Genomic DNA, 144,179 nt, shown 5'->3' with positions numbered 1-144,179 from the left:
TCTGTGTCCCTGTTTAACCCTCTCCCTCCCAACTGTGGCACACTCCGACAAGCTGCTCCTTTTTAAGCCAGACAATGAGATGTCCACTCATTTGCATACAGGTGGCCTCTGCTGACCTCGTGCCACAATGGGACGTCTACGGGGGCAAACAGTGGAACAGCCGGGCGCTCTGAAGCTACTAATGCACACATACTCACACACAACTGGTTAAACTTTTAAGGCCAGACAATCATTAACAGAGGTATTCTTGGCAAATTTGTTCCGTCACTTTTCTGTTCCTCCGCCCACTCATTTCTCTTAGTCGCTGACCACATGGCCGCCTTTGATTTGCGATTCCGACACACTTCTGGACATTTCTTTGTTTCCCTTTTCAATCTGTTTAGGCTCTTGGTTCTTTTTTTCTTAGGTTTTATGGTTATACCTTATGGGCCATTTAAGCCTTAAGTAAAGAATCACAGTCTTTTAATGTAAAACAATACATTTGTAGACACTTTAGAATTAGTGATCATTGTGGTTAGTATTATCTGAGAATGTTATTGAAATAGCTTTCTGTTTATAAGTTCCTTGTTTGAATTGAGTTGTGTTTTTGTAGATGTTATATATCTATCACCAGCACACAGCCACAGCACAGTTCTCACAACTGAATGAGGCTGAAGTAAAGTTTGTAATTGACATTTGATTTTACTAAATTCTGTGAGTGCTATGGGTGTCTACCAGTGATGGACTGATAACCTAAATTGTTCAGTTACCAACCGTAACTTTAATAATGAGAGGTCATGGTCCATAATGGGGTAATAATAAAGAACCACACGTCATTTTGGAGCACTTTGTACCGAGGTTGACCCAAATGCTGAACAACAAGTGGTATGTCTCTATACTTTCTGAGCTCTCAGTAGTGTTCTAGAGTTAAAGGGTGTCTGGAGAAGACAGTTCTGTTACAGCCTCAATAGCAGTTCACTTTTGTGATACGATTGTGATGTGGTCCTGAACTAATCATCTGTCATCAGTATTTATGAGTACCTGAGCTCATTTATGTTGCTTTTCCACTTTATGATGCCTAATCTACTTGGCTCTACTTACTTTTTGGGACCTGGTGCCTGGTTGATTTTCCACTGTAAAGGTCCCACCAAAAATGTAGCTAGTGATGTTGCAAACAGCATAAGCAGTTTGTACTGTATACGGTACTGCGTACAATGGCTGCTGTAACGTTAAGCGTTGTTTACTCCTTGTCTATCCTTGTTGTTGGTTTTTTTTTTTTGGGCTGAACACAGCTCTGTGCATCATTTCATACAGATAAGCAGAGTTTTTGTTCTTGTTGCATCATCCACCTCTTGCTGGAGTCTTTTGTTTGCCTCCAACCTCTTCAGCAGACCACCATTTTATAAGCTGCTGTTGTGAGTTGGATAAAAACAATTGTGTAGCTAAGAGATTTTCCAAATACCAGGGTTCACACATCAAAGTTTAGTTCCGACTCGGCTGGCTCAGAACCAAGAGCTAACAGGTGCTAAAAAAAGGACCCAGTTCCAAATTTACCAAATGAAAACCCAAAATCCAAGTAGAGTAGGTAACATGCAGTGGAGAATGCCATTATTCTTTGTGGCTGAATCCAATCAAATATTCTAAGCCTTTTTCGAAGAACTCATGTATTGGACATTGGTAATATGTTTTGCACCATTTCTGCTGGTCCATTCATCAGGGCATAATCACAACAGTATAAAAATAGTCCAAAAATGAAAGGAGACGAATAGATTTTGATTTAATTTCTTTCCTCTCTTCATCCCTTCATCCCTAGAAATTCAGAGAAACATTTATGTCTCATCTTTCTGTGTATCTCATTCTTTCATTCCCTCTCTTGGGAGTTTTTTTCTGGAAAATCTTGTTCATTCATTGTTGCCCTTTTCCCCCTTGTGGCCCCCATCTTTGTCCATTTTTTCTTATGCACTTTTTTCTTGTAAGTCCAAATCTCTCTTTCTCCCCAATGGAATGCTTGAAAAAAAGCCTGCCTAAATTTAGCCATGGTCAGGAGGCTTAGCATTTTGATTATTATGAATTTCTTGTTTCTGTTATGCAACCCAGAGCTTTAGTGCAAATGTAGACCATGTCGGGATTAAAATAAACGGACCTAAGGTTGGACCATGAGGCACACCACTGCCATCATTTCTGACTCTCCTACTGTCTCTTTCTTTTTGTCTCGCTCAGTGTCTCTCTCTCTCTCCATTGTCTCATGTTGTCCTTTTCTCTCTGTCTCTCTGCTGTCTCCACTCTCTCTCTTCCTTTCTCTATCTCCTCTGTGACACATTTTCTGTCTCCTTTGTTTCTCTCCTATATCTCTGCAATAACTTTCTGTTGTCTCTCTTTCCTTTGTTTCTTTTATTCATCTCTTTTGTACAGCTGTGATGAATATAGGTAATTATATAGTTTTATCTTAAGTTGTGTTAAGTTTTGAAAATGTAGACTATTGCTACATATACTTTGTTTCATTTTAATGTTTATAAATTTTACAATAGCAGCAATACTATATTTCCAATTTATTGTAACAATATATTCATTTTTACAGTTGTAATGTATTTTCCTTTTCCAACTTTCGTGCAGTGTCTTTGGGTGCCCTGTAAGTCTCTTAAAATAAAATTAATTATTCATTACCAGATTAAAATCTGATCAAAACAATGGAGGGCAATATTTACCATGTTATATTATTGATGCGGCACTCTCTGTGGAATAAATTGCAAGGCACATTGTGAATGCCATATGAAGCATTATAATGGCTGCACTAGTATTTTATAATATATATAAAGCTAAGGCTGCATTGGCCAAATAAGATGTTTTTATTCGTTACTTTGACACCACTTCCAACGCCTCATTTCACTCAATATATAGAACACAGCATAAATGAAGAAGAAAGAGAAATTTTCAACAACAGGCAGAATATTACTGCTGCTTCATTTTAAGCCCCTCTCCTGTCATTAAATATATTTCTAAAAACACATCTCTATTTATCAACATGAGAGATTTGGAAGCTGTTTCCAAGAAATAAATAACCCCCTAATACCTTAAAGTGGTTATATTTAAAGTTACACCTTCACAGTCAGTCAGTACGTGCAAATCTATGAATATGTTATTAGTTCCCACCTTTGTCTCCACTTACCCCTCACTGAAGGGAGTCATTAAGGTGGAAAACATTTTGAATTTGCTTAGGTGTCAGAATATAAATGTCGCACAATTTTAAGGTGGAACAAACAGCTTTATTAAGAAACTAGATGTGTTTTGATTTTTTGGTGTGTGTTGCTTGTATGTGAAACTGGACCTGTCTCAGGTAAAATTCACTCAGCCTTTGTGTTAAGGCCTCAGCTTCTTCTGTCACGGCCTTCACCTTCATCTGCACACATTCCTCTTCCTCATGCCATGTCATGCCTCCTTTCCATCCGTCTATCCATCACTTCATCCCCTCTGCCCCAGTGCTTCTGCTCCATTCATCATCACTGACTTAATGATCCCAGATGGGCCGGCTTGTTTTCTGTGGGGGCGAGGTGAGATTGGTGGCAAGTCTCTCTCTCTCTCTCTCTCTCTCTCTCTCTCTCTCTCTCTCTCTCACTTACACACATTTAAAAAACATTTTATTTCCAATACTGGCAGAAAGAAGAGGGATAACTGCGGGCAGGTGGCAGAACTGTAAGAGTCAGCGGTGGAGTGAAACTAATGAGAATGGGAAAAGATACAAAAACAAAAGAGAAGCAGACAGAGGGGCATTAGATCATCCTCAGGACCAAAGTGTGCCCATTGTTTAGAGGAACATCACCATGACTAACACACACACACACACACACATTTACATTCAGTCCAGCTTTGTACTGAAATAGAAGTAGTCTGGTCATACAGCGAGGAAATCGCCAACGCTGCTGGTAAGCGTATGCTTCCCTGGACACGTCCGTGTTTTGTTTTTTTCTTTTCTTTTTCTTTTTTTAGTTTTCGCTCTATCAGGATGAGGGTTGTATATGTCCTGTATTTATCGTCCAGTCTTGTGCCAAAGCTCCTGGTCCAAGCACATATTTTGGTGATTTTTCTAGGTGGACATGATATATCACACACAGCCAGTGTCAACCAAGAGTTTCAAAAACTGTAAACAAAACAAAAAAAATACATGCTATGGGTCTGAAAGAACGTGAAACTGTCTGCAGATCATAACAGATAAAAGAAATGAAACTCCTGGTGGTCTCTGACTGAATATGTTTGCAGTTACTTGGATTTAACAGAACTGCTGCTGTTTTTAGACACTGGGTCTGCTCTGTCCAACACTCTTGGTCCACCTTGTAGACAGTAGTCCATCTGTTGCTGCAGTGTGTTTTGCTTGTCCTCTAATCCTTCATCAGTCGACACACGATGCTGCCCAGAGGTTGTTGGCTGAATATGTTTGGTTGATGGTCTATTCTTGGTCCGGCACTGCAGCAGAACTGCTGTGTCTGATCTGCTTGCAGCACAACACACACTAACACACCACCACCACCACCACCACCACCACCACCACAGTGTCATTGCACCAAGTCATTCCTACTCCGTAAGTGTCCTGTCCTTTTGAAGAACAGGGTGAAAAGAGGCTAACAAAGTATGCAGAGTAAAAAATAGACAACAGTTTGTAATTGTAGAAGTACAAAATGAACCTGTATGGTCAGTGGAGAGTAAAATAGAGTGTAGATACAAGGAGGTAATTTTAATGTTTCAGCTGTGATATATATATATATATATATATATATATATATATATATATTTTTTTTTTTTTGGACATTACATATTTTAAAGTGACTCCTTAAATTTGAAATGAACTGGACCCTACATTTTTCTGCTGGTTGTGGAACTGCAATAAATATGAGACCCTGTATATACAGTATTGTGCAAATGTTTTAGACTAGACATTATGAAATTTAAAAAACTATTTATCTGAGCAGTAAGGGTTTATTTGCAAAAAAACCCAAACAAACAACAAATAACACCGAACATTAGAATAAACCAATGACATTACTCCAGTGTGATCCTCTGTGTGTGAATGTGTTTAACTTTGTCCAAGTCTCTCCTCGTGGAGTCTGTATTATTTGAGGTGATCATCCAGTACCTAGTTTTAGTGGTGAATAAATAATGATTTTAAATAATGTGTGCCATGGATTTAACAAATTCATACAAATCAAGGAGAATCTGAACAAAACATTGTTCTTCAAACTCACTCTCACCTACTACTTTATAGAAAAAAAAGATCTTATATTTCTTTGTTATGTATTATATATATATATATTTATCATAGTGGGTACCGTTTAAACGCAGCGAGAGGAAAACGGTGAGGATTTGGACTTTAAACTCAGGAGGTCATGACCTGAACCTGCCCTCCACAGAGGCCCTGTACACCCCCTAACACACAAGGTTCACATCCGTGTGTGTGTGTGTGTTACTGGCATGTTCATGAACATGTGTCATACAAAAATACTCATGTTCCATCAAACATGTAACATGAGAACATGACCTGTAAATACACACAGCACACACCCATATGCTCACACTTTCAGTGCCACCACACACCCTCTATTTTTCTCTCCCTCAATCTCTCTCTCTCTCTCCCTCTCACACACAAGTGTTCGCTGTCACATACAAAACATTTGAAGAATTCATGCAATCAATTTCCAGTCAAATCATTACAAAGATTTGTTTTTCACTCTTTACATACTCCATCATTTGCCTTTATTCCAACCTCCATTCTTTTCCGTAGTTCTACCTTCAGTTATTCACAGTCTCCTGCAGCACACCTCCAAAGTTCAGTCATAGAAGTTGGTTCCATTGTCTGCTTCTCACATTCCAGTTCGTTCCACCCAGATTCAGTGATGCTACACTGATGTGTCCTATCCATGGTTCTGTGAACTGTGTATTTAATCAGACTTTTTAGGCCTTCTGTTCGGCTCCTGAAGACCTTGCACAGTAAGAGCTCAACTTATTTGAACGGGAGGTTTGGTGGTTGTAGCATCGATAACTAAGGTAGGTGGTCTTTTCCTATTCTACATTTTGCAAACAGACAATTATATTTGCAGTGCTCTTTTGGCCAAAGACAGTGTTTAATTGTGCTCTCTGTGTGTGTAATGTTTAAGTACATGGTGTAAATGGTTATGCGCCAGGCCCTTACCACAGTGGTCACTGTGGTCAGGTCATCCTCTCTCCTTACTCTCTTGCAGTCTCTCTCTGTCCTCCCACTCGCTTTCACCTTTTCACCTCTTTCTATGTCACTTTTCTGTTTCTTCCTTTGTCAATGTCACACTCCTTTGCTGCATTGTTGATGGCCGTGGTTAGTTTTGCTGCTTTGACTTCCTGTGCTTTCAGTCTGTTGAAGTCTATCGATTCAGTAAATTTAAAAGAACAAAATGTGCAAAAATCTTTTTATTATTTAAAGATATTTATCTTGTCAATAAACGTGGTGATTGTATAAAACTGTGACTGTCATTAGACACAGTACTCTACACTGTGCCCAGAACTTTGTCAACATGAGTTCAGATACTTGAATGTGTAGCTGTTGTAGAAAGAGGCATTCAGTTGTACACCCACAGATTGTATAATCTCCACAGAAGAGTCACGGTTACGGCGCTCAATGCCAAGTGTCAGCGAGCAGGGTATAAAGCTACTAGCATGACAGAGCTGCATCCGATCTGAACTGGGATACGTTGGAGTGCAAGGTGTTTGTGATCCAACACTAATCATGCAATTTTATTAGCACCTGAGCGCACTCAAGCTCTCAAAGATGTATGCAATCAAATCATTGCAGCAATATTCTACCTGTCAAAAGCCTTCCCTGCAATAAAGGAAGAAAAATAAACTCTACTTATTAGTGTGCTTGATTTTACAGTAAATGTGGAATGAGCAGGTGTCTATAAATATTTGGATATATAGTGTATGTTGCTTTTTTTCCACTTATTATATCAAGCTGTTTAGTCGGTTTGTATTGTATTCATCTGTTAAAGATTAATTATCTCTGTGGTATTGTCGTTCTGCTGTGTATCCGTGTGTCGTGCCGCATTATGCACTGTTTTGTCGTTGATGTTCTGTGAGAGTGTGTTATTGGCAGGGGGGTGCGTGTGAAAGTTGTTGCATAAACCACACATTATTAACAAGAACACGGTGTCTCACACTGATTCTGAATGTTGAGGGTCCTTCCTTTGTCGCACACACACATACTCACACACATTTGCATTAAAAAATTGCATGTAGAATTAGTGTAGGGTGTTATTTACTGATATGCTATATTTGTGTCTAGGGCAGCAGCACAATAAAGTGAGAACATTATTTTTGAACACTTTATTCCCAAAAGAACATCCTGTACAAGTAATGAATAATAAGGTCCAGCCAGATGAGTATAAAGCCTCCCAATTTTGAAATGTGGTGCAGATAGTGTGTTCTCTTCAGTGATGGACAATCACCCCATTTTGTAGGAACATCCTTTTCTCATCTGATAAACACTACATTACACTAGATGCTGGGACTTTGCAGTTAATGTCAGTGTTTGCATTCAGCCATGGGGTCAGTGCTGGATGATTAGTTGTGGACAACATAAGCTACTCCGACTGATGCCTGGCCCACGTTACAGGATATATGATGTTGAACTGATGTTGAAAACACGAGACACTCAACACCTAATTCACTCATTTTTTCATTGATTTTTCACAGATTGTTCCATGCTTGATTGTTGTTAGTCCTCAAAGTCCCCACAATACACCCTCCACCATGAACGAAACACCACACACTTTCAGATACCTCACGTTTGACAAACAGCTCTGGACCTCAAAACTTCGCAAGACCAGGCTGAAGTTTCTCGCAAACTAGATGTAAACAAACCATAACCCTAACATGGCTCTGATTGGTTTATGTCACATTTCACACCTGAGATTCTTCATCCACACCACACCACAGGCTTCATATTTGGAATTCACAATTGCAGCAGCTCTGATTTTCACTGAATGAAAATCGGAAAGTAAAGATTGGATTATGGATACTACAGGATAATCTGGGAAAATAAGCATTTACTTTTTGTGACTGCCTCAAAAATGGCCTGATTATCCTGTAGTGTGGCCCAGGCATGATGGACGATGCTTCTGCTCTCCTTAAAAAGGTCTATCTAAAACATTGTCACTGTCCTAAATTAATAAATAAATATTTTTGGAGATTTCCTATTGGACCATCCCTAATGAAATCCTCACACAAGAATTTTGAAGGACAGCTGCTTTAGACAGCGAAGTTATCATAAGAAAAAGAGCTGTGTTTCATTTATTATTGTTGCTATGTTAAAAGCTAGCCTAGCAGGCAGAATGTGGAGTTTAGCGGGGTTTGTACGGGTGCTTGAATATTAATGTTGTATTTTCCAGGTTTGAAAAGTGCTGGAACTTTGGATAAAGTGCTTAAAAATGCTTGAAATTGTAACTGTATTTCTTTCACAACAAATGGCTGAATAGTTCACTTACTAGATAGAGAAATAAAATAAGTCACGGAGCCTAAAACGAAAACAACTCCTCATGGACTCACTAGCGACTCTTTTTGGTGAACCAAAATCATTTCACACGGCTCACCCAGAAGTGCAGACTCTTTGGGTTCTTAACGACTCTTTGTTACACCACAGAGGAGAAAGTCACCCTAACGTTCTGCCCTGGTTACAGGAAAAGAAATTAAGGAAGAAATGAACGAATGGCTCTTGGATGGGGGCCTGCTCCCATCATTCATCTAAAAGGCCTGACTCACATGACTGCGATATGACAGTATGTTTTCATGTGTGACCCACCTCCCTGAAGACACAGCAAGTCGGAGAGAACTGCATAAAAAGGCAGGAAGTTGCTGTTTTAATTAGGGCTTAGAAAACAACAAATACAAACAATGGATAAGACGAGGACAAAACCCACGAGCAGCCTCCTGCAAAGTCAACAAAAACACCTACAGCTTTTCACAATAGGAAAGTGTGCGCTCTCAAGGTTCAAAGGTACATCGAAGTGGAGAATATTGTTTTATTTCGTTATTTGTTTATCTTAATGATGTGCACTGTGTGTGATACAATTGGGGATCACAAATACAGTTCTAGTTGTTTATTATAAAAATATTATAAAAAGTGACATAATCATTTTGAGTATTTATTTGAATAAATATGCAATTTACAACAACTGTAAGGTGCTGGAAAATGTTGAAAATTGACCTTGAAAAGTGCTTGAACCTGATTTTGGAAAAACTGTACAAACCCTGTATTAGGTTTCTATTTTATGGTTTTTATTAAGGTAAGACCAACTTTACTGAGACTTTATTAAAGCTCTTCTGTCTCTGTGTGTGTGTGTGTGTGTGTGTGTGCTCCTACATAGTGTGCAGGGTGCACAAAACAACCCAAGGTGGAGTTGGAACAGATTCAACCTCAGGACAAAAGATAAGGAATCTCACTCCCTGATGTAATAAAACCATGCGCCTTATTGTCAGCTGTGTTACTTAATTTGTTTGTTTGCACCAGGCTTCAAACTCTGTATCTAATATGGCAATATTGTGCCATTCTGTTGTTATCCTTTCATTCTACCCTTTTCCTTCCATTTTCAACCACAGCACAAGATGAAAACAGATAACGGCCATTATTTCTCAGACATAAAACCATCCAAAAAAAAAACGCTGCAGACACCTATTTATCCAAAGTTTCTTCTGAAAACAAGTTCATATATAGGTAGTTGGCCCCCTTCTGAGGAAAGCTTAACAGTAGATTTTGGAACATTGCTGTGAAGTTTTAGTTGCAATAGGCCAAAGAAGCGGTAGTGAAGGCAGTGTTCTAGATCACAAACACCACTATAAGATATCCTAAAGGTACCAGATAGTTCTCTATCACTCCAGGGTGTGAAGTTCCACTGCTCCGTAGCCCAGTGCTCTCCTTGTAACCGGCATTTGACAGACTCGAGGAGCTAGTTCAGAGTATCTCATTGTATAAGTGTTTCAAGTAATACAAAATACCAAGATTTGTTTACAACATGTCCAAGGAATTATGGAACAGAACTAAGTGTACAGTAACTAAAAAGAGAGTTATATTGCACATTTAACCAATGACATCCTCACGTTGGTTGTTAACCAGTTATGTGCTTCCTACCACAAAGGAATCTCTGCCTCCAGGACAGTTTTAGGTAGTGATTTTTTTCTGGGACAGCCTACAAGAGACATTTTTTGCTTACTGACTGACTGATTCCTAATGTTGAAACGTGCATGCGTGAGTAGGAACTGTCAGTTCAGCCATGTTTCACAGAGAACACTTAAGGTGGAGCTACACCATCTGTTGTTAGTTTAGCCATATTTCACATTCCAGTTTGTGACCTAAATTTTGAACTGTTCTTTGCGTTTCCACCGATATAAACTGGTTTCGCAAAAACTAGAAAAGTTCGTTCCCAGCTGGAACCAAATAATAGTAGGTTCCTAAGCTCTGACCATTGCTGAATAATAGGAAATAAGACAGGAAAACACTTCGTTTGTTTGTGTTTCTGGGGCTTTGCTTGCACATTGGCCAGAGCCTTGGCTCGTGTTCTCAAGCTCAGCCGGACGGCTTGAAACACTGCAACATTTACACACGTATTATATCTCACAGAGAGAGGACTGTGACACTTACGTGAGTGTGGGTCTTTGCCTGAAATATTGTAAAGGGAAATGGTGGGACATTTTATGGTGTTAGTGTGTTTATAAAACTCCATAAAGCTGTGCGCAGCTTGTTTAAACTTCACATGCTTTTACATTTACATTGAATAAATAAATAATTGTAATTCTTAAAATCAACAAAATGTTCTTGGTCTTCTTTGTTCTTTGGAGGTAGATTGTTTTGTTTTTCTTTTTAAATAAAATTAACAAGAAAAACACAGATACCGGTGTTATGTTATAAACCAACCTTTGTACTCCTTTTTTAATTTCTGTATTTATTAGTCCTGTCCTCCATTTTCTGTAAAACAATCACATAATAAAAACCACATATAAACAAACACATGGATATACAGCACCAAAGCTTCTCCAGACCTTCCAATGACAAGGATATGTATTTTGGGCTTTTCCTGATTTTGAAATGCCAGAAACACCTTTGTGCCAGTGGCTATATGGCTAATGGTGGTCCTGCAAAACTAGGCATCAGAAGGATGCTCTGAGCAGGATTTATTGGTGGGAGGCAGTATTTTTGTGGTCTTCCTAAGTCAGTAAAAATGGGATAAAACAAATAGTTTTGCCTCTGTGCTGCTTCTTTTGTAAGGTGCAGAAAAGTTTTTGTCTACTTTGATGGATAATTTGCTCTTGGAAATATCTGTCAAGTTTTTATTGCAAAATACTGCTACTGAGTGATATATTACAAAACATTGGTACATATAATTGTATTCATGCCCATAAGCTCATTGTTGCCTTTTGCTAAAAACACTCTAGATCTTGGTCAAGGCCATTGGCAGATTAGCTGTATTATTCTTCAGAGGTCAAAGCTCAAACTTGGTAACGGGCTTCAGGCCAGATGGGGAGAACAATATCCAGTGTGTTGTCAGACGGATGTGTGTGTGTGTAATTTGTTGGATTAGAGAATGGCATACGGACTGACCTTTGCTTGAGGGAATGGTTATTATGGCCAGTTAAGGGATTAGTGTTTGCATGCATCTACGCCAGAGCTAAACTAGAGCACACAAAGGAAATGAGAAGTCAATTATAGGTTTAGAACAAAGGATATACCCATTACTTAGGCCTACAATAGGGTGTCATTGACTGACTGGTGTGTGTTTGTGTTTGTGTGTAAATAAGTGTTTGTATAAATGTCTGCGCGCAGGCCTGCAGCTCTGGATGAAAGTTTCATTTGAATTTGGTCTAGTGAACGTCATCATATTGTTAGTATTCTGTAGTGCAGCATTTGAAACTACCCTTGACTTTGTACTTCCACTTCGTGACTCCAAAACAAAATGATTAATAATTAATCAATATCAAGAACCTCATTTGTAACTCGAACTTTTTAGTTTTGTAGCCCTCTCGGTATGTGTTTACTTTCATGCAGTTAGCGTTCACCTGAATTTGGATTCAGTACCAAATAATGTAACTGTAACAGCAAAAATAAGTGTGGTGTGTTCTCCCTGTGTCTGCGTGGGTTTCCTCCGGGTGACTGTCAGTGAGGAGTGTTGTTTGTTCTCCCTGTGTCCGCGTGGGTTTCCTCCGGGTGACTGTCTGTGAGGAGTGTGGTGTGTTCTCCCTGTGTCTGCGTGGGTTTCTTCCGGGTGACTGTGTGAGGAGTGTGGTGTGTTCTCCCTGTGTCTGCGTGGGTTTCCGGGTTGGCTCCAGACCCACCGTGACCCTGAACTGGATAAGCAGTCGCAGACAATGAATGAATGAACGAATCTTGATTAGACTTTGACCCCGCTGTCCAAAAATCAAGTCTTATTCCCCACTTCCAAGTGTAACATCTGAGACTCAAATCTGACCCAGTAACTCCAGACCTAATTTGGATCATCAGAGCAGAGACTTGAGACTTGAATTGGACCCTTGATGACACAGACTAGTATCTCAACAGGGACACATCAGAGTTTTAAGACTTAACTTAAATACTAAAGGTTTGTCTCAGATTTGAACTGTAGAGACTCAACACTGACACGCGTCAGCAAATTTAGACCAGACTCAGTCTCTCACTCCAGGGACAGAAAATTCACTTTAGACTTGTACCAGTCTCACATTTATACCCCAGGGACTCAACTTGCAGTCACTCCTTCAAGAATAACCTGAGCCTCTTTCACACATGCACTGTAATCCAGAAATATTCTAGAATTTACTCAGAGGGGCTGTATGTGTCACAAACACTGGTAACATTTGTCCCGGACTGTACAGACTTTATCCTTTTAGCACCCAGAACATCTCCAGAGCTGATACTCCAGACACTCTAGACCCCTGATACACTAAACTCGACTTGGAATTACACCATAAAGACTACAGACTTGACTAGAACTTGCACCATGGAGACCGGAGACTTCTTGTTAGATTTGAGTCTCAACTTGGATGGGACTCAGAAGTCGACAGAGACTGGAACCTCCAAAGCTTGAGATTCAAACTACAGAGAATTAACACATGACTCAAACATGCACCGCAGAGACTCAGACACAACCAAGACTCACACCTCAGAGACTCAGACACAACTAAGACTCACACCTTTTAAGGCTCAACTTGAGACACAACTCGGACACATAATGGTGTGTGAACATCTCTGATATCTCAAAATCGTCTGTCTTTGTTTTCCAGTTTCTATTTGGCTTTGCATGCAGTTGGAGATGGAGTGTGATATATTCTTTTCCCTTCTCTTTTCCCTTTCCTTCCTCTCTTCCCTCTATTCTCGGACATCCCTAATTACAGTCTTCCCATATGTGGTTGGACTGTGTGGCTCTCTCTCTCTCTCTCTCTCTCTCACTCTCTCTCTCTGTCTCTCTCTCTCTCTCTCTTTCAAGCAACCACTTATTACATCACTTCATAATTTTTTTGTTAGTACTTCCCTTTTCACTTACTCATTTACTTGCAAAACAAAAATAATAATCATAAATCTTATGAAAACACACGCAAACGTACTATGAATAACCTGTTTTTATTTTTTCCCTCCATTTTGGCTTTCCAAAACAAATTTGCCATTATTAGGTACTTGGAGTCAAGTTTCTCTCTCTCTCTCTCTCTCTCTCTCTCTCTCTCTCTCTCTCTCTCTCTCTCTCTCTCTCTCTCCTGCTGTTTATTCTCTGCATGTTGTGAAGTAATGAGCTCTCTCATTACTCTACAGCTGTTCACTCAACTTTAACTATCCTTTACAGCTTTGGCACAGCAGACACTTCAGGAACTATGAAGAGCTGTAACAGTTAAAACTCACTCAATTACTGCACCGTTTTTGGTTTCAAAATAGTCCAAATAAAATTGGAAACCCTTCCATTCATTCCATTTATCTTGTAGCCATTGCTGACACTGGTTTTCAGTTGCAGTGTTATAGAAAGCCATTATACAATAGAATGCATCACACTGGAGCTGCTGTAAATGAGCCTACTGCATACAACCTTTTCCACTGCATGGTACCAGTTACACTCATCTCTACTCTCAGTTTGGAACCTGGTACATGGTTTGTTTTCCATTACAACTGCTGCTCCCTGAAATGTAGTCGGTGAGCTCCCAAAACACCATCTCTAATGGGAACCATAAGCTTTTGGAAACCACAGCAACAGTGCTGATAACTTTAAGTATTTGTTTAGTCATTGTGTATTCGCATGTTGTTTTTGATATTTGAGAAGGAACATGGCTCCGCGCACCGGTCCAGGAGATGAGTATATTTTTTATTTTATTTATTTATTTATTTTATTATTATTTTTTTGGGTCCCTTGTTGCACTGTCCAGCTCTCACTTGAGTCATTCCTCAGCCACCATTAGAAGAAGCGCTTGAACGTCTTCAACATACCATAGTGTAAATTTTCAAGCTTCCATTGTGAGTCTGATGACAAACAGATGTCTACTGTAGTCTGGAGATTTTACAAATGGCTAGACTCTTTGGCTAATATTTAATATTTAATCAATACTCCACTCGCTTGGAAGCAGGAGCAAACAGGAACTAGAAATCACAAACAAACAAAAAAGAAATCTGTCTAGAGTACCATGTGGTAGAAAAGTGCCTTAAAGTCACCATGCTTAATACTAAAATGCTAAGTGTCACCTAAAGCATAATAAAGTCCCTCAACAATGGGCTGGGGAGCAGTGGAACTGTGTTCTCTAGAGTGACTGATCTTCTTTCAATACCTTTGTGATGAGTTGAAGAGGAATATTCCTGTATATTATAATATTCCAGTACCTGACTCCATTTATATTTACACAGCTGAATGCCATCAGATCCCCAGAGACATGTTCCAACATCTGCCAAGTGTTGAATAATATTTAAAATTACATTTGAATGCCAGCTGTATATTATTAAATCAAGTGGTTATTTTTGTGAGTGATATTTCTGTAAGGACTTTAGTTTTGTGAAAATCTGGACTCCAGACTGGACGGATGGAAGCGTGTTAACACCACCAGGACTGTCCAGTTAGAACAAGGCCTGTTTCTAGGAGCTGCTTCCTGACTGCGTGGGCTTGTGGAAGTGTTTGGGTGTTGGGTTTGAAGGCTGAGGCAGCGTGTGCTGGACATCGATAAGTGCAGACAGAGGATTATGTTCAGAATTGAAGCCGAATGATGAGCTTGTATTTTGGCAGGAGGGTGTTTGTGTGTGTGTCCGGGGGATGCCAGGTTGTGTTTGGGCGCAGGGGTGTGTGTCTGGGTCAGGGTGTGTTTTTGGGTGAAATAGTTTTGTTGGATGTGATGTCTGTGTGTGTACGTGTGTGTGCGTGTGTGTGTGTGCTTTGAGATGGGTTAGCTGGGGCAAAACCTTTTAGGACACCAATATCCCTGGAGTTCAGGATCAGTCTGTCTGCAGTGTCCAGCTGTGTTCATCCATGTGTGTGTGTGTGTGTGTGTACTTACGTTCATCTGCCTGAAAAGAGTCCACTAGGGCAGCATATGGACGTTTGAACTTAGCCTTCTTCGGAATGGAACTAGGCCAACAGCCTCTGGACTGTCCAAGTATTAGTGGGCATTCAATTGAATTTTTTTGTAACATCTCCAGAGGCCATTCTGCTAATGGAAAGAAGTCGGCTAAGATCATGAACTATCTTGCCATGCAAATCTGTTAGTTGATTAGTGTCATCTTTTGGCTCTGTGTGTAAAATTTGTGCTGCATTGAGCTGCTAGTGAGCAATGAGAGTTTAAAGGAGATGAATGAGAACAGTGGAAAGTGGCTCTGAGGTGGAGGAATTTGCTCTAAAAAAAAGGAAGTAACTTCAGTCATATGGAGGTGGTTTGTTTACAAAATAATATACAATAATGTACAATAAACCATGGTATTGTTTAAAAAATATATACCCTGAAAGATCATGATATAATTTCATGGCAATATCACCCACCCCTATGTGTACTGGATAATTCTCATGTTATGGTATCTGCTGCTACCATGTTGTTATGGCATGTGTTGTGTTGTGTTGTCTTGGGCCAGACGTGGGTCAAATATCAAAAGAGTCTAAGCTGTCATTTAAGGCTAATTTGTCCCATAAAAAGTCCAATAACGTTTGCTATCTGGGTATTGGTTTTGGATGAACTTAGTTTAAGTCTTCATTAAATTAATGGATGCGTATATAAAGTCCCAGCAATACACAAAAACTAATATGAAATCAGTGTGTGTGTGTGTTTATGTTTGTGAGAGAGCAAGAGGGAGGGTGGGTTGGTTTGTGTGTGTGTGTGTGTGTGTGTGTGTGTGTGTGAGTTTTGTGGTCAGTTAGACTGCTAGAGTGTGTGACCCAGTTGAGCTGTAGCTCTAGACATGCTAAGCTACCCTGATCTCTGATTACTCAGTGTCCAGTGCCATACTATAATCTCAAGCCCTGGGGCATGCAGTGTTGAGTACCCCCCCCCCCCACCCCACACACACACACACACACACACACACATCTACCAAGCAGGGTACATGCATTGTGTTAACTCTACAACCTTAAACATACCTACTACTTGACTTGCCTTACCCCAACCCTCATGTAAATCTTCCCAGAACCCTGACCCTAAAACCCGGCTTCACCTTAAAATGATTAAAGTGATTTAAGTTGTGGGGTCGAGTTTGGACTCGAGGGATGAGATTCTGGACTCTACATTGTGAATAAAACCTGTTACACACAAACGCACAAAAAAAAGGGCCACATCATGCAGCTTATTCTGAATTGTATACAGTGTAGTTTCATGCATCTTTTCTGACACAGCAGACAACTGCAAAACAAAGCTAAACGTAACATATCTGATTATTTATTAACCACAGGCAGCAGCGAAGTAATCTTTAACACTCCAGAAAAGGAACCTTTAGGTGTTTGGACAGTGGAGAAACCTCTGAACATAGAAAAGAGATGAGGATGTTGCTATTCCTGCTCCATAGCTGGGTTACTTGCACTTATTATTTTTTTTTTTTTTTGCTGTTACATTCAATAATTCATTCATTGTCTGTAACCACTTATCCAGTTCAGGGTCACTGGGCGCAAGGTGTGGGGTTGTGCCAGAGGAAATCAGACCACACAGAGGAAACCCAAGCAGAAATAGGGAGAACACACCACACTCCTCACAGACAGTCACCCGGAGGAAACCCACGCAGACACAGGGAGAACACACCACACTCCTCACAGACAGTCACCCGGAGGAAACCCACGCAGACACAGGGAGAACACACCACACTCCTCACAGACAGTCACCTGGAGGAAACCCATGCAGACACAGAGAGAACACACCGCACTCCTCACAGACAGTCACACGGAGGAAACTCACGCAGATCATATCAGCATTTCGACTGGTACATTTATAAAACTTCAAGTTAACGCTACTGCAGCTATAACAAGGATCAAGTGAGTTGCAGTGACACTTTGCAACTCAAGTGAAATGCAGCCGCATGTGAGTTTGAAGTAAACCCGGACCTTGGAACATTGTTGGGGACATTTGGCTGGTGTCCAGAAGGCAACACTCTTTTTACATCCATAATTCATGACTATGAAATAGCCAACTTCTTTTAGTTATGTTGTTTTAGAGGAAGTGTGGGTTTAGCACTATTTATCTACAGCATTTCCACTTTTATAGAAATAAAGATATTACTTTTAGTACAGTGTGCATGCAGACAGCAGGGGTCTGAATGTTTAAGTAATTTATGCATGGAGCTCAGTGGCTAGATTACACATTAAGGAGTCTTTTGCGTTCATTATTTCCTTACATAGGGAGCACAAACAGCAGGAGAGAGCATAAGAGAAAGAGGAAAAAAAAGATGAGAGGGCTGAGGTTTAGTGTAGATGGTGTTGGACATTAATTAAGTCCAACTTGTTACAGGCTCCTGGCAGTCTGGACTGCTGGGACAGCTGGGTCACATTATAGAAAACCACTTGCCTCAGTTTTACAAAAAGTCAAGATGAACGGAGGTCTTTTTTTGGGATATTTGCTACAGATTGTATAGTGGGTTTATGTCAAAGCCATTCATTTTGTCTATATTTGTATTAACATTTTTCATAAATATTTCCTTCCTAAATGAATAATCAAAGCTCAAGGAAAATGGAGTAAAAACACAGTAGTCGGGGACACAGCAAACGCTTTAAAACTATAAACAGAAAAGTTTAGATCAAATAAAGCTCTCATCTTAAAAAAAACTGCAGCAAATCCTACTTCACTTTTGATTCAGATCTGAAAAATCCACACCATCTGTCATCTGTGAGAAGGCAGCTCTGCAGTATGGGTCTGAAAGGACGTGAAGCTGTTAGGAAGCCCTTCCGGAGAAAAGGAAATAGACACAAAAGAAGAACATTTTAAAATCAAACAAAGAAGCTGCTGTTGTTCTCAGTAGTAGTCTGACCTCTGTCTACCAGGAGCTGCCCTCAGCTCTACTGAATGTGTTTAGGAGTACTATGACCGTGAGAAGTGCAGCCAGCTTCTGCGACTGAACTTTGGAGATGTCGATTAGGTTTTTACATTTTTGAGAATAGAAATGGAAACTGTAATAGAAGCAAAAATTGGACACATTCAATACTAACAAAACTGATATAATGTTTCGGATTTGAGCCTTGACCCATAGGAAAGAAGAATTTAAAAAAAGGAGATCTTCTTAATAACTCAGTAGTTTCTCCAAGACTACAATGAGCTCAAATGGAAAGATAAAGGAGACTTTATCTTAAGTCTAATGCTGTTGAAATGTGTCTAATGAGATAAAGACCTTTTGTGTTCTCACATGTCTCCTCTTGAGGTTTAGCGGAGATCTCTGTAAATGGGCTCAGATTTGCCTAATGAACTAAAACCTACACTTTCTTCAATCTCTCTCCTGTCTCCTTTTTTGTCTTGCTCTGTTTCTCCCAAGACATTTTGGGAGAATCACCATTAAGTCTCTTTAACCATTACATAGCAATATAAAGACAAATTACTGTAAATGAGAGCTTGTTTTGTTTATATCAAGAGTTTTGAAAAGGGATTAGTAAACAGGATATTTCTTTATTTAACCATCAATTCTGTATTTTACTTTAATAAACAACAAATTGTTGCTTTTCATCGCCTTTCATTTTCGTCTTTCTTAGTTACTCACCTCTCACAGTTTTGTTATCGTTTCAAAAAGTCTCGCTTGAGTTGTGGCATGAGGGTGGGGAAAAAGTCAATCACTGAATAATGAAAACCGAGACTGATGCATCAAAACAACACAAACCACCCACAGAATAATATCTGCACCGCCTGCTAAGTGACTTTTTACCTCATGATGAAAAATAGTAACTAAGCAGCAGAATAAAAATAAAGTCTGTTCCTGTTTTTTTAAACATATAAATAGTTGTGTTTCAGTGATCCAAAATATGTTTGTGTTTTTGATCACAGAGTCAGTCTACACACTGGCAGGACATTAACAGGGTCAAAACTAAAGAGATAGACTTGGACTGTGAGGGATGTGTACCAGGGAAAGACTCAACGGAAAGAGAAATTTATAAAATTATGTATGAAAATAAAGCATAGAGGATAATTAAAGAAATATTCAAATAATAATAAAAAAAAAACTCTTGACATAAACAAGAATGGTACACAAGTATCATACATATTTCTCTCTTTTGTCATAAATTGTTGCCTTTGGGAAAGTCTCAGACTTTTGTTTGCTAAAAATAATAAGGCAAATATAAGCTTTTTCACTGACAAAAATAAATGTCTATTTTAAGCCACATTTCGGTGTTGCCTATATCAGCCTGTGTGTACGTGCCTCCTTAAGCATGTGTTTTGTTTTTTTTTTTGGTCTGCGTGTGTGTGCCTGCTCTCCAGAGGAGTGATAAGCACAGTTTAATAGCAGAGTGTGATTTCTTATCTAAGCCCGATGATGTAGTTGTGGTGTTTATTGCCAAGGTCCTTGCTCAAAGAGGACTATAACCTTGTGGATTACACTTCACCATTTCACTTTAACACTTTTTTTCCTTCCTCTAACAGAAGCTGCTGCAGAGTCTCACGTACAACCCTGTGGATTATATTGCATGTATATAGTTAATGCCACCGTGTAGAACTTCTTGGATAGACTCAACATTTATAGCTTCACATTTATTGGAGTCTGGCCTACCTTCACGTCAGGTTATGGGATGTAGTTTCTATTAAAATCAGAGATTTTGTGAAATCCAGTTATCTATTGCTCATCCAGGACATGTTTGTTGTCCGACATTAGTTTTTGTAAGCTTCAGACTTCAGGCTAGCATAGCCAAGCTTATAGCTGTCTGTTAGCATTGTGTAATAAATGGTACAGTTTAATGCTTGTTTGTGTTGTTAATGTCTCAATCTGGTCATCAATGAAACTATTAAAAACTAATCACAGTTCTTCAAAATAAGTGGTTAGAAGCTATTTACAAAAAATAATATCCCCTAAAATATAAAAGTACATTAGATGTAACTCGCCTACATTCAGTAGGTTTCTATGTTTCAGTAGGATCTATGAATACACAAACAGTTCCAACCTCTGTCTTCACTTAACTGCTTATATTGTGTATATGATATGTCTTCGAGCACATAAACAACACCGCACAGACATTGATCACTGGATTAGGAACACCTACCTTGTATCTACCTTCATTATCTACATTGTCCTCACCATTGAAGAGCAGGTTGAAATATGATAGGAGAGTATTCAAAGAAACAGCTGGACTAAATTCTGTAATTGTAGAACTACTATGTGATCCTATGGTCAGTGGAGCTGACAAAATGCGTGTACAATGAGTGCATACACAAGGTTGGTGTTGCTAATCTAGTGATTGTTCAGTGTAGGGTCTTTGGACAATGTTTCTGGCATTGTATACGCTGTTGTCTATTAAAATACACTAAAACTATTTCAGCCATCTTGAACACTGAATGTTGTCTGTACCTATGTCCATTTTTTATAGATAACAGTATGTCATACATTACCACATACATCTGTTTCATATTTTTTTTAAATGTGATTAAATGTCTTTCTAAAAAGCTACTTTAAAACTCTTCCAGTGTCATATAGTCTACTAATCATCAGGCAACCAGAAATGTTAGTAGGCTCATTTCTCTTGTGAAACTAGAACTCCAGAATGTGGTTATGATGTCCCATAAATCTGTGTCGTTTTCCCACAAAATGCCCCCCACCCCCAAGGGACTTCTGTTTTCTCTTGTAGCTTTGATTCTCTGGCAATCAGCAACAGCCTGGCGTGATTATGCTTACATGAAAAATATCTAAGAAAATGCCATTAACTACATTTGCAGCTACTTTTCTCTTATTATCTCACTTAGGCTTTTCAGTCTCAGTCCCTGGCTGTAGAGCTTAACTCTAAAAGCCTTTATTAGCTCACAAAGCAAAAGGACAATGCAACTGACCACAAGAACTCAAGCGCACACAAGTGATGTCATTGTAGGCCCCTATTTGTACTGGGGCTTTCTATAGAAGCATCTTGACCCTATAATGGAAAACAATAGCAGATTCTCAAATGAAAGCCAGACAACAAACAGACCCAAGCTTTAAATGCCAATCACAAAGTAGACAAGGAACGAGGGAGTTGTTGTTCATGAAAAGAGAAGGAAACAATGCTGAACTCTTGAGCAGCAAGAGTTATAACTGGAAGGAAAACTCTTAACCTTTAACTGGCAGCTAACACAGCTTTTATACAAGCATTGTGTTGTTTTATGTTAATTAGTTCTCATTGGAAATTCTTTTCAGAACGCAAAAGTCCAAATTGGAAGCTTACTTTTGATTCCTAATTGTGTGTGTTTCTAAATGTTTGTAGTGACCACTTATGATTGGTGAATTCAGCCATTGTATGGTACATCCTTTGTGGGTATATACATTCAGTTGTGCACTTTAAAGTTGATTTATGAAAAAAATACCTTTGCTTATTTGGAGAGTCGGAGCAACTACTAACCCACACACTGAAATTAAACAACCCACTCAGTATGGCTGCATATGTATGAAAGCAATGGGCTAAATGAGCGGTTCTGATTTTGTTCCACTTCTGATGTCAAGTGTGGAGGGAGAAATGTACCCTCATCTTTGCAACTTTAATCACAGCATAAAATAGGTGAAGGAATAGAACTGAACAAAAAATAATCTAAATACTTATGCATCTTTTTTCTCATTGCTGTGCATGTAAAAGAGAGGGTGGCTCGTTTTCGTTTAAAGGCAAAGGTGCTCAAACCAGCCATTCTGAACCGTGTTTTATCATTGTGGTAATTTGCGTATCAACACCCTAGGGAAATGTGTTATAAGTCAACTTTAAAGTAGCTAACTTTAATAAGGAATGTCTAAAAGTTATTGACATATAGGGAGGAAATTCCTTATTTAATTCTGCAAACACAGCTTTGTATAATCCTCACAGACATCAGCGACAATGAAAAGACATGCTCTGAAGCAGCTGAACTTGAGACAAGTTGAACTTGAACAAGGTCCCCATGTTCAATGCTATGCATCGGAAGGGTATAAAGCAAACCAGCATCGGGGTGTGCAGTACTGGAATTTTTTGGAATTTTGAGGAATCTCAATTCAGTTCCTGAATGAACTGGAGTAGTGTTAGTGATCCGTTGACTTAGTTTAAGTCATTTTCCATTTTTTCATATTGCCCATCACTTTGGGAATAGCTCAGTGTTTTTAACTAAAACAAAATTGAATTTAATTGAATTGTGGTCAAATACAAGATTTCATGATTTACAGAATCATTTAGGGAATCATATAGAATCATAGGAGATTCAAATTGAGAGATTCAATCCGACTAATAACCTTAGAGCTCTGAGGAATAAGCACTCTAAACACTGTGGTTTTTGATAAACACTCTAAACACTGTGTTTGTTTTTCAAATCTTAGTGGCAGTTCTTAGGAGCCAAGAAGTGTTTCACTAGAACTGTATGGTTCACTTGTAAGGGATAATTTTTCCACCTAAATTTTATTTATGAGCTTCTGGTAACTGCCTAATTAGTTTTGCTGTCTGGTTAAGAAGTGACGCTGGGGTTTCGCTAACCCACACCTAGGAAAAATGACATCACTTTACCTATGGCCTCTGTAGCACACAAAACAGCCCTGCCTCTCCACATTATCACCATACAAGCACCACGTGCTGCAGGGATTGGCTGCCCTGTGTAAACACTGGAGTAGCTCCTGTAAATAGAAGCTAGATATAGGGAAAACATGCTAACATGCACAACTAGCATGACTTTGCCTCAGGCTGTGTCTGCATTAGCAAGTCTCTCACTCTAATCAGTGCTATACAAACATTCTCTCTCTCTCTCTCTCTCTCTCTCTCTCTCTCTCTCTCTCTCTCTCTCCTTCCAAACCATATGCAAATAATTTATACCACAGTAGAAGTGCCAAGTTTGCCGTTAACATGTATTATAATCCACATTTTATTACCCCTTATGTGTCCTGATTTTTCTTGGTTAGTTTCTGTCCTCCTGTGTAAATGGTGGAAACTACTCAACACAGTAGTGGCATAATTTACATAACTGTATAAGGCATAATGGTGTTCAGTTGGGCAGGAAACTTTGATAAATGTTAGTGTTGTTAGTTTCTGAGCAATGTTCATTTACATACAGTATGTTATATTCAGTTATAAATTATATTAAATGTAACATATAGAATATATACTGAAAAATCTCTGGATTATGAATACCTACCTTGTATCTACATTCATTGTCTATTTTTATCAGCTCCACTTATATTCAGTGAGTGGATCAGACACAGTAGTGTGCCTAGAGTTTTTAAACATTGTGTCCACTCACTATCCACTTTATTAGATACTCCTACCTTGTTGGTCTACCTTGAAGAGTTAAAGTGAGAGACACTACCATATCTGTTGCTCTACACTATATCGGTTGTCCTATAATCCTTCATGAGAGACGCTGCTGGTTGGATATTTTTGGTTGGTGGACTATTCTCAGTTTAGCAGTGGCACTGAGCACTTAAAAATCTCCAGCGGCACTGCTGTGTCTGATCTACTTCTACCAGCGCAACAAACACCAACACACCACCTCTGCAGTGCTGAGAATGATCTACCACACATGTCATACCTGTTCTGTTGTGTTCCTGTGGGGGTCCTGACCATTGGAGAGCAGGGTGAAATGGGGCAATGAAAGTATGGAGAGAAGCAGATGGACTAATTGTAGAAATACAAAGTTAAAGTCAATGTGTTGTAGTAGTTTGCTCCCTCTTGCGATTTACGCTACACTTTGAAACCTTTCCTTGAAGACCTCATATGATAGAGCCATGAGAACATTTTTTTTCTTTGTGTACTAGTGCTGCTTGATGCTTAGTTTTGGCTTATAAATGTCAATCCATCGCTCTAGAGAACACTACTGTTCTGCTGCTCCACACCCTAGTGTTGGTTTCATATCCCTGTGGCAGATTCTTAATACTAGGCATCATGGACCACAGTTAATATACAGCTGCTGTAGAGCATCCTGTTTAGTTTCATGCTCTTTTATGGAGAGTATACAAGCTGTAAGTGTACAAGTAATTATCTGTATTCACAGGTAGCTAATAAGTAGCTAATGGAAATAAACCTGTTGCTTAAAAGCTAGCCCTGCCCCCTTTTTCAACCCCCTCCCCTTTCCCACACACAGTAGCCCCTCTGTTTCTTGGTGTCTTTTGACGACTGGTGTGATGTTTGTGAATGTTCCCCAGTCTGACTTCACTGACACCGCAGACCTTGAGGTTTGTGTGTATGTGTGTGTGTGTGTTCACATGCAAACAATTGGTCTCTGTAAGTGTGAGAACTCAAGGGCTGGTTAGGGTGGGGTTAGTGGGCTGAATGGATGGAAAAGCAGCCTCTGTCAGTGTAAACAAAACGTCTTGTCAATTGCTTTGAGCAAACCTGAGTGATTTCAAATTGATTGAGAGCTCATTTTTCTAATCGTGTTTGTATGTGAATGTGTGTGTGTGGGAGTGTGAATATGCACATGCTGAAACATCACTTGTGCATCCGTTTTGTGTTAGGGGGCGTTCAATGTCAGCATCCATTGGGTCAATGTGATCTGGGATTGTTCTAGATATTGCCATAGCAACTTGACCTTAAAGCCATTAAGGTTATGTGTTGGCAACGAATCTGATTTTTCAATTTCCTGCTGGTGTTGATGCAGTTGATCAGGCAAACCAAGACGTGCTTTTGGCCAGCATGGTCATCTGTAAGCTGATATGATTACAGCATTCTCCTCGGGTGCTAAGGTGCCCTTTGATGGTGTATTAGAAACACACGCTTCCAATGTTGGCATCAAGTGCAATGTGGGGATTCAGCTAATGAGGTGGGTGGAATTGGAGGCAGCTAATCACTTAATTATTGGGAAAGATTGGGATATATATATATATATATATATATATATATATATATATATATATATATATATATATATATATATATATAATTTTTTTTCCCACCCTTTCCACTTGTTAGCTAAGCCTCCCCCTACCACATAATGTTAGCAAGCTATTACCAAGTGTTAGGACTAAGACATCATTTCAATGTGTTACTAGCTGTAATAGCAATTATGATTGCTATTTTAAAAAATCTGGAAGGCCCAGATGTTGTCATATTAGGACCATTGCCCTGTTTCAGTGACTGAATGTAATCTGTAATCTCCTGCCCCTCACACTTGCTCTCTCATCCATTTCTCTCTCTCTCTCTCTCTCTCTCTCTCTCTGTTTACACATTTGGGTATAGGCTTAATAGCACTTTTATGGCAATTATGAATATGTGTATATGAATATGAATAGCCACATTAGCCAAAATTCACTAGATTTCCTGGCCACTCTCAAAGGCTACAAAGAAATGGTAAATACAGTAAAGCCCCCAGAAAACAGAGTCTGTTCCCAATTAGTCTGATCCGAACGATTTGAGAGTGCTGTCAATGTGATGATTTATGAGTGAAGTTGAGACAGGGGTATAAGCAGGGCATGGGGGGGGGGTGTTGTGTCTGTGTGTGAGAAAGCTTTTTTTTTTTTTTTTTTTTTTAGTGTTAGGAGCGTGCTTGGGTCCATGTCAAAGATTTAGCATTTCTGTCAATGTGATGATTTATGAGTCAACTAAGGACTGGGGGTTACACTGGGGCAGTATTTTTCCAACACTTTTTCTTGTTTTGCTGCATTTTCATAAGGTTAAAGTGAGACATGGCAAATGTGTTTCCTTTGTTAACATGGCAGATTTAATTTTTGATTACAATTTAAAATGGCTAAAAGGTGTTGTTTTGTTATTGAGGTTGGTGTAGTCCTTCTTAAACGTTTCTACATTAAACCAATCAATGATTGCATGGAAACGCAGTTCACTTTGGTTATCTACACTCAGAAGCTCCACGTGTCTTAAGGTGGAACTGTGGTTTGTGGCTGAAGTTTAACTTGTCTATAACTTTTTGTTCACTGTTTAAATTACCACAAAAACTCATTTTTAACTTGGGTTGTTTAGTGATGTAGCACTTTAATTAATGCAATTAGGCGTCTCCTGTTTTTGGAGACCTTTCCACCTTGAGTTGATCCGAAACGGCAAAAGTAAATCAATATTACCAACATATGGAGCAGGAATTGAGCAATATCCTCATCTGTATTTGTGCATTTGAATGTTTGGAGTTCTCTCAGTTTTCTAAAACAACTCCAGGTGCCTCTGACATGAGCAGATAGGGAGAGAAAGAAAGAAACTAGAATAAGAAGATATTAGAGATTAGATTTTTGATTAATGTAGAGTTAGGAGTCTTAAAAACATTTATTAAGATATTATGAGGTGCTACGATGAAATCCCAGTCTCCTTCTTTACTGCATTATTCTTTTACTTTAATTTCTCAAGTTCTGACAAAGATACTTATAATTAGCCCAGAAACCTGAGCATTTGATTAAAAGAGATCAGATCATCCCTCTCAGTCCCATACCAAAATCTACAGCTCAAATATTATCCCCTTGAAGTTTATTAATGTTTCACTGTTCAGTTTCTATATGTTCTAAAAGTACTGATTAGTAAAAATAGCATTATTAGCTTGCATTTTAGCATTGTTTACATTCTTAGCCTTTACTATTACTCTGGAAAAAGCTCTGCTATAATCAAATACGAGCACAGATGAAACAACCTCAGCCAATCAGAATGCAGGATCAATATGACCTGTTGATTACACACAAAGAAATATAGCATATACAGTAATTGCTTTATGCTAGCAAAACTGTGCTAGCTAGCATGTATTTTTTTTCTTACTTGAAGGAGCAGTAAACCATGTTCTCCAATTATTTTTTTTCCCTTCACTTTATGAAACAGCCATTACACTGAAACCCAGTGGCCTGGATGTGTCCGATATTATGAAATAAACTTATTTTAAAACATCGGTTCATTCAGGGACACCAATGCAGTTGCAGCTGAAAAAGTGTAAGTAAATAATTAAATAAAATTGTTTGTATATATGCTTCAGTTTCCTCTCACATTCCAAAACATTTGTTGGTAGGTGGATTGGTTGTTCAATAGTGTGAGTGTGTGTGTTTGACTGCGTGAGTGTGTCTTGCCCTGCGATCGACTGGTGCCTCATATATTGTGTGTTCCTGCCCTGTGCCCAGTGATTCCAGGTAGGCTCTAGACCCACTGCAGCCCCGACCAGAATGATGCAGTTACAGAATATCATTGTGTGTATCGATATTTGTTGATTTTGGTTATAAGTTATCGCTGCTGTTATTAAAGTAACTGCAGTAATCTCACAAGTTTTTTGGAAACTTTTGATGGACAGTGTACTTCATCAAATGTTAAAGCCCATTTCTGCATGCAAGCTTATGCTAATCAACTCTATTTCCAGATGTCGTGTTTTGATGTAAAATGATGTTATGTTTAAAGGTTCATCAGTCTCAAGAAGGAGAAATGGCAGGGGAAGCTCCTTACTGAAGCTTTAACCAATTTCAACCATATATCGCAGTGCTACGGATCACTGTTATCAGCAGCAACAGGAGCATTAGATTTGATTTAAGGAACATCACGCACTTGCACATAAACCATTTCACAATCTGTCCCCCAAACCTGGTGCCAAAATGGATAAAAATGTTACGTTTTAAATAAGCTTCCACAGAAGGCACATTCCTTTTTCACAACCTAGATTTGGCAGCGCTGATGATATGAGGGACATGTTTTTTTTCTCACTTTGTGTTTACATGTGGTTTTCACAGCTTTAAATTACAATGCTTTACAATTAAATTTACAATCCTGACGCTTTCCTCCAGAATGACCATGAGAGCCTCGGTTCATGCCATATTTAGACTTTTCATCCCAAGATAGTTGATGCGCCAAGACATGCCTGATACTTGTCTTGCTTTGCGCTGTAGCTACAAATAATAGAAGCAATTAGCAAGTGGGGAAATTAGCAGTTGGCACAAAGCATGCCAAGCTGTTAAGTAGTCACAATTAGATTTACTTATGTGGATTCTGATACTGTACCACTTCCAAAAAACTTGGGAGAGTAGGTAAAATGTCAGTTAACTATGTAAGCGGTGGTGTGTCCTCTTTTACCTTTAGCTACACTAAAGCAGTACATAGTAAAACATAGAATGTGCTTGAATCATCATCGAATAGAAGTACAATGTATCTTTGACTGCACAACCCATCTGTGGCAGTAAAAACACACACTTGTGATTAATGGCAGTGAACATACACACATTTAGAACTGTGGGAAGCCATGTTGGCAAAGGACACTGCAGACGTGGGTGTTGAGGGAGCACTACTTCTTCAGTTCTCCCAATGCTATTTTGAGGTCAGGGTTGTCCACAAGGAGTGAGCTACAGTGTCCAACAAAACATTTAATGTTTAACCTTAACAATTCATCTATTAAACTTATCCATTAAACTCCTGAGTTGTAAACTTTTGGTTTGAGAAAAGCAGTGTAAACTGTATTTTTTTCCTTTTTATTATAATTATTTATTATGATTTTTATTCCTGCAGTGCATAACACCTTTACAATTCTCAGAGAACCTGGGGAAAGTGCTGTGCCAATGTTTTTGGACCTGGTGGTTGCAGAACAGCGGACTAAACTGAAGGCCTCATTGCAAACAATTGACCAAATCTTCCATCGCTTGCTCACAATATTTGCCTTTGGAGAAAAACTAGCCGGTGTAGCTCAGAGATTTTGTGATAAATCACAGGGTCACTAGGGTCACTCTTGCAGGCCCCAGCCTGAGTATCAGCCTTCTGGGCAGAATCCAGAGGACTTCAAAGGATCAAGATGATCACTCTCCATTTGTGTCATCGACAGTTCAGCTAACGCTGACCAAACCAGGAGCCGTAACCAGTCAAGAAGATCTGAAATGAACCAGACTGGAAGAGTAATGGACACATGCTTAGAGGATTTATTAAACACACTGGAAGATACAGGACAAAGGGTCATGCATAGGTTATACCATGTTGTTTTTTTAAAGAAATCTTCAAGGACATTTAAAGTTCAGTCTTAGAACCTTAATGTTTTCCTTCTTAACATCTAAGTGGTTCCAAACAGAACTAAGCAACTTCCAAATCTGGGCTCAGTGGTGGCCCTCAGTTCTATCGTTGATGGTCTGCCAGCTTTCTTTTGTGTCTATTTTGTTTTCTTAGTAAGTACATCTTGACAGCTCCATATAATTAGTCTTCTCCTAATGGACGGATAGAGACAAACACCTATAAATTTTGTTCAGACCTGAAATGAAAGTTGAGCTTGAGTTTCTATGGGGTGGGGTGGGGGGTTGGTGGTCTGCCAGGTCTTCCAAGGTTGTTCAGAGTTCCTTTTCCTGTATATTTTTACATGAGATTCTGAATGATATTCCAGGTCTGGAAACACCACTTATTTTCTTTAGACTTTTCCCTTTCCGTATGCAAATGACTTATCGTTACTAATGACTTATCTGACTGTTTGCCATTTTGAGTTTGGACCCATGTTTAAAAAGTTAAAAATGCAATACTGAGGTACGGTGTAAGAGCTCAGAGAAGCGGAGGCTTTCTGAGGACAAACTGACCACTTCACTGACCTCCAGGAGATTAGTGACCTACTACATAATGGATCTTAAGATAATTAAATGGAGGTGGCCAACGTAGTGGATGAAAGCGTATAGAAAGGGATATAAATAAACATGGAGAAAGCTTAGGTCTATTGGTTCTAAATCTCCAGCACTTTTTCATGCTGTATGTTGGTGTGAGGGGAGGGGGCGGGATTGGACGTCGTTGTGTAACGATGGGTTGTTTTTGTCCAGTAGGCTGGAGTTTGAGGGAACTGTAAGGTTGTATCAGGACATCTCCCAGATTTAAATCTGACCACTGCCCTTAAGGCCTTTAAATGATGAGGGTTCAAAACAAATATGATGGATAAAGCATTTGGGTTTTCAGAGGAGATATATATTTCAGGCAACAATTCCAAAGCCCAATAAACTAGTGGTCTGATGATATTTTTAAAACAGATTTATTTAGTGGACAGAGGAATTTTGGTAATCCTTTCTTTTATATTCTTCTAAATTCTGATCATTTACTGTGTAAATAGGGGCACTGCCAGGGATTCTGGGCCCATTGACCACCTCAGGTTGTGCCAGCCCTGACAATATACCCCTGTGTAGACATGCACACAACATTCTGCATACAGCGAGTTCACTGAATAATCAGTGATTGAGTTCCTATCACTGAAACGGATTTGATAATTTATTTTTATATTATGTTGGGATTCTGACTGTTTTTTGGTAGGTGAATAGTGATAGGGAGACAGGGCTGCTGAGACTAAAGCTGCATCTGCTGGGCCTAACACGTGCAGGCAGGGGCAGGGACAGCTGATTAAATATGAAATGCTGCCTAAGAATTTGCCTGCATTCATTACACTTTGGCTAGGACAGAAGCAAATTGCCAACACACTTTTTGTGTTTTTTCTTTTTGAGATAATTCACTATGAATTACATGCATTTTTCTTTGTGAAAATAGGGTGATTATGTTGTCTCTCTTTTTCTGTCTACTGTCTTTCGTTTCATTCTTTTCATTTTTGGAAGCAAGTTGTTCTTTAGGGAGCTGAGACATGATGCTCTACCATCATTCCTCACTCACAAATCACTGCTAGCAATTATGTAGGAGAGGGAGGGGGTGTGGGGCAATGTAGATGTTCTTTGGTTTTTAATCATTTTTTGCAGAAAAACGGAAAATGGTGCGGCACGGTGGTGCAGCAGGTAGTGTGGCAGTCATACAGCTCCAGGGACCTGGAAGTTGTGGGTTTGTTTCCCGCTCCGGGTGACTGTCTGTGAGGAGTGTGGTGTGTTCTCCCTGTGTCTGCGTGGGTTTCCTCTGGGTGACTGTCTGTGAGGAGTGTGGTGTGTTCTCCCTGTGTCTGCATGGGTTTCCTCCGGGTGACTGTCTGTGAGGAGTGTGGTGTTTTCTCCCTGTGTCTGCATGGGTTTCCTCCAGGTGCTCCAGTTTCCTCCCACAGTCCAAAAGACACACGTTGGTAGGTGGATTGGTGACTCAAAAGTGTCTGTAGGTGTGAGTGGCGCCCCGTCCAGGGTGTATTCCTGCCTTACACCCAATAATTCCAGCTAGGCTCAGAATCCACCACGACCCTGAACTGGATACGCATTTACAGACAATGAATTAATGAACTATTATTCATATTTTATTTGTAATTATTATGTTAATCGTTTAAGCTCGATATATTTTTTTTAAGGTTACTTTCAGTCACAGCCCCTTAGAACTGTCCTAAATTTGACAACATTTGTAACAAAATGTTTACAACAAATAGGCACTCATTAAGAAATCCTTAATATTTAGTCATGTTACAGATAAAGGAAATTGCAGCCTTATTTTATATTGGTCAAGGACTCTTATTGGTGTAGCACAATGTGCATGCCCGAGTGGGAAACTGAACCTCAGCCATCTCTGTGGGGGATAGCAGTGTTATGTAAATCCTTAAATAAGTACTGCACACATTTCCATGGCGCGTTTTCTAACATTCAGTGCATGGTTTTGGTGCAGAAGATGTGGTTTCATCACCCCTGCCCTATGTAGGGAACATGGTGCCATTTGAGAGACAGCCTGCAGCTCACTACTAGTACTGGTGTGATGATGACAGTACTAAAAACATGTGTACACCTGTCGTGTGAAATCTGATCTGATTGTTCACATTCATGTCATATGTCTACATATGTCCCAAATCAAATCTGGTACCAGATATGAAAGTGACTCAAATCGGACTTGAAAAGATAGGACTTGCCTGTCCACACAGCCCTGGGAAGACAGACAAACAAACCAACCTCCCCCAAGAAATCCAGAACGATCTTAATCACATTAAGGTTAAAAAGTCAGATTTCAGTTACCTTAGCCTGGTAATGTGAACGTAGCAAAAATAATTGAAATATTTAATTCATGCCAAATATTTACTAAAAATTAACAAAGTAAGTGTAGGGTACAATTTCCAAAATGCTTTATTAAAATTATGAATTTCAAATGAGTTTTGGAGAAGCTTAACATACAAAAAATACAAAGGATATTTATTGTTGGTGCAGGCTATGCTAGTTTTTACTAGTTTTGTGCAGGTGTTACTACATTCTTTAGCTCCATATTTCTTTCTTAAAATTGACAGTAATACCTGAGAAAACATTTTGGTAAAATGAACCCATCGATTACACAAATCATTAATCAACATATAGCAGTAGGTCATATAGCAATGTGTCTGTCAAAGTTAGCACAGACCACATGGCTCTTTTTAGCTGTAGGCTATTAGCAGAATACCTCAAACATCTTAACCAGTCTTCTCCATTCATCATACTCACAATGCTGTGGAATTCTTTACTCTGGGAAAGATGGTGGGCAAAATTGACTGTTTCTCAGGCCTTACACCCTTCAGTACTGTAATAGCACGTGGAGAAAATGTAAAGGCAATGTGGGGACGGTGTGAGCGCCACAAAATCTGGTCTGGTTAATGCAGGTATAATTTGTATCTGAAAACTCTATTAACTGTTCACGTTGTTCACATTTTATGAAGAATAGGTTATTAAAAACAGTCCAGTTACTTAAAATTCTGTCCTAGGGTTGTGGGTTCAGTACCCACCTCGGGTCACCATCTAGAAAGAGTTTAATGTGTTCTCCCAGTGTCTGCATGGGCTTTATCCAGAAACTCCATTTTCCAACATCAGTCGGAACACACATGTTCGTAAGTGGATTGTGGTTTAAAAATATCTATAGGAGTGTGAGTGACTGGGTGTGTGAGTGAATTCATCAATGTCCATTGAACAATAAGATGTTTTTTCCGACGGTGACGATAAGCCACTGCCCAGGCCTTGCATGTTCATTGATTATGAGTCACTGACTGTAATGTCTGCTGTCTGAAGGCTTTATTGAGCATGCTGTAGCTTGCAGTGACCTGGAAGTGTGTGCTGAGGTTTATTACTAGTGATATTTTCCATAGCAGCTGTTTTGAGGTGTGATATACCTGAATAGTTACGCTGTCTGTATGCTGCGTGGTCCATTTAACGTAATGACTGGATTTAACTTGAAAATTAATTTGCTTATTAATATTTAATTTTTTTAGGTGTCCAGTTAAATCTGGAAATCTCATAAAATAGTAACTTTACAGAAGGGAAAAATCCTTCTCAACTTTCAATGGAAGTCAATGTCAGAATATTTTATTCAAAGCCATTTTGGAGCGTTTCTATTGGTCCATAAATCATGCAATTTTCATACAATGTGAACGACAACTGCTGTGTTCAGAGTATGTGTTATCAACTGGAAAGCGATGATATGTCTTTAGAGATTTATATGGAAATTTTTTAATGATGATTTAAAATGGTAAGTTTAAAAAGAATTCGTGCTTTTGAAAAGAAAAGTGTAAAACTAAATCTGTTCGTTTTATGAGGGAGTTTTAAGAGGCTTACACTCTTCAGATTTTTGGTTTCCATCGCAACCTCTGTGGAAAAAAATGGTCTCTAGAATTAAACCTGTCTAAAAGTCATTGTTGACATCTCAGCAATTTAATTATTCAGGAATATACAGGAAAAATAAGTGGAATTCATCTTTAAGTCTGTATTGGTTGAAGGCTATAGACGTAGCTATGTTTGTCAATATGGACTGCATTAAGTACACAATATAAAAGTAGCTAATGTTTTCATGCTTAACAAAAATTTAATTTAAATAAACACTGAACAAGACTTGCGATTTAAATGTGATATATCTACCACTAGATGTCACACTCTCTGACCAAAACAAATGCTTTGTATTAACCATGCACTTCCCATCAGCCATTTTTCCTGTTACGTTTGCTGCTATATTACACTATAGGTCCAAATGATCTTTTAAAAAGCTAAGTCTGCTTCATGATGGTTCACCTACTGTGAAAAACGTTGTTCATTTGGGCATGTGAATAGAATGCTCTGTGCCAGCTATACATGAGTTTTGGTCACCATGGTCAATGCTAGGGTTTGCCTAGATTGGTATAAAGTCACCAGGAATTGGGACCAGGAAGCAGTGATGCTGCTTTCTCTGTAATAAAGGAGCTTAATCAAATACTTTAAATGAGCTGGAGTGATCGAGACCTCAGGCATTGACGTGGCTGAATGTAATCAAATCCTCACTGCAATGTATAAGTATCTAGTATAAAACTAGTCTTTCATTATAGTGACAGCAGGGACTGTCCTTTTGTGAACCTCCTCACTGGGCACTCTCAGCTTAATGGATGAAGAAGGTTAATGTGTTTCCACTTCTTTGTCAAATTGCTCTGTAATGCCATTAGGAAAGAAAGAATGGACACAGCTCAGCTCTTAAAATATAGGAGGCTTACAGATTGGTCAGTCTGACTTATGCTACTTTCTCTGTGCTTAAGACTTGGTCAGTGGACTTAAAAGGTCAGTGGCTCAAGAACACTTAGAAAGAACCAGCACTTTCTCTAGAACTGGGCCAAATCCAATAAAATCCACACATGCTACGTTTGTGCAACTAGCAAAAGGCTACAACTGTAGACCACAGAAGTATCTGTTGTCCATACGGTTAGGACAAATTCCGGTGATAATTCTTCTAATTTTAGTTTAATTTCAGCTGGGGGTTATGTCAAATTTCAGGCATTTCATTTCACATGGGTCTAAATTCATCATGCCCAATGCTAAGTGTTAGCATTAACAGTATTTTTGGGATGAGTTTTCATTGTGATCTAAAATGAAAAAATCTATCATGAGTTGGTTCATGTTTTTTTATTTTTTTATTTCCAGGTTAATGTGGGGTAGTAGCGTGTTAGTGTCTTGTGTTGTGTGCGTTCGTGTATGTTCTATATAGCACAGCTGAGTGGATCTAAGTACACTGGCCAGTTTTAGTTACTGATAATCTGTCTGCCTTGATTTATATAATTAGTCCATTAGCTGAAGAAATTTGATTTGGGGACAGTTGTTCCCAATCTTTTTCTGCTGTGCCCCACTTTTATAGGTGTAGAATATATCTGAGCCCCCAAACTTTGACACACAATGGAATTTATTTTAAAAAAGTATATACAAAACTGCAATTTCTTATTTAACAGGAAAAAAATAAAATAAAATAACAAATCACATTTACAGTGGAATTATTACACGTGAGACACATTGTGTAACTCATTGCCACACCCCAATATTTGGTAGCATAGATTAGTTGAAGCTCAGCATGTTGTGCCACATTTAGTGAGAAAAAAGACCAGCCACACTGCTGCGTTCGGGAAGAATTTAGCAGCTTAATTATTTAAAAAGTATGTGCAAAAACTTGCAAAATTTCAGCAGTTTGCATCATCAATTCCCAAAGGTTTAAAAGTTGACAAAACACTAAGGTAAACATGCCACTGTCTAATTGTGTTTGCCAGTGAAAACACTGGAAATATGTTTCCTAATCAGTTAAATAAAGGTTAATTAGAATTAACTAATCAGTTTGTTGTTTTTAGTGCATTTTACTAAAAATCCCAACTTTTGTACACTTTATACAATTCTGAGGATGGTTCCTAATCATTTGCTAGCTCTCCAGTCTGTTTGTGCATTGGAAACCAGTGTAACGTGTTTATGAAACTCCTGTGTGTTCATTCATTCATTCATTATCTGTAACCCTTATCCAGTTCAGGGTCGCGGTGGGTCCAGAGCCTACCTGGAATCATTGGGCGCAAGGCGGGAATACACCCTGGTGGGGGCGCCAGTCCTTCACAGGACAACATAGACACACACACATTCACTCACACATTCACACCTACGCACACTTTTGAGTCACCAATCCACCTACCAACGTGTGTTTTTGTACTGTGGGAGGAAACCGGATGCACCCGGAGGAAACCCATGCAGACACGGGGAACACACCAACTCCTCACAGACAGTCAACCGGAGCGGGAATCGAACCCACAACCTCCAGGCCCCTGGAGCTGTGTGACTGCGACACTACCTGCTGCGCCACCTGCGCCACTCCTGTGTGTGTAATTTATAAAAAAAAATGGTCTCGGTCCAGTATTTTAGGCTTTCACTCTCAACTCATAGGAAAGAAACGGCATATTCCATTATTTTAGACAATGGAAAGAACTCAGAATATTCAAAAACATGAACCAAAATGAGGATATTGCTTTATTCCTGCTCCATAGGTGGGTAATATTGATTATTTTTGCTGTTTCAGATTACTTAAGGTGGAAATTCGGGAGACAGCTAAATGCATTACCGAAAGTGCTACAAAAATACTGGAAAAAAAAAAAAACTGGAGTTGCAAATGAGTTTCTGTGGTAATGCAAGCATTGAATAAAAACTTAGATAAATTAAACTCCTTCTCAAAATTTTTCTTTTCAAACATATCATTCCATCTTAAAATACAAGGAACGTTAACAACACAGAGAGAACTGCGTTCCCCCACAATCGTAGATGTCCCCTATAAAGGGGAAACATTATACCTCTTTTTTCACAAGTTAACAGAGAGGGGTCTTAGTAAAAATGTCTGTGACAAGCTTTTGTCAAAATAACACAAGGATCAAACACCACAATAGTTTTCTTACCGTGTCTAAATAGCCCTGTTCCAAAGACCTGTTTCAGCCACTGTTGAGAATGGGCCTCTGTTTACTTTAAAGAGCAAGGCACCCAAGAATGAGGTGCAGACATTTTATAACTTTCACTTTTCTTCTCTGTTCTTGTTCTCATATTTAGTTAGTACACTTATTTCTCTATTCACATTATATTTGTTTTGCTCCATTTAACCTAATCTTTGCAGTCTCAAATCAATGTAGGTCCGGTGTTGTGACTGGAGAGACTCCAGGCGGATCAGCCCGGAAGTGCCTGCTATCTATACGTAAGATGCAGCACAAAATCAAAATGACTTTTTGTCCAAAGTTCCCAGACTGATGTTTTGACCAGTGTTGCCAGGCAGATAACGAAAATTTCAATTAGTGGGTTGGTAGGAGCTCTAGATCTCCCAAATCACCTATTACAATTACTATTCAACCAACAGGACACCTCTACGGTCTGAGCATAAAAAGGCACAGACTCAGACACCCCCACAATGACTCTAACTGACATTTGGCATTACTTTAAATTGACTGTGCAATATCAGCTTGAAAAGCCAAAGGCGGTAAATTCAGGCACAATTCTGCGCTTGGGTTATACCAGTTGTAACAGGTAGGACTTGGACTCAGCTCAGAAAACTAAGCCAGTTGCATGAAATCTGTTAGATACACAAGCCTGAGCAATTAGGGATACGTGCAAATCGCTCTGTCGTCTCTTTTCCAGAAAAAGAGAGAGGGAGAGAATTAAATAACAACAAAATAATTTCTATTTCTGTTTATTTCTCATTATTTCAGGATTACAGTTACAAAGGCATCTTCCAATTTAATAAAATGTTATGTATTTATTAAATACATTTATTAATAATCATTGGTGTGTCATGTGGCATACTGATTTAATTCAAAATTGTCCAAAAGTATTTGGACACTGAGATTTAAACTCAACAATACAATGGTTTCCTTGATTAAAGGACCAATATATAATATCGACATAAAAAAATACACAGCTTCAAAATCATTGTAATGCTTCATAGAAAATAATAGGGTCCTTGCTACTCAGGGCTCAGTACTGCAGAAGCTTCACTAAGTATCTTTAGGAGGAGGGTAGGAAACTAGCCCTCCTCCCTCTCCATTGATTTCAATATTGTGCTTACCTATTGTCACCTTGCCAAGTGAATGCTTTAGTCCAGTCAGAAAGATGCAACAGTAGAAGAAAAAGAAAGTATGTAACTATTTTTTTATCCTCAAACATGACATGGTTTGATACCATGGGGTGTGGGGGGTAACAGATTTAATTAGAATAAAATTATTTGGTTAGGGTAGTTGTCCTTGATGGACTGTATTTATCAATGGGTAAAACTAGTTATTTACATGTTGTCTTTTCACTGTTTTTAGATGAGTGTGATGTTTATCCACACATCTGCAGTTCAGTCTTAGAAGTTGGTTGAATTATCTGCTTCTCGTGCTCCAGTTCATAAAACACATTCAGTGATGCTGAGGTCTGGACTCTGGGGTGGTCATCCCTTTTCCATGATCACCAGATTTCCATTGCCAGAAGATGCTATGAGAATCAGTGAAGTTTATAAGTGGTGTATTTGTGTTCCTACATATAAATATTTAAGATTATTATACTATCTGATCTGAATGTTAATATATAATGAGAAAATTTAATCAAAATTCATAGATGCGCCCCATGGACTTGAGCTGTAACCAGGATAGACTGACTCTCAAAATGATGAAGCAGCCTTTGCTGTATATAGATTTGCTGCATGGCTGATAGCTGGCATGCTTGCCTGAATTTAGCCTGGAAAAGAGGGCACAGGAATGACAATGATGTGGCTGCCCAAAATGAAGTCGTCACTGGTGACCAGTGCTATGGGGATGGAGTTATTAATATCATTAGCTGTGGATTAGGCCCTTGTTTATTTTAGCAGCACTTCCTCCATTTTAGTGCTTGAACTCGGCCAGTGCTGAGTATTACACGGCTAATCTGAGCCTCTCTGAATGTCAGTTTCCATTGTCTGGATGTTATGTTTATTTACAACCGTACACAGGGAAAAACAACCCACAGACATCCATTCTTTGTGCAAAAAACTAAACAAAAAAAAAGCCATTTCGAGGCTCATGGGAATCATTTATGCAGAGTAATGAGGCTACTGAAGGCTGTAATGAGTGCCAGCATTCATTATGAGCAAATTTAACCCAAAAAAAAGTAAAGAGAATCATCGGAAGCATGCTCTCACTTTCCACGCACCACAGCTATTCTGGGGGAGCTAATGCATGCTAATGATTTCTTGAATATTCATGCAGAGGATTTATTTCTGATTGGCCATATGGGTGAGTGGGTGGGCCTGTGCTCCAGGCTCTCTCTTTTCCTTGCTCACAGATTCCCCTCATGTCACTGAGTCAAGGCGGAACAGCGAGGCAACCCCATCCAAACCCTGGGGAGCCCACCCTGAGTGCATGAGTAATGTGAATTTCCGTAATTTTTACCAGTTTACAGCATGGAAGTTGCACCCAAAAGCTGATAAAGTGCATTCACGTTTAGCAGGGTCCAAGTCATGACATAGTCTGTGAAACAACATGAGCATGGCAGACCAAACCGAGGAATAACGAGCTAAACATAAATACAATAAGTCAGCTGCTTTAAAGATGACATATTAGACACCTTTTCTACAAATGAACACACTCCTGGGTTCTTAAAGAGTTTGTACAGCTTGTAAAATCTCAATAGAAGAGTTGTGCTGTGCTCCATCGATCTCGTAAATCAGAGTTGGGAATGACGCCACACCCGAGCTGATCCAGTTAAACATTCAGAAAACACTATGCTCTTTTATTGTTAGCTTGTTCCTGGTTAGCGTTTTAGCAATACTGGATAATAACGCAGCATTATGTGATTTTTATAAATTCAAACACCATAGAAACACATCCACATACAGCAATTGGACAGCACTATATGTACGACCGATTTAAAGAGACATTAATAGATGCGTTAATAAGCTGTACAATACTATTGCTTTTACAAACAGTTGACATGCTGGCAGCCATCTTGGATTCTGAATACACAGTCGGTGAGGCTCCCGTGTTTTTTTCAAATAGGAAATCTGACTTGTGGGGCATTCAAGTTGAAATTTCCTACTTGTAACTCAGAAATTCTGACATCTGTGTTGAAACAGAGAACAGCATTTGTCACATTGCCCAACACCTAGTGTTGCCTTGAGGGTTTAAAGGCCTATAAATTGAGACTTGCTGCACATGAACTGTTCTCTGTGGTAATGGAGAACCCTTAACTACCTTTGGAATAGCTTTTGTGATCCAGAAGAAATCATCTAACATCAGCCTGACCTCCTGAATGCTCTTGTGCCTGCCTGCAAATACTCACAGCAATGTTCCAGCATGTAATGCAAAGCTTTCACAAAAGAAACGAGGCTGTTCCCTGTTGAATTAGTATATGTCTATAAACATTTGACCAGAACCACAATGACAATTACTCAGTGATATATAAATTGCAGCCCATGCAGTCTCCGTATGCAGCTAAGTTAAGAAGCCATCCACACATCTGTAAACAAAACAGTAGCACATATCCAGCTGGGTTATCTCAGCTGACCTCAGCGCAGTGTGCTGAGACTCGTCAGGCAGACAACAACAAAGTACCGTGCCAAGCTACTTAGCCTGGCAGCGTACCAGAGATTATACAAACACGTCAGGTGAACTCTGTGCACTGGAACTTATCAGAGCTTATCAGACCAGTGAGAGATGAGTCAGTTTCTCAGTGAACACCTACCCCAGGCCTGCTGCTGCACAGCTGGCCACAAATGGACACAGGTGATGTGGAAAGTATTGGTACGGACAGTTTTTCAGGACTTTGGTTTGTGATTTGGAGAATGTGATAAGAGTATTCTCCACCCATTTTCATATAAAATAGACTGGTCAATATTCAAACTACCACAGTCTATTTATGGAAATAATCAGGTCAAATCCTCCCATTTATCAAGGACATTTATTATGAAATAGTAACTGGCTAATAAAATAAAATAAAATAAAAAAAGCAGTTTATAGAAAGAGCTTCTCTTTTCTAAACATATGAACAGAAAAAAATGCTCCAGCTCTGAGCGATTTTTTTAAAAAATATATTCATTTTGACCCTATATTTTTATAAAACAAAATGTGTGTGTTGAACTGGTACAGTGTCACTGCAGTGTGTAGATACAAGGTATGTGTTCCTAATCCAGTATCATTCCGTGTATATAAAAATATATAATATTATAATCTGAAACCCTTTGGGAGAAGGAACCCTAGCCACAAACAATGCCCTCAGCCTGGGAGGGTGAAGGCGAACACACGCTTCCTCTGTGAGACATAACCCCAACCATGCTGCAAATGTTTGGTTTAAAATGGATGCTTTAATGCCCTGGACACTTCAACTGCCCAGATTTATCACTTCAGCTGAACAGACACCTGCACTGGCTAGAACTTTGCATGCTGGGATGTAGCACGAAGTAGGACTTACACTCTTAGCACACTGCCAGCCTTGGCATCATCGGGCATCTAACCAGTGATCCCCAGAACACAGGCCAACACAGAAAATACTGCTGCAACACTCTCAGTGTGTCCTGTTGTGTGACTGAGAAAACTGCGAGGCCATGTTATCAAGATGAGCCATGAGTGTACACACTTTCCTATAAGGACTGCTGCTGGAATGTAAATTTCAGTGGAACGTGGTAGGGTCTTTTGCAGCAAGTCAATGTTCTTAGCACAGAGCGCTACATGCTAGCATATTTTAGCTTGCCTTAATTGAAAATGCAGTTATAGTAAAGTGATGATAAGATTTTAGCATTCTGTATTTAAATTTAATAATACATTCATAATGACCACTGTATGGTTTAAGGTTTTGACCAAGGTGTTTTATGAAATGAAGTGTATAAAAGGCAACATTTATGACCGTAACCAAAAAACACAATTTTTAAAATTTCAAAAGATGTTTCCTCACCATTTTCTAGATGTCCAGACTGTTTGCGCACTGGAAACACCTGTCTAATATGTTCAGGAATCCCTGGGGCTCGGACAGACATGCTAGGCTTCCTCTCCCTCTCTGCTAATGGCAGTCAAACGGCAAAAAGCCCTCCGATCGTTGAAAATTATGAAAGGAAATGAAGATATCGCTTTATTTTTGCTCCATACTTGGGTAATATTGACTTATTTTTGCTTTTTCTGATTATTTAGTTTGGAACCCACTCTAAAATCAGGAGAGCGCTAGCTGCATGAAAATAAACACATACTGAATGTGCTACAAAACTAAACAACTTGAGCTACAAATGAGATTCTGTGGTTTTAACAGTGAATAAAAACTTTAAAACATGTTCAACTTTAGCCACCTACACACAACAGTTGTTTGTCTCCTCAAACATACCATTCTACCTTAAAAGACATGGAGCTTCTGAACGTAAACAAACCAGAGAGAACCTCAATTCCCCACAATTGTAGATGTAGCCTTTAATGAGTTTGTTCTTCTTTTGGCTGCAGTAACAGTCATTAGTCATCAAGGAACACTTAACACTGCTGGAATATTTCTGTGAGGATTTGATTGCATTCAGACGCGAATGCTAGATAATGGATGACACTTCTGGACGCAAACACCACTCCAGCTCCAAAAGTTTTGGAATGGGCTTGAGTGCTCCAGAGAACACAGCTCCACTACTGCTTTATACCCTACTACTAGCCAAAACACAACATTGAGCCTGCTGTTCACAATGGATGCACCCCATAAGAGGCTGAATTAGAAGAGAGGTAGACCCTGCTTGGATTAAACAGTGCTTCTCATTTTCTTTGGCCTGTTGCTCATTATATTTCAGAGGAAGCTTAGCAGGGGCAGAGAGTGAGCTTTTTTAAATTTGGACATGGTACAGAACAACATGCATCCGTGTTTGTTTCACATGCTGATTATATCATAACCCAGTAGACTAAATCCTAACTTTATAATCCCTCGCTGCCTGGACACTCTTACACAACAGCTATTGTTTTAAATATTCATTCCTACAGCAGATCTACAGAGACTGTCCCAGCCGGATCTGCGGGCTTCTAATGGACTACTGGCCAAACAGCGACCTCTAACGGTCAAAGTGGAAGTGGCGTGGTATGCAAATGTTTGAAAACCCCTGGTTTTTGTACTTTGTACGCTGGAAATAAATGTTTAATATGGCTTTACACTACTTTTTATATAGTGTTTTAGAGTTGAGATCCTGAAAAAAAGCACCTAGTATAAAAACATTGACCTGATTTTCAAACGGACAGTTCAGCATTGGATGACCATGTGATAAAAAAAATTGTGGCATTTTTGTTAATGGTCTGGACCACCAGAGAGCAGGTATACCACCAGAGAGGTACATCTTAGACACCCAAGAGAGATTTGGGAGGGGATGAGTAGAGAGAAAAGTGGATAGATGAAACATGGCAGAAAAAAGATGAGAGAGAGAGAGAGAGAGAGAGAGAGAGAGAGAGAGAGAGAGAGAGATTCATACAGACATAGATGTTATCTAATTCATCCTTTCACTATGTGAAAACAGCACATTTTGTGTCTGAAAACATGTGGAGCTGTCAGGAGGCCCAAGAGCAGGGGGCTTCTGCTGTGATGATTGTTTTTTAGGGTCCTAACCACTGAAAAATAGGGTGAAGGGGGATGCAAAAAAAAAAAAGAAAAAGTATGCGGAGCAACCTAATCTACAGTCTGCAATTATAAGACCACCGTGTGCCCATATCTCCTACGATGGAGTTTTAAGGCCACGGCATAGAAAAATTCCAAGAATTTTATTCCAAGAATACATTAATTCTCAGAAAAATCTAGGAATAATTGAGTTAAAAAGGTCCGTATAATTCAGAAAATATAGTCAGAATATTTAGAGAAACACTCTTTTGGGTTATTATTTTCTATAATATGTAGACAAACTCAGACCCATATAAGTTGACTTTAATATTATGGCTAATCAATTTGATGAAAAGTAAACCGATTACGCTGCTTTTCAAAATAAAAGTTTTAGAACAGTGTTCTGACGAGTTGTGCTAACTAGCTACCTTGTTGAAATGGGTACGTAACGTTTTATAACACAGCTTTGCGCATGCTCAGACCAAAAAAATTTAATGTTTTGGAGTGTTTTACCTGAACTTTGTATAAATACGCTCTGGCAGCACATTTCGACAAGGTAGCTAGCCAACTCGTCATAGACAGTGGCCTAATAGGTGTAGAAGCTTTGCTTAAATATTAAAAACAAGGCAACTGTTTTTGCAAAAATATTCGTCACAGAACAATCCCAGTAAACAATTAGCCGTTGATTCAACGTTGAAATAACGTAATGACTGCCGTCTAATCAACGTTCTCTTAAGGTTGAAAATGAAAGTTGAAAAGACGTCTATTAGACGTATTTTGGACGTCCATTGACGTTATTAACTGGTCATCACTTAACTAACTTATTAAGAGGGATTTTGGACGTCCATTGACGTTTAAAATATGTCCTTGACGGACAGACTACTTTTAGACCTATTTTGAACGTCCAGGGACGTTCCTTGTTTACTGGAATATATTCATAGTATCTTCAGGGAATCACACGTTGGTCTTTTATGAAATCGCCCCAAGCAACATAGTTTGACCTGTTACGTTTAAGACTCTGGTCTGTTTTAGTGGAAAAAGTAACGACATGAAAGAAGAGCTTTGTCGTTCACTAATCACCAAATCCAGCCTTTCCATTCTGAGGCATCTCCTAACACCTGGGTTTGACTCTTACTGATCGCTGTGTGTTGTCTGAAGAGGTGAATGTTACTCATGAGGTGAAGAGTTGAGTTAAACGTCTGTCTTTGTCCTCTTTAACTTGATCATTATTGTTCTGTTCAGTTTGTAGACGTCTTGCTCATAGAGTCGTGGTTTAGAATCTGGGAAATACCCGCGAGACACGCACCGCAGTCATTAGCGAGTGGAAAGTGTAGTGGTAAATCAGCTGGTTGTAGGTCTCTGGCTCTGAACAGTGGTCTTTTTGAGACGTGACAGTGAATGTTTGTTAGTTTAAAAACGATCTGTTTTAAATGGAAAGTCTAAATAAATGGCATATAATTACAGTGGGGTTTATGAAATAAACCCAGTTTAAGTATTTTGATACAATGATGGAAATGTATTATAACTTTAATTTATGGGGTGGTCTCCCAGACAGGGATTACGCCTAGTCCTGGACTATATCCTCTTTCAATGGATAAATCGCAATTTAGGACTTGGTTTACATTTATACAGTATAATTATACAGTTAAAATAGAACAAGGTGCATCTGTGTTCCATAATTAAATGAATTATTAAGGTATCTATATGGTACCACATCAGTGAGAGGCATAAGCCCTACTCAGGGGGGATTTGTTTTACCCGTGGGAATGAGGTAATATATTAATAACCAGAGTATCTGAGTGAATATATTCCTGTCTGAAAAGAATGATTCCAGAGCCTTTTAACTACTGCGAAACAAGCAGTAAAAATAACCCCAGGTTACATTAATCCCGTGCAAACGGATATGTGGGTATAATTGGTCGAAACCTGAGGTAAAAAAAATTTTTGTGGCTCTTCTCTAGAATGGAGGCACAGGAGGTATTTAAAGTAGAAGTATGTGGTGAACCTTAGGTGTTGAACGACACACCACACTCAAATCCACAAGATGACTTAAAGGATCACTCAGAGGTTCCTATAGGGAAGCTATAAGTAAGCCTACATACACGTAATGAATGTGTATCCTACTCATTAAAGCAACACTAAGCATGTGTAGCAACACTTCAACATGTGACCTGTAATAGGGAGAATACAGCCTCTGTCATTGCTACTGCAATACAATCTATATATGTTTCTTTAGGTGGACTGTTCTCAGAACAGAAGAGACCGTCTAAAAATTCCAGTAGTGCTGCTGTGACTGATCCACACTGTGATCATGCACGCAAACGTTGAACTACCATGTGTAAATTGAGTAGCCACACTTCCATCTATGTTTTATCTTATCCAGCGCAAATCCATCATAAACATGAGTGACAACCAAACAAACGGGAAAAAAAATCAAATCTCACTACCTCAGTAGGAGCCTGAACATGCATGGAAAAAAGTGCAGATAAAAAAGTACATAGTGCAGATTTATAAAAGTAATATTACAACACCACTACATTGTGTACTACATAGTGTAGAGGAAGATTTGAGATTCAGCCCTAGTGGTTTGGTAGTGTAATTGCAGACACCAGCGCACAAGGATAAATGCTTACAATGGCATAGGGCACATGCGCAGGCCGAGGCACAGGCTCATCAGTCAATGCAGTATGCAGATAAATTGGCCTTAAGCCACATGAAGCCATGCGCTACTGTGATTTTATCTTCGGGAAAGATGTTTTTTAGTGCCTTAAACATTCTTTCCTGTGATAAAATCACAGCACTTGGTTTTCCTTGGGTTACTGCTGTAATTTTAATTCATTCAGGTGAAGGAAAAGGTACCAATGACAGTTCCATTATTATTATTATTTTTTGTAGGAACCGTTAACCTTCAGAAATGATCCCAAGTAAACTGACATAAGTCACAGGACCGCTCTAAATATAGTCGGATTGTTTTGACTACCAGAAACAGACCATGAGTTCTAAAGAAGTGAAGAGAAAGGTACCAGGAAACTCCGGGCTGCATTTCTCTCTGCGTGATGTTGTGTGGGGTTTGTGTTGAAGCAGAATATAAAGGTGAATCAGATTATGAACATCAGATAGACTTCACACTAACACAGTGATTCAATCTGTATTTCTCTACTCCTGCTACGTTCGTCCTTAGAGAGAGAGAGAGAGAGAGAAAGAGGGATTGGACAGAACATGAACAGAGAGAAGGATGGATGACAGATGCCAGGAAAAAGACAGGTAGAGTCTAACAGAGAAAGAGAGGATTGTCAGCAAGCGATGACAGATGAGAGGGGACAAGATGGAGACAAAACAGAGAGAGAGAGAGAGAGAGAGAGATAATGGAGTATAGTGAGGAATGGAGAATGGAAGAAGAGGGATGGGTGTGTATATTAGAAAGAACCGAACGAGAAGGGGAGTTAGAGGAGGAGAAGGATGGATAGAAATAGCTATAGAAGAGAAAAGAAGGTCTAGAGGGAACATTTTTGTAGGCCACGTGTGTTAATTGTCCAATTTATGCTCCACTTACAAATAATCTCCTAGTTACTGTTTCATTGGACAAACTTTGGTAAATGTCCAATTGACTTACTGCATCCCAACTGTGTACTACACACTAATATGGTGAGCTAGTACACAATATATAAACATATTACACTTACTAATAAGACACAGTGAATCATTGCTATGACAACACACCGTTTGCCTTTTCCTACAAAGGTTGAAACTGATATGTCTCTCTCCACACTGTATAGTGCACAGTGTAGGTCATAAAATACTGGTTACTGTGCTAAAATAGTGCATTATGTATCAGATAATTAAACCATTTTATTTCGATCTATGGCTTCACGTCCCTCTTAACATTTACTGCACTGACTGTAGCAGTATTAGGTTTATAATTTCTGAAGTGCACTATGTAGAGGGAAGGGCAATATTTGGGACAGAGCTAAAATGTTCCACACATGGAAAGCTCCTCCTTTTCCATTTCCCGTCGTATTGTGGGACAACATTGTCATCGTCAAATATCGACTGGTTTTGAGTATGCTCAAAGTGGATGTTTTTGGTATACTCAACTTTGTATCTATGCTAAATACTTAAACAGTGGTCAGATTAGGTGTGTGATTGGGACGCAGCCCAAAATAACCTGCTAAGCTTGTCCAACCTTGCAACTGTTGCTACCAAAGGAGACATTTTGTGGGTGGAGCTTGGTTAGATCAGTTGAATCCAATACAGATATTTCCCATTTCGTTTACTGTGAGGAAGAATAAGACGCAGAGGCTTTGTTTTGTTTTGTTATTATTATGATTATTATTGTAATCTTTGTTATGGTTTGCTCTGTTTTTACAATGTATTTTATTTTCAAGTTCTTTAAATTCATTCCAGTCAAAGGTAAACATGATTTTTAAACTTTTCCAACACTAATAAATGCTTTTGTTGTTTCTTCCAGACACCAGTCTCTCTCACACACACACATGCATGGGCAAAATGTTGGTAAACAAGCATCACAGACACACACACTCATCCACTCAGTCACTCATTCACTAAATCACTCACATCTCTCTCTCACTCACACAAACACACACAAACGAACAGGAATTTTATAAAGACACAAAACACTTGTCAGTGTATCTTCATACACAGACACACACACTCTCGTGTCTAAGTTTTTAAGTGCAACAGTTGAAGAGTGATAACTTTCCATCTGCCTCATCAACGCATCTAATATTTGCCATTTGTAAAAACAAACAAGTAAACAAACAAACATAAACAAACAATTTTAAAAGCACTCACAAAAAAAAGACCCACAAACCCCAAAACATACATACATATTCCCTGGACAAGTTCCAATGTCACTTTTTTTTTTGTTGCGTCTGTAGTAACTGTGTAATTACACTTTCAAGATACATGTAACAACAATGCAGTAACTAGTGTTGTATTCCCTGTTACAGATGAATTTACGAAGAAAAGCAACAGGTGCTGAAGTTGTTCTGAACAGGACTGTTTAGGCCCTGTGGTACTTTGACCAAAGCATATCACAGTTGTTCTATTAACACCCCAGAGTTGTGGAAAAGTTGTATATATCCCATTTAAGTAGATGCAAATGCATAATTACACAGGATATGCTGTTATATAAATTAATAACTGAAAATATGCAAGGGTTTTTCAAATTGAGTGAATATGTCATAAGTAATTACCCTGTTGTTACATGTATTTTCTCCATTAATAGTAATTACACAATTACAACAATATGACACTATATAAAATGGGACAATTCAAATCCCAAACCCAATCCCATTCCCCTTAAAATACACAATGAGAAAATCAACACAAGTCTACTTCAGCTTCAAGTTCACGTATAAGCTTCCAACTCACACATAGCATTCATTCAAGTCACGTTAGTGTTCTGTCCTTTCTGCGGATTGTTCTACAACAGCGTGTTGCTATGTTAATCGTAGTAACACAATGGATAGAGTGGACATCTGCTAGCCATGTTAGCCAGTCCACTTTAAGCATTTCTTCTATATGAGTCTGCGTAAGAAAACCTCCATTGTTTGCCTGTTTCTGTTTAGCTTTTGTTGCTAGATGAAGCACTATAAGCTCCGCCCCCTGGATGATAAAGTGCTAGTTCTGATGTAAAGATGAAAAAGAACACTGTCTGGCAAATATTTGGGGATAGCTTGCCTTCTTTGCTATAATGTTTTTATTACAATCTGCATTTGTTGCCAGGATGGACAAAATGTAAATGATGCGTTTACATTTCGGTGCTTCATTTCCATGGAATAAGCTAGGGTCTGATTACGTGTTGGGTGCAAGAGCCCTTGAGCTAATTCCCAAGACTATTAGGTGTACAGATAAGTTTTAACATATAATTGTGGAACAATTGTGGAACTGTAAACAAAATTTCGAAATGATAATTGTAATTGCATTCAACAAAAAATAACCTAAAAATGAAGTAGATTGAAAATGGCAAGTGAGAATAATTTATTCTTTACTGCATTCATTAGTTCTATCAAACTGAAAAAGCATGTTTATGGATTTGTTTTGTTGTTGGGGATAATATTGTATCTCAAATTGTGAGTTTCGGTTTAGACGATTTAAAATTGTTAATTCCAATATTAGCACTTGTGAAAGTAGTGTATAAATACTTCATTTTTATTTTTTTTTAAATCAAATGTCACTTGTAATTTTTAATACTATGCAACCATAACCATAAAATGATGAGTGGGAAAAAGGTCTGATTTTAAAGTAGCATTAAATGTTACACAAAAACGCTTTAAAACTTACTGTGTACAAATTATATATTTTTATATTTCTATGATATGACAGAAACTATAAGTTAACAAATCTGTCTAATCATATTTCTTTTATTTTGTATTAATAACACTTTAACTGACTCTCAGCAAATTTAGTCCAACTTTCTGTAAAGCTTGTCCAACCTAGCAACAGTTGCCAATAAAGACATTATTAATCGGCAGAGCATGGATATTTCAGTGAAGAAAGAATAGCCACAGGATTTTGAGATCATAGCCCACCTTCTTGCTCACTGTGAACTGTGGGGCTATATTTAAGAGTAGGTTTTGTATAATGATATGAAAGATTTATTCTTCCAAAATAAGACTTTAAATGATGCATGCTAGATGTGGCAATGAGCAGGATGTAAACAACTATCTACTTAAAATGTAAATTTATTACAAGCCAAAAAAAAGTGAACATGCTCATATTTTAAAAACGAAAAACAAAGAAGCTAAGTGTCCCCAAACTTTTGACAGACAGCGTGTGTTTCCTTGTTATTAAGAGAATGTTGTCGAATGCTTGTTCCAAAAAAGAACATGACAATAACCCCAAAGCACTTATTTGCATGTATTATAACATTTGTCAGTCATTTATTGTTTGTTTTTTGACGACGTCCTTGTTGTTGGAGTGCCATTAGCCAATCAGGAGCTCTGTTTATATTTGCACCTTCTACTTGTGATGGTCCGGCCTGAATCCGTGTGGACTCCAGATGAAGTGTCCTGTTGCCTGCCATTATAATCCGGTATCTTTGTAGAGTCTGTACACATACATCTTCGCTGTGAAGTCCATAGTTTAGACGATGCAGTCCAGTGGAACAATGTGGGTCACCAATCTTTAATGACCACTGTCTTCAAACCCCAAATTCAGCTCAAAGCACACACAGTTGCATACATTCACACATTGCAAAAAATCCATGGGATGTGTTCAAAGAAGCTCTTCAAAAATGTCAACAGTATTGCTACAGTGCTACGTCAATGACTGAGAAACCTTTAGATCTGTCAGAAAGAAAGAAAGGCTGAGCACTGTCCGATGAAGCTGTTAAGTGAGTATTAAAGTGTACATTGTGGCCCTCAGCAAAGCAGACATAGGTTAACCAGCTGAATCAGGCCGGAATATACCAATAAGTGTTTACATTGACATGACCCCTAACACAACATCAGCCTGCCTTCGTAACATTGTTAAAACAATATGATGCACAAAATGCTGTAACTCTAATTTGAATATGAAGAAAACTGTAACTTAAAGGAACACTAAGGATTACACAGCATCAAAATCATTGTGATGCTTCACTCACCTTTAATAGTGAGAATAGACCTCTGTTGTTGCCACTCTGGGCTTAGCACTGCAGAAACTGCACTATGGAACTTTTGGCTGGGGGTAGGAAACCAATGCTGCTCTCTTATGACGTCAACAGTTGTGAAAACTCTGATTTAGTCGTGTTAAAGTGAGAAAATTGGTGTATAATTTGTTGTGCTCTGAGACAATGTGGTATGAAACTAAACTAGTATTCATATTTGTTATTTAAAATACAGATAAACAATGCTGCTTATAAAGGCCTCTGCTGATTTAATGCATCGTAACTCAGGCTACGACTTTTGTGGCTTGAAAAAAAGCAATACTACGAATACTAAGTAGACAAATTAACAGCAATAAACAAATGCTCCAAACATGTTCGAGCCAACACTAGTAAACTGATTATTGAGGACGTATCAGCTTTGGCTGTGCTATGTATTAGGTGTACAAAAAGGTTTTAGAATGTTTTTTGTTCTTTTGCATAGTGTGTAATTGCAATTCAAAATTCAAACATTCTCCCGCGATTCTTTTCATTTTATAGTTGTATAGTGTTACAAATAACTTGTCATTTTATTCAACAACAACAACATACAAAAATTTTAAATTTAAAGTTTGAAAATGGCTGGCATATCAATATTTAACTTTTAGATTTTTTTGGTTGAATATATGATCATTCATTCATTCATTCATTATCTGTATCCACTTATCCTGTTCAGGGTCGCGGTGGGTCCAGAGTCTACCCAGAATCATTGGGCGCAAGGCAGGAACACACCCTGGAGGGGGCGCCAGTCCTTCACAGGGCGACACTCAGATATTCACTCACACCTATGCACCCTTTTTAAAGTCTCCAATCCACCTATCAATGTGTGTTTGTGGACCGTGGAATGAAACCGGAGCACCCGGAGGACACCCACACGGACACAGGGAGAACACACCAAACTCCTCACAGTCACCCGGAGCGGGACTCGAACCCATACCCCAAGGACCCTGGAGTTGTGTAACAGCGACACTTCCTGCTTTTTAATGCTATCTAACTTCTATAAAAGAACAAAAGAGCAGGAGAATTTTATTTAATTTTGTGTATAACATAACTGAAGTTCAAATTTCTAACGCTGTCTCACTCTTTTGTCATTTTTATGGTAACAGTTGCATACTATTAAAAATAACAGTTGTCATTGTCTCAACAAAAAATAACCTACAAACTAGGTATTAATTTGCTACGTTCACAATCACTAACATCAAAATCACAATCTTTAAATCATTTAAACCATTACTCACATGTACTTTTGGATATTATCTTTAGGAACAGAACCAGTCAATGCACTTGCTTAATGAATGCAGTGAGGAATGAATTCTTTTTTCGCTCACCATTTTAAATGACTTAAGTTTTAGTTATATTTTGTTGATTGAAATGACAATTATCATTTTTAATACTGAGCAAACAGTTACCATAAAATGACAAATAAGCAGGAGCAGCTGGAATTTTTAATGATACATTTTGAATTTTACGTTTCACAAACAAAAACACTTTTAAACTTATTGGTACACCTTTCATTTATTTTTTGCCTTGCGGAATATGTTGATTTTAAGGCATGTTTTTTGTTTTCCACACATCAGAAATCATCAAAGCTGGATTCTGTGAGGGATATTTAGCAATGTTCATTTGCATTAACCATGGGCTAAAAACAAGCTTGTTTTCTATTGTATGAGTTTGTTGACCATCCTGCGTCGCTTATAGTCAATTCCACTTTCTGGTGTTGAGTTATTTATTAAATATGTTTCGACACACACATGTCTACATTCCCACCAAAATATAACCCGAAATGTCTTATGGATTTTCCCTAAAGAATCGTGTAAAACTGACACTAATAATATCCCCTAACCCTGGTACTAGATGTTTGCCCATGTTTGTACTAGATGTGGAATCTGTGCGAACAAACAACTGAACTGGTTTACTGAAGAATTTGAAGACTCTGGCAATTGGGTGTGTGCAGCTGCTTGAAGCCAAGAGTGTAAAGAGTGCATTAGGTAATCCTGTTTCTGATGTGTTTGTAAATACATGGCAATCCTGGAGGTTTACTAGAGCGCTTAAAATTGGGTCCCGCTCAGATTTGGGCTCATGCAGCGTGGCTTAGCCCTGCTGCTGCAGGAACCAAACTCGGATGCTGTGGTTCCGCACTAGAGACTCACATTTTAATGCGTAAAATTAATGCTAATCTTAAAAACTGATCTAAGCTCGGCTGCTGACCTGCCCGTCAAAGAGTAATAGAGCTGTCAGCCAATCAGAGCCAAGGGGTAATCTTGCATGAAGTAAACAAGGATTTTTCAAACTTGATGTGTGTAAACAAACACTGACATACTGAAACATACATACACACACACACACACAAACACACGCGCACACTAACATACACTGACAGAATTTACAGCTTGAGCTGAATGGCAAAGCTTTCATTGAAGTTAGATTTCCACGTATTCATGTTCTGAACACGTGAAGGCCTCTGCATCCCGTTAGCTACGGTAGCACCAATGATGAGACCATGGTGTTTTTTTGTTAGACGTCCAGCAAAAATCACAATTAGTGTCCTTCTAAAAACGCCTGGTTTCATTCCATTCTATTGTTTTTATTTTCACGTTTGTCCTGTTTTAAGTTCCTTAATTGCTGACCCCCCCACCCCACCCAGTGGTACATTCCCAGAGGCCTTGTTTGCAAGGTGACATCCCAGAGGCAGGTGCTAGGAGATGAAGAGTGTGATCAGGAAGAGCGTTGCCACGGTGAGGAGCAGGCGGTCCCGCGATGGGCTGCTCCCACTAATGCTCTTCTCCAACTTCGGGACTTCAGGGTTGTCATAGTCATCTAGGGAGAGAGAGAGAGAATTAAAATACAGCACAATGAACATCCAGAAGGTACTGTAGTTACTGAATTAATTAATTAATTCATTCATTCATTTTCTGTAAGCGCTTATCCAGTCCAGGGTTGCGGAGGGTCTTGGGCCTACCCGGAATCATTGGGCACAAGGCAGGAACACACCCTGGAAGGGGCATCAGTCCTTCACAAGGCGACACACACTCACACATTCACACACACCTAAGGGCACTTTGAGTCGCCAATCCACCTACCAATGTGTGTTTTTGGCCCATGGGAGGGAACCGGAGCACCCGGAGGAAACCCACAGGGAGAACACACCACACTCCTCACAGACAGTCACCCGGAGGAAACCCACGCGGACACACGGAGAACACACCACACTCCTCACAGACAGTCACCCGGAGGAAACCCACGCGGACACAGGGAGAACACACCACACTCCTCACAGACAGTCACCCGGAGGAAACCCACGCAGACACGGAGAACACACCACACTCCTCACAGACAGTCAGCCGGAGGAAACCCACTCAGATATGGGAAGAACACACCCCCAAACTCCTCACCCGGAGCTGGACTTGAACCAGCTAGTGACTGTGGCACTACCTGCTGCACCACTGTGCCGCCTGGTTACTTAATGATTACTTTAAAAGGGGATATATTATTAAACATAAATTCATATTAAGTTTTGAATCTTGAGCCTCTCATCCCACAAACAGTGAAAAAAGACCACCCAGTCAATGTGTGGCTGCTTAAGTCTGAGAAAACATCTAGCGATCGGAGTGAAAACACCTAAAATCCAGAGCTTCTGCTCCTCACTTCTCAGTCCTGGGCTCTCGTAGTGAAGTGAGCAGTGGCTCATTCACATTAAAGGAACAGGTGATAAAATAGGCCGTTCTGAGCCCGACAGGTCATGAATGTTTCAATAAGACCCCAGAAATCTGTCCACTTGTGGAAAAAAGACCTTTTAATGTGCCCTTTATGTTTAACAACAGGAGACCCATTGATTCAAAACACATTTAGTAAAAATAGAATGGAATGGGCACCTGCTCAACGTCTACTGTAATAGTGTTTTGAGTAAAAATGTCTACTGTTCTTTTCTATGAACTGGAAAGTGCCTCTATGAACTGGAAAGTAATTAAGCCATGATTATTAACTCTACCTTCCATAGCCAGCAGATATTAGACTGCAAAGTGATGGCAAATTCCTGTAAGTGGTTAATAAAAGATTTCTCCTGTTCTAGACGGACAGCTTGGTCATGAAGTCTAGACAGAAACGTCTGTGAGGCCTAAGGGCAGCACTCAGTGTAAAGCAGTGAGTCAATGCCAAGTCAGCTGTCTAATTAGTGTGTGTGTGTGTGTGAGAGAGAGCGAGCAAGAAAGAGAGAACGCTCATACAATACTGTGCAAAATGTATTTCCAGGCCACAAATAAGTAAATACATAACATTTAGAAAGAAAATAGTACCCATAACAACCATGCAAGACCTAGTAGCAGAGGTGTAGCCACAGGAGGGCCTCCCACCCAAACTGGACCAAGGCCCAAATCCACCCAATGGTCAGTTTGGCTCAGTCTTGTTATGTACTCTTACTTCTATTTGTGCTGTCCCTTTTTGTTTTTGATGTTTTTGTTTTGGGGCGGCACGGTGGTGCAGCAGGTAGGTGTAGCAGTTACACAGCTCCAGGGGCCTGAAGGTTGTGGGTTCGATTCCCGCTCCAGGTGACTGTCTGTAAGGAGTTGGTGTGTTCTCCCTGTGTCTGCGTGGGTTTCCTCTGGGTGCTCCGGTTTCTTCCCACAGTACAAAAACACACGTTGGTAGGTGGATTGGTGACTCAAAAGTGTCCATAGGTGTGAGTGTGTGTCTGTGTTGCCCTGTGAAGGACTGGTGCCCCCTCCAGGGTGTATTCCTGCCTTGCGCCCAATGATTCCAGGTAGGCTCTGAACCCACCGCGACCCTGAACTGGATAAGGGTTACAGATAATGAATGAATGAATGTTTTTGTTTTGTGTACTATTTCAGTAAACACTTTGGATTCCTGAAAACAGTTATATAAATAAAATATATCATTTTTATTATTATTTTTATGTTTTCAGAACGGGGCGGCACGGTGGCGCTGCAGGTAGTGTCGCAGTCACACAGCTCCAGGAACCTGGAGGTTGTGGGTTCGATTCCCGCTCCGGGTGACTGTCTGTGAGGAGTTGGTGTGTTCTCCCCGTGTCCGCGTGGGTTTCCTCCGGGTGCTCCGGTTTCCTCCCACAGTCCAAAAACACACGTTGCAGGTGGATTGGCGACTCGAAAGTGTCCATAGGTGTGTGTGTGTGTGTGTGTCTGTGTTGCCCTGTGAAGGACTGGCGTCCCCACCAGGGTGTATTCCCGCCTTGCGCCCGATGATTCCAGGTAGGCTCTGGACCCCCCGCGACCCTAAATTGGATAAGCGGTTACAGATAATGGATGGATGGATGTTTTCAGAACAGTGGGCTGACCCCACCAACATCCACTACCACAGCTCCCCACCCCCAAATGTAGCTAGCAACGTCACAAAACACAGCCTCTAATGGGAACAGGATTTGGAAACCATAACAAAAATGGCAGCAGTAATGTTAAGCGTTGCCTACTCATCGGGTATTCGTGTGTTGTTTTTATTGTTTTAGACTAAACACAGCTTCACAAATAATTTGAGACAGAAAAGTAGAGTTTATCATTCCTTTTTCCACCGTCTGTCTCTCGCTGGAGTCAGCCCCCAATCGCGGAGCATTTAAACTAGTGATGCACGATAAATCTGAGGCCGATATATATAGTCATTTTTTTAGGGGTTTTTTTGGTCCTATATTAGAATTTTAGCTGATATTACAACTGATAATTTGGAGCCTGTTTTTGTGCTTGCACATATGCACTGATGCCTGTAAATACACAACTATGTCTGCCGTGTGGACGTTTTTCACAGTGCCTGCAGAGAATTGTTTCTGGGATTAAATTTCTCCATGGTGAAAACTAAATATCAAAAACGCTCAGTACACACAGATTAAACGACAGAAAGATACTCTCAAACACCACAATGCCAGAACCATTCTTAAATAAAACACATGAAAATAGATAGAGTCATTCAGCATCTGATTATTACTGGAAAACTATGAAAAACGAATACAAACTCTCTCTCTCTCCCTTGGAGCTGCTTTAATGCCTCTTTCAAATCTCAAAAACAAACCCGGTGCTGCACTAATTAGAGCCCCTCTAGAAACCATTTATGTGGAACCAGTAAATCTTTGTAAAATATATATGAACAACAACTAAAAACTTATGATCAAATTAAGAAGCACAGAAATGTACAAATACTGAAGGAAAGGCTTTTTGTTTTGCTTTAATCCAATGTGAATTTGCTTTAATTACAAAAAGATAAAATTATTGGTTATTAACATTGGTATCGGCTACTCCAAGATGTTAATTATCCGTTATCGTATCAGCCAAAAACTTCAAAATCAGTGCATCCCTTATTTGAACCTCTTCAAAAGACCACAGTATAATTTTACAAGCTGCCGTAGTGAGTGAGATAAAAACAAATGTTATCTCTACTGTAAGTTTTACAAATGGCAAGTTTGTGCTGAATGTCTGCATTTGGTAGCGATTGACAAGTATCTGTGGACAATCAGCGCCCCGCAAGGTTCACAAATCATGTCCCCACTTGGCTCTCTTGGAGCCAGGATCGAGCCGGTGCTACCAAATTTGTCTAATGGAAAATCAGAGTAAAGCTGAGCAGAGTATTGAAGGCACCATGCAGTGAAATAGCACCATAAGACTGAGCTTCAGAGGCTGTTTAGAGGCTGACTGGACAGCAGTGTGTGTGTAAGTATGAGTACACTATGATCTGGCAGCACATCCTGTCGTCAGGACATCCTTAGAATTCTTTTTTTTTTTTCCATCAACACATGCGATGGCCATCCTACACAACCAGTTCTGTGTGGGTGGGTGTCCTCTGTCTGGCAGTGTGATAGACAGATCTGTGCACATCTTGTTCCACTGCTCAAGGAACATATCGTATGTTAACAAAGCTGTGCACTGGCAAACAGTTCCAGACAAGCAGCATTTATGTGTGTGTGTATGTCTGCGAATGTACCGAACGGTCTTTAAGAGTGTAAGGTTTGCTCCGCAGTGTGTGGCACCTGCTAAATTCACATTTAATCAGAAATGAAGGGTATTAAAAGCATGTTTGTCCAAGTTTGCAGCATTAACTGAATTTACTCATACACTTACAGAGCTTTACATTTTGCCTGATTCATATCTAAGTAGCAAATGAGCACTGAACATTAGATTTAGATTTAGAATTACAATTAGCTCATAATTTACAGGGCCATGTAAAAGTATCTATTTCTTCAAGGGTTCTTAAACACTTAAAGAACCCTTTGCAAGGTGAAAGGGTTCTTTAGATGTGCTTAAGTTGGTTAGAGAAGGTTTCTGTGTGCCACCAAAATGGTTCCTCTGTTATAACAAGCTTGATAGCTTGAACTTTAGAAGAACACTTTTGGTGTACAGTACAGAACCTTTAATTACATGTTCCATGAATATGATATGATATGAATGCAAATAACTCTGTAATCATGCAAAGGTGATTCAAGTGTTCATGGTTTAATATAGAACCATTTTCTTTATTAATTATACATTATCAATCATTTTTAAGAATGAGGGCCATACTATACACCACCACTGTGTTCAAAGCAGTTATAGTTTTTCACAGAATGTTGTTTTCTACCTTTTCCCACAATGCACTTGTAATTTATAGTAAACACTGACACTGGAGCTGAATGGAGTTTCTTTGTTACTACGCAATGGACAGTGGTAGTTTTCAAGTTCTCTCCTGTGTTTCTAATTAGTGAATTAAATAGTGACTCTATAACTAACACACTACTAATTAGGGAGTAGGGAGCCATTTCAGCCACAGCCTATAGACTATAGTTTCACCGCCAGGCCTTGTCCGCTGCAGGGGCGTCCAAATCTGGGCAAGACTCACTGAGGGTGTCGCCAAAGGTATGGCTCTGAATCTGACACCGTGTTGTTTACATTGTCATGGTGATGCCACTATCAATCATTTTGTGATTGGACCCACCCTTTTAGCTCAGAGCAAGCAGTAGACATGTTTTTTTTTTTTTTTTTGAGATTTTACATGTTATTTACTAACATTTATAGGAACGGTGGCTTTAAGTATTTTGTAGCTATAATTATTATTACATGGACAGCATAAAACACTCAATTACGGAATAGAAAATAGTTTAGCAAGTGTGCTGAAACTTTTTTTCCCCCTATGATGAACTAGCACCAAGCTGTGATCCCAATATGTCAGCCTGCAGTCTTTTGCTTCATATGCGGTGTATTCTCAATGCAGCTGTACTACATCCTACAGGAAATGTGGCGTGTTTTACACACCGTAGCGTCTCCTGTAAAGCTCCTTTTTCTGGAATGCCTCAGAGACTTGGCCATGAGCCAGCTTCCCTGAGTAGTCGTTGTCCAGTGGCTAAGTTTAGTTTCTTTTTTCTTTCCTTTTTTTTTTTTTTTTGGTCTGTTTTAGACTCTGGGGCTTACAATGCCTTTAAAATGGCTTTGAATCTTTCCACTACAACTCCTAAAGAGGTGTATTCCACTTGCAGTGATTCATGGTCATGTTTTCTTTGTAAATCGATGTGAAATGAAATCCAATCAGAAATGAATGAGTGTTCAGGGGAAAAACGTATTTGCTGATGTAGTTATGCTGCAATTACTTTATTTTTACAGTCTAAAAATGACTAAAAGTAGCCTTAGGCAATAAGGTAGTGACTCATCATCTACGGTAGCGCTATGTGTCATGAGCCTGCTTTCAAAATACCAAGTGGGTCAGCTGACTCCGGTTCAGGTGCTATCGCTCGCATTTATCATTATAGACAGTGTTTTGATAGTGGCTCTAGAATGTGAGTGTATTCTCAAAAACAATGAACAGCAGCTCTGAGATGACTAACCGACATTTGATTTACGCTCAGTTCTCTGTGACCCAAGACAGAAGTTCAAACTTGTAACCTTGTGTTATGTAACCCAAAACAACTGGCTGAAACAGGATCTGCATGTTTGTTTCAACAAGAAAAATGCTACTCAACTGATAAGGTTTTTAAAATGCAGGGTTTTGTGTTTTTAAACCTCACTTTCTTGCTAAAGGTTTAGTTTGATTGATCATGGTGGGCCACATGGTGTCCAGTAACTTATTTATTTATTTGTGTGTGTGTTTTGTTCATGCTAATCATGAATTGGCAGAACTCCTAAGGGGGGAATCTATGATGAAATCAAGGTGGGCCAAAACAGACAAAAAGGTGAAGGTGCTGAATCTCTGCTAATGCCAGAGACAACAGTGATGGGTTGAGTGAGTTTAAGTTGCTGTAGATCAGCCAAAAAGAAAAGAGGCCAAATAAAAGTATTTGATTTTTTTTTTTTGTGCAAGAAACCATTATGCGTTATACAAATGCACAAACTAATCTCAGATTTTACAAAATTATGAGTTAATCCGAATAAAGCACACAAATAATTCATTTATTAAATGGCATATATTACAAAAAAAATCACTTTCTCAGTGCATGTGAATATTAATTTGGGGAAGAGTGCAGATTAAAAATGGAGAAAACAAGATTGTAAAAGAAAGGACCAGGGCTTCTGCTCCTTACTCCTCAGTCCTGGGCTCTCGTGCTGAACTAAGGTGTGGTTCATTTTTATTTAAAGGAATACAGTGATCCCTCGTTTTTGGCGGGGGATGCGTTCCAAGACCACCCGTGAAAAACGAATTTCCGCGAAGTAGAGGAAAGATATTTTTTTATGTATTTGACGAGTATTTGGACTTTTAAACCCCTCCCTGTTACTGTTAACAACCCACCCTTTGCATTAAACAGTCATTCTATAATGTTTTTCAGCTGGAACTACATGTGATATCCTACCAGTTTCTTTAATAGAGTCATTCCTAAGCTGTGATTTAGCGAAAGTAAATTTCACTCGGATGTGGACATGAACAATACATGTACTGTACGTAAGAAATACTTACGTTTTTCCTAGATTTTCCCTCAATATCCGCGATATAGCAGCCATAAGCCCACTTGAAAAAACCAGCCAAGTAGCGAATCCGCGAAAGTAGCGAGGGATTACTGTATTCATTCCTTTAAACCTGCATGTTCCTTGTGGTATTTTGACCGAAGCATAAATAAGACCCCAGTATTCTGTCTACTTCTGAAAAAGGGGTATAATACGTCACCTTTAAGACACATTTTGATTTGACTTAATCGGCAGGCAGTTCACAGAATGTATTTCGTAACTGCTATTGCTTTTTAGTTATATTAAGCTTGTAGGTCCAGTGCAGACATAATGAAGCAAAATTCAGTCCACATGTCTTGGCTGATTGACTGCATTTGGCAGGGAGTGGAAATCTTGTGTTAATGTGATATTTGGTAGGGTCTGAAACGTTATGGCTAATCGCTGACAGTAAGGCTCTTCTATATCTGAACAGTATTGAGCAGAGTTGTATCCAGCACTCTCTTAATGAGACCTTTTGCCCTCTCGTGGCTAATGTTGTTTCCTCTCTGGCCTGTTTGAAAGCCGATCCGCCGATCAGTATCACAGTTAGAGCGAGAGGTCCAGTTTCGTTTATAGGAAATCGTTGAGCGGGTCCAACCCCGAGACGACTCAGCTGCATCAACTCGTAATCTGACACACACTCCAAATCGTCAGCTCTTTATCTCTTATTTTCATTAAAGGCCCAGTCGGGATGTTTCCAGTGCTAGGTTTCATGCAAACCGTTCAATGTCAAGCGGAGTTGCCAGTTTATGTTCACTTACACTGTACCTGCAGATATTGGCCATTTTATCAGAAACACCCAATTTTACTGTATTTAAATGTTGTCGGTTTCTGCTATTTCTCATGGTGCTTTACCATTGCATGGTTCCTGCACTACTCTACTGGGCCCTGCTTGGCTTTTTTTTTTTTTGCTTTTCCATTAAGTAATGTTTGGTCCCTGGTACATGGAACCGGGTGCTTTTTCAGAGATTCTAGAGATTAAAATGTAATGCGTAAACCTGGCAGAGTGCAGAATGGCCAGAAAGACTTGTCACTTTATGCCACTCTTTGTAGACATCCAGCACAAACTAGCCATTTGTAAAATCTCCAGTGTACATTAGCAATCATATTTGCTTTTATCCAACTCACAACGGCAGCTCATAAATCATTCCTTCCATCGGTGGCTGAGAGAAGACTTCAGCGAGAGCTGGACGGTGCAATAAGGAAAATAAAACTCTGATGTGACCAACCTAGTACTAGAATAGTGTTGGTACATGGAAGTGGAAAAATGCCATCAGGCTCAAATCTGGACCCGAAACACTCTCCTTCAAACCTTTTTGTTGCAAAACGATGCTTCTTTTTTTTTTTAAAAAAAACAAGGCAAAGTATTATGCAAGGTCTAAACTGTAAAATGCTAAACCAATCTTTTCAATTAAAGGCTCAACTCAGATTTAGCACAACTCCGTGCTAAGGTGATTCATGATTCGGATTTGCATCTCAGTGACTCGTGACTTGCATCAGAAGTGACATTATGACTTAGCTCTGGAGTTATACTTTCAGGTCATTGATTGTGAATAAATTACTATTTTGTTCACAGTTTTATATGAATCCATTTCCAGTCAAACATGAAAGAACATTAAGGGAAAAAACATATTTGATGATGTCATTACACTGTAATTGCACTATAACTACAGTCTAAAAATGACTAGTAATTGCCTTGGGCAATACGGATGTGGCTGACTCATCAGCTAAACTAGTAATACATGTCATGAGTCTACTTTCATAATAACATGAGAGTCAGCTGATTCCAGTTCAGGTAAAGTCATTCCCATTCATCATAAAGACAGTGTTATGATAGTGGTTCTAAAAGTTGTGTGGGTTGTCAATTTTGACTGGAAAGAGAAGGGTGAAACATTCAATAAAAAATAACTAGGATTTCATGGTATATGCCTCCACCCAAACACATCAAACCAAGCATGATTTTGTGGTCAAAAACTGAACAAGGGCAAGTGTAAAGTGCATCACCTTATACACTACAGTCTGCATCAACAAAATGTGCGTTTGTCAAAAGTGAACAATAAATGTGGTCTGTTGTCCAAGTGCAAATTCAAGATGGTGGTGCACTGCCAAAAAACAAAAGGACAAAACGAGCTTGCTAACGACAGCTACACTCAAAACAGTGTGCTATTCCAATGGCCCAAGCGTTCTTGTCCTTGAGTTGACTCACTGTGATGGAACATGACTTCCTGTCAGGCTGAAGGCTAAGGGGGCACAAGAGGGTTGGCTCTGTCACAGCTAATCAGAGCTAACGCAAGCCCTGGAACTCTGACGCTCATCAGTGCTACACTAACTATAGTATCATAGTTCACACCTTGATTAGGCTGTGCCCTCCCGACACGACCAAGCTGCTAACATTCATCAGTAGTGGGTCTAGCTATTGCTAATGTGACAGATGACATATAGCAGTATTCTGTATCTGTTTACATCAAGTCTTCAGTTCCAGTTATGGGGATAAACTCATGCTACATGGTCATTTTTAGTTACAGTTTGGTTACTTTGGCTTCAGTGACTTGAAGGTTTTGCATATGTGCAAATTAGAGCTTTAGCTGGCCCTGCAATTTTGGTGGCTACCCAAATACAGTTTAATAACTTCACGTCTTATTCCCAAAGCTGATCATATTTGGTATGAACCAGACACAACACGTTCCTTCTCAGGTTTTGAGTGTAAAATGGCTACTTCAATCCAAAACTGACCAAACTGGCCCACTGCTGCCTAAGGATGAAACATTACAATAAGGTTAGTTTAATATTAGTTTTAAAGTTAGTTCTAATTAATGAATCAACTCTATGACTATTGCTTCACGCTCATTATTTTATTTTGCATATTTCACAGTGTTATTGTTTGAACACTGTACTTTGTGTACAATTAAAATGACATTTATCAAATATTATTTATTCATTCATTATCTGTAACCCTTATCCAGTTCAGGGTCGCGGTGGGTCCAGAGCCTACCTGGAATCATTGGGCGCAAGACGGGAATACACCCTGGAGGGGGCGCCAGTCCTTCACAGGGCAACACAGACATACACACATTCACTCACACACTCACACCTACGGACACTTTTGAGTTGCCAATCCACCTACCAAACACCTACTGTGTTTTGGACTGTGGGAGGAAACCGGAGTACCCAGAGGAAACCCACGCAGTCACGGGGAGAACACACCAACTCCTTACAGACAGTCACCCGGAGCGGGAATCGAACCCACAACCTCCAGGCCCCTGGAGCTGTGTGACACTACCTGCTGCGCCACTGTGCCGCCCATTATTTATTCATATTTTTATAAATATTAATACTATGAGAGAAGTGCAAGTATGTCTATGTATCTACCACACCATTGAAAACAGCTGCTATCATTATGAGGACATTTTTTTTTTTAAATATCTTAAACTGTAACAAATTAAGGTACGGTTTGGATAATAATAATAATAATAACATATGGAGTTTACTGCTGTAAGTTAACATGGCTGTTTCCATTTGTTTAATTAATTTTATGCTAATTTGAGTTAGATAATGCATGTATTTTATGTATCAAACCTACTCTATTCTTTTCCTTTAGATGTCCTATAATTCAGAGCTCGCTGGCTCTATCCCTGATGATGCCACAAACATTGGAGGCTGGGAGTCCACAAAGAGCAAAACTAGTCTCACTCTCTTTGGGCTGGTGGGATGACCTCCCCCTATCCTCCCCCACCTCCCTCCCTCCACTCATCACATGGCATGATGCCAGCCAGCCTGGGCATCTGTCAGCTGGTTTGACGGACCTGGGCATTGGGCGCTCTCCTCTGTCTGGTGACATTGCCTTAGTGACAGTGTGAGAAAGGGCTGTGGTTGACATCACACATCTCAGAGGAAGCTCATGCTTGTCCTCACTCCTCCCAGTGCTGGTTTCCTCATGTGAGGAAGGGGGTGGTGGGTTCAGCTAATAGTTAACAGTGGATTTGGCTACTGAGTAATAACATTCTGCAAGAACATGGTATAAAAATATAATATAAATGTGTGTGTTGTTTTTATCTAGGTTGACTTACTTGATGTCTACATTGGCCAACCATATAAGGAGCCATTGTAATGGAAAATGAACAAAAAAAGTGAGCATAGTTGAGTAGGTACCATGCAGTGGAAAAATGCCATTAGACGTATTCCATTGTGTCATATCTCATTTTATAAATATATTTGAAAGAAGAGTGTTCTTTACTTGTTTTCTGTTGTGAATTTGGAAACGAGGTACAAGGTAAACGCTGTTAGATAAAAACGTCCAAATGTGATGTGAGCACTCAGGCCCTGTCTTGCTCCAATATGAATGTTAATTAGGTCTAGCATAAATTCCGGAAAGTTGTAGAGAGATAGCATGTGAATAATATTTACAACCGTTAATTTTCTACAGGTTTGAATTATGATGTTTTCAGTCCTTTTACTGGAAGTGTGTGTGTGTGTGTGTGTGTGTGTGTTATAACTCACCAAGGTCATCAATTTTGATGTTAGGTCTCAGAGTGTAGTCTGGCTCTGTGGGCTGTGGCTCATCATCTGCATCAGCTGCTGGAAAGAACATAAAGGGAAATCAGGACACAGTTGAAAAAGCCATTCTTTGCCTTTAGCAACATGAGCATAAAACTGGGAATGGCTCAGATTTCAAAATAGATCAAGTTTTCCTTGGGTTCTTCTGGCTATTTTACACTGTCTCTAAATATGTATGAACCTAAGTGACGCTAAGTGTAGCCTAAAGACTGTTCAGCCAAAGGAAAGTCATGCTGCAGCAGGCTCCGCCCACCAGGTTTCTGTGGTAATGCATTCTGTAGGTGTCTTTTATCTATAAGTCAGCGCCACCTTAAAGTGTTTGTTTGCTTTTTAGTGTCATAGTTCTTGGTATCATATGAATGTGTTGTCTACTCCATTTTTCTCAACTGATGCATTTGCTTTGAGGAGTTTGGTGTGTTCTCCCAGTGTCTGAGTGGGTTTCCTCTGGATGCTCAGGTTCACGGAAGAATCATAGTTTATCAACTGGTTACAGTTGTGTCTGATCCAAATGATATATGATACACACATGTACTTGTTGTCGAGTTCTGCACAAACAGAGCACATTCCTGTTTTTATTTAACAATGTAACACGCTGTAAATGCCCTTGTCCAATTCCACTCTGGCTCTGTGCTCTTGATGACTAATGTCATCACTGTTCACCATAAAGGACCTAGTATTCTTTGGTTCCATTTTTTATTTTCTTTTATTTTGTTTATTTTTATTTTTATTTTTTTGTGGTTTGGGAACCAATTTATGTTGGTTTGTGAACAAGAACTGAACTGGTATCATGCCAGTGGCAAGGGACTACCAGTGATTACAGATACGCACTGGACCCAGGAGGACAATGCAGTTTTCAGTAGTTACACACAAAAAAAAATTGAATGAATGAATGATGCATTTGCAGAAAAAATTGAAAATGTGAAAAATAGCCATGAGAAATTATTACATTAGCGAAGGCAACCTACACAAAATTAAACTATTGTCAGCCAGTCACTACATGTTAGATACAGTAATACATTTATTTAATGTTAGGTCAGTTTAAATCTTTCAAAGTATAGTTTCAAATCTTTGGGTGGCACCCCTGCTCTTCACTCTCAAACTCAAATTTAGCAGGCTGAAGACTCTCCACAAGGTGGTGCTATTAACCTACAAATTGTTTTTGTGCTTCAGAAGAGCAGTGATTCACATCAGTGACACTGTTAGACCGAGGTGAAATGTGAATGTGAAATATGAAAGGAATCGTTGCCTAAAGAATCATTACCTAATCCAAATGAACTGTGGACTTGCGATGTCTGAGGTCTTATATTGCTAAAAGCTAGAGGATGTATAGATTGGTTGAAGTGTGTGAGTGTGATATATATATTAGAGAGAGAGAGAGAGAGAGAGAGAGAGCACAGCAGGACTGCAGTGGGCTGATATGAACTCATGTGTTCAAGCTCCAGTGAACAATCAGAGCAGAATAATCCTGACATCACAGCCAGCATGAGCAGGGGTTAAAATAACACACGAACACACACACACACACAGGGAGGAGGGGTGCTCTTAATGCACATGAGTACTGACAGAGAGAGAGGGAGGGAGGTGGAAGGGTTAAAATAACAACAAAAGTGCCTGTTAGATTACACTGAACCAGACAGCACTGGGAGATGAAGGGAGAAATGGGAGGGAGAGAGAGGGGGGGGGGGGGGGGGAGAGAGAGAGAGAGAGAGACTAAAACCTTGACTGATACAGATTTTTTGATGGTGGGTGACTCTGAAGAAATTATAACCAATAGCTCGAGTCAATATCCATAACCTAATATAATTCACAGTGTATGCATTGAGGCATTAAAGTCTAAAGAATCACGTGTGCTTGTTTTTAGGGTGAAATTAGTTTATATTTTACGTGTCCAGAGGAAAATCATGTGTAATTTGTAGGTTATTTCTGAGCCCCAGAGTGGTATTAAATTATAGTATGAATTATATTATACATTATAATATACTACACAAATAACAATATTCTGCTCAGTGACTGTGTACAAACCTCGAGTAGCTTGACTATAAACATGCTCTTCGTTACAAAGCTATCTGTTAGCGCATAGACAAAGGCACTGCTCAAAATCGTTCTGGAGGCAGCGCTGCCTCCAAGGCAGAGGAAACGTAACGGGTCACTAGCCAACAGGCAGGGATGAATGTGATTGGTTAAAACAGACCCAGCCAAGATTTTCAAATATCGTGCCATTAACCTGTAAAGCTCCACCAGGACACTCATGGTTTGCCTGCTCACATTTCAGTCACACGATGGTCTATGTGGATCTGTTATAAACAATCACATTCATCCCTGTCAATTACGTTTCTGCCTCCAGAACTATTTTGAGTAATGCTTTTGCACACACGCTGTCTGTTAATGCAAATAAGCCAGTAAACATCAGTAATATAAGTAAATGTCAGTGGATATTATCAGCCAAACTATATCATTTTATCATCAAAGCTGTAATAGAAAGAGGGTGAGAGAAAGAGAAGAGAGAGTGAAGGAAAGAATAGCTGCTCCTGTGATCATTATGTAAAATGAAATGTGACGGTAGGGAGAAAGTTAGTGAAAGAAATACAGACTAGTGTAACACACACACACACACACACACACACAAACGAACCAACACTGACACAGAGAAAAGTGAGTTGTGTGCGTTATGTAAAAACAGTGCACCATATTACTGTCAGCTCATTGCTGCAGGGTCGGACCTGCAAATGACCTCGCAATATATATATATACATACAGTACTGTGTAAAACATTTAGGCACCAGAGATTGAAATTTAAAAAGCTATTTATCTGAGCAGTAATTTTTATTTGCTAAAAAAACAACAACAAATAAACATTAGAATAAAACCAAATCACATTACTCTAGTGTGATACTCTGTGTGTGAATGTGCTGGTTTAACTTTGTCCAAATCTCTCCTCGTGGAGTCGTATTATTTGAGGTTATCATCCAGTACCTAGTTTTACCATTCATTCATTCATTCATTATCTGTAACTCTTATCCAGTTCAGGGTCGCGGTGGGTCCAGAGCCTACCTGGAATCATTGGGCGCAAGGTGGGAATACACCCTGGAGGGGGCGCCAGTCCTTCACAGGGCAACACAGACACACACACACATTCACTCAACCTACGGACACTTTGGAGTCGCCAATCCACCTACGAACATGTGTTTTTGGACAGTGGGAGGAAACCGGAGCCCCCGGAGGAAACCCACGCGGACACGGGGAGAACACACCAACTCCTCACAGACAGTCACCCGGAGCGGGAATCGAACCCACAACCTCCAGGCCCCTGGAGCTGTGTGACTGCGACACCTACCTGCTGCACCACCGTGCCGCCCAGTTAATAAATAATGATTTTAAATGTCTGCTGTGTGCTGTTGTGAACAAAACATTGTTCTTCAAACTCACTCACACCTACTACTTTATAGAAAAACTAAAAATGAGCTTATAGACGCTTATGGTGAATTCTGAATAATGGACTGGCCACCCCAGAGCCTAGGCCTAGATTTTGCAACTGAATTTGTATGTTATTGATTTATATGAAAAACTTTATACATGAAACATGGACACGTTAAACACTGTAATTATTATTATTGGAATTATTATCAGCTTTGGCCCAGCACTCTATGCAGCACTGGGCTGTGCAGCACTATGCAGCACTGGGCTGATACAGATATGGTGCAGTATGTAACTGCAACTGCTCTTTTCAATTTGGTGGATGCATAGATGAATGGATAGGATGGTCTTGATGGATAGACAGACATGTTGATGCCTGAGTGGAGAGATCAATGAAAATAAGTAGCTGGATGGATGAATTGATGGTGAGATGAGCGATAGATGAGTAGGTAAATGCCACCATGTAGATCTGCTCAATGCATAATGTGGATGGATGAATACATAGTTGTTCGGGAGGTGGGTGGAAGGATGAATGAGTAGCATTGACCATTGGATGTGAGGACCAATGAGTGGAAAGTTGGATAGACAGAGATGAGGAAGGATGACTGGATGGATGAATGTATGTATGTGTGATGCATAGACTCACATATGGGTAGAAGGGAGGGGAAATTAATAAAAAGATGTTGGTGTTGATGGAGGGACAGAGGATGGTCTGAAATAAGGATAGGTACCTGTCGAGCAGCAGACGTACACTCTCAGTCTCAGGCAGCTGCGGCCATGGTGATGAGTGGGCGTGGCTAAAACAGGAGAGGACCAATCAGCGATTGACACGTCATAATAAGCAGCAGTTATAATCACAATACACGGATAAACATAATGACTGAGGGCAATGGGAGGAAGTTAATGCAATCATGGGTTATTGTTATTGTTATTGTTGCAGTAAGATTGTCGGGACTGAATTATTCTGTCTTTGTTCAGTGAGAAAAGCCCGAATGTATTTCAGAAGGACGTCTTCTCCTTTCATTCCTGCTGTAACTGCAGTGATCCATTACCACAGGACAGACATTAGAGCTATGGAACTGTCTCTCGTTCACTTGCTTGAGGTCCAAGGCTCGTGATGGATGGCCCTGAGAATGCAGTGGTCATTTTGTCTGATATTACACTTCTGCGCTACTAAATTGGACTTTGGTTCTCTGGCCAGTTTAACACTGGAGAATTTAGGGTGGACGCTATGCGCTCAACTGCCCTCGCTACTCATAGCATCTTTGATCATGTCCAGATTAGACTGCAGTTTAAATCCTCTTACAGACATTAATGTAGTTTTAGGAGTCCTTCCCAAGGACTGTCATCTGCATTGCACTGTACTCATGCTTAAACTGGGATACGAACTCCTGCTGTTGTGTTTTGGGCTTGTGTTATCCGCTAGGCTATAGCCATGCATCGAATTGTGTTGTATATTATTGTGTATTAGGTGTACTGTATTTTTTTATTGTACTGTATTGTATTGTGTTGTGTTGTAATGTGCTGCATTGTACTGTATTGTGTGGTGAAGTAATACATGGTGCTGTAAGGTTTTGTAGTAATGTGTTATTGTGTTTCATTCTGTTTTGCGGTAATGTGTTGTATTGTATTGTACTGTATTGTGTTGTATCGTGATATTGTATTGTGTTGTCTTGTATTATGTGGTTGTATGTGCTTATTGTATTTTAATGTGTTGTGTTGTGTTGTATTTGATGCTGTGTAGTGTCCACACTCACAGATGTAGTAGTACTCGTGTCCCACATGGAACTCATAGCCCAATGAGAAGGCGCTGTAGCGCTGGAACTTTTCAGAGAATTTGATTGGTGCATGAGGAGCATGGGGGCGGTTACACTCCCAGCGCTTGAAGCCCAGCTGCGGGTCACATGTGCGATAACCACGGTAACTGACCATGTACAGCACATACTGCTCAGGCACGCCCCTCTGACTGCTGTTGTAGTGCGGGCAGTAGATGTCCAGATAATCGTTCACATTCACCTGCAGGGTGTAGCCCTCCCTCCGAAGACTACAAGAGAGAGACAGAGAGAGAGAGAGAGAGAGAGAGTCATCAATTTCTTTTTCAGAATGACACAAACTTATCCTAGTATCAGTGCTGAGTCTGAAACTGTTCCCTATTCACTATATAGAGCACTATATTTGGGTTCCGCCATTTTGTAGTAGTGTCTGAACACATGGTGTATGATTTTCAGCGCACTCAGACAACACATGTACACCACTTTATGCTATTGGATAGTGGGCTACCCACAATGCTCTGCACTGTTTGGTAATAACCCCACATGAGGTAGTGTCAGAAATCGTTCACCATCCTCCTTATTCAGTTCCCCATGATGCACTATATAGTGAGGAATGTAAGGAATAATGAATAGGGAGCCATTTCAGACAAAGTGCAGTGTAAGGTTTCTTTTGGAAAGACAGCTTATAAGCAATGGTGCTACACAGTGATATAAATATGTTACTGTTCCAAAGTTAGAGACCACATTTAATTTAATTCCCAGTCACAATTTCGATTACGTATCATAGTTATATTATAATTGCCTGGGCATTTCTCAGTTCTGTCTTAGACATTGATTGCATTTCATTTTATGTTTCTCTTGAGGGATGTTGTGGGCGGGGCTCTGGGGAGGTCAGCCCACTGTTTTCTGAACATCATGTTCATTTTTTTTGTCTTTATTTCCTTTTCTCAGTAAGAGCTTCTCTAGATCACCACATCCTTTCAGACCCATAGCATGGACTTCTTATATATATATCATTTAAAACACCATAGTAAAGACGGAGAAGGTTTAGTACATTTGCTCATGAGCACCCTCTATAGAGTGTAATTCACTATTACAACACTGTCCGAAAATCAAGGGGGAGGGAAAAGTGTAGGGTAGCTGCAGTTTTAAGGCAAAAATTCGACCTAGTGTTCTTTTAGCTTTATTGCTTTAACAGGGCTATGGTAGGAGTCCCAAGATAAGACTTCAGGGTCACATTTCATAGAACATAGTTAATATACTTAATGCTTAAACACTCTGTATTGGTATTTTTAGGAATAGATCAATACTAAAAATGAAACATTAGGATCAGACATATTGATACTTCAGCATTGATCCGCCCACCACACAGAAAGTAAGAGAGAGAAAGAGAGGAGGAAGAAAGAGAGACAGAAAGTGAGAGAGAGGGAGAAAAAGAGAGAGAGAAAAAAGAAACATCATGAAGGTATCAATGAACAGACATGGTTTTTAACCATATCACAGCTGAATTTACTATAACACACCCACAGAGTTTGCTTTGCCTGATCTGCTGACTTAAAGAGAAGTACAGGGGCCACCTTCCTGCCAAGTCCTGCCCCACATCCTCCATTTCTGCCCCTTTAACAAAAGAACACCTCACAAATATTGATATACAGTAATGCAATTAAGAGTTTGCCAGTGTGGACGTTCGATAACTAACAAAATCAAGGCGTTAGAGGCCTGCACTGCCAACAAATAAAGTGGTATAACCCCAACTCCAAACAGACACACACACACACACATTTAAGTCATGGATTTTGCTTGTGAAGTCGTGTTCGTGATCACTCTATTGCAGCGCATCCAACACTAAGTGCAGCATGGTCATTCTTTTATATAGCAGTATGAATTCCACATGATGACCCATTTTAATATGGCCTTAATGGACATGCATCTTACTGCTCCACAGCCTGTGATCTGAGAGAAAGGGATGCTGTATATTCATCTAGCCAACATTAAGCAATGGGACGTGAAGCAAATATGCAGCTTCTCAAATGCATCCCAATTTATTTCATGCTTTTCTTTGGAGACGCTACAGTGGGGACACGTTACACTGGACATATTAGGAACCAGCTGCAGCAGCAGGTGTAATCCTGTACATGCCATGCATACATTTATTTATGGTTCTGTTCATTTTTTTATATATTCCTTCTTGAAAACGGATTTGTGACAACAGCAGATCAATAAGATTTTTTTTATTGAATTTATTTATGTCACAAAATATATGTAAATAAGTCAACATAACTCGGCAACATTTACACAGCATTATTTCTGGTCTGACCATGGTCTGACTCCATGGTAAACAAAAAATAAAAAAAATGACCCTGTCATGACTTTGCTCTGGTGCTATATTCAGCCACAGTGATGCCCCCCCCCGCTGATGACATATTCCTAGTTCCCCTCTAAACGTGTAGAAATGCGGACTGATTCACTGGAAAGAGCCAAGATTCAAAGAATCAGAACAGAACCGGTTCAAGAACCAGAGTTCTTTTGGTGGAAATGCTCTAACCGAGAACACTTCATTTTCACCTCTGCTACACTACTAGCACTCTTACGATGTTAAACTGCTGAACCAAAATAGAGGACTGTTACAGGACTCGCAGCCACACCCATGAGGTGAAGGGAAATGCAAAAACCCAGTGTTACTGTGGCTTACGCTGGAAGCCAATGGATATTGGATTTTGTGCTGCAACTTATTTAGACAGGAGGCCATTCAGAATTGTTCTACTTATCTGTATCTCTCCAATCACAGCACTGGACCCGCATTTAAAGACGGCGCTGTGGTGTTTAATCCTTGTGGTATTTTGACCAAAGCATGTCACAGACATTTCGTTTACAAACTAGAACTCATGTAAAAAAGGCTATAATATGTCCCTTTGGTATTAACTGTGGTGGTTTAAGCCCCCTCGTGGTTGGGGCTTAAACTGCAGCCACTAAAGCACAGTGGATTAATTTAGTCTTACACACACACACACACACACACACACACACTCCAGAGCCCAAGGGTGTGATGTTTCATTAACTGAATCACTGAATCAATCCAAATTCCGGCCACTTCCACTTCATTGATCTCCTAATAGCAACATCGCTTCAAATCGCTCTGGTCTTGGCCCTGATTCCCTTCCTAATGATTTTGATGCGCTGACTCATGTTGCTCATAACAGAAAGAGTAGGAACAAAGTGTTTTCTGAGACACACCACCTCGGTACGTGAGACAAACAATCTGGTGTTGTCTAGCCACCCTGTATTTCCATGCTCCACATTTTCCCACGTAACAGCTTCCCTTTAAAATAGAGAAAACTGTGTTACTGCCCTACTTTGTAAAAATAAGCTTAGTGTAAATGCAGGGATGGCCCTTAGTTCTTTTTTTTTCTGTCTTTTTAGGAGCAAGGCCAGAACCTATTCAGAATCACTGAATCACAATGCTGTAACACCCTGAACAGGGCATCAGTCCATTACAGGATGTCACACACTCAACAACTGGACACTTAAATAGAAAATCCACCTCCATGTTTGTTTGGACTGTGGGAGGAAACCAACGCAGACACGGGGAGAACACATCTAGGAACATACACAGGTCATCCGGTCCAACCTAGACAGAGCTCATATACAAATATCAGTCTAAAGCCCTATTCAAACGGGATTAGTTTTACAGGGGGAGCTGGGGTAATGTATTTTATTCCATAAGACGTCAGTAATGTTTAGGGTGGATTTGCGCCGGTGAAAATAACAGAGGTGGGAGGGGCTACACGCACTGCAGTCACACAGTGTGGGTCATACACAGCAGAGCTACATATGCTTAGCAGGAGTTTTTAGAGTGCCACAACTGTTCTGAGGTCAGTCCTCTCACCAGAAGCATACAGCCCTCAACAACTTTATCTTCTAGTTCTTCACAACAGATAACAGACGAAAAGGTGGCAAAATCTTTACTAATCCTTCGCACCATTATTATACGGAACGCCGTTTGGCTCTAAATGTGTTAACACGAAATTATATGCTACGTGTTAACACAGAGAATCCAACATGTTTAGAGCCCGATGGCGTTCCATATTATTATAACCGATATTAGAAATCGTTTAATGGTGACGACACGTTCATAATGAGTATTGGAGGCTACTAGTGTGGACAAAAAATCTACAGGTTGTTTTTTGTAGTTTTGAGCGTGGTGTGTCGTTCAGCTCCTGAGTTTTTACTTAAACCTTAAATGTCTTCTTCAGTTCCTCCGTTCTCAAGAAACCCCAGCGAAAAAACTCCTTTACCTTGGGATATGACGCAACATTACTTCACATTTCAATTCGGACAGGATTAATATAACCCCTGTTCTGAGAACCAAAAACCAGAATCCATAATCTATAAACTATAAATGTCATTTTATAATTGAGAATTCATTTTGAGAGCTATAAAAACAGGTTGGTAAACTGAATATATCTGTATATCATCGTCTGTTTTGAGCATAATATTCTTGAAGAATCCGTTTTCGCTTTCATTCCGCCTTTTCTCACTTGTGCTTCTCCCAGTCGCGCTTTCGCCTCCAGAAGATTCTCACTTTTGACTTTTGATGGAATTGGGATCTAGACATTGGTCATTGGTTGCTAGTCATTGGTTGCTGAAGTTAAGCCCCGCCCACCCAGCCGATTCCACTTTAAAATATTTGTAGACCTAATATTAATTCAAATTAAATGCTAAAAATTATATGACGTATTAAAATAGAGTATGATTTTGTGTGGGAACAATCAACAAGAGGAAGAGGTTGGCCTTGCCCTTAAGCATGGGAATGCCTGACACCCCACCAGAACAAATACGCATAGTTCTGAAGACTGCCATCAACTCACCAGAGGTGCTGTACAAATGGCGCTTGCTCAACATTGGGAACCAATACAGGACTGAGCAACTGATACACCTCAAAGTGTCTACAACCTCTGTCAAGAAGATGCTACATCTCTCGTACAGTGTTAGCAAGCATGTGCTTCTTCAAAAGGTTTTCAACCTTTTACCCCAACAAGCTTGAAGTAGAGCTCTAACTACCCCATTTGTCACGTCGGCTAACAGATGCTGAGTGATGGGGAAGACGGAGGGCCATTCTACCCGCCCTGAGAGAGAGAGAGAGAGAGAGAGAGAGAGAGAGAGAGAGAGAGAGAGAGAGGGCGAGCAAGAGGGGCCAATTATAGTGTACAAACACCGCAATACTACATATATATTTAATAAAGTTTCAATGCAACATGCCATATAATGCCATATTATACATTATTTTTAATATTGCCGAGCCCCAGTAGTAAGCCACAGTCTCCAGAGCAGGAATAGAGTGCCGCTTCTCTCTTTTCCTCCTCCACACTCGTTTATCACTGTCAACCTCCTCCCTCCAAAGAGCGAGGGATGACAGGAGTAGAGGATAGAGCCAAACATCAATAACTATATTCCCGCTCTTTTCCTGTCTTCACCAGAACAGAGCCAGGGGTTTCACACACATGAAGTGTGTGTGTGTCACTGTGTGTGTGTGTGTGTGTGTGTGTGTGTGTGTGTGAGAGAGAGAGAGAGAGAGAGAGAGAGAGAGAGAGAATGTAAGATGATGTAATTATTAAAATTTACCAGTAGGTGACAGTACATAAATATTCTCTCTCTCTCTGTTCTAGGTCACTTCTCATGGGAGATTATTATTCAATTATTAAATGAAGATCGAAAACGCTGCCTTTATATCACCTTTTCTCTCTCTCGCTGTCTCTCTCTCTCTCTCTAATCCACCTACTATACTAATCTGTCAGTCACTCCTTCACACTGTTGGGCAGCTGTTTGTTTGTTTGGATGTTGCAGCTGTGAACAAAACATAGTCTCATTATTAAATTGTATCAATCTTTTGATTGTTATAAATATAATCAGAATTCTAGCACTAGCATGTGGAGCGAAACAACATTAATCAATAATATCGCGAAAAATTTGAAAGCCCCACATTTGCCTTGTGTATAAATATCATGGTGAATGTTACCAATAGAAATGTTCATCACTGGCCATAACCACTGAATAACAACAGTTATAGAGCAACATTTTATATACACTATTATTATAAACAAATGATCACTGAATGCAGGATGGTATACAGACGTATGAACATATTGCAGGAGTCTAAATTAATACACTGTTCTGAAGTATCATTAGCAATGTTTTATAGTGTTTTATAATTATGTTATTCAGGGCTTATTCATATGTAGTAAAGCTCCTATGCAGACACCTTTCTAAAAATGATTACCAAAATAGTTGGTCAATATGAGGAACAATATACAAATATTTAAATAAAGATTGTTTATTGTAACACATGTATTGTGTTGATATAGTGCTGAGAAATAAATAACAAATAAATAATTCACATCCAAAAGTAAGAGTTTATTAGTTTAGGACCAAAACAAATGTCCACACATGCCCAGGAAATTTATCACAATTTCATATATAACAACTGGGCACTTACAATATAGGTACACTTTCTAGTTTATAGCCCTTGTATTGCTATGTATACATTGATAGCCCCTTTACCCCTGGTCTTCAGTGATCAGGACCCCCAAAGGACAGACAGGTGTGATGTGGTGGTGGAGCATTCTCTGCGCTGCAGTGACACTGATGTAATGGTGGTGTGTCAGTGTGTGTTGTGCTGGTGTGAGTGGATCAGACACAGCAGTGCTGCTAGAGTTTTTAAAGGCTGCTGAGGCTATGCTGGACTCTCCACCCCCCACCCCCGCCAAATGATTAATAAGTACATTCTGTAAGGCGTATGCACGTAAAGGCTATATTTTTGTGGTTCAAACAGCAGAAGTGTGCTTCCTGCAGTAATGTGCTTCTAAAATCATCAAAACTGCACATCACAGAAAATGTATTAGATGCTATTTATTATAACATTATTAACACAAAAAGTAACGAGAGAGATAGAAATATCAAGGAGAGAGAGAGAGAGAGAGAGAGAGAGAGAGAGAGAGAGATGTTGTTCTGTTAGTGTCCACCAGAGGGCAGTAAAGTGACAGAGGTTAATACAGCAGTAGAGTGCAATGGGAAAATTCTATTTCATTCATCGTACAGCGATTATCATTAGAGTACACACACACACACACACACACACACACACACACACACACACACCATGCTTTCCTTCTAGTACATTGGATTTTTCACCTACTGGAACTAACATAATTTTATTCTTCAAATGTGTAAATACAAAGGGATTTCAGTCGTTTTAATAACGTTTGAAATGTGTGTGTGTGTGTGGTGATAATATATAGTGCACCAAAAATTGTGTGGTCCAAATGTATGTTGATATATTGACCCTATATAGTATGTGTGTGTGTGTGTGTGTGTGTGTGTGTGTGTGTGTGTGTGTGTGTGTGTGTGAGAAGAAGGTGCTGAGCTGAGCAGTGCGGGATTCTGGGATGGCGGCAGGTTTACAGCAAGATCAAAGGCCAGAGAGGATCAATGTCACCTGAGTACAACCACAGACACAGAGAGAGAGAGAGACATGGAAACAGAAGGAGAGCTGACAGTTTATTACAGAGATGACACTGGATGAAGAAGAAGAACAAAGTATGTATCTGCACCGATCAGCCAAAATATTAAAGCCACCTCCTTGTTTCTCCACACACAGGAGCACTTTGTAGTTCCACAATTACAAACTGTAGTCCTTTTATTTTACTTAGAGTCTGAACCAAAACCTTCTTAAATGTTGTATTAAATATAGTGTTGAACGTTATTAAACCAGCAGGTATTAAACCTGCAGTGCTTTAAGTTCCTCAGACGTTGGGTTCCAGTCGCCACAACAGTGAACATTTCTGACTGTGTTTCTCCAGAACTAAGAGATTCACATCAAATCTGAATTAAACTGAATGACTCTGTTCACACCTTAATTATTGAATTAGAGAGAAACAGAGAAGTAAACCACATGTTAGTTCTGCAGTTAAAGACTGAAAGAGGAGAGGAACGAGATCATACGGAGAATGTAGTATTATACACACACACTGTAGAGAGAGCGGGAGCAAGAGAGAGAGAGACATTAGGGAATAGAGGGAGTGAGAGAGAGAGCTGAATCAGCAGACTTTTCCTCACTCTCCTTACACACACACACACACTCTCCCTTCTTCTTAATTAACCCCATACTCTCTGTTTAATTAAAGCATAGCATCTGCCCTATTAACACACACACACACTCATGACGAAAATGACTTCCTATTATTCCAATGATATCCTATTATTGTTTGATTATTGTGTTGTTAGTATGTTTTTCTCTCTTTAATTTCTGTTTAAACTCTTATGTGTTTAATTAAGCACAGCATCAGCACTCTTTCTTTCTCTCTCTAAACACACACAAGTTGTACACTGCAGTTCATCAGGAGAATGTGTGTGTGTGTGTGTGTGTGTGTGTGTGTGAAGGTTTCACTCATATCCTCTCACTATATTCTCAGTTACATCACTACACTTTCATCTTTGCTCAGTTTGTGGAAGATGGTGAAGGTGGGGACTGATAGAGTCATGGCCCTGTGTGTGTGTGTGTATGAGAGAGAGAGAGAGAGAGAGAGAGAGAGAGAGAGAAGGGAGGGAGGGAGGGGAGGGGAGGGGCACTCTGGTTTTAAATCTGTTCAGGAATCAATAAGTCTGTAAGGAGAGGTGCTGGCTGCAGTGCTCAAGGCCAGGCCCTCATCACTGCTGATGCGTGTGTGTTTGTGTGTGTGTGTGTGTGTGTGTGTGTGTGTGTGTGTGAGAGAGAGAGAGAGAGAGAGAGAGAGAGAGAGAGAGAGAGAGAGAGAGAAAGGGGAAAGTGTTTAAATCACACACCTCCACCCAACATCCCCTTGTTTCAAAGCCCATTTGCCACAAGCAATTAGAGATAACTATTTCCATCTCTCTCTCTCCTCCTCTCTTTCTCTCTCCCCTATTTTTCTGTAACATCCCTCTCTTTTTTGCTCTTTCTCTCTTAACACTTCCTCTCCTTCCTTCCTTTTATTCATGCTCTGTTCTGTCTAATTTTCTCTCTCTCTCTCTGATCCCTCGTTTTTGTCAGAACAGCATGGTGCTAATGGTGCAATGGTGAATATTAGCCTTTTTAACCACACTAATTTCTTTCTCTCTCTCTCTCTCTCTTTCTCACTCTGTCACACACACACACACACACACACACACACACACACACACACACACACACATATAAAGGAATCACTTCCTGTTCATCGCATCTGCATTATAAATGTGCTTACTGACATTTACAACTTGAACCTTAAACGGTTAACACACACACACACACACACACACACACACACACACACACACACACACACACACACACACACACACATTGTGAAAATATCAAACTTTCCACATGATGTGCAAAAGTGGGCAGACAGGACCACCAGTGAAGACTGTGGTAATCAGTTTGTACACTGATAGGTCAAAAACACAGTTCCTGATGCAACGCGGAGACACGGGCGAAGACAAACCCTCCCGTGTCCAACTGTTTATACACAGCTGGACACAGCCATTCAGCTGCACACACAGCCTCAGAAGGAAGTGGGACGCTCTGGAGCAGCTGCACATGAGCCTAATGTCCTCGTGCTCAATGCCAAGAGCCAGCTGGAGGGGTATAAACCTCCTCAACGTTGGGCTGTGGGCCAGTGGAACTGCATGGTCTGGAGGGATAAGTTGAAGTGGAGCTTATGTTACACCTCATATATGTTGCATATTTCACACTGAATCTGGTCGCTCTGAACAGGGCTGTTCACACAGTGGCAGAACACTTCTCTGCTGTTTGATCCTTGTGATGTTTTGACCAAAGCCTGCTACAGATGTTTCATTAACGCAACAGTAGGTAGTATTTTTAACTTAAAATCACAGCTTCAAAGTCCTTGTGATGCTTCACTGACCTATAATAGGGAGAACAGGGCCTCTGTTGTTGCTACTCCAAGCTCGGCACTGCAGGAACTGCACTATGTAACGTTTGTGGGGGAGGGTAGGAAACCACACCTCTCCTTTCCCACTTTCCCTTTTGATTCCACTCTGCTACTGTAGGGGGAGCCCAGGAGCAAAACTACAGAATCTTACTTAGAGTTGCTTTAAGACACCAGAACTGTGTTCACTAGTGTAAAAGGGGCGTAAGGTGTCCCTTTAAATGTAGGAAGAGCAGGTCGTCCAGAAAGCTATGGCCATGAAGAGTATGAACTGTGTCAACTCGGGTCCCAGGTAATAACCGCAGCGAGGAGAGAGATCCGAAATGAGAAAGAAAATAAATAAATAAATGAATGAATTAGAGAAAACCAAGATCATTTGTCAAGTCAGTGGATAAAGAAATGTGTGAGCTTTGTGACAGAGCTGAAGCTGATACAGTCACACACTTCTCTTCCTTCACTTCTCTTCTGTCATCCCTTCATTTTCTCTCTCTGTGCTGGAAGAGTGATGAGGATTTAATCTCTCTCTCTCTCTCTCTCTCTCTCTCTCTGTACTGCTCACTCAGGTGCAGCTAAAGAACACGACTCCCCACTGAGCACTCAACACCACTGTGTCTGTGTGTGTGTAAGTGTGTGTGTGTGTGTGTGTGTGTGTGTGTGTGTGTTGTTTACGTCCTTCATAATATGGAGAGAGAGAGAGAGAGAGAGAGAGAGAGACTTTCATTACTCTCAGTCATTTTCTCATCATTTCAAAGGGGCACTCAGCTGAAACTGAAATCTCGACTTTATGAATCTCTTAATAGCTTTAAGTGACATTTTGATGGCGGTAGGAGCAGTAGTATGAGAGTTAATTTACGGTCATCACACTATCACTGTTTTTGACTGAAATGCCTGATGCCCTGTGTAATAACACTGAGGCAAATAAAAAAAAGGTTTTTAGGGGAACCACGCATGGATGGTGAAGCCCAGCGCTGCGTCTTGGGCATCTGTGGCTACCACACCATCGCCGGAGCTCAACACGCTTGTAGGAGAATATGAACGCCCATAAGTACTGAAATGATCTAAAGGTAAGTTATAGGGGAGATGGAAGGTCATGCCACCAAACTTGACCGGATTGGTGTCTGAGGGAAGGATTCAGCGAGAGCTGGATGGTGCAACAAAACAGAAAAAAGCTCTACTGCTCTGTCTGAATGGATACGCAGTCATAAAACAACAAAAAATAAAAACAACAAGAAGTTAACAACGCTTACATTTACAACTGCCATTGATGTGGTTTCCATAGCCTGCGGCTCCCATTAGAGATGGTCACCAGCTACATTTTGTGGCGGAGTGGGGCTGTGGTAGTGGAAAAACAAACCAGGTACCAAAAGGTGAGTAGATTCCTATGCAGCTCTCTGAAATTGTGGGAGGACGCCAAAAGAAAAAGTAATGGATTCCTTGAGTAGCAGCGACAGCGATTTTATTTTTGAGCACTGTAGCTAAACAATGCACACCCAGGGTTCACCCCATTCTACAGAAAAGACAACAAGGTTCTGTTGTCGATGTTGCTCCTCTCATTAAATAAAAAAGGTTACATTTTCTTTAACCTTTTTTTCGTTAGCATATCATTACTGTCCAATTAAAAACATGTTTCTCCGTTTTTTAGTATGGATTTTAATTTTACTACATCTTCTGAACACAGCAGCTGTCCTTCACATGTTGTGATGAATGAACCAATAGAAATGCTCCAAAATGACTTGGAATCAAAAAAGTTTTTTTTCCCCTCCCTCTCTTGGTAAACTTGCTAGTTGGTAAACTTGCTATTTTGGGAGATACACGTGTTTCAAAGGGCAGTGACGATATGTAGAGTCTTTGTGGTGCTTGTTCTTTAAGCTTTTCTGTTCTGCTGCGAACAAAACGAGCTGTTCTGCCACGGTTTCGAAGCTGATTGTTTGGTCTGTAACCATGGCAGCGGTGCTCTGATTGGTCGGCCTGATTTTAAAGGATCTGTACAATGCAGAAAATAGAACAGGTTCTAATTGAAAACCTGATGCAGCTTCGCCGGTCCCGTCAGTTTCAGACTCGGTGTGAAAGACACTGTTAATAAAGGCTACGTGTGTTAGCTTTCAAAAGGCGACCTGGCTTTTTCTTTGTCTGTAATAAATCGGACTCCCAGGGATACCCAAGACTGCACGTCTGAGGCTAGTGTAGACTGCCCAGTGGGAATACATGTAGAATTAAGAATCCAGGTACAATAATCAGATAAAAATGGGGTCAAATACGGGAAATGATCGAAAGTTGAAGAAGAAATTTGCTAAAAACACTTAGCTGTTGTTTAATGTTTGCTCTTATGTTTCCTGCCTGGTGGCTTTCTCTCTCACCTTGTTTACTTGGCAGCTTTTTGTGGCACCAATTATCTGGAGCTACCACTGAGAGAGAGAGAGAGCGAGAGAGAGGAAGAATGAGAGACAGAAGAGCTGAGCCCTGTATGTTCCACTTTAAAAGCTTTTGGCAACAGCACAGCTTTTGTGTTGAGAATTAAAATTGAATTAGCTTCGACCGTGCGTGAGTGTGTGTTTCAGAGAGACAGATGACGTAAGACAGAGATGGATGGACACGGGGAGAATGAGTGATGAGGAAGTGGAGGTCAATTGGAATGGAAGGATGGACTGATTTACAGATGGAAATGAGGAGCTGGACGGAGCGAAACGAAAGAGAGGAGCAGAGAGCCATCATTTGTGAAGGAAATACACAATGCAAACAAATCAAAAACAAGACGCCGCAGCATCAGCACAATGGTATTGGAGCTCAGCACGCTTGGAGGAGATCGCTAACTCTATCTCTGTAGAAAAGCACTGATCAATAGAATGGAGCTACACATGAGTCTAAGGCAGATGTCTTCAAATCCAGACCTTGGATTCAGATTCTGTGTTCCAGTTAAACATTCAGAAAACACTATGCCTTGTTTTCACTGTTAGCAATTCCAGCGCATTGTGATATTAACCCTAACACATTACAAAATATTAACATGGTATACAATATTACTGGGGGTAGGAGGGGGGACTCGTGTCTGAGAAAGTCCAGTGACTGGTGCTGGAGGAACAGAAAAGTTTGAAAATAAGCAAAATAACACAGGTCTTCTACTGTTTAGAATCAAAGACTTAGTGAGCCCAACACGGCGCAGACTGTGTTCTAGCGAACTGAGGCTCAAATCACACACCTATTCCAGTTTCCTTCCTTACTCTTTTAACCCAGTGCTAAAGTCACAACTGCAGTGGGTTACTGGCCCTGTGTTACTCACTATACAGTGCACTATTATAGGGAACTGAAGTCAGGAGGGTAGTGAACAACGCGCAGTGCATTATGGGTATCCACTCTCCACTAATATCAGCATGGGTTCTACACTACCTTTTGCAGTGCATTGTGGGATTGTTGCGCACTGAAAATTGTCTGTTTTCTGACACTACTACAAAATGGCGGAACACCAAAATAGTGCACTATATAGTGAATAGGACACAGTTTTGGACAGAGCATGGGTTTTTCCCCCACACTTATTTTCTTAGCATGACATCAGCAGCCAGTGTGCCCACACAGCGCCCCCTTCCTGTGGCTCTCTTAAATGCACAGAATCACCTCTTTTGTTACCTTGTATCTAACGTAGTCAGAGTAGTCACTTTTTAAATACCACGGTATACATTATTAACAATATACCATCCAACCATATTCAGCTATCAGTGTTTAAAATCCAGGCCTGGAATCTGGCTCATAGGTCCAGATTTGAAGACCTCTGGTCTAAGGTCAGCATGCCCAATACCAAGCTATTGTGGAGTAGTGGAAGTGAATTCCACACTCATAGCAATGTTCCACCAATGAGTCTAATGGCACTTTTCCACCGCATGGGTCTGGCTCTACACGACTCGACTCGACTCGACACGGCTCGGCTCGCTTAAAGCTTGTCGCTTTTCCACTGGCACTTAACTTAAGAGATTTTACATGCAGTGATTTTGTGCTGGCTTTGAATGAGCTCTGCACTTTGTGGTGATAGACATGTCTCTCTGGCCAATCAGTGCAGGGTTTACACGTCACCATTTAGTACCTACTCTGCACGGTTGGAACCCAAGGTGAGCTAAGACTGAAGACTTACCCGGTTCCAGGGAGCAGGTACCAGACTTGGCCAGTGGAAAAGCAAAAGAGCTGTGCCCAGTCAAGTAGACTCGTGTAAGTTCCATGCAGTGGAAAAGTGGCATAAGGTTAGTGTGGCTGAGTGGGCAAAAGGAGTACAGACTCTACATTAATGCCCTTGATTTCAGAATAAACACTGGGCGAGAATGTGTAATATAGAGTTGGGTTATTATAAGTCGGAGAATTCTGTAGTGCTTTATGGAGTGTGTAGAACTTCGTTTATCGAGCTGTAGAGTCAACATTAACCTTTAACCTTCGTATCTACTACAACTAAGCCCTGGTACCTCACAAACACACACACACGCACACAAACTCAAGAGTATGTTTACAACCCGGGATATTGGTAGTTCGGAGGCTCTTATGGAGAATCAATAAAGCGGTTAAGAGCGAAGGAGATTGGAGTGGTGTAATGGGCTAAAGTGCCCGTACTCAGAGGGCTTTCTCTAAGACACACACACACACACACACACACACACACACACACACACACTTTCAACAATCCAGCACTGAATACTGACATCCTTTGGCCCTGCGCCCACACACTGCTTTCGCAAGCCGTGCAGATTTGTTGGTTGTTGCTAGGATAACAGTTTACGAGTGGACCCTTATTACCCGCTCTGCTTATTAAAGTTCCGGGACGGCTAGCTGTAAAAGTGAATCTCAAACGAGCAAGTTTTCTTTATTGCTTTGCAATAACTTACAACCTTCCTTCCCCACCATCATTTACTGTGATACAAGGCATCTTTTAGCTGACAGAACTGTGCAGTTAGTGTTCTCCTCTGAGCGTGTTGAGCTGTCCAATGGGTGATATGTTAAAAGCTGTTTGAAAAAACAAAGTTAATATCAGTATGTAAAGTAAATATTTGTGCCTGTTGGTTCTGTCATAGTGACTACACTGTTGTCTGACCCCAGGTATTAAATTAAGTTAAATTAGTAAGGTCATGTGTTGTAGTAATGCAGATGTAAATAAAAGAAAGCACAAAAAACATTTATTGAGACACTTCCCTAAAAATAATAAAAATATAAAAGTATTAGAAAGCTACTCTGCTAAGATACATATAATTTGATAGTATACACAAATAAACGTAGTACTTCCTGAGGCCATTTATTGTCATCAGAGCAAGGAAATATTTAGTTTTTGACTAAGCTACAATGTTGACAAAAGCATAGATGCCTCCGTAAAAGCAAGTTGGTGAACAATGCCACTGAAGCTCAATATGCTTGCAGGAGAACACTAATTCTTAACTTCTGTTAACCAAGTACTCATTGATAATACGGGCCTACAATCTTCCATGCCCATCTTGTATAATCCCCATAAAACAGTACTGAGCTTAATGTCACCTTGCTCAATGCCCAGTGTAAAGCTCCCCCTGATTTTACTTTTATTAACGGAACTGAAACAGTGAGACAGGCAATGTCACAGCTCGCAACGTGTGAGTTGGAAACAAAACAATTATATCTAATGAGATTCCGGTGTCACTCTAAGTCCATCACTCCCTTGTCTATGATTTTATCTGCTGTAAAAATGCAAAGCACATCTGAAAGGCTTCAGCGGCTGGCGGTGTTTAGGGGGAAAACAGCGATGGCGTGTTGCTCTGGTCGAGACAGCTGCCCAGCAGGCTTACCATATTGAAAACAGCTGGAAAAAAAAAAGATGTTTGAGAAGTTGTTTTTCTCTGGACAAATGGTCCCTGCCTACTTACAGCAGAGGACAAGCTAGAGGGCAAACAAACCATACAGTGGCCAGGCAGATGGGGGTGCTGGCATTTTTGGCATTCGGCACACCCTTGTATCCAGAGCAATCATTTTTAAACATATTTACAGAAAGTTAATCCAGTGTTAGGAGTCGTACCTGAGGACTTTTATTGATTATAGTGTTGTGTTTTTGCTTGAATGGGGAATAGAACCACTATACTACAACACATATTTAATACCACACAATACCACAATCAGGTTAGATAAAAAAAATAAAAAACAACTTACATTTTCAACAGTCAAAACATCACAATTAATTTAAATAAAAATAAGCAGCGTGTGTGTGTATTTATTAAAAGCCTCACCCTCCCGACCCACTTTATTTTGGTAGCACTGTGTACACTGTCAGTGAATTTCATGACATAAAGTCATTGTCCTGTCCCTGAATTTAACGAGCCCATTCCAATCTGCTTAATAAACCTTAGTTATTACCTACTAGGGGTGGTACAACTAGCCATTTTTACTCGTTAACTAGTTATCCAGGAAAATATCGACTAGCCATAATATCCATAGTGGTAGTACTGAAAGCTACTTTCTGAGATGGGTATATTTTTACCACGAACAAGACTACACTTCTACAAATATGTAGAAATATATACATTCTGTTTATTAATGGTTATTAATTAGGTTGTAAACACATTAATAGTCATTAATAATCAATTTTAACAAAGAGATTAAAAGGGTAACTGTTATTTGTTACTTGCCAAATAGTGAACCTACATCCATCTACACTGTTAAACCTTAGATCTTGTCCGATACTGAGCATACTTTGTCTCCTCTGCATCCATCTGTAGACATTAACTCTGTCAGCTTCAGCACATATTTGTTAATATGTTTAACCATTTAACCACCAGGTTTAATCAATTAAGCACTGATAGAACGTCTTTGTAGACAGTGATGATAATGTGCCAAACCTTAACATGTCAAATGACTAAATTCACAATCTCAGATCTTATACTTATTTTTATTCTTTACTTTGACAATTTCCGTAAGTTATGTGACACTTTCACTATTAGAAAAAAACAGAAACATCAAAAGGGGTGTTAAAATTATTATTAATGATTTTTAAGTTGTCTATAACCTAATTAATAACCATAAAATAAACAGATTTTGAACCATTTTTGAAATATTTATAAACCTTTATGAATGTGATTGTGTGTCACCCTGTGAAGGTCTACCCCTCCAGGGTGTGTTCCTGCCTTGTGCCCGTGATTCTGGGTAGGCTCTGGACCCACCATGACCCTGAAATGGATAAGCGCTTAAAGATAATGAATGAATGAATTTATACCTTTATTAGTGTTGTCTTTTTTATACAGTGGTACTATTTAAATTTTACTTTAGCGTAGCTGTACACATTTTGCAGCTGACTGTAGAATTGGAATAATCTCTTTTGAAGTATTTCCAGACTACTGAATTTTGATTAGCATAGCAATTAACGGAAGATGGAAGAAGGAGCTGCTTGCTTTCCCATCTGCCTAGTCGACTTCTGGAATTAGAATCAATTATAATCACTTTATTGACAACTGTGCTTGCACACAGAGGAAAATATTCCTTCTCATTTAGCCCAATCCGTGCCGTGAAACACATGTTTACACACACACACACACTAGTAAACACTAGGGGACATTGAGCACACATACCCAGAGTGGTGGGCAGCAGGTGGGGGTTAGGTGCCTTGCTCAAGGGCACTATCTGGGGATCACTCTCGCAACTTGGGTTACAAGCCCAGTTCCCTAACAACCAGGCCATGGCTATGTCGACTGTGGTGGTACCCTCAAGGATACATTTCAGCACCTTCAGTTAGGGAATATAATTGTACCATATTCAATAATAATTGTAGATTTTAAAGCCGGATTTCATCTCCAGGACTTACATTATGTTCTTTTATTTCACACAGTTCTATAATGAAATCTTACAAATGTTCACCTCTCCTTCTGGAGAAGAGGATGTATTGTACCATTAGGAAACACAACGACACTCTAAAACCACTGTTGTACCTTTAGTGACAATAATGGACCTGCACAGTACCTTTTTTTCTGAGAATGCGCATCCCCTACTACGTACAGGGGTGAAAATGGCCCCACACTTTCTTTATTTGGTACAGGTAATTCAATAATACATATTTTATGTTTTTCTTTTTCATTTAAAATATGAATTATTGCATTACCTGTATTAATAACAACATGTTTCAAGAGCTAATGCTTGACTATTAATTCTACTTCTAAGGAACTTCAACATCTAAGAATAGTATCGTCTGAAACGTTTTGTGGTCCCCTTAGCGTCTCGTGTAATAATTATTTCCATGTTTAAAGATAAGATCAAATAAGGTGACATAACACTATTGATCATGAAGGAAATTGCAGTGTCACCGTTCTCTGCATATTCCACAAGAGAAGACGTTAATCAGAAGCAATAGGGTGGGGTTACAGAGATACATATGTCTGGATGACAGAAGTACTATAATAAAAAAGAGATTTACACTAAGAAACATAGTAAGTGATAAAAACATAACACAAGTGAGATATGTGTTTATGCATTAATGACTATGTACATGACAGAAACAAGAGCAGCGTAAGTCATTTTTACACTAATGGAGCTATGAGGTACTGAGTTATTTATCTAAAGTTGTGCTCATGTCCAACCCACACAGATCCGACGGAGGAAATGTCAGATTAGACAGTGTTTTATTTATCCACAATCAGAAACTCATGTTAACTCACGTCACTGCACTGAAGATGCAGCTCAGAGAAATGTGATATGCTGGAGAGGAGTGTGTGTGTGTGTGTGTGTGTGTATGTATCACAGTCTGTCTGGGCTGAAGTGTGTGTTTGCATTAACCTCTATGTCCTCTGTCTACTCCCACAGGTCTCCTGTTACCTCCTTTGTGTGTGTGTGTGTGTTTGTGTGAGTGACAAAAGCAGAGTGAGTTTTCAGACAGAAAGCTTCATGATGCTAGGACTCATATTAATGCAATGTCTAGAGTCAGTATGGCCAAATATTTTCAGACATCGTATAAGGTTTTGAGAAAATTTCCCTTAAAGCGACACTATGTAAGATTGGGTGTTTATTCTCCTGTCCTCCCCCTACAGTTCAGGGAGTGTTTCACCTTTACAGCACTGTCCTCAAATCAAGTCAGCCATGTCTGGTTATTTTCTTGATCACTCTCACTCACTTTCTCTTCTTCGCTTCCTCTCTAGCTGTTAGTGTATATGCCCGGTGCTGTGAAGCTTTCCATGGCTCTGCCGAAAACCTCCCTACCCTCCTCTTCAAAGTTACATCGTGCAGTCTCTGCCATGCTGAACTTAGATTAGCAATGAGATTCTCCATGTTACAGGTCAGTGAAGCATCACAATGATTCTGAAACTGTAATTTTAATGTAAAAATGCTACATAGGGCTGCTTTAAGACCTGATGGCATACATCGACGAGAGCATTAGCAAAGTCAGGTACCGGGGTTGGATGATTAGTTCTGGGTCACATACACAACTTTAACTCATCCCTAATGTTCTGAATGGATTCTATCACTCAAGAGAACACAGGTGCATTGCTCTATAGTCCAGTGCTGAGGGCAGTTAATATCTTAAAGTAACAGAAGTCGTCTTTAAGGTGGAACGGAAAAATCTGAATTAGAAGCTTGTTTTAGCTTTGCAAAAATAATGGAATTCACTGCTGTTCTCTGTTGTTGAAGAGGTGGGATTTTTTGGCACATGCTGTATCCAATACTATAAATATTGTAGAAGATTTTTTTTGGGGGTGGGGGGGGTGCATTTAGATTTTGTTGAAGAACCCTCTGGACCTGTATTATAAAGGGTCTATAAATAAAGTGTTTTCAATTCACAATTTATTTTCTTTTTAGGGATTTGCCAGTGTGAAGAATCTATAAATCTCGCCTTTTCATATTATGCCCAATAATAATACTGCAAAAATGGAGATGAACATCATTACATCATTACCAGCCCACCGGCATGGCACCCCGGAACTTCCCAGCTCCCCAATCCAGCAAAGGAGAGTGATAAATATTTTATCTAGTGGCTCCCCATCTTTTACACATCAAATCCAAGCTCATCCTATTGAACAAGAAGAGCTCATTCTTCCCTTTTCTGCTTTTTAAAAACCTGCTGTATTCCCTTCATCCTTTTTTATAAACTCATTCCTTTCTCATTTCCTCACCCCCTTTGACTCCCTCTATCAGCATCCTTCCATCTGTCTTTCACTTTCACTTTCTTCATTTCAGCTTCACTTTCCTTGACACTTCTCTTTCTCTCTCTCTCTCTCTCTCTCTCTCTCTCTCTCTCTCTCTCCCTCTCTCTCATTCCCCCACCCTGTGCCAAATCAATATAACACTCTAGATGTAGTTGACATGCTTGACATATGTCAATCACAAAGCGTGTGTATATTTGTGTGTGTGTGTGTGTGTGTGTGGGTGGGTGGGTGGAGGTGGGGTGTGTACACAACCCTTAACTTCCCAGTTCCTGACTCTAGCCCAGTGTTAAAGTGGAAGGCCAGCAACTTTTCAACTTTCTCTATACTTCATTTGCCTTAATAATAATGCCTTATCAATGCATTTATAATTGCACCATAGTGTGCAAGGCATAAGCCTTTATAATTGTTGATTAGTTGTTATAACACTTAATTAAAACGATCCTGCGTTGCTGTATAATGTCAAGCTTCATAATGCACTATAATATCTGATCATAAAAGCATAGTAAAACATGCAATAACATGATAGTGGAGAATTACTGTTGCTATGATCATGTCATAATTCATTATAGGGGCAGCCATAGCTTAAAGCTTAGGAAAGCAGGATTAGGAGTGAAGTGTCACTGATCCAGTCACTGAGACCAGCAGGAAGAAGCCATCTCAGGCATGTGTGTGTGTGTGTGTGTGCCTGTGTGTATACGCCTGCGTGTTTTCACTGTCACGGATGTGTTGCTGTGCAATAAAATGAAGAGCATATTTCTTAATTACATTTCATATTAGAACATGACTTTATGATGTTTTTATGAGCTCATTTCAGAAGAGTTTTACTGTATTTAAGAGGAGTTTTTCTTAAAGGTAACCAGCCAGATTTCCCCATAATGTCAAATGGGTGTTCCCTCAAAGTAAGTAAAACATATACATCCACACATTCATACACAATGTGTGCATTCTCTACACCTCCTTCTGACAGCTGTCACTCCTTTTTCTCTCCACTGAAGAGAATTAAACTTTAATATTGAAGCGCTTGTACGAGAGAAAGAGAGAGAGAGAGAGAGCAAGAGAGAGATTGAAAGAGTGTGAGTTACTGATGGACATGTGTTTTGGGACTAGTGAGGCCATGCAGGTCGATGCTGAAATTTCTCCTAGAATCGAGGATAGAAAACATGAGAAAGAGAGAGATGGTTCATTCAGTAGAAGATGGATGAAACGATAATGAAAATAAGTGGATGAGAGAGAGAGGGAGATGGCTTTACTCTTAAAAAGACACTGATTTGGACTGTGAAGTCATAATGCATTGAATCATTTCCCAAAGAATCAAATTGCACTGTAGAGGATTAAGAGACTTAATGCCCCACTGAATCACTTACAACCTAATTGAATCATATTGAATTATAAGATTTCTTGATGCACTGAATCACTTACTCAGGAATCAAATTGAACTGAATTTAATTATGAGATTCTGTGATCTTCTGAACTCTTAACAGGTAAACTGCATCATACACTGTGTGGAAGCCCTGAAGTACAAGGGAGAAAAAAAATTTAATGGATGTTCCTGAGAGTATGTTCCACATTACACACCAAAACCCTATTGTTTTCAAAAAAAAAAAAAGTGAGGGAAAAAAAAGAGGGGGGTAGGCTATTTAGCATGTTATACCTGTTATACTCTTCATACATCACCAGAAAATGTTTTTTAGAGGAGCTAGGTCCTAAGAATTAGCATGCTGTGCCAGCACTGACCACGAGGAACCGTCCAACTCACTACAGTGCCCACGGCCGAAACATGAGCAAAAAAAATAAAAAATTCGGGTGGGTGGCACGGTGGTGTTGCTGTCGGGTTCAAGTCCCGCTCCGGGTGACTGTCTGTGAGGAGTGTGGTGTGTTCTCCCTGTGTCTGTGTGGGTTTCCTCCGGGTGACTGTCTGTGAGGAGTGTGGTGTGTTCTCCCTGTGTCCGCGTGGGTTTCCTCCAGGTGACTGTCTGTGAGGAGTGTGGTGTGTTCTCCCTGTGTCTGCGTGGGTTTCCTCCGGGTGACTGTCTGTGAGAAGTGTGGTGTGTTCTCTCTGTTTCTGCGTGGGTTTCCTCTGGGTGACTGTCTGTGAGGAGTGTGGTGTGTTCTCCCTGTGTCTGCGTGGGTTTCCTCCGGGTGACTGTCTGTGAGGAATGTGGTGTGTTCTCCCTGTGTCCGCGTGGGTTTCCTCCAGGTGACTGTCTGTGAGGAGTGTGGTGTGTTCTCCCTGTGTCTGCGTGGGTTTCCTCCGGGTGACTGTCTGTGAGGAGTGTGGTGTGTTCTCTCTGTTTCTGCGTGGGTTTCCTCTGGGTGACTGTCTGTGAGGAGTGTGGTGTGTTCTCCGTGTCTGCGTGGGTTTCCTCCGGGTGCTCCGGTTTCCTCCCACAGTCCAAAAACACACGTTGGTAGGTGTATTGGTGACTCGAATCTGTGTCTGTAGGTGTGCGTGAATGTGTGTGTGTGTCTGTGTTGCCCTGTGAAGGACTGGCGCCCCCTCCAGGGTGTGTTCCTGCCTTGCGCTCAATGATTCCAGGTGGACTCCGGACCCACCACGACCCTGAACTGGATAAGCGGAACCATATTGAATTAGAACTGTACAGAATTATCACATTCTTAAATGCAGTGAATCGCTTCTTTAAGAATTAACTCGAATCAAATTCGGTAATCAGATTCTAAGATGCACTGGATCAATCCTTAAATTGAATAGTTGTGAGGTCACAGATCTACTTCTTTACTTTCCAAGCTATATATATATTTTTACCTATTCATGATATTACACTCTCTCTGGCCCCTCCACGTAGTCTATCATTTCTCTGCCAGTCTTCTCCCAGCACCCTCCATCTCTCGCTCTTCTTTATTCACTCCTGTCATTTACATCTCTCTATCTTTCCAATTATCTCTCCATTTTTGTCCTCCCTTTCTCCTGCTGACTTTGAGCAGGAGCCATATGTAAAACATCTATCTTTCTCTCTTGCATGGATTTCTCATTTCCCTCCTTCCTTATCTCCTTGGGTTGACCCCCCCTTCATCTCTCTCTCTCTTTCTCTCTCTCTCTCTCTCTCTCTCTCTCTCTCTCCTCCCTATAGCTCAACATTTGATATTCAAACTGGCCTTCATTTTTTTAATCTGAACAGTTTGTCCCAAACTCCTGCCAAGACTGGACCAGCATGATAACACACACACACACACACACACACACAGAGAAAGTCTTTTCTAACTGGTCACATATTAAATGTTTTGTTTCCCTACTGTTACTCTCACTATTTACACCTCTCTCTCTCTCTCTCTCTCTCTCTCTCTCTCTCTCCCTGTCTTCTTTTGTTTCTTTCCATGTCACCCTCACTGTCCATCTCTCTCTCTCTTCCACTTTTATCTCTCACCTTTCTTCTTTCTTCCAATTGTGCACCATCATCCCCCTTTTCTTTTCTTTTTTTACTGCCTCTTCTCTCGTTATTGTTCTTCTCACTGCTGTCCCACCTCTGTCCTTCTGTGTTTCACTCTCTATGTAAAAATAGCTAACAGAGATCTCAGGTAGGGATCAGCTGGCTGGACACAATCCCCACAGTGTGTCCGGCAAAGAGAGCACTTCAATAAAGACCCCAGAGAATTCGCCGTATGGGCTCTAAACCTGGCCTTGACAACTTTGGCCTTCAGATGTTGGAGAGCGCTTCATTTTCCAGGTTCTGGTATTGGTAGATCACTTGAAGTTAGAAGAGCCCTTCCACAAAGCCGATGCCTTCAGCAACAGTGAGTACCCCCTATAGTGTCACAGAAGAGACCCTCACAAACTGGCCGAACACACCAGCTCGCCCTTCAACACAGTCCAATGCCAGAAGTGGCCACATGAAGGCATTGTGAAAATCTGTCTGTATGGTGTGAGCATGCGGGACTCGCTAGTCCAGGATTGGGAGACTGAATTGAGTTGTGCCCACGTTGGTGGGATTCTGGCCAAGCTTCCATATGCTATCAGGGCCAGGGTCTGGAGTCGTGTGCATTCAATTAAAACTGCCATTCCCAATCTCCAACATTTAGCAGAACAACTAGAGAAGAAGTCTTCAATCCAGACCTTGAATCCAGGTTCCAGTCCGGGATTTTAAAATGGCCAGCTGGTATGACACTATAGCTTCATTTCAATTGTGTGCTACGAATACTATGCAGTACCTACAAGGTACTAACCTTAAAATTGTGAGTTCCACAAGTTAGTACACAAATTATTAACATACTACACACTTCCTTACTAATAGGACGTGATGAACTGTTGTTATATCATGAAGCTGCAGCTACAATGCTGTCTGAAACTCAAACATCTCCTTCCACACTGTGTAGTGCACAGTGTAAGTCATAAAATAATCTCACCATCCTGATTTCACACCCCAAGAAGCCTCGAAGTGAGCAGCAGAGGTGAAATCAGGATAGGGAGGTGAGATTGGGCTCCACACCGGCGGACGATTTAAAACCTCGGCCTGAAACCTGGATCCAAGGTCTGGATTTTAAGACATTTGGGCTAGAATCCGGAGTGAGAGTTCAAAGGGATTGTACACAGTTTGGTAGTAACCTACTTTGAAATGCATTTTGTCTTCCTTTTCTTACTTTTAATTTTCCTTTCATATCTTCTTTTCATCTCTTCTTTTCCTTTTCTCTCATTCCATTTCCTTCTGTATCCTCTGTTCTGTTTCTCACATTCCTTTTCTCTCTCTCTCTTTGTCTTCTGTTTCACCCCCTCCCTCTCCTTCTCTCTCTCTCTTATTGAACTGTGTATATTGTACACTTTATGACACAGAAGAGGGATGCTTCTGTAATTAACACTAATTAAAACCTCCTCCCTTCTCTCTCTATCTCTCTGTTTCCCTCTCTCTCTCTGTGTATATGTGTGTGTTTTTAGAGGTCTCTCCTGCAGCCGTCCCACAGAAACCCTCCCAGAAGAGTCTATATTTTTTTATGATGTGTCATAAACCCACTGCTGATGAAGTTTAAATAGTTTTAATACATTTGGTGCTGGGAGACTCAACTCTAACTCAGCATCAGTTGTCCCCAGTTATGCCTCAGCCATTCAGGGCCTGTAGACCAAGATAGAAGAAATGTGTCTTCTCTCTCTCTCTCTTTCTGGGTGGGTAGGATGGACCCCCTGTCTCCCCATCACACAAGCACAGTGGGGACATCTGTTGGCTGACAGGTGACAGATCTGTATAGTTAGCGTTGTCCTCCTCTCCCACACTTTTCCATGTCTCTCTCTCTCTCACTGTGTGACTTTCTATGCATCTCTCTGACTGTGTTTATCTCTCCATCGACATATCCCCCTCTCTCACCCTCTTATTCTCTCTCTGTGTGTCTCTATCTGTGGTATAGTGTGTGGGACAGTGTGTGCAGTGATTGAGTAAAGGAGACAGTGTGAGGAAAGAAGGTCACTCTTTCTCTCACATCTCTAACTCTCTCTTTTTCTGTCCTTCTCTTTAGCGCATGTGCTTTAGATCTGCATGTACAGCCCCTTTTGTTCTGGGAAGCCTTGACACTAGATGCCGGAACACTGCTGTGAGGATTTGATTGCATTTAGCCGCAAGAGTATTAGTGAGGTACAGCGTACTCAAAAGTGGTATTCGTGTATTTATATTAGTTGATTACTTATGGATCACAAACACCAGGCTCCACGATACCATGCAGGGGGGTGGGGCTTGTATCCCTCTGGTTGACACAAAGCAATAGGCCAACTGAACTTTGGCACCTATGTAGTTATTCCACTCTTTTGGAATAGTACACAGAGTAGTACAGAGTGTCCAGATACTTTTAGACATATGGTCTATATATGTGTATATGTGCGTGCAAGTGTGACCTTCTCAGCCCTGGGTTAGTCACCTCTTTGGCACACTGAACTTCATTATTATTGTATGCATAGCTTTAGTAGAGTCACGTGACTGGAGATGCGCCAACTATACACACACACACACACACACACACAGAGAACCGGGGGTGGCGAGGGGCTCTCAAAAAACATCATGATTCAAAACACAGCTTGCGGTGAGATGTGTTAATAATTCAGCAACCAAACGTGCACACACACACACACACTCACTCACTTACTCACTCACAGAGGCAGCACCGCTGGCTCTTTACACATTTTCAATCTGTGTTATGGCGTTTCATCAGATGCTAAAGCTCAAATGAATCATTAGTGGAGCCTCAGCTCCTGTGCATCACTGCAGTTTATGACCATAAACCCAAATCTCTTTCCTCCAAGCCAGATCCAGAACCTGCCAAAAACAGGTACGATATCCAGCAGCCAGGCCGTTGTTTAGGCCATAAATGTACAAACCCATGCAGAAAAAACATCTGTATGAAGCTAATTTCGGGCAACACACCTGCTAAGTCCACAAACTTTTGGCCAATTGCATACAGAGTTTGTGTTATAGAAATAGAAATAGGTAAGTACATGTATAAAAGTACATTTAATGTAATATTTTAATGAATGGGTATTTTACGCAAACTGTTTCTTTTTTATATATATATTTTTACAGAATTTTCAAAGCCTCAAACGTCTGGATACACATTAACTTAAGAAGGCATTTCCCTTCTCCTGTAAAGTTGTTAGTTAAGAGATACAAGTTTTTCACATGCCTGTTAAATGACCTCAGTATACTTCTCCTACCTGAATCACAGCAAAGTTCCAATGTGTAATGTAAAATGTTCATGGAAGAGTAGATATTGTTGCTGCACAAAAAAAGTGTGTGTGTGTGTGTGGGGGGGGGGGTGGATGCATACAATATTAGAGCTGGTACTAATGCTGTATAATTATAACTAATTAGAGCACTGTATATGATTTTAGAGCTGGTACCAGTGCAGTGTGGGTATAATTACTAAGAGCACTCTGTATGATATAAGAGCTGGTACCAGTGCTGTATATGTATTATTATTTAGAGCACTGTATATGATGTAAGAGCTGGTACTAGTGCTGTATGTGTATAGTTACTTAGAGCAATCTGTATGATATAAGAGCTGGTTCCAGTGCAATGTGTATAATTATATAGATCACAATTTATGATATTAAAGTTGGTACCAGTGATGTATGTGTATAATTACTTAGAGCACTCTGTATGATATAAGAGCTGGTACCAGTGCTGTATTTGTATTATTATTTAGAGCACAGTATATGATATAAGAGCTGGTACTAGTGCTGCATGTGTATAATTATATAGATCACTGTATATGATATTAAAGTTGGTACCAGTGCTGTATGTGTATAATTACTTAGAGCACTCTGTATGATATTAGAGCTAGTACCACTGCTGTATGTTTATGAGTGTAATAACTTAGAGCACTCTATATGATTTTAGAGCTGGTACCAATGGTGTATAAGTATAAATAAATAGAACACTCTATATAATATTAGCGCTGCTACCAGCACTGTGTGTTTATGAGTATATTTACTTAGAGCACTATATATGATCTAAGAGCTACTACCAGTGCTGTCTGGCTGTAAGTATGATCACTCAGAGCAGTGCAAATGAGCGTAGAGCTGGCATCAGTGCTATATGCTCATAAATATGATCACTGAGAGCATTATAAATGGTTGTAGAAGCGGTACCAGTAGTATATATTTTATAAGTATGATAATTTATACTGTAAATGGTTGTGGAAGCCATACCAATACTGTGTTTTCTAAGCACGATTACTTAGAGCATTATAAAATGATGTATATCCAACTTGCGCTACAGATTTGATTTGGCTTCATTTTTCAGGGTTAGAATAAGCAGGAGTGCCTCAGCCCTGGTTCCCAGCTGGCTGCTGAAGTATTAGCTTGTCCCCTGAATCCCGAAGTCATATGCAGATGGGACTCCAAGGGGCCGCACTTGCCAGAATCCGTAAGATGCGTATTAGGGACCCCATCAAATATTCATGGAGATGAAATGGGAACTTTGGAATGGGGAACTTTTTTTTTCTTACCTATGTGTTTATGCTAATGTTTCCCAACGGAGGACCACATACACCCACACACACACCTATACACATATACACACTGCTTTTTTGGTATTCATGGCTGTGCAACTTTAAATTTCAGAGCTGAAAATGTGGCTCCAGTTATGGGTCTAGAAAGGAACAAGGTGAAAATGAACAGACTGTTTTCAGGACAAGTGTGAAAAGTAGATGCACTTTATTATACACATATACCTTCTACTACTTCTCAGTGGCCACTTTATTAGAAACCCCTAGCTTGTATTTTCAAATACTGACCACTGTATTAGGACCCTTTGTTAGCTTGTACTTTCACACACTGGACATTTTACTGGAGCCCCTAGCTTTTACCTTCACTCACTGTCCACTTTTTTTTAGAATCACTGACCTTGTGCTACTTTTCCTGGCAATTTTATGCATTTTCTATCACTCTCCTTTCTTTTGTCTCTACTTTTCTCACCCTCCACCCCCCACCCACACTTTGCTTCATTTCTGACTTTTATCTCATTATCTCTTACTCACACTCTCTCCTTTTACTCTTTAACTTTCTCTTTCATTCCTACTTTCTCGCGTCTTGCTCCACTCCTCCTCACTTAATTTTCCCTTTCCTACATATTTTTATCTTCTTCTCATACTCTATTTTTTCTTTTCTGTTCATTTATTTTCTAGTTCTTTCTTCTCTCCCCATTTTCCATTTTATCATCTGTCTGTTTTCTTCTCTTTATTCATTTTCCTGTTTTTACAGCTGTGTTCTCTTCTTTCTTTGCTGTTGTGTCATTCCCTCTCTCTCTCCATCTCAGCAGCAGTATAGCCAGCGGCTGCAGAGGGCTAAAGGGAAAAAAAGCCATTCAATTTCATTCTAATCATTTACAGCAGGGTGGAGTGAGAAAAGGAGCAAGAGAGCATAATCAGTGGAGAAAACTCTGTCTGTCTGTCTCTCTTTCTCTCTCTCACCCTCTCTCTCTCTCTCTCTCTCTCTCTCTCTCTCTCTCTCTCTCTATGAGGCTTTAACCTCGCTCTGTTGCTCTGTTGCTCAGTGGCTGTGAGTGAAGAAGAGATTGTGGGTGAATAAAGCTTCGATTTCATGTCAGACAAATAGGCTGTGTTTACGTACATAAGCTCAGTAAATAGCTTTCGATTTCTAATTCTCTACAGATACACACACACACACACACACACACACACGCACATCACATACATTAATATCCTCACACTGAGTTACAATATTGAGAAGCATTTTTCTAGTATGCACATACACACAAACTCACACAACAGGAGAAATCTGATCTGAATGCTCTCTCTGTGTGTGTGTGTGTGTGTGTCTCCACTGAGGCTTCAAATGTCTCTGACAGCATTGATAAAATCCCAACATTCCAATGCACAACACACTATAATACCAATGCCAACATTACACTTACTGCCAACATTACATTAATACCACACACATACACAAACACAAACACCTAACCATTCAACATCAGCCCCTGACCTAATGAAATAATGTTGAAGTGTGGAATAGTTTGTAATAATGTGGAATTATGTGGAACCGTTGCTGAAGAGTGTAGTTTTGAATAATGTGGATTGGTGATGAATAGAGTTGATCAGCGCTGAACAATGTGGAACAATGTGGAATAGTGTGGAAATGTGTGGAACTATGTGGAATTGTATGGAATACTATTGTTCATCTGGATGAATGGAGCATGAAAAACTGGTTTGAAAACGAACGCTGCTGCTGTGGTCACACTTTAATGGTTTTATTGTTTCATTATTTTCTTAATGACCAGACCATTTCTGAAAAAAGAAAGAAAAAAAAAAACATTGGATGGGAGAGAGAGCGGAGAAAACCTGAAACTTATTTTTCTTGTAATTTTAATGTGATTCCATATTATACTGACCTGATACCAGTGTTTTTACTCTTTATACATCATCCCTTTCAAAACAAAACCTCACATCTCTATTTCTGTCACTTTTCATTTTTAATATTCGTGATTTAATTTGTGAATTCATTTGGAAATGTCTTGTGCTCTTTATAAAATGATAAAACGACACTGAGGAACTGACCAATTGAAATGCTCCATTTATCCATTAAAGGAACAATGGGTTATATTTTTACTCTAGAATTAGTTTTAATGTCACTGTGATGCTTCAATGACCTGTAATAATGAGAACAGAGCCTCTGTCATTACTACTCTGGTCTCAGGACTGCAGAAACTACACTATGTAACTTCTGGAGGAGGGTAGGAAAGCACACAGGTAAGCTCATCCATCAAATAGCTAAAGCTCACGTCTGTCTTAGGCTAGTTAACTGGGCACAAATGAACTTGCACAATTGCTTTATAATAAAATGATTATGCAGAACGCATTGCATTTCAAAAATTGCTCATAAAAATATTTTATTAAAAGTGGTATGCATTAACGGTGTTTAAAGGAACACTATGTAAGATTTGGGTTTGTTTGCTCTTGGGGCTCTCTCTAGTTTAATTCATATTTACAGCACTGTACTGAAATAAATGGGGGGGGGGGCAGTCCTACCCTGCTCCAAAAGATACATAGTGCTGTTTCTGCAGTGCTGAGCCCAGAGTAGCAATGTCAGATGTGCTGTTCTCACTATTACAGGACAGTGGATCATCACAACGATTTGGAAGCTGTAATATTAAGGTAAAAACGTTACGCTGTGTTAATATATAGATATAGATAAGATATCTGTTGTTTACAGTATTGAAACCCACATAGACACACACACACATATTAATTTGGTGTCACGGTGGTGCAACATTTTGTGTCACAGTCACACAGCCTGTGTCTCTGTTGGTTTCCTCACACAATCCAAATGCACATGCTGAATGGTGAAATTGCCAGTGTCCAAGTGTTAGAGTGCCTGTCTGAGTGTGTGGTGCCCTGTGATGGACTGGCACACAGTCCAGGGGGGCTCTGGATTCACTGAACAGGATGAAATGGTTACAGAAAATGAATGAATGAATGAATGAATGAATGAACAAACAAACTCATGTTTATTACTTCCCAAAAAATAACACTAATGTAATAGATGATTGTAAACTTCTGAATGTGTGTATAAGCTCCTCATAGGTAACGGACAAACACATTAAAAGCATATTTTAGCCGCTAGCGCAGCAGCTGGACTGCCAATCAGTTTGTGTGTGTGCATGAGAAACCAGAAGCAAGGATACACCTCATTTATCGACACATTAAACCCAAGGACAAGGCTCGGCGGGATGAAATAATACCCAGCATGCTTTGGAGCGCCGCACGCGTCATAAATCGCACGCAGCCGCGCGTGAACAATGCCAGGCTTAGAAAAAAAAAACAACCTGAGGCGTCCAAAGAATTAAGAGGCGAAAATATTTAGATTTGTGCTCTTTTTCACCTCTTTTGCTTTCAGAGGGAGAGAGAGTCATTGAGGCAATGCAAAGCAGAGGAGAAGAGAAGAGAGAACAATAGATGGAATCCATCTTTTATGATTAGTACCTACAAACTTATACAAAGAAATACATAAGGAACACTACGTACAGCAGTCGTACAGAAAATGGACTACGTAACAGACCACGTTCACTTATAATAGATGAACCGTGTACGTCGTGGGAGGTTTACAAAAGAGTAGTGCTGGCCGATATGAGCACAAATCAGTATCATTAATTGTACATTTTACCATAATTACGATTAATTAACTATTATTTTGTGTTTGTATTTGTGACACTCACATTTCAATGATGAGGCTGGGATATTTTCTCTAATGTCGCTGGGAGCTTGTTCCTCTCTGGTTTTCTGAGCACTGTTTGTATTTGGAGTGTGATTGTGCTTTGGTTTATATCAGTGTTTAAAATTGACTTCTTTTTTGTTCAGTGTCGTCTTAATTATTGTCAAAACACAGCACGTCCAAACCACAAATAAGAAATAAAAACAACAGATAATCAATATAGACAAGGTTATGTCAATTAGATGTTCTAAATGTCAATTTCGATTAATTTTCGATTAATTGCCCCAGCCCTACAAAAGAGTATTAAAATTAAACAGCGGCAAGAAGCTGTTTGAATTAAATACATCTCTTTAGACTCACTCTGTATTTTTAGTACTTTTACAAATGTGATATAGAGACCTTAATTACGACCTTAATCTTAAATATTAAAGGTGCTACAATGGGTTCTTTGAGAGATGCCATAGAAGAGCCACTTTTGGGTACATAAAGAACCATGTTTGTTAAAGAGGTGCGTGAGTGTGAAGAACCTTTTAATTCTTAATGTTTAAAGAACATTTTTGGATCCAAAAGTGTTTTTTACTTTTTAAAAACTCAAAGAACCCTTTGTAACATTTAATTTTTAAGAGTGAATGTGACACATGACCCAAGCAATCTCTCTTTCTCTCTCTCTCTCTCTCTCTCTCTCTCTCTCTCTCTCTCACTCAGACACACACATATGCACAGACTGACAGATATCCATACGACTACAATGCAGGAGGTAATGGGTAATGAATGAGAGAGAGAGAAAGAGAGAGAGAGAGCGATGTAATCATATCCCATTATTTAACCTTTTAGCATCAGAATACAGCAGAATCAAACTTAATACCCCTCTCCCGCTTTCTCTCATTCTGTCACACACACACACACACACACACACACACACACGCATACCCATAACTCCACAGATAAAAAAGAAGTATTCCCTGTTGGTGCAGCTGTGAGCGGGACTCCTCCAAATTGCAGTCCGTCCGACTCAATGGACCATGACTACTCTTCTTATGGGGCGTCCCAGCATATCCCCGAGAGAGAGAGAGAGAGAGAGAGAGAGAGAGAGAGAGAGAGAGAGAGAGAGAGAGAGAGAGAGACGAATATAAGAGTGAGGGGGAAAGAGTGAATGAGATAAAGAAAAACAGATGGGGAATGAAAGAAAGGAGAGTCTGAAAGTGTGCGAATGAGAGATGGAACAAAAAGACATGGTAAGAAAAAGCAAGAGCAAAACAGAGGAAGGAAAATGAGCGAATGAAAAATGGAACCAAAAAAAAAATGAATGAATGAGAATGAGCAAAAAGGAGAAAGAAAACAGATGGAGAGGGTGAAAGGGAAGAGAAACTGTGAACCAGACAAAGAAGAAAAAGATAGCTAATTTATAACAGCTTGGTAAAAGAAGTGAGGAAGAGAAGGATGGATAAAGGGATAAAGGGCAAGAGAAGTGAGGAAGAGAGGGATGGATAAAGGGATGAATGAGTGTGATATTCTGAAGGCTCACTCTGTGAGTGTAAGCTGTTCTATTTCTCCCTGTGGTTTAACTGTGAGTCGGGGATTTGTACGCGTCTTCTACACACTACTAGAAACCCCTTGCTACACACACACACCACCATCATCTTCCCTTGTCCATGCAGCTATAGCTGCTGGATTTTTCTCTTTATCTGTGGCTATCCTTTATAGCGCTATTAGAGGTAGATTCGTTTTACCAGAGTATGCTGGGTAATGTATTTTTCACCATTATCGCAATATTCATTCACAGTTCTTACAATAATTTGATAAGGTCAAATTAGTTAAAATATTATTTAAAAATATTTTCATATTTGGCAGCACGGTGGGTTGTGGGTTCAAGCCCCGCTCTGGGGGAGTGTTTGTGAGGAGTTCTCCCAGTGTCCAATGGGTTTTCTCCAGGTGACAGATGTGAGAACATTGAAAAGCATGAAAAGCGATGAGGATGTTAATTATATGACTTAAGGGGGAACTGACAAATTTGTGAGACCGATAACCACATGAAAGTAAACACATTTTTTTTTGAAAGTGCTATAAACCAAATAACTCTACTAATGAGTTTCTGTGGTAATTCAAACAGTGAATACAAACCTAAAGTAAGTTAAACTTCAACCACAAACAAGCTACAATCAGTTTGTTTCTCAAACATACCATTCCACCTTAAAGTGTACTGAGCTTCTGAATGAACACGAACCTCGAGGGGTGTGTGTTGTGCTGTGAGAATAGGAGTTCTCCAGAATAATCTACATTGCTTTTAAAGAAACGCTATGTAAATTTCTACCTTAAAATCATCATGTTCCACTGAGCTGTTGTAATAAGAAAAACAGAACCTCTGTTGTCCCTAATTCAGACTTAGCACTGCAGAAAATGCACTATGTAACTTTTGTAGGAGGGTTGGAAACTACCTCTAAATACAATAGGGGGAGCCCTATCATTCATTCATTCATTCATTCATTATCTGTAACCGCTTATCCAATTCAGGGTTGCGGTGGGTCCAGAGCCTACCTGGAATCATTGGGCGCAAGGCGGGAATATACCCTGGAGGGGGCGCCAGTCCTTCACAGGGCAACACAGACACACACATTCACCTACGGACACTTTTTTGAGTCGCCAATCCACCTACCAACGTGTGTTTTTGGACTGTGGGAGGAAACCGGAGCACCCGGAGGAAACCCATGCGGACACGGGGAGAACACACCAACTCCTCACAGACAGTCACCCGGAGCGGGAATCATACCACAACCTCCAGGTCCCTGGAGCTATGTGACTGCGACATTACCTGCTGCGCCACCTTGCCGCCCGGAGCCCTATCAGCAAAAAACAAATCTTATCTAGTGTTTCTCTGAGGTACAACCCATAGAGGATCCAGATTTTCAGTTGTGAACACAGACTGCACACAAATGCGTTAAAGAGGGTGCTGCATTAGGCACAGCTCCGTGTGAATTGAAGGTCACCATGTCCATGTAAAGTCACAAATAGAGAAGTATAAAGCCCGCCAGCATTTGAGATAAACTAGGGTGGTGTTTTCCTTGTCCTTGTGGATGAATGGCAAAGTCTCACAGCAAATATTCAAACATGTAGCATGAAGCATTCCCAGAAGAGCGGAGACTGTTATGTGGCAAAGCGGGGACAAGCTCCTTATTGATACGAGTGGATTCAAGAGGACATCTTGAATGAGCAGGTGTCCAAAAACTTTTGTCCACTGTTTTGAACGTAATGTTCAAAATATTCAGCTCCACCAACAGAACACAGTCCCTACAGCAGATATGTCAATGCTACGCTAGCTCAGTACAGGAAACACAAAAGCTATGTGGGTCAAATATGATCAAATCGTCAGCCAAAAATGATATCAGAATCCTTGTTCAACACACACATACACACACACACACCCACACAAACTGCAAGACCAAACAGTGTCAGACACAATTCCTTTGCACACATCAAATGATGCTAAGCGCTAGCTGTAGGCCATGAAACATTGGCAGGCTTCTTTCCTCCATCAATCAACAGAAAGCTACATCATTCAAACCCCCCCAAAACAAACCTGGCTCGTGTTCAGCAACACTGTAGAGCTGCCCTCAAATCTGGCTCTCACAGATACACACACTCACACACTCAAAGCTTCCTGACTACCACAAACAAACACCCACCAGGGGTGTTGCTAGGCTAGCTTTAAGGGGATTTAGCCCCCTGAAAAGTTGGGTAGCCCTACCTCAGTACTTGACCATGAAAATATTTGCTCTTGGGAGTCCTTGTGTGAAGGAGTGGAAGAATATTATTATTAATGACCACTCTTTATGTACTTTGCTTAGGGGACACACCACCAGACCTCTGTAGTTAAAGCTTAACCCTCATCCATCTTTAGCGATAGCAGAAGTGGAGTTTCACAGCTAATCTGACTAGCATCAGAAGTGCAAGCTAATCCTGTGGCAGATATCACAGGTCATGTAACGTGTACGTGTTCTGTGTAGCTGAACAGTGTAGCTAACAGGGGAACATGCTCTGTTACACAGTAAAATACACCACAAATATCTAGCGGCTAAAGCTGCGGTGGGGCCGGGCAGGTGGGGGAGTAGCGATAAGCATTTTGTAGGAGGCACTCCCGGTGCAGAAGGTGGCTAACGGCTGATAAACTCTGGCCCCCACCCCAACATCCAGCAAGTTAGACCCTTCACAAAAACAGCTGGCCTGCTAGCAGCCGATGAAATCTCATTTGAAATTCCAGGCCTACGAGGTGTGCTGGCGAGACTTCCTATTTGGAAGTCTCCTGCCACGGGCTAAGCAGCCGCACAAAATGAGGGATCTAGGCTGTGTGGCATGGCTTTCCTCTCCTACACTTAGGGCTTCAGACCTGTTCTCCCTCCCCAGAAGGGACCTGGCGTCAACGTAGCCGCAGGCTAGCGCTTACGGGCCTAAGAAGTTGGATTTGTTTCAGCGGGAATTGACAAGCCCCCACAAAAGCCTTCAACACAAATCCGCTGCAGGTAAAAGCAAACTTTAAAGGTTCCCTCTGCAAGGGAGAACTGCTAAATTCTAACGAGTCATGTATGATCTATATTAGCCTTAACTGGAACAGTTGGAGCGCCTAGGTGGAGGCAAAATAATTGGGCCTTCAGAAATCCAGCAATATTTGGGGAGTTAGCGCCTACTGGACTTTCTAGCTAGCAGGCATTAAGGCCTATCCAATCTGGCCAAGTGGCAAATCTAAATTTAACGGAATTGGGTGCGGGACTCTCTCACCACCTGGCTATTAGCTGTAAAATAACCCCAAGCTTCCTCTTGGGCGCCCAGTGGACAGTTTGGGCAGAGTGCTGGGGAAGTGATGGCTACATTTCTTCACTTTGCAGCTGCTGTACTTTGACCTTGGGCTTGCTATAAATAGAGCCCAGGTGAAAAGTCCCCAGTGAGATTCCGCTCATATGTGGCTAGCAAGGAGTAGAAGGCATGGGAAGCTTTAAAAGACGATCCTTGCAAACGGCCCAGGCCTGGCTCAGCCACCATGAGACAGCTGGTTAATGTGGAAGGCCGAATGCCACAGGCAATGTCCAGAGGCCACTGCACAGACCTCTGAAGTCTCTGGGCTGTGCTTTCCACATAGAGCCAGTGTGAGGTGTAATTACCTGCAGGTACCAAGGGGGCAGAGTGAAAATGAAGGAAAATATTGAATCCCCCCAACCCCCCACCCCGATTTTTCCCTTCCTCCCTGATTCCAGTCAAAGCCTATTTCACCCACTAGCTAGGAACCCTGCTAGCACTACGCTGCATGACACTACCAAGCTGCGAGGGGAAAAAGGCAGGCACAAGCTTCCTCTGAGACCAGTGAAGCCATCCGTGGCTCCTTTCAAACTGCCAACAACACAAAGTCATTGCAGCTCAACCTGCTTGAAGGGGGACACTAACTGCGCAATTCTGTTATGTCTGCTAACAGATGTCTATATTGCCTAGCAGTGTGCTGAGTGATTTGAGGGAGAGTGAGGGCCATCCTACCCACTCAAATGGCACTTTTCCACTGTATGGTACCTACCCTACTCTACACAAATTTAATCTCCGTTCTTATTTAGGACATCTTATTTAGCACCTAGAACCCGGTCATTTTTTTTAGTATCTGCTCGCTTGTTGTTCCAAGCAAGCCTAAGACAGACTAAACAACATTTTGAAGATGAGACTCTGACACACACGTACATGTCTTTTACTTCTGCACTTCACTGTAATTTATTTAGAATTACAGGGGTGGAGTTGTGGTAGTGGAAACCAAACCGGCACGGTGGCTTGGTGGTTAGCACGTTCGCCTCCCAGCGCTGGGATCTTGGGTTCAAGTCCCATCTGGGTGGAGTTTCCATGTTCTCCCCGTGTCTGCGTGGGTTTCCTCCGGGGGCTCCGGTTTCCTCCCACAGTCCAAAAACATGGAGGGTAGGTGAATTGGCTTCTCTAATAACTCTCCTGGTGTGTGAATGAATGTATGTGTGAGCCCAGATATGGATTGGCGCTCTGTCCTGGGTTAAACCCTAGTGCCCGATGCAGTCCTCCAGGTGGACGGTCGTTTCTGGTTGAGAGTACGCTGTGCGCGTTTGGCTGCCGCTTCTCGCCAGTGTGTGTGAATTGAGCGTTCTGAGCAGTGTAGATTGTAAAGCGTCCTTGGGTGTCTAGAAAGGCGCTATATAAGTGTAACAATAATAAAAAAAAAAACCAGGTACCAGAAACCAAAAAGAGTCGAGTTGAGTAGTTTAAATAATATGCAGTAGAAAAGCACCAAAAGAAAACATAGCCCACTGTGTATGATGTCGATTAACCTGTAGACAAACAAGTAGGCTAACTTGTAGGCTACCTGTAGACTACATGTACAATAACCAGTAGACTAACCTGTAGAGTACATGTGAAGTACCTGTAGACTAAAGCTTAGACTAACCTGTAAGCTAAACTGTAGACTCACCTGTAGACTAAAAGGAGTACCTGTAGGCTAACCTGTAGACTCAATTGTAGACTAAAAGGTTGAGTACCTCCTGGAGTACATGTAGACTAACCTGTAGACTAACATCTATACAAAACTGTAGGCTACTTGTAGAATAACCTGTAGTGTACCTATATGCTAACCAGTACACTACCTGTGGAGTACCTAAAGACTAAACATTTAAACTAACCTGTAAGCTAAATTGTAGAGTACCTGTGAGCTAACCTGTAGGTTACTCAACGACTACTGATTCACAACCTCCTCCCTCGTAAAAAAATCAATTATTTCCCCCAATTTCCAGATTTCTGTTAGACCTCTAACTATGCCTGTTTACATGCTTTGTTTACAGGCAATCTAGCATGGCCTGCTAGGCCCCTGTTCAGCATTCTCCACCATGCAAACACACTCCTGTGTACTGTTTTCAAACAGTGCTTGTGACAGGCCTCCTGCTCCCTGTCAATAACCTCAGACAGGCCTGACGAGGCAACCACGAGAGAAGTGACGAGCGCGCAAAAACACCCAGCAACAAATCCCAAAATCTGCCTCTAATTACAAATGACAAAGCTGCTGGTGAGAGACTCCAAGCCCTGACGGAACTGCGCAGTCGATAACTGCCAACAACTTCTCACACCAAAGCCCAAACCAAGTCCAAAAACTTTAGCACTAATCGTAAGTGACAAAACACCAGCCACAGCCACTTCACGCAACCTGCCTCTTCCCCCGTGAGTATCGAATTGGTGGCAAAATACATGTAATCATAGGTGTGTACAGGCCTTGGTCTTTACTACTAGATGTCTGTGCTCACAGCCAGTTGTAAATACAAGGTCCATGTGATCCAGGTTTGCATTTATGAGCCAGAATGTTGTCTGTGGTCTTGGCAACACAATTGACCAAGCTGGATAACAATATTACTAAATGAAACAGTAGATATATTGTTAATGTTGAAAGCAACAACAAACATTACTCTTTGGGTTCTTCTGTCTATGATGGTGTTGGTCCATTCCTAACAGTATACAGTAGAGGTATTCTTACTGGAGGGTTTACATAAACTCTTTACATAAACAAATGAGATGAAGTTTTTATTGTCATGTTCTTTTATTTAATTTTGTAACCAGTTACTAATACACAATAAAAGTCCTGGACAAATGGGAGGATTGATCTGAAATTTTAGAAATACACAGCAGTATACACATTTATTAAGCCCAATGAAATCAGCCCTGATTTTTCATGTTGGTCAGGCTCTAGCGGTTAGAAAACCATTTGATAAGATGACCATTTTTTATTTGATATATATTGTGATATGATTTATTATGAAATTTTATTCTCAGACTCCTCGCTATTTTTGTTTTAACCATGGCCAATTCCTACCCATTGGCTAGATCTCACCAATACATTGTGCTACCAAATTCAGAGGGTAAGTACTAGCATGAATTTCATGTTTTTTAACATGCACATTCAACACGCTTGCAGGAGAACACTAAGTTAACAGACACTGTTGGCTAGCATAGAGCGGAATAAGGGGAAAAGTTAGTTAGGACCATTCTACCAAATTTTAGACATTTTGTGTTTGTGGTTTGTGGTTGATTGAACACTTTCAGCTGCAAATTCTGCAAAAAAAAAGTTGAAAACTTTCTCAATATTCTTAAACAAAGTTTGCATTTTCAAAACTTCCTATATTTGCCCTCGTTAGTGAGCGAATGGAGCAAGTGTGTGTCAAACACCCAGGCTGGCCCTGGCTATGGACAGCTTGCCCTCCCAGCGATCAGAAGGGGCCAATTCAAATGTAAGCCCCAGCGCAGCATTGACATGCTAATGTATTTAAATCTCCAGGCCTTAAAGCTCTGGGCTTGTAGTGTGAAACCCACCAGCAACTCTCCGCCAAATTGAGCCAAATCTCTGTGGTGTTCTCATCAGCTATTTCTGACCACCAACAGGTTACAAATTACTGGCTAAAGGCCAATGGGAATGCGCGTGGATCTGTGCACGGACACACACACATACACACACACACACACACACACACACAAAGACTGGGATGCCAATGGTAAACATAGTGATGTCACGTGAAAGTTCAATTTAATCACAGTTGACCCACATTTTAATTACAATTGATTGCTAGGGCAGGTCACATGTCTCCCGCTGGTCTTTTTGTTGTTCCCTTCTTGGCCTTTTTCTCCTTCCCCTTTTTGGCCTTTTCTCTGTTTCTCTCTCTCTCTCTCTCTCTCTCTCTCTCTCTCTCTCTCTCTCTCTCTCTCCCAAAGTTTGATTCAAATTTAAATAGACCTCATTGGCATGACGGTAGAGTCTGAATACTGCCCCCTTTCAAACAGAACAATGTCCACTTGCAACTTTCGACCGGAAATCTCTCTCGCTGCCTTTTTCTCTCTTTCTCTCCTTTATCTCCCCCTTTCTCCTCTTGACCCTTTTTGAACTTTTGTAAGGTTCCCTGCACTTGGACTCATGAGTAGAGTGCTGAAGGTGAAAATGTATGTTGTATGGACATGTGATTTTGATTTGACTTGAAAATGGATGAAAAACAAGAAAAAAATAAAACTAGGCAAGCCTAGTTTTGCCGGACCACCATTAGCCACATAGCTCTCTCTCTCTCTCTCATATGCTACAAAGAAAAAACATATAGAAAGACTCGACTGGACAAAGAACTGCAGAATATAGTAGTTTGTCCACAACTCTTTATCATAAATAATATGCTAAAAGAGAAAGAGAGAGAGAGAGAGAGAGATAGAGAGAGACAGAGAGATAGAAGAAGAAAGACATTGAGAGAAAGACAGAGTGAAACTTCAGCTGCCACAGTGTGTTCAGTTGCCATCTAACTGTCTTCATGAGCTAAAGATAAGACCCAGTCTACCTGCTACACCACACACACACACACACACATCCCTCTCTCCCAAAATTCCTCTTCCTCTCACTTTCTAACGAACATACTCTCCTCTCTCCTTCACACTTTCACGTTATTTTCGTCTCTCACATTCCTTCTCTTCCCCCTACCTCCACCATTATTCCTCCCCAGGACTCTATTGTCACAATCTCTGTCTGTCTCTCTCTTACACTCTCTCTCTCTCTCTCTCTCTCTCTCTCATTCCACCTCTCTTCATTTCTCTTTCCCCCTTTGCTTTCTTCCTATCACTCACCATTTCCTCTCTCTCTCTCTCTCTCTCTCTCTCTCTCTCTCTCTCTCTCTCTCTCTATCGGAGGTAACCTGAGACAGATGTTGGCAGTGTTTTTAAAAGAGAAACCTGTGACAGTGCAATATGTCAGAAAGAGTCCTCTTTATCCTTGTGTGTGTGTGTGTGTGTGTGTGTGTGTGTGTGTGTGTATTCACCTGCATATATTTTATGTTTGTGGAGTGTAGGTTTTCATTCATTACCTGCCTGGCACAGTATGCAAATGTATGTGTATGTGTGTGTGTGTGTGTGTGTGTGTGTGTGTGTGTGTGTGTGTGAGTGTGTGTGTGTGTGTGTGTGTGTGTGTGTGAGAGAGAGAGAGAGAGAGAGAGAGAGAGAGAGAAAGAGAGAGAGAGAGAGCCCTGCTTCTGAATTCTGAATGCAGTGTGGATGCACCGTGCCAAAATTTATTCTACACCACCATGAAAAGATATGCAGGTGTGTGTGTGTGTTTATGTGGGGGTGTGTTTCTAAAGTGTAAACTTTTGAAAAGTTTATATAGTATCATATATAAATCTACGCTGAAGAATATTAGTGATATAAGAGAGAGAGAGAGAGAGAGAGAGAGAGAGTGAGAGAGAGAGATAGAGAGAGAGTGAGAGAGAGAAAGACAGAGAGAGAGAGTAAGAGAGACAGAGAGAGAGAGAGAGAGAGAGAGAGAGAGAGAGAGAGAATGAGGGATTAAAGTGAGAATGGGAGGGATGAAAAATATGAGAAAAGAGAGTGAAGATGAAAGAAAAGGAGGAGGAGAGAGTAAAGACAAAGTCAAAAGAAAGAAAAGAATGTGAGGGAGAGAGAGAGCGAGGGGGAAGGAGCGAGGGAGAAAGAGAGAAACACTTGGAAGTACATAAACAGCTAGAAATGGATTGAGATTGGTGCCAGAACCTCACAAGGTAACTTTACACACACACACACACACACACATGCACAAAAATATACACACACATAAGCCTGACACAGCCTGATAAAGCAGAGTATGAGACAAGGTCATCGTTCGCTCTCTCTCCCTCACACACACACACACACACACACACTCCATCTCGCACTAATTCTCTAATTATGTTGGTGATTAGGGTGAGGGGGCGCTCTCTTGGCCTGGCTAATGATGGCTTTAATGGCCAAAATCTCCATTAAAAATCCCCATACTTCACAAATGCGCACAAAAAAATAAATAAATAAACGAGAACAGAGCTAAATATTCTCCATTAAACCCCTCTGGATAGTTGCTAAGAGACACTTCCCCATGCTGGGGGCAACAGGGGTCCTCCAAAATCTCCATCTTACAGTTAAAAATCTCGCCATCTATAATCGATGCTGAAAAATGCTGCATTTCCCATTCGAGCCGCTGCATTAAGGAGGCCACAGATATTACCCACAGTCACCCTGTGTATTTCTGCAGGTCTTAATGAGGTGTGAAATGAGGCCAGACCCTGTCGATATGCACGCATTCATATTTATTTGTGATTTTATATTTTTTATGTGGCTAATACCTGTGTAATTACACATTAAAAATGCATGTAATACATGTAACTATGCTGTAACAGCCATTGATTCAATCTCCACAACAGCTGCTTGACTGCTTAACCTTCTCTCAGGCCAATAGTAAGCTGAGGTGTTCTCATTAAAACTGAAGGAAGGACACAAACACCTGTGGATTTTTGTTTGTTTTTCCAGTTTTTTTTTTCAACACCTTAAGCATGAGACTTTTTAGACCTCCCCTTAGAACTAGAACACCCCCCTCCCCCCACAGAGTGCAAGGCATTCCCCTGCTTAAGGGCAAGGCCAACCTGTTCCTCCAGGTCCTGATCCATTCATTCATTCATTCATTATCTGTAACCCTTATTCCAATTCAGGGTCGCGGTGGGTCCAGAGCCTACCTGGAATCATTGGGCGCAAGGCGGGAATACACCCTGGAGGAGGCGCCAGTCCTTCACAGGGCAACACACACACACACACACATTCACTCACATACTCACACCTACGGACACTTTTGAGTCGTCAATCCACCTACCAACGTGTTTTTGGACTGTGGGAGGAAACCGGAGCACCCGGAGGAAACCCACATGGACACGGGGAGAACACACCAAACTCCTCACAGACAGTCGGTCCTGATCCAATGTTCCCCAATTCGTCCCCCCCCCTCTGAGGTTCAGAGTTCTTCAAATCTGAGGTTGACTGGATCTTAGGGTAAACAGTGGTACCCCAATGACACCATCGTCTACAGTAAAGCCTTCCCAGAAGTGTAGAGACTGTTAGCAAACGTCAAAACAGGGTCAGATTCCCTTTCAATACCTTTCATATGAGATGAAATGCTGGAGCAGGTATCTACATGGGTTTTGCCCGAACAGTTTCTCTCCGATAGACAAGTGAACACAGTTCTGGGGTCTTAATGAAATGACTGTGATGTGCTTTGGTCAAAATACAACAAGGATCAAACACCACACCAACCCTGTTCAGAACGGATGTTGAGTTGTGATACCTTTTTGAAATGTGCTCCTGTGGTGTACTACTATAAGTACAACAGCCTGATTAAAACAGTAAAAACAAGCTAAAAGTAGAACATCGGAAAATGCTCCCTAGCGAAAACCTGCATATCCATATACACTCTCAGAAAAAAGGTGCAGTAGAGGTACATTATTGGTCACCAAAAGTGCAAACAGTGTAATGGCGCTTTTCCACTGGCCAAATCTGGTACCTGGTCCCTGGAACCAGGCAGGTTTTCAGTCCTTGCTCCCCCCGGAGTACCAACTGTGCCGAGTAGGCACACTCATTCAAATCCCACACAAACCACAGCTTGTAAAATCTCTTAAAGTACAGCAGCTTTCACATTTATTTTTATCGGACGCACAACGGTAGCTCATAACTTTACCTCGAGGTGTTTTGAATAAAATTATTTGCTCCTTGGGTCGATGGCCGACAAAAACGTCCAGTCGAAAGCTGAACATGCAACAAGTAAAACTGAAACTATGGCACAGGGCCGTGTTTAGTCCAAAAAACAAAAAACAACACACGAATACACGATGAGTAAACAGTGCCTAATTTTACCACCGCCATTGTTGTGGTTTTCAAAGCCAGTGATTCCTGTTAGAGGCGGAGTTTTGTGATGTCACCTGCTCCATATCACGGAGGAGCCCTGCCAGTGGAAAAGTGACAAGCTTTAAGCGAGCCGTGCCGTGTCGAGTCGTGTAGAGCCACACCCATGCAGTGGAAAAGCACAATAAGAGTACCACCACAGTAATGGTTTTCTGGGAGTGTCATAATACAGAGTTTTAGTATTATTTTATTATTTAATTTCATTTTAAACACCTTGTACAGTTCTGGAACAAAATGAAGCCAGGATTGTACGTAATCCACCTGAGAAAAACACATGAAAACTTTCCAAACTGTGATTCTGAGCATGTGCAGAATTGCTACGTAGCATGCACAACTCATCACAGTTTAGGCACCTGGTCCTTTAAATGAGGAGCCACAGATGAGTTTGGCGCGAAGGCCCAGGAGTCAGGAGAAACGTTTGATTGGAGAGATTGGAGAGACTCAGAAGAGGAGGAGGGACTTTATGCAAATTGGAATGACTCACAGTTACAGAGCACAAAACACACACACACACACACACACACACACAAAAACAGTGGTTTTATTTCCTATTTGGTTTTATATTTTCATAATATGTCACCATGAATGGACATTTTAACATAAAATGAAAGCAATAAAGTGGGAAACACTGATTCCGACTGACACAGAGGCGTCCGTACACGTGTTCCTTGAATATGAGGTGCTGCTGTGCTGGCTGCACTTCTGTAGGTGTTTATTCTCCTTTTTATTTATTCGGGCTGAAATCGCTCTCTGTGTTTACCTGATTACCGCAGACCCTCTGAGCCAAATTAACTCCACAATAAGGAAGGCAGGGCACACACAGAAGCCTGAATTCCCCAAACCCAGGGCCGTGCTGCGCTGTTTTCTCTCTCTGAAAACCTGTGTTCCTGAGCCAGGTGTCTTTTACACTGTGTGTGGTACAGCGTGTGTGTGTGTGTGTGTGTCTCACATTGTCTCTGATGGCTGCCTGTGTGTGAGATAGCACTTGTTTAGTGCGTGCGGGGCCAGAGCTCAGCGCTGAGGGAGCGTCCCATCTTTGTGTGGATGTGTTTGTGAGAGAGAGAGGGAGAGAGAGAGAGAGAGAGAGAGAGAGAGAGAGAGGCTATGGCCTAGGCAAAAGGCCTCTGCAGTCGTGCGTCATTCGGTGGTCAACATGCCCATATATGGAATTCCAGGTCTCAGCTGTTTTTCTCTATGGGAACAAAATGAGAAGCACTTTCTAAATTCAACACTGGTCGACCTGATCTGTTTATTTACTTTTTTATTCATACATTTATTTATTTTACCCTGGGTACATTTTCCACCAGGTTTTTTCTATAAACTTGCAGTGCACATTTATAATTAGTTATATTAGTTAGTGTTAGTGTGTGACGCGCTGGTACTAGTGGATCAGACACAGCAGTGCTGTTCGAGGTTTAAACCCCTCAGTGACAAGGGAGCTGAGAGACTGGGCAGTGAGTGTAGATACAAGGAGGTGGTCATAATGTTATGGATGATTGGTGTATAGGTAGATGCTACCTATGCATAATGTGTAGAGAAGGGATCCAAACTCCAAATCAGTTTTTTTTCTTCACTCATTATCATCACCACCACTCATTATTTCACATTAATCTTCATTATCAGTAGCCGTGTAAACACAAAACACGGTCACACAGTGGAGAGAAGGGGGGGAGATGACATGAAAACTGTAGAAAGAACAAGAGAAAGGTGGTGGTATTGCATCATTATCCGCAGTGGTAATGAAACGCGTGTCGCATCTGGGCCTTGCTTCTGAAGTGAATAATCAGAGATGAGAACGAGAAGAGCGCCTCAAAAAAAATATGCTGAATACCCAGCTTCATTTACATACACCCCCTCCACTTCCTCCACTGAAACAAAACCCCAATTCTCTTATGGCGCTTTTCCACTGCATGTGACCAACTCGACTCCACCCGGCTCTGTTTTTTGCTTTTCTGTTAGCCATATCTGGCACCTGGTCCCTGGAGCAGGGTACTGTTTGAGTGCCTGCTTGCAGAGCACTGATTGGGCAGGTGGTTCAAATGCTCATTGCAGTTGTTGTGATTTTCAAATCCTGCTGTTCTTGTTAGGGACAGGGTTTTCTGACGTCACCAGTTACATTCTGTGGGGGAGCTGTGCTAGTGGAACAGCGACTAAGAGGAAGCGAGTTGATCCATGCTGAGCTGAGTCTAGTCAAGTCGAGCCGATGCCACGCAGTGGAAAAGCACCACAGCTAAGGAACTACAACGCCCATAATTCTGTGGACTGAAGTTGTGGACCATCTGGAGGCCAGTTTATACTGCTGCATTGAACCTATGCTGAAAGCAACATGTAAGACACTACATCAACACAGCCACTGTGATTGATCCACTGGTGGTCAAACACGAATCAGGTTGAACCGAGGAAGTCCAGAGGTATGAACTCCTCTTCTCCATGCTACAGAGACTTCAGACAGCGACAAATTCTTGACTAGAGATTTCCTCAGGCTTTGATTTGGACGTCACGGAATGAATAAAAACTACTGGAGGGAAAAATAACTCACTACAAGGAGCAGGAACCAGGCAGTCCTGGCATGTAAACTACACTTTGTTTGAATTAGCACCCTACTCCAAAAATAGTGCACTTCACAGATTTAAAACTAATACAAGTAAACTATTACTTTTTCTACTACATAAGGCTGAGGAAAATATTGGACATTCAGCCCTAGTGTTTTGATAGTTTAACTGCGGTGTAAGAGTGACGCAGAGACATCAACGCACAAGTATAAACACTCACAATGGCATAGGGCACTAGAACAAGTTTCCTACCCTCCTCCAGAAATTACATAGTGCCGTTTCTGCAGTGCTGAGCCCGGATTAGCAACAACAGAGGCCCTGTTCCCCCTATTACAGATCAGTGAACACAATGATTTCGAAGCTGTAATTTTAAAGTCAAAATAATACGTAGTCTACCTTTAAGTGCACGTTGTCCTTGCTTCTTCTGTAATGCCATTGCTACAATATATAGAAGATGAAAGTTAGTTAGTGAATCAGTGATTCACTGAATCAAACTGTTCATAAGAGTCAAATCAGTAAAGCGAATCAAACTTCACAGGGCTGGAATAAATAACACTGATTGCTCTGATAAGTGGATGTAGTTATGCACAACCCTGCCCATAAACAAGCCTACTTTAACTACTGTTATTAATTAACTCTGCCTCACTTGACGTAGCATCGTATAACACACACACACACACACACACACATATATATGCACCCCCAGGCTGACAGGGCTCTGTGATAACAGCGAGTTGATAAATGAGTGCCAGGTCTTCCCTGTCACACAGATACATCTCTCTGTTTGCTCATGAATATGCGACGGCTCATTTGCATATGCAAAGCCACCACCACTATCTGATGCACCCGCAGTCCCAACGTCCATCAAAGTTCCAGCGACAAAAAGGGGCCATTCTGGAAAGCCTAGTGTAGCTTCATGTATGGAGACGACAACCATGGACCATCTGGGTTTTATCATAAACACTGTTTATTCACAAATTGTTTGAACAAAACAGTAATCCTCAAAGGTTTTCTCCTCAATTTCTCAAGCCATTATAGATAAACACAGCTTGAAGTCCACCACAAAAGAGTGGCAAACTGGATTTGTGAAAGGCGTTATGTAGTTATATATATAATCTTAGAATATTCCTATAGGTGAAATTTAAGAATCAAATTCTTTTGTAGTCCCTGAACAACCCAGTTTAGTCTCCACAGAGTGGGTTCCACCCAAGGAGGCGGCCATGTTAAATAGGTTTAGTACAGAATCGGTGGCACATCCAGGCCACAAGATGTCTATATAATGACTGCTTAAAAGAGTTTGCTACTTCAAGTGTGTTTAAACCATATAAAATTTGTTAAAAAAAAAAAGGAACATGTCTTAATTTATCAGAACAACAACAACAACAAGAGCCAAGAAACCTTGCTGCACATGACTAGTCCTCAACCTTAATGTTGTCATAGCGTAAAATCAAAGCACACAGGGATCCACAGAAAGCCATTCAAATATATTTAACCTTATGTAAGTTCACAACAGTGGGCTTTAATGGAGAGAGAGGAACACGCTTCGATTCGTCTTGAGATGAGATCATCTTTTTTTTTTACAGAAGCTAGTGTTCGTGATCAGTAAAGTGTGAGAGAAATTTGATTGTTCTAGTTTGCTGTTTAGGTACATTACACCACGTCAAGCCTCCTGAAATTGGCTTCTGTTAGAATGGGTTTCAATGCAGAAATGACAGCAAAAAACAGGAATGGAGAAAAAAGACATATGTGCAAAAAAAAAAAAAAAACAGCATACAACAAGAGCTTCTGAACCTTGCTTCTTGATGCTGTGCACTTGAGGGTCTACATGAGTCACCTAGTAATCAGATATCTTTACTGGCTCTTTACTGTTGTGTAGTAACTTACTACAGTATCCAAATAATTCTAAAGCTCTCTTATTAATATAAACTTCCTCATGTAGTTAATATTAAATTTATATTTATGATTCCAAACAGCAAACACTGGAGTCTACTGTCTCTATCCCTTCATTGTAGTGTTCAAATAAGTTCTTTGTGTTTACTGTATTACTGGAAACGTGCCTTTTATCTGGTTCTGTTGTAGAAAAATGAAAGAAAAAAAATAGTATCCGTATAGGAGTCAGGAATGTTTGACCCCGCAGAGGTTCTACTGTTGTTGTTTTATTTAACTATGTTGTTATATTTTTAGTTTGTTGCTATTATTTTTCTTATAAATATAAAAAAACCCTCAGGGAAACTGAAGCTCTACAGCAAGTTCACCTCAAACGAACCTGCCTCACTAGACATCTGCAAAACATCTGGATGCACATGCCCTCTCTCACACACTAACACACACATCACAGCAGCGAACAAACTGCTGATGATTCAGGCAAGAAATCACACACTTGTTAAATGCTGTAAGCTGCACAATCCTGTTATAACTGTGGTACTACAAGCTTATAAGATACCACTGTAACATCACAAAGAAACGGTTCCCAGAAAATGTCGCAGAGCTTCATGAATTTTGAAATCTCTCTGCTACTCAGTGTACTATGTTCACAGCTGCTGGGTGGAGGCTGTGGATGTTACTGTGGAAAGTAATTAAACCATTAGTGCAGTGTTTAGAACAGTGTAGTGTAATAGTGTAGCACTCAGTATCATTTTTTAAATTTTTGCTTAGATATTAATAAATAATAAAAAGGGAATCCATATGTCTATATTCACCACAAAAACCCTTGTATCTACAAAGTGGTTTCTCTACAGCCTTAACATTCAGTGTAAGTTCATTTAAAATTTTTTATTCTGAAGTCATTTTGGAGCATTTCTATTGGTGAACAGCTACAACATGCAAATGAGCTCTCTAACCAATCACAATGCTTTCTTTTTTGTGTCTTAACAAATTACACTTCATTATATGTATTGTTTGATGAATTGGTGAATACGTGTGTTATAACACAAGCCGTACATTTTCAACAAAATAACATAACACAATCACCAATGCGATAAGATTTAACAGGATCGATGGTGGGGTTGGGGGCAGGGCAGAGCAATGAATTAGTGGTGTTGCCAAGTCACTAGAGTAACCCAAAGAAACACAGCAAATTTTTCTTAACAAATAATGTGTGAAATAGAATGAGTTTCTGTTTTCCATCATTTTAAGCCAAGCATGTACCACACGGTGAGGTTGATGTTGGCTTTTTATTTTTATTTATTTATGTATTTTCCCACCTTTTCCACATTCCACCTTAAATAGCACAGCAATCGTATTCTAGTGTCCTGTAGCTGCTGCTTTTAAGGGGGAATTAAACATTCGAATTAGAAGCTGGGAAACAAGAAAACCTCAAAAAAGAGCCTCACACTAAACAGTCAAAAATGTCTTAAAAGAAACATATGAAAATCCTTACTGAATTTATATGTTAATTTGGGGTCTACCAACCCACAAAGTGGGAAATAAACCACCCCAGTCCATATTCTGTGGGCTTCCTTCATCAGAAAACATGGGATAAAATCAGTTGTTCTGATGTTGCTCCATTTCTGCTCCCACCTCTGATTCTGAGCATCTCAATCACACTAGTGCTGTTCTGGGTTTATACGTGAGGGTGTAAAGAAAACAAGGTTAAACCGTTTATAATTAAACAAAATGGCAAAAATGAGAATGGAGAAGGAAAACAACAGAGAAAATAATGGAGAAAAAAGAGAAATGAGGTGATTTAGCAGTTATTTCATTTGTAATTCCGCGTGTCATTGTCACTATCATGGTCTTTAAATTCAGGTCTTATTTTTTGTGATTTCATGTTCGTTGTTTACTTCCGCACATGTGTCTTCTAGCTCGTGTGACCTTCCTCTGACAAAACCTAACACTCGAGTGCACACTCGAGCAGCCCTGCTGTGTCTGATCCATGCGTACCAGCGCCGCGCAAAAACTAACACGCCACCACCATGTCAGCGTCACTGCAGCGTTGAGAATTATCCACCAATAAACTCATACCTGCTCTTTGGGGGTCGTGAGCGTTGGAGAGCAGGGTGAAATAGGGATAAGAAAGTATGCAGAGCAACAGGTGGACTACAGTCTGTAACTGTAGAACTACAAAGTGCTCTTGTGTGGTCAGTGGAGCTGATAAAATGGACAGTGAGTGCAGATACAAGGGAGGTGTTCCTAATCCAGTCATCGTTCCATTATAAGGTGTATCTAAATTGCAGTCTGTCTGTGGTTATGGTGGCAGGACTAATGGAAGAGAGAGTGTGTGTGTTAGTGTGTGTTTGTGTATATGATAGAGTGTGTGAAAGAGTGGATGTGAGGGATGTGTTTATTTTGCTGCTAGTGCCATTGTAAGAACATGTTCTATGTTTGTGATTTCACTGACAGCTTTAGTGTGGAGAAGACACTGGAGTGCCACACCAACCCTTCAATTACTACCTCAGACCTAGCTCCTTCTCTCTCTCTCTCTCTCTTTCTCTCTCTCTCTCTCTCTCTCTCTCTCTCTCATTTCAAGTCCATAATGCAATTGGGAGACAGTCTTCAACTGGAGTGCTTACTCTTCTCATAACAAACCAAAACATGCACACAATTAGTCTCTCTCTCTCTCTCTCTCTCTACCACACCATCTCCTCTCTTTCCTCATTATTATCCTCCCTCTCTCCACCCCTCACACACTCTCCTTTCCTCTCACTCCTCTTTGTGCTCTCTCCTCCATCTCCTGTCTATCTTCCTCTTGTTCTCCATGTTCTTCCCCCTATCACTTCTCTGTTCTTTCTCTGTCTCTGTCAGTCTTTTATTCCTCATCTCTCTCTCTCTCTCTCTCTCTCTCTCTCTCTCTCTCTGTCCCATACTCACGTCCTTGCTGATAGACCCCTAACCCCCAAAATCTAGCCCCGGACTCACAAATGATTATCAAATTTTTATTACATACAAAGATATGCAGAGAAATCTATAGAGAGGACACACTATGCATTTTTTAATCATATCATGACTGTAATGTGTGAATTTGTACAGTTTTATGCCCAACTCTGGTATTTTATTCACTCCCAGTTCTCTCTCTCTCTCTCTCTCTCTCTCTCTCTCTCTCTCTCTCTCTCTCTCTCTCTCTCTCTCTCTCCCTCTCTCTCTCTCTCTCACACTCACATCCTGTTAAGTGGAGAGCTAATAAGTAAATGAATAATACATACATCCAGAGGACAGTGTGTGTGTGTGTGTGCGTGTGAAGTTGAGAGAGAGCGAGAGTGAGAGAGAGAGAGCGAGACAGAGAGAGAGAGAGGAAGTGAGTAGGTCATCTAGTATGTATTTATTCACCTCTGTTTCTCAATTATGTGTAGGGATCGTTTTTTTCAGGGACTCGCCTCACTGAAGCGTGAGTGCTGGAGTGTTAGGATCACCGGACAGTAATTGTTAGAGATATGTGTGTTTGTGTGTGTGTGTGTGTGTGTGTGTGTGTGTGTCTGTGTGTGTGTGTCTGTAAAAGGTGCTCTCCTTGCTATAAATCTCCAAGAAGATGAATGAGTGTAGTGCACAGTCTTCTCACTTTGTTTTGAGAGATATATATATATATATATATATTTTGTTTTGTCCGACGAGACCCACTCCCACTGTTCTGTTCACACCATGTCTTCTCTGTTCAAAACACAGATGTTTAGTTGTAGAACAACAGACACAGATGTACACACACACACACATGCACATACTGCCCCCCCACCCCTCACCCTCCAAGTCAAACCACTACCCAGAGAATACTCTGCTGCCAGTGCTATTTTAACTCTCATACTGCTTCAAGCGAAGGTAGTAACTGGATCAGTTTGCTCTGTATATGTGTGTGTGTGTGTGTGTGTGTGTGTGTGTGTAAATATGAAAATTCCTTTCAGCACCGTTCTAAAGGAGCCCAGGCCCCCTTGGTTAAACAAAGAAACTACACACACTTTCATCCCCGTCATTATACGTTCCTCACCAAAGTTTTTATACAGCGTAAACACCAGTGCCGTAAACTCACTCCACTAATCACCGTTGTCTCTGCGGTTGGCAACAAACAAGATGAATGATCAATGATACCCCACACACTGAACATGATTTGTGTGATTAATGTAGACATCAATACATTCATTAAAAATAAATAAATAAATAAAAAACACTGACCATATATGGCTCACCAAAAGCAATCCTTCCGATAGTGAAAATGCAACAGTACTTTTCTAACTCTCCCCTGTGCCTTTGGCTGTGTCCCAATCCCAAGCAGGTTTTGAGAAGTCACCTCGTTAGAGCACGCTCGTGACGCAACAGGGAACGGTGGCAAGTCACGAACCGATGCGTCCTCGTTATTTCGTTGTTTGTGTTCTTAAGTAATGGAACGTAACTTCGGCAGTGGAAGGTGACGTCAAGTAAAGACACGAGAACGTAAAAACACACGAAACATAATTCGTTCAGAAGTCGACAAGGTTATTTTGTCCGCTGCTTTGTCACATGGAGAGAGCTAAAACGTCCAATAGTTGCTGAAGATGAGCTAAACGCATCTGGGCCAACAGTGTTATGCAAATCATCTGTGTCCCAAAAAAATATGTTTCTCCAAAACATAGGATAAAGAAACACCCTCTTAACTTTGAGTCGTGAAAAAAAAAAAAAGTAATTTTGGAGCATTTCTATTGGTATGATATTCATCATGAAATTATCACATATTGTGAAGGACAACTGCTGTGTTCAGATGATGTAGTTAATTAGACATGGATGTATTTTGGATAGCGATATAATATTTGAGTATGGCTCAAAAATATTGAGAGATGTAGTGTGTCTAAACCATGTAAACAGTATTGTAAGTGCCTTTTGAGCAGGAATGATATCCACTACAGCACTTCCTAAGTTCAACCAGCTTGGCTCAACAGCCCCGTTTCTGCAAGTCTACCACACATGCAATTAACATGGTTTTAATACAAGATTTTTCTCTGGGTGCTTGAGTTTCAGCGCACAGTCCAGAAACTCCTGCTTGAAGGTGGATTTACTGTGTGAAATGATCCAAAGCAGTGAGTGTGTGAGTGAATGTGTGAGAGTGTGATGTCCTGAGTGTGATCAGAATGAACAACTTACAGAAGATGAATAATTGAAAAATAAATGAATCACTGTTTTTCAAACCTGCACTGAATTCATTTGTATTGTTTCTACCGGCTGTTACCATGGTTACACTGCAAAAAGTTTCAGGGCTTAAAAAATGGTATCAGGGTTGCCAGACTTTTAAAGCAGATTAAACAGTATACTGCATAAAGCGGCATAATTAAGGCTTAACTCCATCCAGTAAAAAATTCAGACAGAGAATAACCCCACCTAGCGCATGCCCAAATACACAAAAATGAGGGCGGGATCACAATTTTACAAATGCATTACAGTCATGGTTAAACAGCTGTTATTCAGAATAAACGGACAATACTGTTAAAAACTGCATCGCTGTCACACAGCCTCAGAACCCTGGAGTTGCGGGATTGAGCCCTGCTGCCGGTTCTTCCTGTGTCCGTGTGGGTTTCCTCCGGGTGCTCCGGTTTCCTCCCATGGTCCAAAATCACATAGGTGTGCACATGTGAGTGTGTGTCACCCTGGGAAGGACTGGCGCCACCTCCATGATGTGTTCCTGCCTTGCGCCCAGTGATTCCAGGTAGGCTCCGGACCCGCCGCGACCCTGAACTCTATAAGTGGTTACAGAAAGCGAATGAATGAATGAATGAATGAATGAATTGGTTTTACAATAAAGAGTCATTACCATGATGACACTGAGTATCGCTATCACACAGCTCCACACAGTACAAACCCTCGTCTGTGAAGAGTTTGGTGCGTGTGTTTTCTATGTATCTGCATGCATTTGCTCGCACACATGCTGGTAGGTGGACTGGCTATTCAGAAATGTTCATGAGTATGTATGTGTGAGAGTGAGATGTCCTGCGGTGGATTGGTGCCCTGGCCTTGGTGTATTCCAGCCTTGTGCCCAATTATTCTGGGTAATCTCTGGACCCACTGTGAACTGGTTAAAGTGGTGAGAGACAATAATTGAATGATAATATTGAATACTAATATTGAAATATGGTTGTTATAGGGTCCAGTCAGAGGGTGAGTGTTCTATAAGCAGTCACCATATTAATGAAATATTTAGTAAAGTATATCATAATATATTTGGTTTTAAAAAAATGTAATTGTCGCGTTGTCCACTACTAGTCCCAAGACTTAGGTGGGGAATGTTAAGTTACACAGAACACAGCTGGAGATTTAGCTCCTATTAGTGGTGTGGTGTTAAAGGCCAGTCTTTTAAAGCCTGCTGTGGACAAAGTGTTTTGATCAGCCGCTTTGATTTGTAGCGACCTGCTAGCTTGCCTTGTTGTGTTAAGCGTTTAATCAGTGAAACCCTCTCGGTCCCTGCTGCCTCTGCCTTTATGAAGCTTTACAATATGTCAGTGCATGACTAGCTTTCAGAACAAATGACACAAGAGCCCAAATCATAATAACCATGGACCAAAAATAATAAAAATAAACAAGTAAATAAATAATTTGGTAAATGTGCCCATTATGTCTATTCAATAATGACTCAGATGGACAGAGGTAGCTTAGAAACACAACAAATGCGACTAGAATTAGAACTCTCTAGAACATTCTGTACTCATTAGTATGACAACTGAAGTTTGTGGGGACTTTTAGCATCCATCTGGTCTAATAATTTAATGCTTACAATTAAAAGCAGTGTTAATTCTTTTAATTAAATAAATAAATACATTTCCTCCGCATTTGTCAACTCTCCAGTCTGAGTGCACACAGGTCAGTTCCAGTCTCTGTAAATGGGTAAGAAAAAAAATATGGACTGGTATAGTCTCTCTCTCTCTCTCTCTCTCTCTCTCTCTCTTGGTTGGTAATATTGACTTATGTTTGCTGTTCCAGATTACTTAAGGTGGAACTGACTGTAAATTCAGGAGACGGCTGACTGCATGAAAGTAAACACGGACCAAAAGCGCTACAAAACTAAAAACTCAAATTACAAATGAGTTTCTATGGTAATTCATGCAGTGGATAAAAACTTACAGACTTTACAGACAGTTAAACCTCAGCCACGTTCAAATAACAGTCAATTTTTACCCTCAAACATACTCCTTAGAAGTGGAGCTTCTGAATGTAAACAAATGAGAGAACAGTGTTTCCCCACTATCACAGACCTTCTAGGCCTTTAATGCCACAAACTAAAAGTGGAAGAAAAGACACTGCTTGTGAATGGTTAGCTGTAACTGAGTAAAGGTTAGAGCACTATAACACACAAATAAACATATACACTTTATACTATATATACTTTATACTATATTAAACTATAATCACACAAATAAACATTTGCGTATGCAATAGTTTGGGTGCACTTTTCAACTCTCGTTCTGAACAATGACAAAACCTCCATTTTGTCCATACTTTGCTCGCTGTGTGATATGAAACCTCCGTTTGGCTTACATGTTATGCTAATGTTTCAGGAGGAACAGATCATCAGGACTGGTCTAATTTGTCCTTGAAAAAAAGATAATATTATATGAAATTTGAATACCTTTTAAAAATAATTAGCTAATTACTATTATTACAGACAAACACATCTACATTATTACTGCTGGACAAAAAACATTACATGATCCAAAATAGTAACTTTACATAAGAGGGGAAGAACTATCCTAACATATAGTGGAGGTTCATGGAAAAATATTGTGTTACACAGCACTTTTGAGCCAGGTGTTGGTCTGTTTATCAACAGATTTTGACAGAGTAATTTTCATAGTGTAAAAGGTAGCTGACATTTTCAAATTATGTAAAATATTTATTTATACAAAATCTTCAGAAAAATATAAAAACAAAACCTGTGTGTGTGTGTGTGAGAGAGTATGTGTGGATTTGTTCTTTCTCTATTCCAAAGCTGATGACACCCTCTTACCTCAGCTTGGCCTAGTTACACGAGAGAGAGAGAGAGGAGAGAGAGAGAGAGAGAGAGAGAGAGAGAGAGAGAGAGAGAGAGACCGAGAGACCTGATATTAAAGCATTGTCTTGGTATAGGAACACTCCCCTGTCGTTCTGTCCACAGAGGTGTAAATATGTATTAAGAGTGTGAGATGATTAAAATAATTGATACCAATTAATGACATCATGCAATTATTCCAGATTAATCACAATTTATTTGACCATAACGTGTAGATTTCTAAAATACATGCATTTATTTATAGACATAAGAGTGGGTCAAATGAGTTTCTTCCAAATAAATTTATTACTTTCCATAATTCTGGAGCGTTTCTTTTTAATGATACAGTAATGTAAACCTTTAACAAGTAAAAATGACAATATTGTATTAACTGTGTGTGTTGCCATAACCTGTTTGGAGGTAATACCCACTAATCTACGATTCTGCATCTCTGTCTTAGTTGCTCTGGCTCACTAATGAGACCTGTAAGTGTGACTTGTAAGTTCAGTGTGAGAATGAGAAGCGATAGAGAAGTTAATATGCATAGACTTCATTATCCTAATTACTAATTACATTTTCATTTTAAACATTCTTGATTAATCCAATAATCTATCCCTGTGTCCGATATATACGCCACAGAATCACTGCTAAAAACAAAGATGACATTACTGACAAATACGAACCGCTTGGCATTGTCTGTTTGTTTATTTATTTATTTATTTATTGAGTAATTGTCCAGCCCTAGCACGCATTGTTTTTTACAAAACAGCAGTGTCAGCTGAGTCTCTGATTTTCACACGCAGTTACACATTTAACAAAGAATATCATGCTCAATATTTTAAATATTCATTTTAAGATATTTTGGCTTTTGCCTTGTTTAATTTTTTACTTTTTGAATTATTGAGCAAAAAACAAATGTTTAAGGTGAAAAAACAACTTTGTTACACTAAAAAAATGCTTAGATTTTTTGTTTTTTGGTGTTGTTTCCAAAAGAAATGGTATACAGTGATAAAAATACACAAAATAAGCAAATAAACACAAAGTAATAAAGAATAACACTATCGCTTGAATAATTGCTATCAGTTTATTATGAAATAACTGTGAACAACAGTAACTTGATAGTAACTTGCTGCATGTGCATTTTAAACATGACAGATTTGCTTGATTTTATTTAAAGAGAAAACAAGTGTAAAAAGAAAAGAATTCTGTAGATTTTATAGATTTTCTTAATTGTTGGCATTTTAACATATATATTATATATTAACATATAACAGCCTGTCACACCCCCTCACACACACACACACACAAACAAATTTATTGTTACCCATAGTCTCCCCTATCTATTATTGCCAGTTGATAAGCTGCTAATGTAATGACTTTCGAGTTCAATTTGCTCGGAGGAGAAAGCTTAAATGCTCGGTTCTGGTATGTAACCTGACACAAACCCATGTTGCCTAGCATAATTCTGGTGGGGGCAGCTTCTAATTTTTGAACAGAGGTACAACAGTATAGGTGACTTCGATTCAAGCAAAGACATGCCTCAGTTTGCTCATTGTACAAAGCTTTAGAATTCTCCCAATGTAATAAAAAAAGCAAAAAAATACAATGCAAAATAACAATTCAATAAGAGTTGTTAAATGCACACACACACACACACACAGCATAAAAACTAAATGAAAGTGGAGTATTAAGAAACTGATATGACTTATCAATTCCTCTTCACGTTCTGCTGAAAGATAACACTGGGTTCTGTACTAGTTTCTGGAAAACAGCAGGGAAGGCATGCAAAATTCAGCTCACGGAAAAATTGTGGATTACCCACAAATCTTCCTTGCTGCCTACAACCAAACAACCCCCCAAAACCCCATCTGCCCCCTTAAACACGACCAATCATAAAAACAAAGACGAGGTGTGAATGTTTCTGACTCGGGTTCAGTGGAAAGGAATAATTTTAAACAAGGATAAAAGTGTAAACAAAAATGATGAGATTTTCATTGCTAACTCAATATTAGTTTCTTTATTTCCTGATAAGGATTCTGTGTGAGTTCCAAATCAATACAAGAACATCATTCTGCTATTTACAAATAGGCTTTTCATGTCAAATACACTCAATGATTTGTTACCAAAAGAAAAATTATTTTTCCATCCTTATCCGTCAATTTTTGGGACAATTTTACAAACATTTTGTAGATTTTCACACTATCTAATAACATTTATACATATTTTTTTACGAACAAGGGCAACAAATTGGGGATGTAAAGTGAAAAAATAAAACACCACAGGTAAATACTAATAAATAATCATTAGCAGTTAAGCAACAGACTTGCAGTGTTTATAACGTATAAATATAGAATTACTATTATTTGTATTATTTTGAGTGCACTTGATCTTAATGTCAGTTCAATTTATTCAAATTTTTCAAAACAATATAATAAGTTGAAAAAAGAAAAAACAGTCACAGTACCAAAAGTATTGGTACACCTGGTCAAAATATAATTATGACAGAAAAAACTCAAAATTTCTCACACACACACACACACACACACACACACACAAACACACACACAAACATAGCCTATGTAAGATTACAATATGTATAATAGAATATGTATAAACACAGAAATAAGTGTGTATGCACACACACAAAATCATGTATCATATGTTCTGGCATATGTTTTAAAACACTTTGTTGCTTTGCTAAGTGAAAACTAATTCTCCACAGATGACAGCATTGTCTGAACATTTTAATGTAAAATTTAAGTTCATTTTATGAATTATAGTTCATTTTATGGCCTTTGAAAAAGTTTGACATTTTTGTCATGTTGTAATTGAATATTTGAGCTTTTTACACTGTGTGAAAATGCTACATATTCATGTGATACTAATATACAAATCTAATATACGAATCTTTGGGATGTTTAATATTTAGAGAGAGAGAGAGAGAGAGAGAGAGAGAGAGAGAGAGAGAGAGAAATAGAAACAGATAGGGAATTGTGGAAAGGAGACACGATGCTAACACATTGAGGTCATGGTGAAAAACTGTTGAGGAAAGAAAGAATATGGAAGGATGAATGGGATGAGAGAGAGAGAGAGAGAGAGAGAGAGAGAGAACAAGAGACAGCAGAGAAATGTCCACTGCAAAATCCACTGCGGAACATAAGGCATATGCAGCTTTTTGAAAGCTAATAACCTTTTAGTTTTAGTCCCTTAGATGCTAAATAACAAGTCTGTATTCAACACTTTCTCTCACCACCATGCGGCCATGTAGTGTAGTAAAATAGTGTCCCATTTTCGACACACAATACGCTATAGCTAAACGCTAATAAGTCTAAATTTACTAGAACTGGAGCACAATAGCCTAGCTTAAAGCTAGTTATCATTATAGATAGAAGCCTTTTTTAAATGCCATACTTTGGTACTGAGCAGACTTTGTATGTTTAATTATGGTTTTTGACATGTAATACATTAAATAAATCGCTTAACTAGTTGTGTTAACCTTAATAAATTGTGCGTCTTTATAAAAAACATGTACCCTTAACATTTCAATTTTCTGACATTTGATATATCCAGCAATTCCCTTAAATTGTTATATAGCATTGTAGCATTAGCACTACTACTACTTTCAGATTTTAATACATCCAAGGGCTTATTCGCTTAATATTTTAAGTGGCTTCGACTCTTAGTGTTTTTGTTTTTCGACATTTAATACATTCAGTACTTTCAAAAATGTATAAGAAACTATGCACTTAGCTGCTTTTTCCGAATGTATTTTATATGGCCAATATTTCGCTGGATAAGGAAACACAGTGGAATTCATGCTTATTTCAAGGTTCTATATGTCCAACAATTTGGCCATATAATAAAATAAGGAAACTGGTAAGTTTAACACTTTCTCTGAAATTGGATATGTTAAATATATTCCTTTATTTAATTTGGATCATTATACCGTTAATGCTTAACTTTTATTTATATAACAAAACAAAACTAGTTATTGGCGGTCCAAGAACAACAACAATAACAAAAAAAAAACCTATATACATTATAGATAAATGTAAAAGCACTAAATGTAAATACTCCACCAATCAAATGAAACGCTGCAAGTGATTAGAAGAACAGCTCTAGCTTCAAGAGAAACCAATATGTTGGTACAGTATTTGAGAAGGATATTTGAATGCAATAGACTCAGAAATGTGACACAATAGCTTATTTTGCACCTTTACATAACTGCATATTTTAAAAACACTAGAAAATGTTGATTTCTACACCCGCTTCAGCCAAACACACACTCACTGCAAACATTATTTTCAGCTCCAAAAAATGGCCATAAAGTGGAAATCTTCCATAAGAAGCAATATCAAATGGCACCGTCGGTGATTCACGGCTATTTACATTGTGCTCAAACGAAAATGTTGAAGATAAGGCCCAGACCTTTCTAGAAAAAATGGCAGCTAGCATACAAGTCAACAAGGCCCATAAAGAAATTCAGTGTCTTTTCCTCCCCCTGAATTCTGCATGGATCGATGTACCATTTTCTCTTTGGGTAATTTCCACAAATTTTAGCTAGCTCATGAAGGTAAAAACCAACAGGGACTAGGACCAAACTGGGATTTTACTTACGGGCTAGAACTGGGATTATGACACTCTCTTCAAAATAAAGGTTGTAAAAGGTTCTTACGGGAATTTTTGTATACTACTCTACTCCTAAATAAAATTAGTTTTTTCAAAAATCATCCAATCGCTGAAATGTTTTTTTTCCCCAGGACCATTTGTATAATTTGCAAGTACTTCAAACATTAATTGGGTTACAATGAACAACAAGAAACAAGTAATTTCAGATGTTCTTTCAAGAACCAAACAGTTCTTTTTGACTCTGTTGTTTGTTCAGAGGTAGAGATTCACATTACTTTAAAGGATTGGACTATGCTACTGCACAAAACCCAACCAGTAATATGCAAGAAATATGATTGTACCACCTTACAAATGAATGATCTAGTGTTGATTTACATCCAGCTTTTTTAGACCTTTTCCTTGAACACAGGAGACGTTTGCTTGTGACTCATTTCCAAAACACTGCTCTAACAGGACTAGAGCCAAGTATCCAGATCTTTACTAATTTTACCAAGACACATTTTTTCTACAAAAAAAAAAAAAAAAACGATACGAATGAGGGAAAAATCATGTGACTAATCATAATTTGATCTAATAAAATGAGCGGTTTACTGTCAAATTTTAAAATGTAAAATTTTAAACACTATTGTTGAGTTCAGTTGAGAAGGTTCAGTTGGGCAGTTATGGACCTGATTGGAAAGTGATGTTGTAAATTGAAATTTGAGAATTGTCGTGAAAATTTTGCAGAAATAATGGAGAACACCAATTTTGAAGATAACGGTGAACACCAGCGATCTACAATAATATAATTGGAGTCCTGCTAATTTTATGATTGACAAATTTACTTGAAATTCTCAAATCTCACACTATTGACATAAAAAACGGGTTGAGTTACAACTTGTTTGACTAAATTTGGGTTTGATAATGGAGAGCATCCGTATACATAAGAAATTAAGAGAGAGTCCTCTTAAATTTTTAAGAGATTAAACGTGTGAATGGTATCAAAAATTTCCAAATGCAGCACTATTGATTGTGTTGACTTTTTGGTTTGTAGCTTATTAGAGAAAACTATTTTGAAGATAATGGAGTAGGTGACAATGGACATAGCCAGCTTTGTTAATAAATAAGTAAATAAATAAATAAATAAAGACTTATGTCATTCTCAACTGCTCAGATGTTTTGTTTGGGTTGCAAATTATTTTCCAAATTTTGGCAGGTGCCCGTTGGAAGGAAATGTAAACAGCCCGTTCTGCTAAAGCCCAGGACCTGAGTGGGTCATCAATAGTTGGACTTACTGTATGTTGGAGCTGTTCCAGTACACCGCGTGCCTGCTGCCGTCCACCACGTACAAGTTGGCGAGGAAAACGAGCGCGAGTCCGGCGAGAGCCATAATCCCTCCGCGTGCCTATCCCTTCCTTTCCCCCTCCGTTTCTTCCTCGCGCTCACGGCGACGCCACCATCCCGTCCCAGGAAAGAAAAAAAAAGAAAGAAAGAAAGAATGGAGAGATGGGAGGAAAATAGGTAGAAAGACAGCACAGCCGAGCGCGTGTACTGTGGGGATCAGAAAAACACGCGTGTTTACCGCGTGCGGATGGTGGGAATGTGTTGTCTTTGAAAGTCAGGATCCATGCTGAGGGGTCTCATCGCGCGAGCCTCTGGAATGAGAACGCTAGTGTCCCCTTCAAAACGCGCGCCCTCGCTCTCGTCTCTCCTCACTGTCCGCGAGACACTACTCTATGGGTGAAGACCCTCCACGCGCCTCACAGACAGTTTACTCTCGCGAGCGGAGGAGGAGGAGCGAGCGAGTTTTTATTCAGTCCCGACACCACGGCATCCTCTCCCTCTCTCTCTCTCTCTCCTCCCACTACTCCCTTGCTCTCTTTATCCCTCCCCCTTCTCCTAGTCTCTCTCTGCTCTCTAATACTATCTCAGTTTTACTCACTCTGTCTCTCTCTCGCTACTTCTCGCCAAATAGCCCTTTACCCACACACTCCCCTCTCTCCCTTTTCTCTCTCTCTCTCTCTCTCTCTCTCTCTCTCTCTCTCTCTCTCTCTCTCTCTCTCTCACGTTCCCTTAATTAATGTATCATCTCAATCTGTTTCTCTTTTCCCTTGCTCCCTAGTTCTTCATCTTTTTTCTTTCATTTACCCTTCTTGTTTATTGTTCTCTCTCTCTCTCTCTCTCTCTCTCTCTCTCTCTCTCTCTCTCTCTCTCTCTCTCTCTCACCTGTCTGAGAAAAGACAAACTTTATCTCATGATTAGCGTTAGCCGCTAGGATATTACTGCAGTGGAGGAAACATATCCTCAACGATATTAATTCTCTCTCTCTCTCTCTCTCTCTCTCTCTCTCTCTCTCTCTCTCTCTCTCTCTCTCTCACGTTCCCTTAATTAATGTATCATCTCAATCTGTTTCTCTTTTCCCTTGCTCCCTAGTTCTTCATCTTTTTTCTTTCATTTACCCTTCTTGTTTATTGTTCTCTCTCTCTCTCTCTCTCTCTCTCTCTCTCTCTCTCTCTCTCACCTGTCTGAGAAAAGACAAACTTTATCTCATGATTAGCGTTAGCCGCTAGGATATTACTGCAGTGGAGGAAACATATCCTCAACGATATTAATTCTCTCTCTCTCTCTCTCTCTCTCTCTCTCTCTCTCTCTCTCTCTCTCTCTCACTCACTCACACACACACACACACACACTGTAAGAGGTTTTTTTAAGCACTGTGTAGCCATTACATACACTTCAGACTTTGTAGACATGACCTTACTTTATTCATAAGAGCTTCAGCCTACGCCAAAATCGTATCCTAACCCCAGTTCTTACACTAGGCCTCAGCCTTTACATTAACACTTACACTAACCCTAGCTCACCCTCACCTTAAACCTGAATCTAATATTACCCTCTCTTATTCGTACCTTATTCTACAAACTTAAAAATGATGGGTTGTATAGAACCCTAAACATGTGAAGAAATGGGCGCATGATTAAAAGGTTCTTTGCATAATGAAGGGGCTCTTAGTGGTATGGTATGGCACCTACATGGGGCAGCCGTGTCCTGGTGGTTAGGGAACTGGGCTTGTAACTGGAAGGTTGCCTGGTTCGACCCCCAGCGCCAGCAATTCATGACTGAAGTGCCCTTGTGCAAGGCACATAACCCCCTATTGCTCCCCTGGTGCTGTACAGTAGGGCTGCCCATCACTCCGGGCATGTGTGCTCACTGCCCCCTAGTGTTCACTAGTGTGTGTGTAAATGTGTGTTTCACTGCACGGATTGGGTTAAAATCCAGAGAACAAGTTCCTCTGTGTGACTGTAATTCTAATTATTTGACATGCTATCTGTTTATTCCTCCAATCAGGCTACACAGAAGCTCCGGAACAATCTTCCATTGTTCATAAATGCCTCTCCCTCATTAGACATTTTAAAGACAAAACTCATTTCTTTGCCTTGGCTTTTAAATTCTCATAGAGACATTGTGTTGTCCACTTTGTCTGTTTTGTTGGTTTTATTTCTTTTATTTTATTTACGCCTCTGTTAATTCTACATTAGAATAGGGCATTTTTACCTTGTCTTAATTTAAAATTTAATCTTAGGTGGTTATTTTATTGTGCAGCACATTGGTTGACACTAATCACATTTATATGTAAATATATATATATATATATATATATGTATATGTATATAAATAAAGTTGTCATCAGAGTGATGGAGAATGTGCTATAGATGGTTCTTTATAGCACCTTCATCTATTAGAATGTCAAGCTTGTTACAATAGGTGCCATATAGAACCCTTGTCTCAAGGGTGCAATAAAGAACCATTTACAGCACATTCCCCATCAGTGTGAAGAACCCCTTCACAATGTAATGAAGCCTTTAATCATGCAAACGGTTCTTCACATGTTAAGGGTTCTATACAGAACCGTTTTCTGTCCCAATGAAGACTTGTAGAACCATAATGTGAGATGTCTTCGTATTTATATTACAAGGTAACCTATAGGATATAAAGATATAATAATACGATATAATGAAGAGTAGTACAATTGTGGGGAAATGCTGTTCTCTCTGGTTTGTTTACGTTCAGAAGCTGCACGCCTGTGGTGGAACGGTGTGTTTGGGGCAAGAAAACGATTGTTGTTTGTACGTGGCTTAAGTTTCACTTGTCTGTAAGTTTGGATTACCACAGAAACTCATTAGCAATTCAAGTTGTTTTGGTTTTGTAGCATTTTCGCTCTGTGTTTACTGTCATGCGGTTAGCACTCTCCCGAATTTAGAGTTGGTTCCTACCTAAATAATCAGAAACAGCTAAATACGTCAATATCACCCACCTGTGGAGCAGGAATAAATCAATAACCTCATCTCTCTTCATGAGTTTGAAAGTTCTGAGGGCTCTTAACTGTTTCACTGCTGTGAGCAGAGAGTGAGAGAGAGAGAGAGAGAGAGAGAGAGAGAGAGAGAGAGAGAGGGAGCCTAGTATGTCTGCTCGAGCCCTTTTGTTTATTTGTTTTTTTATTTATTTGCTTACTGACACTAGGGCCTCATAAACATATTAGACACATTAGAGCAGCAAAAGGTGAGGAAACATCTGAATTTTACATATAGTGTTTTTTGATTACAATAGTGAACGTCATGTTAAGTCCCCACAATGTAGCCACACATTGTGATATATTCCTGGTACACACACACACACACACACCTAAACCTTACACCCTCCCTCCCTCCCCATCACGCCTCTACAGTGTGTGTAAGTCTTCTCTAATACAGTATTATTATGGGAAATCCTCTTAGGCGAGTCAATTGATTCGCCTCTCTCTCTCTCTCTCTCTCTCTCTCTCTCTCTCTCTCTCTCTCTCTCTCTCTCTCTTCCTCCACCTCTCTTTTATCTCTTACTGACTCTCCCTTCTCTCTCTCTCTCTCTCTCTCTCTCTCTCTCTCTCTCCCTTCTCTCTCTCTCTCCCTTCTCTCTCTCTCTCTCTCGCTCGCTCTCTCTCTCTCTCTCTCTCTCTCTCTCTCTTTCTCTCTCTCCCCCATTCTTTATGTCTCTCATCCTATAGCTTATCTGTATTCAAGGCTCTTTTACTGTAAATGGTTAATGCACCTGTGATAGGCTTTTTACATCAGCAGTGGTTTTGTTGTCGCCGGTGTCACCTCCAGGCACGTTGCTGTGGCGATGGTGTTTTTATGAAGAGATGGGGAGAAAAAAAAGAGAGAAAGGAGAGCGGGATGGTTTTCAGTTGGCTCCCCGTCTGCTGGGAATGAGTTGGTTAAAGAGAAGTCAGAATGATTTATTGGTGGAGAAAAAGGAGGGAGCAGGAGAAAAGAGGGATGGAGAGAAAGAGAGGGAGCAGGAGAGAGAGAGGGATGAGGCGCCATCGGGGAATCCCTCCATCTTCTCCTTTTTTTTTTTTTTCCTTTTCCCTGTCTTCTTTCCCTTACACCCATTGTGTCAAGCCATGCTGACTCTTTTTCCGGAGTCTATTTCTGTCCCTCTTTTGTTCCCTCGCTCTCTCGTGATCTACCTGTCACCTCTCCGTGTGCCTTGCACTCGTCTGTCTGCCATCCATCTCTCTCTCTCTTTCTCTCTCTCTGAGAGAGAGAGAGAAGGAGAAGGAGTGTGTTTTCTCTTCCTCCTTCATCCCCAGCTCCGTCTCACTGACAGCAAACAACTTTTGAGGTGCTTGGCAAATGCAATGCAAATGTGTTTGCCAGGTTTCTTTGGAAAAAAAAAATTATAATAACAAATAAACCCACCCAGGCCTGAGCCTTGCTTGATTTCACATATGATTAGAAAGTGCCTTGACACAATCCAGCCATACCACCTTAAAAATAATACATGCATATCAAAACCACACATCTCCTAGTGCTGGTACCCAAAACAAACAATGCTGACTCAGTGTCGTTCTCACTTTTGAGTCAGTGGGCACTTCCCGTACCCAAACTTTTCAAATGTGGGATTGTAAACACTGCATATTCAGCTGAATGCTGTGATTATTAGGGATAGTCCTTCGGATTTGGATACAAATGGGAAAAATAAAGAAAAAATTCATCCGACATTGCTCATATTTGCTAGTTTCTACTCTCACTGTGTAGTTGTACAACTACAGGCTGTAGTCCACCTGTTACTCTGCATACTTTCTTATCCCCATTTCACCCTGCTCTTCAATGGTCAGGACCCCCACAGGACCCCCAGAGGAACACCACAGAGCAGGGATGGGCAGGGTGGTGGATTATTTTTCAGCACTGCAGTGGCACTGGCGTGGTAGTGGTGTGTTAGTGTGTGTTGTGCTGGAAAGAGTGGATCAGACACAGAAGTGCTGCTAGAGTTTTTAAACCCTTCAGTGTGTCTCCTGGACTGTGAATAGTCCACCAACCAAAATAAAAACCTAGCCAACCGCCTACTGTGTCCACTGATGTAGGACTAGAGGATGACCAACACAAACTGTGCAATGACAGATGAGCTACTGTAACAGAATGGACAGTGAGTAGACACATTGTTTAAAAACTCTAGCAGCACTGCTGTGTCTGATCCACTCAACTAACGTAGAACCACCATGTCAGTGTCACTGCAGCACTGAGAATGATCCACCAACCAAATCATACGTCCTCTGTTGTGGTCCTGACCATTGAAGGGTGAAATGGGGATAAGAAAGTATGCAGAGCAACACATGGACTAGAGTCTGTAATTGTAGAACTACAACGTGCTCCTTTATGGTAGGCGAAGCTGTAGATACAGGGGTTGTTCTTAATCTAGAAATATTTTAGTTTTAGTGCAGTACTACATTAGCACCAACCATATGGATATATGTTCAAATATGATTAAAAGTACCACCTTAAAAAATGTGCATTTCAAAACCACCTTTAGTTTCCAGTGCACTAAATAAACGATGTAAACTGAAATGGGCAAAATCAAACACATTTACAACAATTGTCATTACTGCTATAACCTCTGTAGAATTTTAACAGGGTATTAACACTCAGAAGAGCAATACCACCTTAAATAGTGCCTTTCAACACTCTTTGTCTCTATAGAGAGCAAGAAAGTGCCTTGGCAAATCCATACCACATTAAATCATTACAAACCCTGTCATTTGCAGTGAGTCAACATAATTTTATGACTGTGTCATATTTGATTTACCGTCAACACGGCCATTAAGTGTTACTCATACTCCAGTGTCAGGACAAGATGCAGAAATCTTACTTAACTGAAAATGATGCAGAAATATCAACAATTACATTCATTTATTCATTCACTCATCCTCAGCAGCTTGCTCATCACATTAAGGTTCACATCAGGTCTGGAACTGTGTACGCTTTCTCACTCAGTCACTCACACATTGACACCTGTGGACAGTTCCACACACTCACCCAGTCACTCACACTCTCACACTTGTGGACAGTTCCACACACTCACCCAGTCACTCGGTCGCTCACACTCTCACACCTGTGGACAGTTCCACACACTCACCCAGTCACTCAGTCACTCACACTCTCAGACCTGTGGACAATATCACACATTCATCCAGTCACCCACACTATCACACCTGTGGACTATATCACACATTCTTCCAGTCACTCAGTCACTCACACTATCCCACCTGTGGACAGTTTCACACACTCACCCAGTCACTCACACTCTCACACTCGTGGACAGTTCCACACACTCACCCAGTCTCTCAGTCACTCACACTATCACACTTGTGGACAATATCACACACTCACCCAGTCACTCAGTCGCTCACACTCTCACACCCATGGACAGTTCCACACACTCACCCAGTCACTCACACTCTCACACCTGTGGACAATATCACACATTCACTCAGTCACTCACACTATCACACCTGTAGACATTCATTCATTCATTATCTGTAACCGCTTATTCTGTCCAGGATCGCGGTGGGTCCAGAGCCTTGGGCGCAAGGTGGGAATACACCCTGGAGGGGGTGCCAGTCCCACAGGGCAACACAGACACACACAAACTCACTCACACCTACGGACAATTTCGAGTTGCCAATCCACCTACCAACGTGTGTTTTTGAACTGTGGGAGGAAACCAGAGCACCCGGAGGAAACCCACGAAGACACGGGGAGAACACACCAACTCCTCACATACAGTCACCCGGAGCGGGAGTCGAACCCACAACTTCCAGGTCCCTGGAGCTGTGTGACTGCAACACTACCACCGTGCCACCGTGCCGCCCACCTGTTTACAATATCACATAAATGGACATCTACAGTTCTGGACAGGCTCACACACTCACCCAGTCACTCAAATCTCATGCTATTGGATAGGTTCACACAATCAAATCCACCTAACATATGCTTTCAGATACTGGGAGGAAACTGGTGCACCCGGAGGAAACCCATGCAGACACAGGGAGAACACATCAAACTCCTCATAGACAATGATCCAATGAACGCTCTCAGCAGCTCCACCCTCCACCTTCCTTGTACTCCCAACACATTCAGCAATGTTGCGGTCCACTGTTCTGAGAACACCAGCAGCTTCTTCTTTCTTCTTTTGTGTCTATTTCCTTTTCTATGTAAGGGCTTAATTACCCCTCCATGTCCTTTCAGACCCAGGTGCAGACAGAGAAGGAATAGTGTGGAGTCTCGCAGAAGTGAATGCTTTAAAGTTATAGAATGTAATTCAGTTTTACAACACTGTCCTGAATCAAGGGGGAAGGGGTGTTTTCCTACCTTCCTCTAAAAGTTACATAGTGCAGTTTCTGCAGTGCTGTGCCCGGTGTAGCAATGACAGGCAGTGTTTTCACAATTACAGGTCAGTGAGGGTATCACAATGATTGTGAAGCTGTAATTTTAAAGTAAAAATACTACCTAGTGTTCCTTTTAGTATTGTCTATGTATCAGGGATCAGTTTGGTGTGTAGGTCTTGCGTGGTTGTTAGGGGTCCCTGCTTCTCTCCAGCTTCTATACATTTTTGCAACTCCTTGACTTAGTCAGAAGTACTATGTCAGAAATCTAACCAGAAATGAAGATGTATTGATGTCTAATCTGAGGCGCTGCTTTGAGTGACACTTCAGTGACAGAGAACCATTCCATAAACAAACAAAGTGGGGGGGAAGTGGGGGGTCAGCACGGAGCCTCCGTTGTCAGTTTTCATAAATCGCCTTCCATTTGCAACACATTCCTCCCAATGCAATTGCCCCAGATGATGAAAAATGGCGCCGACAGCACTTCCGGCCCTTATGACATTTCCCTGCGTCTCTCTATCCGTCACAGTGGCCCGCTTCCCTCGTTCAAATCCAATCTCCCCACTCTCATATCGTCCAATCTAATACGGGACCTCCCCCGGCCGAGCTCGCTCCCACGTCTCTGTCGGCAATCACCAGCGCTGCCGCCTGGATCGCTGAACTTTTGACACAAGGAGTGCTTCCTCCAGATGGAGCCTTGAAGGATGGAGACAACAGAGACGCTGCAGAGGATATGATTCCAACGACAAAAGACTGACATCCAGAAGTTTCTGGGGGCTGTCCAAGGATTCCTCTGAAAGGAGGGGGAGCAACTGGGGGCTTTGTGCCCTCTTTGGTGCAGTGACAACTTTTAATATTCCAGGAAAACTTTGGTGGGCTGTTACATTATATATATAAGCACTGTGGCGCAGGAGGTTGTGGGTTCAAGTCCCGCTCCGGGTGACTGTCTGTGAGGAGTGTGGTGTGTTCTCGCTGTGTCTGCGTGGGTTTCCTCCCGATGACTGTCTATGAGGAGTGTGGTGTGTTCTCGCTGTGTCTGCGTGGGTTTCCTCCCGGTGACTGTCTGTGAGGAGTGTGGAGTGTTCTCCCTGTATCTGCGTGGGTTTCCTCCGGGTGACTGTCTGTGAGGAGTGTGGAGTGTTCTCCCTGTGTCTGCGTGGGTTTCCTCCGGGTGACTGTCTGTGAGGATTGTGGTGTGTTCTCCTTGTGTCTGTGTGGGTTTCCTCCGGGTGACTGTTTGTGAGGAGTGTGGTGTGTTCACCCTGTGTCCGTGTGGGTTTCCTTCAGTTTCTTCCCACAGTCCAAAACACACGTTGGTAGGTGGATTGGCGACTCAAAAGTGTAGTGTGAGTGAATGTGTGAGGGTGTGTCACCCTGTGAAGGACTGGCGCCCCCTCCAGGGTGTGTTCCCATCTTGCGCCCAATGATTCTGGGTAGGCTCCGGACCCACCGCCTCCCTGAACTGGATAAGTGCTTACAGACAGTGAATGAATGACATATTATCCATTAATATAATGTGAACACACATACACTTGCAGTCAGAGCTGCTGTTTTATCTTCTACCTCACTCTGTTTATCTTTTAAAATGTTTTTGAAGCTGGAACAATTTTGTTTGTTTGTTGTTTGAACCACCAGCTGCGCTGTAGTGTATATATTCTCTATTAAAGCTTCTCTAACCAATGCTTAAGCGCTCCCTGAAATTTTCACTCAGCAAATTAAGAGATTTGAATTCAAAAATCATCAGGCGCACACTGGGATATTATAGTAAAATTATTTCGCCAGTTTGTCAAACGTATCACACTACATATTTATCTCCTTCACAAACACACAAAGAAGTACTAGCATATTAACATTATTTTTGTGATTATTGTGAATTTATTTTTTTATTGATAAACACTGCTAATAGAAATATAATTTTACATTTAAATATCCATTAAAAAATAAATGCTACAATCTTAAGGAGGGACTATGCGATTAATCATGATTACCATAACAAGTAGTGTAATTTGTTCATTTTTTTTTTAAACCAATCAACAGCCCTAATATATACCCCTCTGGCTGATGCTTGGCAACTTTCTGTTGCTTCATGTTTTCTATGAAGGTTATGAAAGCTTGTGTATTACAGTATACTCTGAATGTAGTTGTATTCACTAATGCAGTGACTATATAGATTAAGTTTCTGATACAGCTTAGACTCTCTCTCTCTCTCTCTCTCTCTCACTCCCTCCCTCCCTCCTCTGCTCTGGTTCCCCAAAGTGTTCAGTGTTGTGTTAGTAAACCGTGTTGACATTCCCTCCCTCAGCCTCACTTTCTCTCCTCGCTCACTCTCCTTCTCTCTCTCTCTCTCTCTCTCTCTCTCTCTCTCTCTCTCTCTCTCTCTCTCTCTCACTCCACTGACTGACATGAATTTTCAATCTCACTGTTTACCTTCCACTGCTGTGCCTAAAACAACACTGGCTAAGAGAGGGGAGAGAGAGAGTGAAGGGGGGAGAGAGAGAGAGAGAGAGAGAGAGAGAGAGAGAAGGGAAAAACAGAGAAGAGGTGTGAGAGATGTTGCAGTCCTGAGCGGGAAAGGAGGACTATGAAAATGAAAGGAGTGTGAAAAAAGAGAGAAGAGGAAAGCAGCTGTGTGTGAGAGAGAGGGAAATAGTACAGTGACAAACTCTGAATAGAAAACTGGATTTTAATATGCATGTGTTTGTTTTTGTGCAGTTGTGGGGGTAACCAGGCTGCTTGTGTTTCAGAGAGTACAGATTTGATAGAGTTAGGGTCAGGGTGAGGTTTTAAAAATGCCACATACATATTTTTATATTTAAAAAAGGAACATGGACGCCCAAGGCTCCTTCTGAACCCTCTGTAGCACAAACCGCAATGCACTAACAAGTTTAAGCCAGCATGAACTTTTTGAGCAACTTGCGAGGGGAGCAGACAGACTAGCTCTTAACTTCACAATCGGCCTTTTCCGTGTCACTCACATCTTCACGCTCACCCATTTTGCATGT

The 144,179-nt window shown here is 40.3% G+C and overlaps 1 protein-coding gene across 2 annotated transcripts; it reads right to left on the bottom strand.

Moving 5' to 3' along the window:
* Positions 1 to 47,990: 47,990 nt before the first annotated feature.
* On the bottom strand, positions 47,991 to 134,216 carry efna3b (ephrin-A3b). Of its 2 annotated transcripts, none has more exons than XM_066684150.1 (5): positions 133,772 to 134,216; positions 70,915 to 71,201; positions 69,889 to 69,954; positions 65,687 to 65,764; positions 47,991 to 54,110 (listed from the first exon to the last, which is right to left on the bottom strand). In XM_066684150.1, exons 1-5 carry the CDS (start codon positions 133,864 to 133,866, stop codon positions 53,989 to 53,991), a joined length of 648 nt encoding a protein of 215 aa, XP_066540247.1. In that variant the 5' UTR covers positions 133,867 to 134,216; the 3' UTR covers positions 47,991 to 53,988. The 2 variants fall into 2 exon arrangements, with proteins under 2 accessions (XP_066540247.1, XP_066540248.1); XM_066684151.1 differs by having other exon boundaries at positions 65,687 to 65,761.
* Positions 134,217 to 144,179: the final 9,963 nt, after the last annotated feature.

This window comes from Hoplias malabaricus, chromosome 10 (genome assembly GCF_029633855.1).
Source record: "Hoplias malabaricus isolate fHopMal1 chromosome 10, fHopMal1.hap1, whole genome shotgun sequence".
NCBI classification, from domain to species: Eukaryota; Metazoa; Chordata; class Actinopteri; order Characiformes; family Erythrinidae; genus Hoplias; species Hoplias malabaricus.
The sequence above is the reverse complement of the archived record's forward strand: the minus strand, read 5'-3'. Positions and strand labels throughout refer to the sequence as shown.

Coding starts and splice junctions, on each gene's coding strand:
- efna3b (XM_066684150.1), bottom strand. CDS start 133,866: ATGGCTCTCGCCGGACTCGCGCTCGTTTTCCTCGCCAACTTGTACGTG. Junction 71,202..133,771: donor TGGAACAGCTCCAACATACA/GTAAGTCCAACT, acceptor TCTCTCTTGTAG/TCTTCGGAGGGAGGGCTACA. Junction 69,955..70,914: donor ACACGAGTACTACTACATCT/GTGAGTGTGGAC, acceptor CTCCTGTTTTAG/CCACGCCCACTCATCACCAT.